The 131,977-nt window shown below is 41.1% G+C and overlaps 1 protein-coding gene across 2 annotated transcripts; it reads left to right on the top strand.

The window, feature by feature from the left end:
* Positions 1-36,392: 36,392 nt before the first annotated feature.
* On the top strand, positions 36,393-107,177 carry LOC132406153 (hippocampus abundant transcript 1 protein-like). Of its 2 annotated transcripts, none has more exons than XM_059991421.1 (12): positions 36,393-36,638; positions 76,189-76,284; positions 79,272-79,334; positions 80,388-80,515; positions 82,691-82,805; positions 85,611-85,829; positions 87,419-87,532; positions 89,882-89,953; positions 90,158-90,270; positions 97,076-97,173; positions 98,264-98,430; positions 99,502-107,177. In XM_059991421.1, exons 1-12 carry the CDS (start codon positions 36,558-36,560, stop codon positions 99,712-99,714), a joined length of 1,479 nt encoding a protein of 492 aa, XP_059847404.1. In that variant the 5' UTR covers positions 36,393-36,557; the 3' UTR covers positions 99,715-107,177. The 2 variants fall into 2 exon arrangements, with proteins under 2 accessions (XP_059847404.1, XP_059847405.1); XM_059991422.1 differs by lacking the exon at positions 36,393-36,638 and adding an exon at positions 36,858-37,111.
* The last annotated feature ends 24,800 nt before the right edge of the window (positions 107,178-131,977 follow it).

Genomic DNA, 131,977 nt, shown 5'->3' with positions numbered 1-131,977 from the left:
TAGATGGGGACATGAAACTGTTGTGTTTTGCAAATCCAAAACATACAACTTACCGAAATATAAACTAAGGAGCCTGAGAGATGCATTATTGAAGTGAGGCATGCACACGGTGGCATGATGATGTCTGCCATTCATGTTCTTTCACATATAACCCATAATGAATTATTTAAATGAACAAGAATGTTTAATCAAATAATCTACTTACAATATTAATCAAACATCGAATACACAACACTCCTCCCTACTTAGCTATAAACTCCAGCTCAGTACAGAATGCATCTCAGCTTATAAAGATACATACACATATGTATTTAAGTATATCTGCAACTTATATACATACATACACACACACACACACACACACACAGAGACACATATATTTATTTATTTATATTTATATCTCCTGCGTGACTTCCAAATACAGACTGATAAGCAGGTACTGGCCAACCAGCCAGACATAACACTGGACAAGGAACAGAAGAAAGCAATAGTAATAGAATTGGCAATCCCGACTGACAGGAACATCAGGAAGAAAGAATGCGAGAAGCAGGAGAAATACCAGGGCTTGAAAGAGCAGATAGAAAGGATGCAGGGGAGGGTTAAGGCCAGAGTAGTCCCAGTGGTGATTGGAGCTGTGACACCTGGACTGGGAGAGTGGCTCCAACAAATCCCAGGAACAACATCTGAGATCTTGGTCCAGAAGAGTGCATCACCAGGAACAGCAAGAATACAGCGCTGAACCCTTGGGCTCCCAGGCTTCTGGTAGAGGACACGAGATTGAGGGAAAATACACATACATATTTTTAATTTTTTTTTAAATTATATATATATGAGGGAAATCACTCTGCTTGGCAGGTAAGACTTGAGACTGTGAAACAATCTCAGTTTCTGAGACCTCCTCTGTGACGGTTGTAGGATTTGACTCTGGGACTGTAGGAAGTTGTTCTGACAGCTCTGACACCTTTCTTCTGGATGTGTTGGTGAACACGGCATGCTGCTCGATCTGCCGACCTGTCCCAGGCCACCAGACAAAGCTCTGAGCCAACACTTGCACTTTGACCATGTCTAAATGACCATCATGTAGCTCCTTCAACACCCTCACCTTGGATAGTACAACTATGAATCAGTCTCCGTGTTGGTTGTAGGAGTTGACTCTGGGACTGCAGAAAGTTGTTCTGACAGCTCTGGACACCTTTCTTCTGGATGTGTTGGTGAACACGACAAGCTGCTCGATCTGCCGATCTACCCCAGGCCACCAGACAAAGCTCTGAGCCAATGCTTTAATTTTGACTGCATTTTGTAGCTCCTCCAACAACTTAGCTCTCAGTTTGAATGGTACAACAACTCTCAATTCCCACATAAGGCAACCTCTGTCAAAGACAAGTTCATCCTGGTCCTGGGGGACCTGGAGTTTCTGCTGCACATTCCAACCATTTTGAGTTGCCTTGTAGACCTGAAAGAGTGTGGGGTCTTTTCTGGTTTCCCTTTGGACCATCTCTGCCGTAATAAGGAGACTTCTGATTTGCATCCAGGAGGATACATAAAGAGGAGTGCCTTCTTCTGTAAATGTTTCACATATAAACGGGACAATCCATCAGCATTTCCATGATTAGTTGTTCAATTCGACTTTGTAATTGTCTCCTCCAAGAAGCAGAGCTCATCTCTGCATTCGTGTTGCTGCTGACAGTGAAACACTTCGAGGGTTGAAAATGGACACCAGTGGTTGAGGATCAGTAATGAGAGTGAACTACCGTGCAAGTACTGGTTGAATCACTTTGCAGCACAAACCAGACTAAAGGCCTCTCTGTCAATTTGAGTGTGATTTTTCTCTGCAACGGGAAGGGAACATTCTAGCAGTGTCTGTCGTCATCATTCCCTTTACCTTTTGAAAGCCACTTCACACTGCCATTTCTTCCTCATCTGTAGTAATGAGTTCAAGGAATGGAGCACAGTAGGCAGGTTTGGCAGGAGCCTGTTTTAGTAATTGACAAACCCTAAAAAGGACCACAAATGTGACACATCCTTTGGCTTGGAGCATCCACTACTGCTTAAACTTTTCTCAGCAAACTTATGTAAATCTTGTGTATCAATGGTGTGACCACAGTAAGTGAAGCTTGATTTAAAGAAATCAAAGTTCTGGAGTCATGGACTGAGCCCATAACCACCTCAACCTTTTAACACTGCCTTGAGATTTTGGAGATTTTCCTTGTTATCCTTACAAGTAACAACGATGTCATCCAGGTAACACTGAATGCCTGGGAAGCCTTTTGGCACCTGGTCTATAGATTTCTGCCAGAGTGCAAGTGCAAATACTTCTCCAAAAAATAAAACTTTATTAGCAATAGCACCCTTTGTGGTGTGGGTGCTTAAAGTGAGAAATTCTTTGTACTCTTCTTCCATCTCCATCTGTAGGTAGGCCTCAGCTAAGTCCACTTTGCTGAAGTGTTTTCTTTTAGAAAGGTTTGCAAAGATATCCTCTATTCTGGGCAGAGGGTATTGATCTACTTTAAGTACTGAGTTGATGGTGACCTTAAAATCACCACAGGTCCTGATAGACTCATTCTTCTTGGCTACTGAGGCCACAGGCATTGCCCATGGGTTCCACTCAGCCTTGGAATGGAGCCTCCGTACGATCTAGCTCACTGGCCTCTTTATCATGGATGGTATCAGGAACCGGACAGGCTTTGTAAAACTAGGGTGTGGCACTTCCATTTAACTATTTTTCACCCTTGAAATGTTTTGAGTTTTCTGATGTCACCCTTGACCACTGCTGTGTCATCACCCATTATCATCCTTAATTTGCCTTCAGTTGACTCTCTTGCGGGAGGTGTAACTTGCAACTGATGGATTGAGCTCCAGCTAAGTTGTAGTTGCCTCAGCCACTCATGACTCCACATTGCTGGCCCTCCTGTTTTTACCACACGCATGGTTGTCGTATTTCACTGTTACAAATGTCATTCCCAAAGGAGTTATCTACTATCCAGTATGTTATTAGTTGAATATTTGCTGTCTTCAGTTCAGTATATTTCAAATGCCATTCAAACTGATTTTGTGGAATGACTGAAACAGCTGAGCCAATGTCCAATTCCATTTTAAATAATTTGCTGTTCACATCTTGTGTAAACCATATTTCCTGTCTCATGTTAGTTTTCATATCTCAAGGCTACACAGCCCTATGTCTCATCATTATCAGATATTTCATCAACTGCATGCCGATTTGTGCTCTTTTTCAAACTGCAGCTTGATTTTTTGTCTTGTTCTCTTCCTTGTGCAGTCCATTTGTTCTCGTCTGCCTGACGTGCTCTTTGTGTATATTCTACTTTGTTGCATTATCTACAAGTTTCACCTTTCAGCCTGCTAACAATTTGTCTGGCCAGGCTAATTTCTGTTTAGATGTTGCAATTTTGTGCATGCTCACTTTATTCCTGACTGCAACTCAATTGCTTCTCTCACTGTGGTTTCCATTGATTCCACTATCTCAGCTGCTCTTCTAAATGTACGTTATGCTTCAGTTAGGAGCCATTTTTGAATGCTTTTTTGCAAGATTTCAGAAACCAAATGATCTCTGTTACGTACCCCGTAACTGGGTCACTTACCAACAAAGATAGAGAGGTCCGTTGAAGTCTGATGGTACTATTTTTAACAGTATTTATTGATAAAAATACACAAAAATAATATCAATGCAAACATACAGATAATATACGTCGTCAATACTAAATCTAAAAGCGCGGGTATAATAATCATCAATAAGAAATAGCTCTGTCGTTGTCTAGGGCATAATGTATTGTCCGATGGAAATATAAAAGTCACTTCAGTTCATTTAGGCTGCAGCTTTTGGTTGGAGAGAGAAAGACGGGTTTTTAGAACTTGCCCGTTTTCCTTTTTATGATGTTGATCCTTCGAAATGTCGTTGGTGGTGATCTCTTCTTTCGCTAAGCTGTCTTCTGTGGTAAGGCCTTAATCCCGGGCAACGGGAAAGGACACACGTGGGCCTTCCACCGGCTGTCGCTATTGAACGCTGTCACGGGATTTCTAGCGTTTCTCCTGGTACGTCTAAAGGGGTTGTTCCCCAGACCCTCTTTTATTCTTACTCATGGGGTCTCAGATATCAATCAGGTTGGAATGATGCAATCCCTCAACCGCCCACTCTGGTCATTCCCTGAGGGCTTCAAATAAATAGTACAGTACTCAATACACAATTCCGTCCCCAAGAGACAATGGCCGTTATCCGTGGCTTTGTCTTTCGGAGGCCCAGGACACATTCCAAACCTTGAGGATTCTGCGTGTCTCTCTCTCATTTCCTGGGTCCCACACCTGAATTAATAGCGATCTTGCGATTCTCAAAAAGGAGGGGGCTACTTTGTACCCTTCGGCCCCTCAGAGTTGGGGCACAGTCGTAACATCTCTCAGTGCATCATTCAGCCCATCTCTGAACTGACAATGCTCAGACAATTTCTTCAATTCAGCCATGTATGCTGAAATGAACTCCCCTTTCTTTTGAGTCCACATATGAAACCGAAACCATTCTGCAATCAACGATGGTTTTAGTTCTAAATGTTCTTGCATTATGTTCACGATATCAGCAAAGCTTAGTCTGGCTGGTTTGTTTGGAGCAGTTAAACTCCTGAACAAACTGCATGGCTTTAAATCCAATACAATGAGCAAAATCGATACTTGTTTTTCATTGGTGATTCCATTTGCTTTCAAATACTGCTCAATCCATTCAGTATACAGTAGCCAGTTATCTTTTGTGTTATCCAAATGCATCTATCTTTCTGACATAGCCAGACATTTCAGCTTTTTAAAAAAAATTTATGATTATTATCATCCAGTACCCATGGTGATGAACCCATGAATTTAGTCCATTTTCTGCCCCTTTTTTAAAAACTCAGCTGTTTTGCTCTCTCTCCCCATAGAAGCATATGCCATGCCTTTTTTTAAAAAAACTCAAACATCTCACTATGCTTTTTTTTAAAAAATAGGATTGTCTCGCTGCACTTCAACAAATAGGGAATGCCTCAGGTTCATTTAAAAAGTCACCACTGTTATATTTTGTAACTCCAAAACATAAAATTAATTGAAATAAAAACAAGGGAGCCCAAGACACGCATCCCTTAGTTTAGTTTTTTACTCTAAGTGCACCACTCATGTATGTCGTGGTGACTTGATGACATATGCCACTCACATACTTTTACACGTAACCCATAATGAACTACTTAAACTAACAAGAATGGTTAATCAAGCAAAACGTTTACAATATCACCCAAATATTGCATTTAATGTAAATTGGTGGTAACAAAAGTTATTGCTGTATTCAAGAAAGTTAACAAGGATAATCCTGGGAATTATAGACCAGTGAGCTTTACTGGTGAGCAAGCTACTGGAGAGAATTCGCAGTGACAGGATTCATGAGCATTTTGGAGAGATGAAGTCTCATTAGGGATAGTCAGCATGGACTTGTGAGGGGCCAGTCGTAACTCGTGAACCTGATCAACATTTTCAAGCCAGTGACTGTTATGTTTTGTAACTCCAGAAACTAATCAAGAGAAAAACATGGGAGCTGGGGATACAAATGTACTTAGTTTTCTTTTCTTCAGTGAAGCCCTCACCACTGATGTAAAACTCACTGGTCTATAATTCCCAGGATTATCCTTGTTGACTTTCTTGAATACAGGAATAACATTCGCCACCAGCAATTTACTGTAACTACTCCTATGGCCGGTGAAGATCATCGGCAATAGCACAGCAATCTCGTCCATTGCTTTCTGTTGTATATCTCATCCAGCCCTGGGGACTTATCTATCCTAATAACGTATGCCAGTCACTTACTTCTCACATACAACCCATAATAAATTATGTAAATGAACAAGAATGCTTAATAAAACAATCTACAGTAATATTCAAATGTTATATACACAACACTCCTCCCTGCTTAGCTATAAACTCCAACTCAATGTCAAATCCATCTCAACTCAAATATTAACGTGTTGCCCTAAATACAGTATTCTATATAATACATATACAATATAGACATTCATAGCATAGGAAATTTTAATATGTCCCATTCGGGGCTAAAGATTTAATCACTGTGTAGGTTTCTTATTCTTGTGGGATAATGTTTTTCCTCATAAGGGGATCTCTCTGCTTGGCAGCTGAGACTTGAGGCTGTGAAACAATCTCACGTTCTGAGGCCCCCTCCGCGGTGGTTGTAGGAGTTGAGTCTGGGACAGCAGGAAGTGGTTCTGACATCTCTGGACACATTTCTTCTCTAACAATTGACTGTTCTCCTGATGTCATCTCCAGATTACATCAGACATGATCTCCACTGTGTAGGAGAGTGGTCCAGTTCAGTCCATAACCTTTCCAATTACCCACTTTTCTAACCTCCTTGTTTGACGAGCCCTCAATTTGCCTCAGCTGTTCATCCTGCATACTCTTTCTGAGACGGGGATTGATGACATCCAAGTGCAAGCACTAGTCCCTACCAGGAACTACCAGGAAACCTACTAGTTCCTGGCCCAGGAACAGCAGAGCTGGTGAGTTGTTGGTTGCAAAGTGAGCTGCATTGCGATATTTAAGAAAGAAATTTTTGCGTTTCTCAATAAGTGTCAGTGTTGTCTGTTGTGCTGACATTGTTTGCAGTGTATTCTTTACATACTGGACAAATTTCCGCCAAGCTGGGTGATACACTGCAGATGTAATATGTCTTATTCCATTCACTTTCAGGAATGACTGAAACTGTTCTGCATCAAACTGTGGTCCATTGTCACTGACTAAGTTTTATGGAGAGCCAGGCCTTGAGAAGAGACTTCTCGACACATCAACAGTCGTGAGGCTGTTATGTTTTGTTCCTGCCTGGTACGTGAGTTTACCTTAGTTTATTTTTACTTTAAATGAGACACACATGTAACATGTGATAGCATCATGATGTATACAATTTGCTTATTTTTACATATTTCACATAATGAATTATTCAATCGAACAAGAATGCTTAATCAAATGATATATTTACAATATTACTCAAATATAACTGAAATATTATATACACAACACTCCTCCCTGCTTAACTATAAACAAGTCAATATACAATACAATAAATAAGTGTGCTGCTCTGAAGAATAAAAATCGTGCTGCACTTTTAAAAAAACTCAAACATTTCTCATTCCGCTTTTCTTTAACTCGAATGTCTTGCTGTGTTTCAACAGGTACAGTAGATAGTCATCTTGGGTTTATTTTAAAAATACCTCATCACCGCTGTTATGTTTCATACCTCTAAAACATAAAGCTAATTGGAAGAAAACAGTGGAGCCGGGAATGTAAGGCTAACTTAAGAGTTCATTTTTATTTCAAGCAAGGCACACATGTATTATGTGGTAGCATCATAACTTATGCTGATCACTTATTTTTAGATACAACCTGAAATGAATTATTTAAATGAACAAGAATGCTTAATCAAACAATATATTTACAATATTACTCAAATACTACTGAAATATTAAATACACAGAGACTATTAGAAACAATTCTGGCCACTTTCTAGTTGCATCCACTACACCAAGAAATTTGAGCTCATGAATGGTCAGACAAAATCCACAAGGATCCTCTGCCAAGCAATGCAGGCCGTGGAGAGGCGCTGCTCTTGGAACCTTCTGGATGTGATGGCATCCCAAACAGTGCATAGCAAGCTGAACGATCTGGTGACCCATCCCAGGCCACCGGGCAAAGCTTCAAGCCAACGCTTTCACTTTGACCAGCATGTACAATAGTGTGCACAAGTCTGAGGCACACATGTATAGCGAGGGTGCCTAAGATCTTTGCACAGTACTGCATATTGGTTAAAAAAGAAAGGTGGTTTGGGTGATAGAAATAAGACTACTTAGCTTTGCATTAGTTCAGTAGTATTAAGTAGTATTTGGTAACTGGAAAGACATAATATATAGTACTATGTAAAAGTCTTAGCATCCCTATATATGTGTGTGCCTGAGACTTTTGTACAGTACTATAGCTCCAAAAACACTTCAGCTCTCAGCTTGGATGGTACAACTCTCAATCCCCACATAAGGCAAACCCCATCAAGGGCAAGTTCATCCCAGCGCAGGTAAAAATGGGGGAACTGGAATTTCTGCTGCGCATTCCAGCTACATTGGGTGGCCATGTAAACCTGAGAGAGTGTGGGATCATTTCTGGTTTCCCTTTGGATCATCTCTGCCATAATAGGGAGACTCTTGATTTGCATTGGGGAGAATACATCAAGAGGAGAGTCCTCTTCTGTAAATTTTTCAGGTACTTTCTTTTGCAAGGATAAACAGGACAATCCATCAACATTTCCATGATTAGTTGTCCTTTTGAATTCAATCATGTAATGTTTCCACCGAGAAGCCGAGCCCATCACTTCATTTGTGCTGCTATGCCTTTCTGTGGATTGAAAATAGACATTAGTGATTGATGATCGATAATGAGGGTAAACTCTCTCCTATACAAGCACTGGTTGAAACGTTTTACACCCCAAACCACACTCAGGCCTCTCTGAAACAGCTGAGTTCAATTCTATTTTAATTAATTTGCCATTCATTTCTGGTGTAAGCCATATTGCTTGTCTCACATTAGTTTTCACATTGTAGATCTTAAGGCTACTCAGTCCTATGTCACTCTCATCATAATCAATTTTTCATCAACAGCATGCACATAATGCTTTTTTTGAAATTGCAATTTGACTTTTTAATCTTTTTCTCTTCCCTGTGCAGTCCATTTATTTTTGATTGCCCAATATGCTCTTTGTATGCATCCTACTTTGAAGCATTTTCTGCAAGTTTTGCCTTTAAACCTGTACTGGTCTGAAGCCCCTGCTATGTTAGCACAATTTGTTCAGCCAGGCAGGTTTCTGTTTAGACGTCGCAATTTTGTTCATGCTCACTTTCATTCATGGCTACAGCTCACGTTTCTGTCTGCTGTTTCCATTAATGCAGCAAATTCAACTACTCTTTTAAATATGAGTTGTGCTTCAGTTAGGAGCCACTTTTGAATGCTTTCTTGTAAGATTCCATAAATGAAGCGATCTCTCAGTGCATCATTAAGACTATGACTGAACTGACAATGCTTGGACAAACTCTTCATTTCAGCTACATATGCTGTAATGGACTCCCGATCCTTTTGATTTTGTTTATGAATCCTAAAGCATTCTGCAAATGGTTTTGGTTCTAAATATTCCTGCATTACATTCATGATATCAGCAAAGCTCATTTCGGCTGTTTTGGTTGGACCATTTAAACATCTAAACAATCTGTGTGCTTTTCCATCTGTTACACTCAGCAAAACTGGCACTTGCTTGTCATTGGCTATTTCATTTGCTTCAATACTGCTCAATTTGTGCAGTGTACATCACCCAGTTACCCGTTGTGCAATCAATGCATCTATCTTTCCATTGTAGCCAGTCGTTTCTGCTGTTTTAAAATTTACTATTATTACTACCTGTACTCACTGTTTATGAATCTGTGAACTTTGTCCATTTCCTGTCTTTTATTTCAACACAAGTCCTTCTTCCCCCTGAAGAGACATATCTGTGCTTCTTTTTGAATTGAACATAGCTCTCTCCCCCTTCCGAAGGAAAAAAAAACAAGCTACACTTCAACAGGCAGATAGTCATCAGGAGCCTGCAAGAACGTGTACACTTAGTTTTATTTCCCTTTCCTTAGTGAGGCACTAATGTGTGACATGGTGGGATAATGACGTAAGCCATTCACCTACTTCTACATTTAAGAATACTTAATCTAACAATATTCTTACAATATCACTCAAATATTACTGAAATACTAAATACACTACATTTATCACTGTTCTTTCATTGTTGCTAGGTCTACATCTGAGTACTCCCTCCCCAACAGCATTGTGGGAGCATTACAACAGTTTGAGAAAGTGCTGAACATGGTCATTTTAAGGGAAATCAGGGGCATGTTGTAAATACTGTCGTTACTTGCCACACTCATACCCAGAAAAATGAACATGTTATAAAGAATACAACACCTGTGTGCTTTTAGTCCAAGGATCCAATTCTTCCATCCTTATCCTTAAAGGCAGAATAGTGGTTAGTATAATTGCTTTACAGCACCAGTGAGCACTGGTTGGAGTTCTATTCTTGCTGCTCTCTGTAAAGATTATGTACATCCTTCCCATGACCACATGGGTTCCCTCCGGGTGCTCTGGTTTCCTCCCACATCGAAAAAAGTTTTGTTAGGGTTAGTAAGTTGTGGGAATGCTATGCTGGCTGCCCCCGAAGTACAATCCTTGCTGATTTGATTTAATGCATTTCATTCTATGTTTCTATCTATAAGTGGCAAATAGAGCTAATCTTTAATTTTTATTTTCTATACTTGTCTGCTTGATAAATTGTTGTAGTGGCAAATATATTCCCGATTTGTACGTTTTGAAACTTACAATTATGTTAAGACAACTCTGTTAGTATTAAGTATTACATAATGCAGGTGTCTCCCCACCCCCCCCCCCCCCGCCACTTTATAAAGATAGAGCATTCCTATGAAACCTTTCTTAAACCGAAATGGCTTAAAGTGAAGAACCATTAATTTATACGGGAAAAGTTTTTGTAAAAGCAAAAATCCTCTTTGTAATGCGAAAACAGGTTACTAACGTAGGTCTTTTGTAACAGTAAAGTGGTGTAAAGTGAACATTCGTAAAGCAGGGACACCTGTATAAAAACAGAAAGCTAGAAATACTCATCAGGTCAAGCACAGCTTTATGGACAAAGAAGCAGAGCTGAAGTTTCAAATTAATTACCCGCAACACGTTTTTTTATTTCAGATTTTAAGCACGTGTAATTTTTTTTTTCGATTTTGAATTACCTGTGCAGTACAAGCCAAATGACTCTGATTTGCTGTGGAAAGGGAAATTACAAGGTTGGTTTAAAAGGATAAAAACACATTGCTCTGTTTTGTGTTGTATTCAAAATCGCATTTCAAAAATTGTATTTTGAAACTGGGAGCAGCTGTTGCATTGGAAACAAAGTTTGCTTCGTTAAATTATCAGCATTTGCTAATTATTTTCAAACTTTCTTGCTGTTTTGCTGTACGAATCCGAAAAAAGTAGCCACTGGAGTGGAACTAGTCTGCAGGCCTACAAGTGAGCTGATCAAACTGCTTTGCCTCCATTAAGTACTAGATCTGCTGATTGCAGAATTTACTTGTACAGTATTTGTGCACACTAGGAGGCCAAGTGTCAAGTTTCTGTTTACGTGGTCAGTGAAGCATATGAAAGGAAGGGCCTGAAGCTCAACATCAGCAAGACAAACTCAACCAACTTTCTCACACTATTTAAAACCTTTCTTCAATAATAAAGGTTCATAGTAAAATGATGTAACATGCACTCAGTGACCACTTGAATAGGTACACCTGTTTGTTCAATCAAATATCTAATCAGCCAATCATGTGGCAGCAACTCAATGCATAAGAGCATCCAGCCATGGTCAAGAGATTCAGTTATTCTTCGGACCAAACATCAGAGTGGTGAAGAACTGTGATCTCAGTGACTTTGAATGTGCAATTATTATTGGTACCTGCCAGGGTAGTTAGAGTATTTGAGAAACTGCTGGGATCCTCATGCACAACATTCTTGAGTGTTTGCAGAGAATGGTGAAAAAAAACAGGAAGAAAAACATCCAGTGAGCAACAGTTCTGTGGATGAAAATGCCTTGTTAATGAGAGAGGTCAGAGCAGAATGGCTGGGCTCGTTCAAGCTGACAGGAAGGCAATGCTGGTCTCCCATACAACCCTGCCCACAGGATCTTCATTGGATTTTTTCAAAATTGGTCTTCTATTTCTTCTATCTATGTAGGACATCTAGATGCTCCCAGTGCACCATCTTGGGATTTTCAATAGGACGTGAATTTTCCCTCACTACTACAGGCAGTCATCCAGCAAATGTTCTCAAGAGTTAAGAAAGATGTAATATATTTCTCCAGGAGGTTTTAAGCACATAGTGGAATCTTCTCTTCAGGCCATTTGACATATTCTTCCTGTAACAGAGCTTGGGATAGACTGTTTTTTGTAGTTTTCTATTGGGCACATAAATCACATGGTCATCCCAATGTGGCCGTCTGAATGCAATTAGGGCCTCTGACTGGTGTTGTTGGTTTGGGAGCAGATACTGATGTTAGTCTGATTATCTTTGGATGATTCAGTGGGACAAACATTGGCGGTACCTCCCAATGGTTTGAAGTGCCTGTTGCAGGTCATTTCAAGTCTCGGAAACATAAAACTAGGCAAGGATCATTGCTTCCTGGCAGAGCCTGAGTTGTGTGCCAAACTTAATTGCCTCTAACCTCAAACACTCTAATCCTCCATTAACCAATATATGTATGAATGTGTAGACAGCAATTCTAAATTTTGTCATTAATGTCTGTCTTTGCTGAGAGGTGGCATGATAATACAGAACATAAAGGAATGATAGCTTGTTTCATAAACTTTTTAGAACAAGGTCAGCTTCAATGCCTCCATGACTGGTTATGCCAAAGGGTCAATCACCAAAGATAGATATTGAAACAAGGTTAACACACATGGAGAATGGATGGACAACTCCAGTTATCTGGACATTTCTGAGAGCAGACCTTTAGACAAGAAGGGCAAGAGGCAAAATGTTTATGGTCAGCAATTGTCTGCAACTCTATGCCTTCACCATCTCATCAGTTAGAAAGCTGGAACATGCACAACTGAGAAATTTAGCGGTCAGCGAGAAATCCTCAGCAAGGTATGAATGAGCACCTTAATGTTGCATTAATTTACCTGAACATAACGAACTGTTGAATAATAGAGCCATTTGTCCCGTATTTCCAAGTATTCTTTGCCAACTGTTCTTGTCAGCTTTATTTTATCTCAAATACAGTTTTTACTTATGTCAGAGTTGGTTCTTCAGTCAGGAAAATCCCTCTCTGTAGCTCATTTTCAAAAACTTGATACCAACTTTACCTGTCAAAGACCTTTAATCCACATCCTCTGGTAGTCCATAATCTCGTCACAGGAAACTATTTGACTAATAAATTTGATTCTGATTCCAATAGCAACACCATTGAGTAAATGGTGAAAAGGAATGCTCCACTCACAAGCGACCCACCTCCTGCCACATCTGTGACAGAATGTGTGGTTCCCAAATTCACCTCATTAACCATGTCAGAACCCATAAAACTAGGGTGGAAGCAGGTCAGGACTGTGTCAGGAAAAAGGAAGATGGAAGTTATGTGCACAAACAAGAGAAAATCTGCAGATGCTGGAAATCCGAACAACAGACACAAAATGCTGAAAGAACTCAGCAGGCCAGGCAGCATTTGTGGAAAAGAGTATAGTCAACATTTTGGGCTGTGATCCTTCCTCAGGACAGAAGAAAGCTGTGTTAATAGTTGTTGTTCTATTTTCTCAATTCTGTTAAACGCATTTTTGTGACACACCCAAACTGGGCATTTACCAATCACAACATACACCCAGCAAACTGAAAATACTCTGAAATCCTTTTGGAATTAGGCTTTATGCTAATTACTTCACTGAGGAATGGACAAGTCCACGGACTCGTGGTGAAATGAAGTGTTTGGGACCAGCAGCCAGTTTCAGAGATTTCCTTAAACTAAGGTAATTAATTCCTTCATAATTCAGTGCTTTCTTTTTAATCTCAATTACACAGATGAACCCAGTGCCAGGAATATTAATGCTTCCTTTTGCCAGCCATAGTTCATTGTAGCAGGTGATTATAACTGTTAATCAACCTGTATAATAAATTGGATTGACACAGAAAACTAATTACTGCAATGAAATATCAAATTAACACAAACTTTTTAAGTAATTTATCCCTTCAGTACTTCCTCCTGAGCCCCCTCATCCACTCTCCAGGTCTAAAGGTGTTAACTCCGGTAAGGATAACATTTAAAGGTTCAGGGTTCAAAGTACAGTTATTAACAAAGTGCGTATGCAGTATACAACGCTGACACTCATCTTTCCACAAACAGCCACAAAACTAAGAAAAACCATGGAGTGTGGTCAAAATAAAACATCAAACGCCCCCAATGCACAAACAAAGAACAAATCATGCAAACAGCAAAAGTAACAAGTGAAAGACACAGAATGTGAAACATTTAACCACAAAGTCAATGAAACAGTTCAGGAATGTTCAGCTTCAGCTCAGTTCAGTCCAGTGCTGTGTTGTTCATTGACTGCAGGCCACAGAACCAGTCCACCCTGATCAAAATAGCAACAAAAATAGGAGTGTCCAGAAACTAGAGCCATATCATGACATGAACTACAGGCTCCAATCCACAAAATATGTTGATTGAAACTTGCCCAAATCGCAAGAATCTGGCACCATTCTCTGGCAGCAATGAGCACAAGAGAAAGAGAAAGAGACGGATTGAACACAGCCACTTTCCTCCAGGAATAGTGAGTCAGAGTGAAAGAGACTGATCGCTCACGGACAGATGGTGCTGAACAGCCACTCACCTTCCACTCTCAATCTCGTTAGTCGCAATCTTCCTCAACATTTTAATGGCGTTGATCATGGGCTTGTACACTTTGTTTGAAACCTCACTGAACTTCCTCGGAGACAGCAAAGTGCCAGATTGCTCAATTGGCCCATAAACACACCATCAAAAAGTAGAGTACAGCCTCCAATAGTAGTTGAATCATATTTGAAAGAAGAAGTTGTAAAGGAAGTAAAACAAGTAATTTTGTGAACTGAAGAATGTTGCCATTGGTCACGTTGTTCACTGGCTCCATCTTCTCCCACATACCAACATTTCCCACGTACCAAATCTTGCTGGGGTTCAGGTACTACAAACACCAATTCTCTCCAGGAAGTGTGTTCTGTACCCAAATACACACTAATTCTTGGGTATCATAACTTTTCTTAGCTCAAGGTATTCATAGATAATTGTTCTCACTGTGATACAGGTTCTGCAGACACGGTTTTCCTTACGTTAAGGTAATGTGGATAACGATAATGCAGTTTGCAAAGGTGGCATTAAAAAGTAAAACTTCAGTTGTAAAGCTCACATAATGTCTGGTGTAACCCCATGCTTACATTGACATTGTTGCTCTCAGCAATTCAGTCATATGTTCTTGCAGATTAGCACAAGCCAACATGCTGCTCAGCTTTTAAAGGAATATGACCAAATACAAGCAGCACTCTTCCAGTTATACCAGTTCTGCTACTGAATTAGTGGATACTGAGAAGTGACTTAGACAGTGCTTTCAAGAGTAAGCGAAACTGGACACAGGCACGTGAAGAACATTGCTTGGAGAAGTCACTTTCTTTGTGCAAGGGGCCATGGAGATCCTTGCAATAAATTATTTGGGAGATTTCTGTAAAAGACACGAGTGCAGGGTACGTCTGCAAAGAGACAACTGCTCATAGTTGCTCTGCCTGCTCCTGTGTGCTGTAGACTAAATGTTTTCTTCTTTAATCCCTAATTTCCTTAATAAGCCATTTTTGAGCTCTTTTTCTGCCAGACATAAGTGAATAATTATTGATATTCAAGTATGCCTTCCTTAAATATTATTAACAGTGAATCCATTTGAGGAATCGCATCTAGCAAGCCCGTATCTACCTTCATCATCTCCTTCCCCCTGCATGGCTCCTAATACATGGAAAGTGCTGAAGACTGGCAAAGAATGCGGCAAAATATAGATCAGTTGCTGACATGGGCAGAGAAGTGGCAGATGGAGTTTAACCCGGCCAAATGTGAAGTTGTGCACCTTGGTAGGTCAAATGTAAAAAGACATTTTACTGTTAAGGTCAAGACCCTTAACAGAGAGATGATCTCGTACTTCCCAATACTATCTGCCATCTGCCAATGTATGCCTCCTATCTAATCTGTCAATGTTACTTATCTATGCTGCATGGAGCACCACATAGTGAATGATGAGCAGGGGATCATGGGGTCCAAGTTTATACCTCCCTAAAAGTGGCTACACAGCTCAATAAGATGGTTCATAAGGCATATGGCATGCTTGGCTTGATTAGCCGAGGCATTGAGTTCAAAAGTCAGGAAGTTACGTTGAAGCTTTATAAAACTCTAGTTAGGCTGCATCTGGAACATTGCATTCAGTTCTGATTACCCCAGTAAAGGAAGGAAAGTGAGGCTTTTGAGAGGGTGCAGAAGAGGTTTATCAGCCCGTTGCCTGGATTAGAGGGCATTTGCTATAATGAGAGGTTGGACAAATTTGGATTGTTTTCTCTGGAGTGGTGGAGGCTGAGGAGAGATCTGATGGAGGTTGATAAGATTATGGGAGGCATAGATAGAGTAGACAGACAGTATCTTTTTCCTGGGGTTGAAATATCTAATAACAAAGGGCAACATTTACGGTGAGAGGGGTAAATCCAAAGGAGATGTGAGGGGCAAGGTTTTTACGCAGTGAGTGGTGGTTGCCTGGAATGCGCTGTCTGGGATGGTAATAGAGGCAGATACATTAGGGACCTTTGTGGCATTGAATGTAAGGATATGCACATTGTGTAGGCTGAAGGGATTCGTTTAGTTCGCCTTATGGTTCAGCACAACATTGATCATGTCCTGTGTTCCAAGTATTGAGCCTGTGTGACTTTCCTAATGCAGCAGTGGATAGAAAGGTAGTGGAATTGAGCAAAATGAGCAGAGGGAGTCTGATATGATTGTGAAATTACCAAACTGAAGGTGACATTGAAAGTGACCACTGCGGGGAAAGTAAAACAATCAAGATACAAACAAGGTTGTATTTAACCTCGTAGGAGGGTGCCCATCAGCTTGAGTGCTGAGCTGTTCAAGTACACTGTTTCAGAGGAAAGTGGATTAACAAACATTATGGATGTACAAGAATTTTCATTTCTTAAAATAGTGAAGTTGAAATATCACAATGCAGACAGATTTTCCGTCTTGCTGATTATAATATAACTTAAGGGAATTTAAGCCAAAAAAATGAGAGAACCCAGAATATGAATTTTGTGCATCCCCAGAAATATGCACAAAACTGCTCCATGCTTATGTTAGTCAAATTTTTAACAAATCGCTATCCCACTTAGCCTCTCAGGGATATAGGCATCGGTGCTCAGTTGATTAAGGGAGGCACATGGACTAACTGTCAAGGGCGTACAATTCCATTGGTTTGCATTGGGCGAGAATCCATCAGACACAACTCTTACTGGACCACACACTCCATGGTGTGCATTTGCCTGCTCTTCTCACCCAACCTCAGCCCCTTCTTAGGCAATGAAAATGAGAACTGAAGATTTTCTAGCAGTGCCATATCCAACATTGATGTGAGTGAACCACTGCTATGACCAAATTGGTGGAGCTAGAATTTCTTTTTTTTTGTAATTTATTTTTTATTGAAGTTCATCATCAAACATTTCCATAAGATGTATTTCAGATGCTGTACATATATGTCATATTTGCCACAAATCTCCACATAATATCTGTCTGAGGTACACACTTACAGAAAAGAGAGGAAAGAAAGAACAAGCAAAAGGAGAAAACTATGTACAAGTAGGGAGTGATCTTTTTTTTACAACATATTCATTGATTTGTGAGGATAAAATCAAGCCTATGAGGTGTTATGTAGTTAAACCATTTTCCCATTATGAATCAAATTGTTCCAACTTATGATTAACAGATGCTGTTATATTGTCCATTTTGTAAATGCCCATTGTAATTTCCATTCATGAATTTAAGGTTGGGCTCTCCTGTGATAATCATTTCCTGGTAAGAGTCTTTGTACCAGCCACCGGCAGTATATTCATTAAATATTTATCTCTTTTCAACCATTCTTGAGGTATATACCCAAAATATATGGTCTTACTCTGTAAGGGTATTTCACATTTTAAAATGTCTTGTAGGGCATTGTGTATCCCACTCCAATAGTCTTTGATAACGGGGCAATCCCAGAAAATATGGTAATAGTTTGCATTTTGATTTCCACAATTTTCTCCAGCAAACAGGGATGTTACTATCATAATGGGATTTCTGAGAGGGTGTAATAAAATATCTTATCAAGTTTTTCCATCCAAACTCCCTCCATTTCTGTGACCTGGTACACTCCCATTCATACCTCCATATTATTGTCCATTCTTTCTCAGATATAATTATCCCTCCTTCCTTCTCCCATTTTGTTTTAATGTATGAAGTCGAATATGTTTTAAGATTTGACAGACTCTTATACACACTTGAAATGATTCTACTACTATTATCTGAATTATATGCTTTCCTAAATAGCTCTATCAAGCATGTACTTGCCTTGGTTACATTTTTAACCTTCCTATTAACATACTGTTGCATCTGCAAATACCGATAAAGATCTTATTTTTCTAATAAGTGTTTCTCTTTAAGCATTTCAAAACTGAACAGTGTTCCTTCTTTCATTATATTGCGAAGAACTGTTATTCCTTTAGTTGTCCAGTCCTTAAATCTAGCATCCAGTTTATTCAGTTTATCCGAGTCATATGCACACCATTTAAGTTTCCAATATCTCCCTCTAGTTTATATTCTTTTATAATAGTTTTCCATATTTTAAGAGTCCATTTCACCCATGGGTTATCAATAGTATTTATGTAACTCTGTAGGTTGTTATCAGCCAAAATTGCCTGTATGGGGGTGGGAAGTACCCACTCCTCAATGTTTTTCCATTGAGCGTCATATGATGGGTTGCACCAACATATCACAGCTCTCAACTGTGCTGCAAAATAATAATCTCTAAGAGAAGGTAAGCCCCATCCCTCCTTTTCCTTGGCTAATTGCAAAGTTTTGAGATGAACTCTAGGCCTTTTACCTTGCCATACATATCTTGATAACATCTTGTTCCATTCATTGAATTGATTTTGGTTAACCTCTATTGGTAGGGTCTGAAAGAGATATAATAGTCTGGATAATATATTCATTTTAATGGATTCAATCCTTGAACTGAGACTAAAGAAGGGAATTAGGTTCCATCTTGTTATATCTTCCTTAATTTTTTATATATAGGCTGATAATTGCATTCTGATAAATTTGCCAAATCTTATGGCATAATGATACCCAAATATTTGAAAGACTCTGTTTGCCATGCCCAGAGATATCTACTTTCAATTTCTCTTGGTGGGCTGTAGTTATATGAAAGTAATTGGGTTTTATCTACGTTGATCTTGTATCCTGATATTTGACCATATTGTTCAAAGGATTGCATCAATTTAGGTAAAGAGTATGTTGGTTGCCCTAAATAGATCAAAATGTCATCCGCGTAACAGGCCAATTTATGCCCTGTCCTAATAATAATAATTCCCCTGATATCTTCTTTTTGTCTGATGCATTGAGCTACTGGTTCCAGATATAATGCGAAGAGTAGCGGTGACCATGCACAACCCTGTCTTGTGCCCCTTTCTAGGGTAAAACTATTTGCTAAATATCCATTGATTATAATCCTAGCAGTAGGATTGTCATATAGTGCCTGTATAGTTTTAATAATTGTGTTGAGCTAGAATTTCTAAGACTTTCACTCTTATTTCTACAGTGCACTGGTTACTGCAAGATGGTGTACTATCTGGGAATGCAAGTGGAAAAGGCAGATTTGGAACCAGACATGGAAATGGGAGGAAGCCTTTCTGCCTCTTGAGAATGTCTTGCTCTTCATTTACACCATGATTAATTTATACCTGTAACTCAGATCTCAGATTCATTTATTTATCACATGTACATCAAAACATACAGTGAAATGTGCTGTTTGTGTTGGCCTCAATACCTCCTTGTGCATCTGGATTTTTGATTTCTTGCAGACCCGTTAGTTCGGATTGGCAACAACATCTCCTCTACAATTTCCATCAACGCAGGTGCATCTCAAGGATGTGTGCTTAGCCCCCTGTTCTACTTGCTTTATACTTATGTGAGGCTCTGTCTGCAGGGCCTTCTGGCCTCGATCATTGACCGAGGTCTTCATCCACAGCATTTGCCAACTCAGCATCTGTCCAAAGGGTCAGTTGTCTTCTACTGCAGAGCTCTCTGGCTTGAGCTCCAGCCTGGCCTCTGATCCCCCTCATCCCTGTGCCTGAACCCTAAACTGAACTGCTATCCCCAAAACCATTCCTACAAACCTCAAAAAAAATCTAATTCTTTCCCTAATGCATAAAAAACCCACCTGATATAAAAATCTAATCAACGCTGGTTTATACAGACGCCTCCATGGCAGCTTTCCTGGGACTGTGAGTTTCAGATTCTCACTGCCCTTTGAAGGATGAGTCAGTTTGAGACATTTCCTGGAATGACTCAGCACTAATTTTCTCATGTTCACTTGTTCTGGACTCGCGCACAAAATTATGTAGTTCCTCTCAATCTCGTCCATTTTCATCATTTTTCATATTCAACTATCCTACAGTTTTATCTTCATTAATCAAGAGATTATAAACCTAAGGTATACACATTGCCCTCTCGATTTAATTCTTTTGATCCCAGTATCACTGGTGGAGGAACCACACCTTATACTCCGCCTGGGTACTCTCCAACCTGACAGCATAATGTCGATTTCTTCTTTTGGTGAACAAAAATTCCCTCCCCACTTTGACCTTTTACTTCTTCTCACCTGGTGTTTCTTTCCCCAGGTCTCCTTTCCTTTCCTTTCTCCAATTGTCCACTCTCCTCTCCAATCAGATTCTTTCCTCTCCAGCCCTTGACCTTTCCCACCCACCTGCTTCTTCACCTATCACATTCCAGCTAGCCTCCTTCCCGTTCCCCCACCTTTTAATTCAAGCATCACAGCCCTTCCCCCTCAGTCCTGAAGATGAGTCTCGGCCCAAGACGTCCACTGTTTACTTTTTTCCATAGATGCTGCCCAGCCTGCTGAGATCTTTCAGCATTGTGTGTGCATTGCTTTGGATTTCCAGCATCTGCAGATTTTGTGAATGTGTCATGTACCCCCTGAATGACCACTCCATCCTTCTTATTACAGGTCTCTCGATGCAGTCTGAAACAACCGAAACTAAACTATTTCTTCTTCAAATTCCATTTTCCTCATCCAATAGTCTTCATTATTATTTTTGTGCCTGATCACCAACTTCTAATAATTATCTCTGTGTCTGCATTGTTCCTTGTTTCTCACCATTCAGTGAACACTCTAATTGAATTTTCACATCCGTGAAGATGACCTCATACTTCCCAATGCGGAATACCATCTACCGTAGTCTGCCCTCTCCCTCACCTATCAATACTACCATCAATATCAACACCACCACATGAAGTAGTTGAGATGAGTTTATCAATATAAAGGGAAGAGGCTCATATAGAGAGAAAAACAGCTCTTCTGGAATGGAGTGAAGTGAGAAGAGACTAGGACAGAAGATAAACACCAGCCAGGGCCATTTGAGCTAATTGAATTGAAATGACTTTTTTACTTACTTATACACGAGGAGTTAAAATCTTTATGTCACCTCTCTGTCTAATGTGCAATTTATAGTAATTTATAATACATAGTGAAGTATGCACAACAGGGCAGTCAATATAACTGGGCTGCCAGCGACGGTGGTGGAGGCGGATATGATAGGGTCTTTTAAGAGACTTTTTGGATAGGTACATGGGAGCTTAGGGAAATAGAGGGCTATAAATAATTTTTAAGGTAAGGACATGTTCTGCAGAGCTTTGTGGGCCGAAGGGCCTGTATTGTGCTGTAGGTTTTCTATGTTCTATGTTCTATAACATAGAAATACAGTTGTGTCAGCATGAATTAATCAGTCTGATGGCCCGGTGGAAGAAGCAGTCCCAGAGCCTGTTGGTCCTGGCTTTTATGCTTTGGTACCGTTTCCTGGATGGTAGCAGCTGGAACAGTTTATGGTTGGGGTGATTCGGGTCTCCAATGATCCTTCGGGGCCTTTTTTACACACCTGTCTTTGTAAATGTCCTGAATAGTGAGGAGTTCACATCTACTGATGCTCTGGGCTGTCTGCACCACTCTCTGCAGAGTCCTGCAATTGAGGGAAGTACAGTTTGCCTACCAGGCAGCGATACAGCCAGTCAAGATGCTCTCAAGTATCCCTGTAGGAAGTCCTTAGGATTTGGGGGCTCATACCAAACTTCTTCAACCGTCTGAGGTGAAGGAGATGCTGTTGTACCTTTTTCACCACACAGCCGGTATGTACAGACCACGTGAGATCCTCGGTGATGTTTATGCTGAGGAACTTAAAGCTGTTCACTCTCTCAACCCCAGATCCATTGATGTCAGTGGGGGTTAGCCTGTCTCCATTCCTCCTGTAATCCACAACCAGCTCCTTTGTTTTTGCAACATTGAGGGAGATTTATTCTTAATGTCGAGTTTTCTAAGCAATTTTGAAATCGTCAGGAAACAGCTCCGAGGTCCCTGGGTGCATGGCTGACTCAGAGGCTACAGCCTCACAGATCACAATACAAAGAACTCGTGCCACCAAAGTCCCAACAGGCCACTTGTGAATGCCGGCAGCCAGCCTGCACACTTTCTCTACCCACCGGGGAAAGAATAATTGGTTAAACATCCCACTGCCTGAAACAAAGGAACCAGCATAAAGTAGGTTCCTGGTGCCAGCACAACGCACGCTGGACTAAATTAGCAGATGGTATTGGGCTTTGTCACAGCACTGTGTATTTATGAGCTGCAGGTAGCCACTCCACTATTCCCAGAAAGAATGGAGATGGTTGAGTAATTCTCTCCCCCTGCTGAGAGAGACTGGAGTTGATTTCAAGCGCTTCATTTATCTTGTGTTAACGTTCCACTAGCTAACTTCATTTTGCTGAAGGAATCATACTGTTTTCATATGGGAAGGCGGTTTCAATCTTGGTCATTTGAATATAATAGAAAGGAGCAGAGTTATCGTCCTTGTCCCCTCAAGTCTGTACCATCATTCAATAAGATCATGGCTCATCCTTTATAGAAACATAGAAAACCTCCAGCACAATACAGGCCCTTTGGCCCACAAAGTTGTGCAGAAAAATGTCCCTACCTTAGAAATGACTAGGCTTACCCATAGCCCTCTATTTTTCCAAGCTCCATATACCTATCCAAAAGTCTCTTAAAAGGCCCTATTGTATCCGCCTCCATCACTGTTGCCGGCAGCCCATTCTATGCACTCATCACTCTGAGTAAAAAACTTACCCCTTACCTACGCCCCAGCACCTTAAACTTGTGTCCTCTTGTGGCAACCATTTCAGCCCTGGGAAAAAGGCTCTGACTATCCACACGATCAATGCCTCTCATCATCTTGTACACCTCTGTCAGGTCACCTGTCATCCTCCTTTGCTACAAGGAGAAAAGACCGAGTTCACTCAACCTATTCTCATAAGGCATGCTCCCCAATCCAGGCAACATCCTTGTAAATCTCCTCTGTACCCTTTCTATGGTTTTATTTCAAATCAATTTTCCTGCCAGGTCTCTTTCTCTTTTTTCTCCCAAGTATGCAATGCTGTTTTGACCATGGTCTTGGATACACTCAAGGAATGAGCATTTGCAGCCTGCCAGTCACTGAATTTCAAAGATTCATAACCCTCGGATTGAAAAAAATGGCTTTCTTTTACCTTTAATTTTAGGATTAATGATGAGCTTTACTTACTACACGTACAGTATACTTGCATACAGTGAAAAGAGCCGTTGCCATCAATGAAAAAGCAGTCCGAATACGTGCTGGCACAGCTGGTAAATATCGCCACACTTCCAGTGCCAGCATTGCATGCCCACAACTCACTAACCCTAACCTTAACAATATGTCTTTGGAATTCAATAGACAGTAGGTGCAGGAGAAGGCCATTCAGCCCTTCTAGCCAGCACCGCCATTCACTGTGATCATGGCTGATCATACACAATCAGTACCCCGTTCCTGCCCTCTCCCCATATCCCTTGACCCCGCTATCTATAAGAGCTCCATCTAACTCTCTCTTGAATGCATCCAGAGACTTGGCCTCCACTGCCTTCTGGGGCAGAGCATTCCACATATCCACCACTCTCTGGGTGAAAAAGTTTTTCCGCATCTCTGTTCTAAATGGCCTACCCCTTATTCTTAAACTGTGGCCTCTAGTTCTGGACTCACCCATCAGTGGGAACATGCTTCCTACCTCCAGCGTGTCCAATCGCTTAATAATCTTATATGTTTCAATCAGATCCCCACTCATCCTTCTAAATTGCAGTGTATACAAGCCCATTCGCTCCAATCTTTCAACATATGACAGTCCCGCCATTCCGGGAATTAACCTTGTGAACCTACACTGCACTCCCTCAATAGCAAGAATGTCCTTCCTCAAATTTGGAGACCAAAACTGCACACAATACTCCAGGTGGGGTCTCACCAGGGCCCTGTACAGCTGCAGAAGGACGTCTTTACTCCTATACTCAATTCCTCTTGTTATAAAAGCCAGCATGCCATCAGGTTTCTTCACTGCCTGCTGTACCTGCATGCTTGCTTTCATTGACTGATGTACAAGAACACCTAGATCTCGTTGTACTTCCCCTTTTCCTAACTTGACTCCATTTAAATAGTAATCTGCCTTCCTGTTCTTGCCACCAAAGTGGATAACCTTACATTTATCCACATTAAACTGCATCTGCCATACATTTGCCCACTCACCCAACCTGTCCAAGTCACCCTGCATTCTCATAACATCCTCCTGACATTTCACACTACCACCCAGCTTTGTGTCATCAGCAAATTTGCTAATGTTACTTTTAATCCCTTCATCTAAATCATTAATGTATATTGTAAACAGTTGCGGTACCCCACTGGTCACAGCCTGCCATTCCGAAAGGGACCCGTTAATCACTACTCTTTGTTTCCTGTCAGCCAGCCAATTTTCAATCCATGTCAGTACTCTGCCCCCAATACCATGTGCCCTAATTTTGCCCACTAATCTCCTATGTGGGATTTTATCAAAAGCTTTCTGGAAGTCCAGGTACACTACATCCACTGGCTCTCCCTTGTGCATTTTCATAGTCACATCCTCAAAAAACTCCAAAAGATTAGTCAAGCATGATTTTCCCTTCATAAATCCATGCTGACTCAGACTAATCCTTCTACTGCTATCCAAATGTGTCGTAATTTCCTCTTTTATAATTGACTCCAGCATCTTTCCCACCACTGACGTTAGGCTAACTGGTCTATAATTCCCTGTTTTCTCTCTCCCTCCTTTCTTGAAAAGTGGGACAACATTAGCCACCCTCCAATCAGCAGGAACTGTTCCTGAATCTATAGAACATTGGAAAATGATTACCAATGCATCCACGATTTCTAGAGCCACCCCTTTAAGTACCCTGGAATGCAGACCATCAGGACACGGGGACTTATCAGCCTTCAGACTTAACAGTCTATTCAACACCGTTTTTTGCCTAATATAAATTTCCTTCAGTTCATCCTTTACCCTAGTTCCTTTGGCCACTATTACATCTGGGAGATTGTTTGTGTCTTCCCTAGTGAAGACAGATCCAAAGTACTTGTTCAATTCATCTGCCATTTCCTTGTTCCCCATAATAAATTCACCCGTTTCTGTCTTCAATGGTCCAATTTTGGTCTTAACTATTTTTTTGCTATTCACATACCTAAAGAAGCTTTTACTATCTTCCTTTATATTCTTGGCTAGTTTACCTTCATACCTCATTTTTTCTTGGTGTATTGCCTTTTTTGTTATCTTCTGTTGCTCTTTAAAAGCTTCCCAGTCCTTCGGTTTCCCGCTCATCTTTGCTATGTTATACTTCTCTTTTATTTTTATACTGCCCTTTACTTCCCTCATCAGCCACTGCCACCCCTTACTCCCCTTAGGATCTTTCTTCCTCTTTGGAACGAACTGATCCTGCACCTTCTCATTATTTCCAGAAATACCTGCCATTTTTGTTCCACTGTCTTCCCTGCTAGGGTATTGTTCCATTGAACTTTGGCCAGCTCCTCCCTCATAGCTCCATAGTTCCCTTTGTTCAACTGTAATACTGACACATCCGATTTTCCCTTCTCCTTCTCAACTTGTAGGTTAAAACATATCATATTATGGTCACTATCTCCTAATGGTTCCTTTACCTCGAGGTCCCTGATCAAATTTGGTTCATAGTACAACACTGAATCTAGAATTGCCTTCTCCCTGGTAGGCTCCAGTACAAACTGTTCTAAGAATCCATCTTGGAGGCACTCCGCAAACTCCCTTTCTTGGGGTCCAGTACCATTCTGATTCTCCCAGTCTACCTGCATGTTGAAATCCCCCATGACAACTGTATCATTACCCTTGCGACATGCCAGTTTTAACTCTTCATTCAACTTACACCCTACATCCAGACTGCTGTTTGGGGGCCTGTAGATAACTCCCATTAGGGTCTTTCTACCCTTAGAATTTCTCAGTTCTAGCCATACTGACTCTACATCCCCAGATTCTATGTCCCCCCTTGCAAGGGACTGAATATCATTCCTCACCAACAGTGCCACCCCACCCCCTCTGCCAGTCAGTCTGTCCTTTCAATAAGATGTATGTCCTTGAATATTCATTTCCCAGGCCCTGTCTGCTTGAAGCCATGTCTCAGTTATTCCCACAACATCGTACTTGCCAATTTCCAACTGAGCCTCAAGCTCATCTACTTTATTCCTTATACTTCGTGCATTCATATATAATACTTTTAATTCGGTACTCCCCTCTTCTTTCATATCAATTCCTATTTCACTTAGCCATACTGTATGATCTCGTCTTGAGCTTTCTACTCCATTGATACTGTTGTCCTTTTTAACTTATTTTCACTTTCCCTTTAACTCCATCCTTATATTTCCAGTTCATCCCCTCCCCCCACTACTTAGTTTAAACACATCCGTGTTGTAGTGGCAAACCTGTCTGCCAGAATGCTGGTCCCCCGCCTATTAAGGTGCAACCCATCCCTTTTGTACAATTCATCCCTACCCCAAAACAGATCCCAGTGGTCCAAGAATGTAAATCCTTGCTTCCTGCACCAGTTCCTCAGCCACACATTCAGATCCATTATCTCCCTGTTCCTGCCCTCTCCAGCACGAGGAACTGGAAGCAAACCAGAGATAACCACCCTGGAAGTCCTGCTTTTCAGCCTTCTTCCGAGTTCTCTGAAGTCCCTCTGCAGAATGTCCTTCCTCTTCTTCCCGATGTAATTTGTGCCGACATGCACTACCACTTCCGGCTGTTCACCTTCACCCTTGAGGGTTCCCTGCAATCGGTCCGTGATGTCCTGGATCCTAGCACCAGGGAGGCAACACACCATCCTTAAATCTCACCTGTTGCTGCGGAAACCCCCTTCCGTACCTCTTACTATGGAGTCCCCTACTACCACGGCTCTTCCTAATGTCTGACTCCTCAGCTCTGCTTCTGCACCAATTTTCGGCTCACAGACCTGTCCGACTCTCAGACTGGCAGTATCTTCTGTCCTGACAGCTTCCAAGAAGGTGAACCTGTTTACGAGAGGTACATCCCCTGGGGTCTCCTGTACTTCAAGCATCCTTTCCTTCCTCATCATCGCCCCCTTTCTCTCTTCCGGTATCCTTGGTGTAACGTCCTCACTGTAGGTCCTGTCCAGAAAACCCTCGTTTTTGTGGAGGTCATCCAGTTCTTTCTTCAGTGCTGCAACATGCTCCTTCAGAAGCTGAATCTGGACACACTTCCCACAGCTGTAGCAGCCGGGGGCACCATCAGTGTCCCTGACCTCTCACATCATGCATGTAGCACACTGAATCAGCTTAGCGGTCATGTCTTCACCCTCTGCAATTGTGCCTGGCGTAGTCTCCTCGCTGAAGACTCTCGAGCCAAAGACTAGCACTTTTCATACCAGGCACTTCCCTCGACCAGGCCACTTCCCGACAGGAGGAAACCAGAACACATGGAGGAAACCCATGTGGTCGTGTTGATAACATACAAACTCCTTACAGACAGAAGCGGGAATTGAATTCCAATCGCTGCTGCAGTAAATTGTTATCAAATTCAAGTTTGATTATCATTCAACCATATATGAATATAGCCAAATGAAACAGTGCTCCTCTGGGACCAAGGGGCAAAAACACACAGCACTTATTACAGAAAAACATGCAGTCACGAAGAAAAAAGAATAATACAGCCCAAGTTTCTGAGTGGCATGACTTGAGAGGCCCTTGCTCTCTCTCTCACACCACTTCAGGTCTCCTCTCATGGGTGACTGCTATAGAATGTTGCATCGGAGGTGACCCCACAGCCTGGGCCCTGTCCTCGTCACAACTGAGGCAACACAGCACCCCCTGCCCTCAGCCTCGCCAAAAGGATTAGTGAACTGGAGTTACAGTATTCTACATTACCAATATCCAGCACGGACTTGTGATCACAAGGGAAGCATCCAAAATCACTCACTCCGTTTGTTGAATGGCGCACCATCTCTTATAATGGGATGCAAGAAATCCAAGCGACAACACAACAACAGTAAGTCCAGCTCCATCGCTATCGAGCAACTCGCTGATGGGATAGTTCTGCAGTACTTCATGTTCTTAGTATCTAGCAGTGAGTTGCAATCGTAAAAAAGACTTACAAGATGAACGATGGCACCTTTGATTGGACCAGGCATGGTTGCTGTGTCATCTACTGACTCTAGTGTTGCTTTGAAATTTTGGAATCGCACCAAACTGTCTCAGCCCCTACTCCTTTGGACAGTTCAAGAATCATCAAAAATTATAATAAGATCACATATTCTTTGAAATTTTAAAGAATATTGACTTCTCTCCTCAACTATTTTCTGCCTTCCAGAGAAGAAATCCTGGAAAGCACTCCCTCCAGCAGTGGAATATTCCACCCCATCTCTGTCGTGCGAGGTGTACTTTGGCATTCACCGGGTGACAATGGTGTCTTTTGATATTCATCAATCCTGATAACGTTCAAAGTTCAAAATAAATTTATTATCTAAGTACATGTACAGTATGCCACCATATACAATCCTGAGATTCATTTTCTTATGGGCATTCAGAGTAAATGCAAAAAAACACAATGGAGTTAATGAAAACCTGCATACAACAGAGATGGACAAATGCCAAAGTGCAAAAGTCAACAAACAGTGCATATAGAACAAAATAATAAATAACTAAGCAATAATATTAAGAACAAGAGTTGTAGAACCTATAAAAGTGAGTTCATAGGCTGTGAAAACAGTTCAGTGTTGGGGTGAGTGAAGTTATGCCTCAGGTTCAAGGGTCTGATAGTTGAGGGGTAATAACTTGCTGAACCTGTTGGTGTGGGACATGAGGCTCCAGTACTTTCCTGGTGGCAGCAATGAGAAGAGAGCATGGCCTGGATAGTGGGGGTTTCGGCCCAAAACATTGACTGTTTATGCCCCTCCGGGATGATACTGTTCATCCCAGTTAGACAAAAGAATAAACCAGGGAAGGTAGTGCACCCGTGACTGACAAGGGAAATTAGGGATAGTATCAAGTCCAAAGAAGAAACATATAAATTAGCAAAAAAAAGCGGCACACCTGAGGACTGGGAGAAATTCAGAGACCAGCAGAGGAGGACAAAGGGCTTAATTAGGAAAGGGAAAAAAGATTATGAGAGAAAGCTGGCAGGGAACATAAAAACTGACTGTAAAAGCTTTTATAGATATGTGAAAAGAAAAAGATTGGTCAAGACAAATGTAGGTCCTTTACAGTCAAACAGGTGAATTGATCATAGGGAACAAAGACATGGCAGACCAATTGAATAACTGCTTTGGTTCTGTCTTCACTAAGGAGGACATAAATAATCTTCCGGAAATAGTAAGGGACTGAGGATCTAGTGAGATAGAGGAACTGAGGGAAATACATGTTAGTAGGGAAGTGGTGCTAGGTTAATTGAAAGGATTAAAGGCAGATAAATCCCCAGGGCCAGATGGTCTGCATCCTAGAGTGCTTAAGGAAGTAGCCCAAGAAATAGTGGATGCATTAGTGATAATTTTTCAAAACTCCTTAGATTCTGGATTAGTTCCTGAGGATTGGAGGGTGGCTAATGTAACCCCACTTTTTAAAAAAGGAGGGAGAGAGAAACCGGGGAATTATAGACCAGTTAGTCTGACATAGGTGGTGGGGAAAATGCTAGAGTCAGTTATCAAAGATGTGATAACAGCACATTTGGAAAGAGGTGAAATCATCAGACAAAGTCAGCATGGATTTGTGAAAGCAAAATCATGTCTGATGAATCTTATAGAACTTTTTGAAGATGTAACTAGTAGATTAGATAGGGGAGAGCCAGTGGATGTGGTATATTTAGATTTTCAAAAGGCTTTTGGCAAGGTCCCACACAGGAGATTAGTGTGCAAACTTAAAGCACATGGTATTGGGGGTATGGTATTGATGTGGATAGAGAATTGGTTGGCAGACAGGAAGCAAAGAGTGGGAGTAAACGGGACCTTTTCAGAATGGCAGGCAGTGACTAGTGGGGTACCGCAAGGCTCAGTGCTGGGACCCCAGTTGTTTACAATATATATTAATGATTTAGACGAGGGAATTAAATGCAGCATCTCCAAGTTTGCGGATGACACGAAGCTGGGCGGCGGTGTTAGCTGTGAGGAGGATGCTAAAAGGATGCAGGGTGACTTGGATAGGTTAGGTGAGTGGGCAAATTCATGGCAGATGCAATTTAATGTGGATAAATGTGAGGTTATCCATTTTGGTTGTAAGAACAGGGAAACAGATTATTATCTGAACGGTGGCCGATTAGGAAAAAGGGAGGTACAACGAGACCTGGGTGTCATTGTACACCAGTCATTGAAGGTGGGCATGCAGGTACAGCAGGCGGTGAAAAAGGCAAATGGTACGTTGGCATTCATAGCAAAAGGATTTGAGTACAGGAGCAGGGAGGTTCTACTGCAGTTGTACAAGGCCTTGGTGAGACCGCATCTAGAATATTGTGTGCAGTTTTGGTCCCCTAATCTGAGGAAAGACATTCTTGCCATAGAGGGTGTACAGAGAAGGTTCACCAGATTGATTCCTGGGATGGCAGGACTTTCATATGAAGAAAGACTGGATCGACTAGGCTTATACTCACTGGAATTTTGAAGATTGAGGGGGGATCTTATTGAAACGTATAAAATTCTAAAGGGATTGGACAGGCTAGATGCAAGAAGATTGTTTCTGATGTTGGGGAAGTCCAAAACGAGGGGTCACAGTTTAAGGATAAAGGGGAAGCCTTTTAGGACCGAGATGAGGAAAAACTTCTTCACACAGAGAGTGGTGAATCTGTGGAATTCTCTGCCACAGGAAACAGTTGAGGCCGGTTCATTGGCTATATTTAAGAGGAAGTTAGATATGGCCCTTGTGGTTAAAGGGATCAAGGGGTATGGAGAGAAAGCAGGTACAGGGTTCTGAGTTGGATGATCAGCCATGATCATACTGAATGGCAGTGCAGGCTCAAAGGGCCGAATGGCCTACTCCTGCACCTATTTTCTATGTTTCTATACCTGCTGAGTTCCTCCAGCATTTTGTGTGTATTCTTTCAGCTTATGGCTTGTCCTTAGATTTTGGCCATAGAGGTGTTGCAAAACGTTCAGTAGAGGGCAGCAGAGGCAAGTTTGGGTCTTTCATGCTCTGTCACCTTTGTAGAATCATCTTACAGGAAGGCAATACTGAAAACCTCAGTATAGGTCATGTGGATTTCAGAAAGTGAATAGAGCAAAAAATACTCACCTGTTTAATGTTTCCATCAAGATACCCTGAAGTGTTTTACAGCCAATGAAATACTTTTGAAGTCCAGCCCAAGTATCCTTCAGTTGGCAGTCATCCTTACCTTTCAGCAGGGTTCTGAGGTTGGACTACTTGCAGCAGGCACCTCAAAGCTTTGGTGATTGATGCTTCCTCTGCAAAGTTCTTCAAATACACTGGCAAGTTAACAAACCAAGATCAGTTTCCTACCTCGGCCAGCATCGAGATTCTAATTACACACAAACAGTTTCAAAGTTTGAATGCCTGAGATTGGGCATTCTCCTTTGAGCTGCTCTAGAGGCAGAGATAATCAGGAAGAGAAAGGAAATGATTTAATGATATCCTCAAAGCCTTATTTAAAAAGAATAACATCATCACCAATTTCCCTGGCCTCAAAAGTGAGTAGCAACTGAGACAGCGATGAATGTCTCAAATTCTTTCATGGCGAGCTTAAGGAACACCTGTGAAAATGATGAAAAGGAGGACATCTCTCTAAATTATCCACCCACCTGGCCCTCAAGCACTTTGGGTTTCATTTGTAGATGACACATTCACGCTTCAAACCCACAGAACTGGAACGGAAACAAGTCATTCTTGACAGAAGGGATGAGATGTCGAAAGAAGCGATCACATCAGTCAATTTGTGCATAGTGAGGTTGACAGTGTAATGCGGCAATGGCTTTGTACTCGGTTTTAGTAACGATAAACAGAATGCAAGCCAAACTCAGAATCCGATTTATTATCACTGACATACATCATGAAATTTGTGTTGTTTTTGGGCAACGGTACAGTGAGTCACAAAATCACTATTTGATATAAATAATAGTGAAAAAGGCAAATAACGAGGCAATGTTCATGAGTTGATAAACTGTTCGGAAATCTGATGGTGGAGGGGAAGGAGCTGTTCCCTAAAACATTGATTGTGGGTCTTCAGGCTTCTGTACTGATGGTAATAAGGAGAAGAGGGCATATACTGGATGGTGAGGGTCCTTAATGATAATGACATCTTCATGTCCTCAGTGATGGGAAGGACTATGCTCCTGATCAGCTGGCTGAACTTACAACCCTCTGCAGCCTTTTACAACCCTGCTCATTGGAGGCTCCATACCAAGTGGTGACAGTAGCAGTCAGAATGCACTCCACCACATATCTGCAGAAATTTGCAAGAGTCTTTGGCAGCAGACCCAATCTTCTCAAACTTCTAATTAGATAGAGCTGCTGGTATGCCTTCTTCATGATTAGAACATAGCACATTACAGGCCCTTCGGCCCACAATGTTGCGGCGACCCCTTAAACCCTGCCTCCCATATAACCCCCCCAACCTTAAATTCCTCAATATACCTGTCTAGTGGTCTCTTAAATTTCACTAGTGTATCTGCCTCCACCACTGACTGGGGCAGTGCATTCCGCACACCAACCACTCTCTGAGTAAAAAACCTTCCTCTAATATCCCCCTTGAACTTCCCTCCCCTTACCTTAAAGTCATGTCCTCTTGTACTGAGCAGTGGTGCCCTGGGGAAGAGGCGCTGGCTGTCCAATCTATCTATTCCTCTTAATATCTCGTATACCTCTATCATGTCTCCTCTCGTCCTCCTTTTCTCCAAAGAGTAAAGCCCTAGCTCCCTTAATCTCTGATCATAATGCATACTCTCTAAACCAGGCAGCATCCTGGTAAATCTCCTCTGTACCCTTTCCAATGCTTCTACGTCCTTCCTATAGTGAGGCAACTGGAACTGGACACAGTACTCCAAGTGTGTCCTAACTAGAGTTTTATAGAGCTGCATCATTACCCCGTGACTCTTAAACTCTATCCCTCGACTTATGAAAGCTAACACTCCATAAGCTTTCTTAACTACCCTATCTACCTGTGAGGCAACTTTCAAGGATCTGTGGACATGTACCCCCAGATCCCTCTGCTCCTCCACACTACCAAGTATCCTGCCATTTACTTTGTACTCTGCCTTGGAGTTTGTCCTTCCAAAGTGTACCACCTCACACTTCTCCAGGTTGAACATCTGCCACTTCTCAGCCCACTTCTGCATCTTATCAATGTCTCTCGGCAATCTGTGACAATCCTCTACACTATCGACAACACCACCAACTTTTGTGTCGTCTGCAAACTTGCCAAACCACCCTTCTACCCCCACATCCAGGTCGTTAATAAAAATCACAAAAAGTAGAGGTCCCAGAACCGACCCTTGTGGGACACCACTAGTCACAACCCTCCAAACCAAATGTACTCCCTCCACCACGACCCTCTGCCTTCTGCAGGCAAGCCAGTTCTGAATCCACCTGGCCAAACTTCCCTGGATCCCATGCCTTCAGACTTTCTGAATAAGCCTACCATGTGGAACCTTGACAAATGCCTTACTAAAATCCATGTAGATCACATTCACTGCACTACCCTCATCTATATGCCTGGTCGCCTCCTCAAAGAACTTTATCAGGCTTGTTAGACACAATCTGCCCTTCACAAAGCTATGCTGACTGTTCCTGATCAGACCATGATTCTCTAAATGCCCATAGATCCTATCTCTAAGAATCTTTTCCAACAGCTTTCCCACCACAGACGTAAGGCTCACTGGTCTATAATTACCTGGGCTATCCCTATTACCTTTTTTGAACATGGGGCCAACATTCACCTCCCTCCAATTCTCCAGTACCATTCCCGTGGACAACAAGGACATAAAAGATCCTAGTCAGAGGCTCAGCAATCTCTTCCCTTGCCTCGTGGAGCAGCCTAGGGAATATTCCATCAGGCTCCGGGGACTTTTCCATCCTAATGTACTGCATTACGTCAATTATAGCAATGTGTTGGGCCCAGAACACATCCCCCTGAGATTTTGACTGCCAGGAACATGAATCTGCAATCCCCTTGAGTTGCTGACCACTCAATAAAGATTGGTATGTGTTCTCCTGACTTGCCCTCCAAGTCCATGACCAGTTGGTTGGTCTTGCTGCTGCTGAGTGCAGGGTTGTTGTTGCAATACTACACATATACAACAGTTCATCTATGTGCAACAGGAGAACAGACAATAGTTTGTTTTATTATTTATTGCACATTGGTAAATTATTATTATGTATATTATTATCCTGTACTTTATTATTAACGTCTGCACACTGTTAAGTGTGTTTTTAAATGTTGCTGCTGTAACGAAACACTTTCCCACTTGGGATCAATAAAGAATTTATTAATATTATCAATCCAACCTATCTCCTGTACGCCTCCTCTTCACCATCTGAGATTGCCAACAGCATCGCCGCATTTATAGATGGCATTTAAGCTGTGCTTCACCAGTCATGAGTGTTGCGAAAGGGGCAGTGGGCGAAGCATGCATCCTTGAGGTGCGCCCGCATTGATTGTCAGCAAGGAGGAGCAGTTATTACTGATCAGCACTGACTGCAGTCTCCCAATAAGAAGTTGAGGATCCAATAGCAGAAGGAGGTGCCTGAAGCTTGTTGATTTCGACCGAGGGGGTGATGGTGTTGAGCTGTAATCAATAAACAGCAGATTGATGTATGTTTTGCTGTTGTATAGGTATTCCAAATCTTTATGGATATCCAGTGAGTCAGAGGGTCAGGCAGCATCTGTGGAGGAAATGGACAGTTAATGTTTCAGGTCCAGACCCTGCATCTGCACCAGCTGAAGGATCTTGTCACAAAACATGATTTGTTCATTTTCTTCCATAGGTACTGCCTGACCTGCTGAGTTACTCCAATATTTTCTTTGTTGCTCCAGATTCTAGCATCTGCAGTCGCCTTAGTATGTTGTTCGAGATGATAGTTTGTAAGGGTATTGTGGTTTTCATTCTTTCTTGAAAACAGTGAACGCAGGATCTATGATGTTCATCTAAGAGGTGGCTAGGATTTAACATCTCATTGGAAATGGTGCAAACCTGACTGGAGTGGGACTGTTGTACCGCATTTATCCATGGAGGGTTTCAGCACTTCCTGTAAGCTTTTCCTCTGTGTATGTGAATTTTGTACCGTGACAGAAGATTATCCGTTTCGAGAGCTACTTCTTCAGTATGCAACAACGTGACTTGCTCAGTGGCGCTAATAAGAGTATATAACTAGAGCATCTCTGCTGGAGAGCTTAAGCTGGTATCAGAGAAATGTTTTAATCAAGGAAGCAAAAGAGCTACGCTGACAGGACACGAAAGGGTAGTCGGAGAGCAGGCCGTATTTACAGGCAACATTGCTGGTACCACACCATTCCCCTGATGAGTTTCATCAGGTTTCAGAAGCATACAGACCAGCTTGAATCACTGCAGTCAATGACTTTTACATCAAAATCGAGATGTTGCTCTCAAACATCTTTTCTCAGTCTGTGCTAATGCCTCAAATTGATTGTGAAGTTACATTATTAAAGTTTACCTTCACAAATAACGGCCAAAACAACAAACGCTCGCACTACACCCCCGAAGAAAAATTCTCTACCAGATGCGCTGGTAGAGGCAATTCCATGACGTCACCTCTATATCACATGCTCCAACCGGAACCAAATGACATGGCGAAGAGAGACGAGCTCGGTGATTGACTTTGCCACCGGCCTCTCAGGCACGGGCTTATTGCGTCAAACTGCGTGATCAGCCGCGACCAATGAGAACGGAGGACAGGCGTGGTTCAGGGAAATGGGCGCGGTCACAAACGCTTTCTGGCGGCGTGCGCGTTGAGTTTAACATCTAGTGGGCGTGTTTCTGGCCATCTGTGGGCGTGGCTTCCGCACGATGCAGGTGGGGTTACGGGATTGTACTAGCAGGTTTGGCTACGTCACGCACGCAAGGCCGGGCAGGCGGTCGGCAATTGGGCAGCGGGCGAAGTTCGGTTGAGGCGGCGGCGGCGGCGTCTGCGGGAAATGGCGGACAGGGGTCGGGGCGGCTGTCGGTTCCGGCCGTTTCTATGGCGATGAGGCAGGTCGAGCCGGCTCGGGCCGCGTGAGCAAAATGACTCAAGGAAAGAAAAAGAAGCGGCTGAATCGCAGCGTCCTGCTGGCCAAGAAAATCATCATCAAGGACGGCGGCACGGTAAGGCAGCGACAGCTCCCGGGAGGGACAGGACTTCGATCTATGGGCCCAGGAGGAAGGGTTAATGGACCAAGGCGGGGTCTGGTTTTGAGGCGTGGGTTATGTTTTTCCGACGGGGACGAGGAGTGAAGGGTGGAGTTACTGTATTTCGGGGAGGTGTGTGTTGGGGGTTTTGGAGGAGTGGGATTAATTAAAGGGATGAAATTTCAGTGGGGGGGGCGCGAGTAGATTGAAAGGAGGGGTGATAGTGTCTTCAAAGGTTATCTGGTATGTTGAAGTGTGGAGGAGCCTCCTTTGGGGAGGGGCTGCGATATTAAGGTTTGAATGGTTGGTTGCGGAGTAAGGGGAGATATTTTGAGGTAACGCGTTAAAGTGGAGACAATTCTCGGATGAGCCGTGATCTTGTTGAATGGATGAACCTTCATGAAAGGATGCGCTGCTGAATATATCCGATTTCTTATGGAGGATGTGAGGTATGTGTCAACAATCCGATTTGTGTAATATGTAACTTCTCTGGGATATCTTCGTGGTAAATGTTTTTGGGTAAATTAGATATTTTCGCGTTGGTGAAGCAGATGTGATTTGTTTATACAAGAACTAGAAAGGAATGGGTGGAATATGTTAAGGCTGGATCATTATGTTCTCTATGAGTGCCATGATTTAAGGTGTGTTGTATGAGCTTGTCCAAAACTCTGAATTTGTTTGAAAGTAAATGGTCAGATTATCAGAACCATGGGTATATTGAATTAAGACTCAAAGATTTGGCTGTATGACATTGATAAGGCCTTAAGTCATAAAAGCAGGATTAAGCCATTTGGCCCTTTGAAGCTGTTTTGCAATTCAATCATGGCTAATTTTATTTCTTTCTCAACCTAATTCTCCATCCTTCATTCTGCACCATTTGATGTCCTTACTAATCAAGAATCTGTTAAACTCATTGTTAAATACCAAATGTCTTGGCCTCTACAGCCACCTGTGGCAATGAATTCCACAGATTTACCACCTGCCTGCAAAAGAAATTCCTCCTCATCTCTGTTCAGAGGCTGTGCCCTCTGGTCCTATACTCTACCACTGTTGGAACCATCTTCTGCATGTCCACTCTATCTAGGTCTTTCAATATTCAGTAAGTTTCAATGAGATTCTTTCTTCTCCCCCCCCCCCCCCCCCAAGTCTGGCATCTTCTAAACTACAGAGTACATGTCCCAGAGCCATCAAATGCTCCTCGTAAATTAACCTTTTCATTCCTGGGATAATTTTCATAAATCTCCCTGCACCCAATGTTGGCACATCCTTTCTTGGATAAGGAGCCCAAATCTGCTGTCAGTACTCCAAGTGGGGTCTGACTAATGCCTTGTAGAGTCCCAGCATTACATCCATGCTTTTATATTCTAGTTGTATGGAAATTAATGCTAACTTTGCATTTGTCTTCCTTGCCACTGATTCAAACTTCAAGCTAACCTTTAAGAAATCCAGCACAAGGACACCCAGGTAACTTGGCTCATCTGATTTTTGAATTCCTCCCCCCTTTAAAAAATGGTCTACACTTTATTAGTTCTACCAAAGTGCATGGCCATACATTTATCTATGCTATATTCCATCGGCCACATCTTTGCCCATTCTCCTAATCTGTCCATCCCCTTATACAGAATTGCTGCTTTATTAACACAACCTGCCCCTCCACCTATCATTGTATTATCTGCAAACTTGGCCACTGTGTCATCAGTTCTGTTTCCCAGATTACTAACATATAACGTGAAAAGCAGTGCGCCCATCATCAATCCCCATGGAATGTTACTAGTTACTGGCCAACCAGAAAGGCCACCTTTATTCCCATTCTTTGCCTCTTGCCAGTCGGGCAATCTCTTTCCATGGTAGTATTTTTCCTATAATACCATGAGCTCTTATCTTGGTCTGCAGCCTTGTGTGGTGCCTTGTCAAACGCCTTCTGAAAATCCAATTAAACAATATTCACGGACTCCCCTTGGTCTATCCTGCATGTTACTTCCTCAAAGAATTCCAGTAGATCTGTCTGGCAAGATTTCCCCTTAGGGAAACCATACTGACTTTGGCCTATGTGCCTCCAAGTACCTGACACCTCATGCTTTTTCCATCTCTCATAGTTTGTACCTCACATCCTGGCAACTTTTTGGAGGTCATCAGGGTCTTTTTACCTTTGTAGTTTCTTAATTTTGCTCACAATACTACATCTTTTAAATCTCTCATTTCTTTGTAAGCATTTGACTGAATTTTTTTAAGAAACAAAGTGCTTCACTCCCTCTGTCCACTTGCCTGGCCTCTTGATATGCTGTGATCTTCTTTCAAGGAATGAAAGATCTGCAATGGCAAGATGAATTAAGTTATGTAGGCAAAGTATTAAATTTGATTCTGATCGTGTGGTGTGGGAGGGAAATGTTAACAACAGATAAAATGATCAGGTAGAATGTTGCGATAATTCATGTAAATTTAAGTGCTGTGCCAGATTGGCTGAGTGAAGACTAATGTAGAAAGACTAGTAGATTGGAAACAACTATAATTGAGAAAAAGTTTATGAACCCTTAACTGCTTTTCTGCATTAATTACTCAATGTAGTCTAAGTCTTCATCTATGTCACAATAATTTGTCTAAATTAGTAACACAAACTATTGTACTTTTCATGTCTTTATTGAACAGATTGTTCAATATTTCAGAGTCTAGACTGGAAAACTTATGTGAACCCTTGTATTTAATAACTGGTAGAACCTCCTTTAGCAGCAATAACCTCCACCAAATGTTTTCTGTAGCTACTGATCAGACTTGCACAATGGTGAGAAGGAATTTTAGACCATACCTTTATACAAAACTGTTTCATTTAATCAATATTTGTGGGATACTTGCATGAACAGCCCTCCAAGTCACACCACAGTATCTCAATTTGGTTAAATTCTGGACTCTGATGGCCATTCCAAAACACAAATTTTCTTCTTTTTAAACCATTCTGCTGTTGATTCACTCTTGTGTTTCAGATCATTGTCTTGTTGCATTGTCCAAGTTCTGTTAAGCTTTAGGTGACGGCCTGCTACTCTGACATTCTCCTGTAAAATTTTATTCCCTGAACGATTGAAAGCTGTCCAAGCCCTGAGGTAGAAAAGCAGCCCCAAATCATGATGATCCTTCCACCATGCTTCACAGTTGGGATGAGCTTTTATGTTGGTGTGCATTGCTCTTTGTGATTCTGTTATATATACCAGAAGACATAGTGGTACATTTCTGCCAGTAAGTTTACCTTTTGTCTCCTCTGGCCACAGAACATTGTCCCAGAAGCATTGTAGAACTTTCAGGTGGTCTGTTGCAAACTTGAAACATGCAGCAGTGTTTTTTTTGGGAGACTAGTGGTTTCCTCCATGGTGTCGTTCCATGAACATCATTCTTGTACAGTGTTTTTTTTTTATATAGTAGATACGTGAACCGAGAGATTTCTGCAGGTCATTTGCTAATACCCTTGGGTTTTTCATTTCCTTCAGCATTGTGCTCTTGGTATGATCTTTGCTGGAGAGTAGCAACAGTACTGAATTTCCTCCTATTTATAGAAAATTTCTCTTATTGTGGGCTGATGAACACTCAGGTCTTTGGAAGTGCTCTCGTAGCCTCTCCCAGCATTATGCATCTCTACAGTTCTTCTAAGGTCATCTGAAAGTTAAGAGGTAACCTGACTTTGTGTGTCTTTTTTCTATAAAAAAGCACCTCTACAACCCACACCTTCAAACTCATCTCATTGATTAGAGCACCTGACTCCAATTAGCTTTTGTAGAAGGCATTACCCTGGAGGTTCACGTACTTTTTTTGAACCTAGACTGTGATTGTTTAAATGGTGTACCCAGTATTGACGAGAAGAAGTACAGTTGTTTGTGTTATTAATTTAGGTAGATTGTGTTTGTCTATTATTGTGACTTGGATGAATATCAGACCTCGTTATATGAATAATTAATGAAGAAAAGCAGGTAATTGCAAAGGGTTCACAAACTTTTTCTTTACTGGTGTCCTGTCATTTAAGCCAAGTAAATAGTGGCTAAACAACACACAAAACACTGGAGGAACTCAGTAGGCCAGGCAGCATCTGTGGGTGGGGGAAGTACAGTCAACGTTTCAGGCCAAAACCCTTCAGCAGGATTGGAGGAAAAAAGGTGAGTAGATTTAAAAGGTGGGAGGGGGGGAGGATAGAAACATAAGGTGATAGGTAAAATTGGGAGGGGGAGATGAAGTAAAGAGCTGAGAATTAGATTGGTGAAAGAGATGCAGAACTGGACAAAGGGAAATCTGATGGAGGACAGAAGGCCATTGAAGAAAGAAAAGGTGGGGAGGGAGGAGCGCCAGAAGGTGGTAATGGGTGGGCAAGGAGATAAGGTGGGAGATTGACCTGTGGGAATGGAAAGTGGAATTAAAATGGGTGTCCACTGGCTTGTCCCACTTCACCTGGAAGGACTTTTGGGGCCCTGAATGGTAGTGAGGGAGGAGGTATAGGGGCAGGTGAAGCATGATGTGCTTGCAAGGATGAGTCTTGAGAGAGATCAGTGCGGAGGGACGAATGGACAAAGGTGTCACATAGGGAGCAATTCCTGTGGAAAGCAGTAAGTTTGGGTGGGGGAGGGAAAGATGTGCTTGGTGATGGGAACTCATTGGAGATGGCAGAAGTTATAGAGAATTGTGTGCTGGACGCAAAGGCTGGTGAGGTGGTAGGTAAGGACAAGAGGAACATTCTTGGGTGGCGGAGAATGGGGTAAGGGCAGACGTACGTGAAATGGAAGAGGTGCTGTTGAGGGCAGTGTTAATGGTGGAGGAAGGGAAGCCCCTTTGGTGCTAATTGTTTACAGATTCCTCCATGACGTCCCTCTCTTTGTGTCTGCTTCACCCAATTGTCCATATCTATCCACATCTTGATTGTGTCCACATTAACTTGCTAAAATCCTTTAGCAGTCAAACTTTCTTCTTAAACTTTGCCTTCTTGCTTTGATTACACTTTGAAACAGATGAGTTTGTCTTAGCTTCTTGTCCTCTAATATCTCCTTTACATGGCTCAGGCTCATATAGTTTAACCAATGCTAAAGGTATCATCAAAATAGAGATTTATTTGTTAATCCATTTGTGTTGTAATGAAAAGAAGCTGACCAATTATTTGCCCACATACCACTGTTTCAAGAGTGCTTTGGAATAATGCTGTTTTAAATCATCTTCTGCTTGCTTCCTTGCATCACTTGTTAGGCAATATGGTTTTAGCTTGCTAATTTTGTAGTTTATGAATTCCTTGACTCTGGACCACTGAATATAAATGAGGCATTTGCAAATATACACTAAAAGGTGTGTTCTGCACAAGTACAGTAGCTTCTGGAAGTTAGGAGTTGATTCCCGATCTTTAAAGTTCTGTGATCTGAAATGTAATGCCTGAAAACAAAAAAATCTACTGAAGGCATAAATGAAAGACTTGAGGTGGAATGCTGCATGCTCATAGAGAAGAAGGGGAGAGGGATTAATCAGGAAGATTAAATAGAGCTATTGCTAGGCTGTTGGACAAGGGGCCTCATTCTGCTTGTGATACAATTCAAAGTGCAATATTGGGCAAGTCTTTGCATTTCTCAATATTGAACATGAGCGTTTTTAAAGATTTCCAAATATGTCGATATTGAGGTCGATTCTGCCAATTCAGCTTAGTCTGTTCAGTTAAAAAATTAAGTTGTGAGGAGGAGGTAAGAGGAGTCTCGGGTTAAATGGCATGGACTAGTCAGGCTGAAATCATTGCACTGTAAATTTTATGAAGTGGAATTCCTTTGCTTTGGACTGAACAATTGGAAGCAGCAAGGCTTCGGACCCAAGACCCTACAGAGGATAGTAAAAACTGCCGAGAGGATTGCCAGGGTCTCCCTTCCCTCTATTTGAATTGTTTACCAGGAGCATTGTATAAGAAGGACTCGAGGCATTGCTGAGGATCCCTACCACTCATCCCACAATCTCTTTGACCCACTACCATCAGGAAAGAAATGGAGGAGCATCAGGACTAGGACTGCCAGACTGGGCAACAGCTTCTTCCCTCAGGCTGTGAGACTAATGAATACCCTGTCATCACCAAGGTCGTTACCAGGATGGCTGTTTACCACCTACCTGTGCTGCTCACTACATGCATTTTGAACTATATTATCAATTTTCGGTAACATTTTGTGTCTTGTGGGTGCACAGGAACATTTCATTTGGCGGTATATATGTACAGTCAATTGACAAGAATGAACGAGAGTGGAAAACTAAAAAGGACAAAAATGAGGAAGGATTCTGAATAAGGGTCAAAGAGAAAAGTACTAGCTTGCATGTATTTATTACATGTAATAGGAAAATATTTATTCAGAGACATTATTGTAGGTATTCCTTTTATTTGTATCCCAGGTTTCAGGCTCTGTATATAATTCCCAAAAGTGGTTGTTTTAAAATTTCAGAGTAAAATATTCACCATTCACTTTACCTCAATATTTGTAATAGCCGACGAAGGTGAAAACTCCCAACTTTTTGAAGATGCTTGCATTTTGGATCTGCCACATCCTCTTACCCCTAACTCTGCTTCCTTCCCTGTCCCTATTTAATATGGATTCATTATAGATTTATCAGCCAAAACCCTCAATTTACCTCACCTTCTCCCTCACCTATCACCTGGCATTTTGTACTCCTTCCCCTCCCCCACCTTAGTCTGGCTTCTTCCCCCTTGTTCAGCCCTGAGGAAGGATGTTAGCTGAAGCATATTTCCCTCCATAGATGCTGCCTGACCTGCTGATCTCCTCCAGCATGTTGTGTGTGTTCCTCAATTTAGTAATCTGGATGAAGTTTCCAAATATCTGGTGGCAGCTATGCCTATAAATGATGGCACTTATTGCCCTTTACTCAAAAGAGTAACACTAGCTAGCCTGTGCATAAGCTGGAAATGTAAGCTATCAATGAGTTACATGGTGCTTAGTGTTCCAGTGCTAACCTTGGTTGGCATTGTTTAAAAAATTCACCTGCACCCAATACACCAAGAGAATGGGAGATTACTAAAGTACAGTGTGTTCTGAAATTTTATTTCTGAGCAAAGCCTAAAATAGTAGTATCTGCTATTCATTTTGCTGATCTGTAGAAAATAACCCTATTCCAATTTCTGCAGAAAACAAAATGGTTGATTACCTGTACCATGCCCCTCTATCTTTGAACTGTAGGTTCACCTATGATTTTTCTGCTCCATGTAGGCATTTAGGATATCAATTTTTACAATTCCCAGAAATTACTGTCTGGCCATTTGGTTAACATTCTGTATATGTTTGCATCTGCTTCTGCCATTGCATGAGGTAGTCTTGAAATCAATGATTTCTATCAGAAATCAGCCATGGTTCTTTTAATCACAATGAGTATGGCTGAAGGCCAATCAGTTACGACCAGACAAAGACTATACCAGAGCTCTCTAGCTAGTTTGATTTCACCACTTTTCCCATTGTCCTGCAAAATCTTTCTTTCAGCTCTGTTTTGAAGGCAGCAGGTGCATCAGATTTTGTTGTAGCCTTTAGTAGAACATGTTAGCCACTTATGAAAAAGAATTATCGTATCTTTTTTCTAATGTAGCCATTGTTTTTTCTATATATTTTAGATCTTGACCATCTACTAACTGCCTATGATTGTTGTTTTAAATTCAATCCAATCTTCGTACAATCTTTTCAAAGGAAATAACCCCAGCTTCCTCAGTCTATCTCTGTGATGAAAGTTCCTCATCCAGGAATCATTTTGCTAAATCTGACTGGACCCTCTCAAAGCCTTCACATCATTCCTAAACTGTAACAACATTGTGACACTTTATCAAATACCCTCTGGGAGTCTATGCTGTACATCATGTTAATCACATTTCCTTTGAATGTCTGTTATCACCAGATTGGTTAATTAGTTATTATTTGCCTTTAAAAAATTGTATCCGGCTCTATAATCAATTCACACTTGTCAAATGTTACTGATTCTATCCCTGCTTGTTTTTTGAACTTACCCCACCACTGAGTTTAAACTGATTGGTCAGAAGAAAAATGTAGTACTTGCAATTTATTTTAGTCCTGTGGCACTATGGCTAAATAGTGCCATTTAGCACTTAGAAGTGCTTAGGAGAATATGATCTTGTAGAATTTTTCTTCTTTTGTGTGAACACCCATTTGGACCAGATTATTTATTTGCTAGGTGCAGCTAGCCTTCCAGGATTTTAAAAACAAAAATGTTGAAAGTACTTGCCGTTTGTGTGGAGAGGAGCAGACTTGATGTTGCATGCTGATGCTTTCATCAGAACCATAAAGTCAGAAATCAAGCCTGTTTTGAGTTGCTGAGAAACAGAGAGAACATCAGGAATGTCTGTGATGGGGTGAATGATACTAGAGGTGGTATATTCAGCTGTAGAGGATGGTGAAGGCTTTTTTCCCCAGCTTGCCTGAGGACATGTACATTGAAGTTGAATATGGACAGGGGAGCATGAAGAAACAAAACAAAACTTGACTATGAGATGGATTCCTGCAAATCCAAAGTAAGTGCTGAAACTACCTAGCATGACAGATGGCATTTGTAATGGCAAGCTGTTTTTTGATGTTGCATGATGAACTAACTTCAAAAGTCTAATTTAGTGTTGAGTGTCAAGGGTTGTAAACTGCTTGGTGAGAAAATGAAGTACTTGCTTTTGGGCCCAAACTTGTATTGGTTTTGTTTGGAACATTGTCAGAGGCCAGAAATGGGGGGGGGGGGGGGGGGAGAAGAGATGAGAGTCAAAACATCAGGGAATTGGAAATGCAAGGTCTTCATTGGAAACTAAAAAGAAGCATTCTGTGAAGTGGTCATCCAGCATGTTCAAGTGGAGTCTTTGTCATGCTTGCACTTGATCAATTTTTAACCCATTCAGAATCTCAGTCATCCTTTTGAGATTTTGCTGGACCTTATTTCTGATGAAACTGATTTATTACCTCAGCCTCACCCTCTGCCTCCAAGTAAATTTCCTTTTTCTTCTTTGATTAATTCCACCCCGTTTTGCTTTTTCAGTAATATATCCATGGAATTTTTTTTCGGATTTTCTTCTTGTATGCTGCCAGTTTTTGTTCATGCTTTTTGCTTCCCATATTTGCGTTCTGACATATCTCTGCACTTGGACAGGCTCAAGGACAGCTTTTACCCTGCTGTTATACTATTGAATAGTTCCTTGGAATAAGATAGATGCTTGACCTCAAAATCTACCTTGTTATGACCTTGCACATTATTGACTGTGTACATTGTACTTTCTATCTAGCTGTTACATTAAGTTCTACATTCTGTTATTGTTTTACTTGTGTTATCTGGTATACTGTGTAATGACTTGATCTGTGTGTATAGTGTGGTGCTCCAGCTTTTTATTGTGTCTAGGTACATGTGACAATAATAAAGCAATTCCATTTCCAACTCTGTTTGATTCTCACTTGTCTGTTAATAACCTGACATCAGTTGTATGTTTTTTTTCATTTTGCCTTACTCCATCTTTGCTGTTTGTGGGAATGTACCTAGGATTTAGCAAAACTATATCTTTTAAAGAATTCTCATTATTCAATTACAATTCTGTCTACCAAGCTTTGACTACAGTTTTCCTGGGTCGAGCCTATTCTCATTCTGTTCTTGGCTGTTTTTACCTTTGTGTTTCCTGTATCCTTTCAGGAGTATTCTACTCATATGGTCTGTCTTCTAGATATTGCCACAGTGATTGGTCCACTGGGCCTTAGTCAGTTCCAGAACTAAGCCCACCAATGCGATCAGCCTAGAAAGAAATTCTTATAAACGCACTTCAAAAACTCCATCCTCTTTGTAATACTTGTTTTTGCTGATCCAGAACATTTGGATTTTTGAAGATTTTATTCTTTCTGCACATCTCTACAATTTACCTATAAAATTTCTGCTGCAATATCAGTCCTGTAGTGTACAGATTACTGCTAAAAGTGTAATCAAATTTTTAATTCTAAACATTCTGTTGTGCTGTCACATTTCTCTGGTACTGCAATGCTTTCCTTAATGCTTGCACTCATTACCTTACAACCCCTCCTCCCTCACCATTCTACTTCCTATTTTGTCTGACTTTGATATACAGTGCCTATAAAAAGTATTCACCCCCCCCAAGATGTTTTCATGTATTATTGCTTTACAACATTGAATCACAATGGATTTAATTTAGATTTTTTGACATTGATCAAGTGTCAAAGTGAATACAATTTTCTACAAATTGGTCAAAATTTATTACAATTATTAAGCACAAAATAATTGATTCCATAATTACTCACCCCCTTCAAGTCGGTATTTAGTAGATGTACCTTTGACAGACCTTTGAGTCTGTGTGGATAGGTCTCTGTCAGATAGGATGGGGATCGTACGTAAACAGTCCTTTTCAAGTCCAGCCACAAACTCTCAATTGGATTGAGGTCTGGACTCTGACTTGGCCACTTCTGGACATTAACTTTGTTTTTAAGCCATTCCTGTATAGCTTTGTTGATCATAGATGACCAGCTCTACCTTTGAATGACTTCTAAAACCAATTGGCTGCACCAGTGGTGACTAGGTGTGGCATATTATGCAATCAATTATTTTGTTTTGTATTTGTAATTTAGATCACTTTGTGGAGACCTGTTTTCACTTTAACACGTGAGTATTTTTCTGTTGGATAGTGTCAAAAAAAAACAAATCCACTGATTCAATGTTGTAAAATAACAAAACGTGCTAACTTCCGGGGGGGGGGGGGGGGGTTGAATACTTTTTTATATAGGCACAGTATTTAGAATCCAATCCTGTCCTGTCTTTTTCTCCTCCAGCCAGATTGTTGTAACACACACAAAATGCTGGAGATACTCAGCAGGCTGGACTCTCTCAAACATTCAATTGACTGTTTCTAGGATTGTGACACTTTAATTTTGTGGTTATTTACACCTGTGGCTTGGGGTGGAAGGGTCTCTTTAGTTGTCAAGGCCATTTAAGGGTGAGCATCTATGATCAAGAAAGCACTATCACTAATCTGGAAAGTTCACATCCCATTGGAAGAATGACAATAGACTATAGGTGCAGGAGTAGGCCATTTTGGCCCTTCGAGCCAATACCGCCATTCAATGTGATTATGGCTGATCATCCACAATCAGTACCCTGTTCCTGCCTTCTCTCCGTATCCCTTGACTCCACTATCTTTAAGAGTTCTATCTAACCCTTTCTTAAAGCATCCAGAGAATTGAACTCCACTGCCTTCTGAGGCAGAGCATTCCATAGTTCCACAACTCTCTGGGTGAAAAAGCTTTTCCTGAACTCCGTTCTAAATGGCCTAGCCCTTATTCTTAAGCTGTGGCCTCTGGTTCTGGACTCCCCCAACATCAGGAACATGTTTCCTGCCTCTAGCGTGTCCAATCCCTTAATAATCTTATGTTTCAATCAGATCCCCAATCATCCTTCTAAATTCCAGTGTATACAAGCCCAGTAGCTCCAATCTTTTAACATATGACAGTTCTGCCATCCTGGGAATTAACCTTGTGAACCTACGCTGCACTCCCTCAATAGCAAGAACGTCTTTCCTCAAATTTGGAGACCAAAACTGAACACAATACTCCAGGTGTGGTCTCACCAGGGCCCTGTACAACTGCAGAACGACCTCTTTGCTCCTATATTCAACTTCCCTTGTTACGAAGGCCAACATGCCATTAGCTTTCTTCACTGCCTGCTGTACCTGCATGCTTACATTGTGACTGATGTACAAGAACGCCTAGATCTCATTGTACTTCCCCTTTTCCTAACTTGACACCATTCAGATTGTAAATGCGTCTGAAGAGCACACTGACTTAAAAAAAAGTGAAGATGGGTGATTAGCCAGTAATTGATAGATTAGTCTCAATCTGTAGTGTGTAAATTGAGCATCATCCGTGCATGATAGAGGAATTCTAACAAGCATGGCTCACTACTTTCTCAGTCTGGAGCAGGGGTCAGCAACCTTTACCACTGAAAGAGCCACTTGGACCCGTTTCCCACAGAAAAGAAAACACTGGGAGCCGCAAAACCCGTTTGACATTTAAAATGAAATAACACTGCATACAACGTTTTTTTTTGCCTTTATGCTATGTATAAACAAACTATAATGTGTTGCATTTATGAAATTGATGAACTCCTGCAGAGAAAACGAAATTACATTTCTGCATGCAACAAAAACATTTTGAACTCCGAAAAAAAGACGTTGGGTTGAAAGTTACTTTTAAGTAAAATACTCAATGTCTATTTGAGTCCTTCTTGTATTTATGAAAAACGCCGAACTTAAATTTTCCGCCAGCAGCAAACCAAAAATAACATCAGCCAGCTGTCAGCCTGAAAAATAAAAGGACTATTTCACTGAACAATGAAAAAATATGAATATACATAAAATAATAGGCAATTAAAATATTTATCATACTTGGTTAATGGGATTTCTGCTCCTGGACCTCAGCGCACAGCGTCTGCACATCAGGGCTGTATGACGTCACCTTCATCTTTACACAGGATCGCAAGCTGTCATCTGTGAGGCGTGCGCGATGTTTGTTTTTAATAAAGTTCATGTTGGAGAACACCTGCTCACTTACATATGTGGATCCAAAGATCGACAGGACTCAAAGCGCATACTTTTTAATGTTTACATAAATGTCGGGCATAGCATTCCATGTTTCGAACACAAGTTTGTCCGGTTTTGGAAGGTTTTCAATATCACTCCATTTGTGTTTCTGAGCAAGAACGGCCTTCTGACGGGCAACATCTTCAAGGTCTGCTGTCAAGCGTCTAAACTTGGACACCCATATGTCTTTGTCGGCTATGTTGGCCAGTTCCATCTCAAGATCAGGTTGACTCACACCTGCCAATGCAGTCGTATTCAGTAGGGAAGGATCGATGCTTAAGGGAGTGACCGGGAAGGATAATGTGTTTTTTTCCTCTCTGAACTCACAGAAGCGTTTCCCAAACGATGTTTGCATTGCGATGATTGCAGAATGTAAATACTCCGAAATTATCATGTCGTGACCTTGTTTGAACTCTCTCAAATTGGGGAAGTGAGACAAAGTGCCTTTCTGTAAATCTCTGGCAAGCACTGTCAACTTGCGCTCGAATGCCAAAACATCCTCCAACATGTGCAGGGCTGTACGTCCTTACCCCTGAAGAGCTGTGTTCAGCGTGTTCAGGTGCGCTGTCATGTCTACCATGAAGTGTAGCTTTTCCAGCCACTCTGGCTGTTCCAGCTCAGGAAAGGTGAGCCCTTTGCTGCCCAGGAAAGTTTTCACTTCTTCCAGACACGCGACAAAGCGTTTCAGCACCTTCCGTCTGGACAGCCAGCGATAAAAACACGTTGTAGCGGTGTCAGTAAACTGCAGTCAAAGATAGCTTTATTCGAACTAAACAGCCTTGCTTTTAAGCCTCCCTCAACCCAGCCCCCATGGACGCAGATGCTGCAAAAGACGCGTACTCACAAACCCCCGTAGGCTATCTCCCTTAGCCGGAATGCTGGCTAATTGTGAGCCGTTTCGGATGTGCCAGGAAATGTGTCGCCACACTTAGATTGTACAAGATCACCATAATCTTCAAATTTAGAATTACATTTCAAAAGCTAACAAACTAACATAAAATACATTTTAATTAAATACTGACCAATTATTTCCCAAAGCCACAGGGAGCCGCAGCACAGAGGTGAAAGAGCCACAAATGGCTCGGGAGCCGCAGGTTGCCGACCCCCGGTCTGGAGGCACAAGAGACTGCAGTTGCTGTAAACACTGCTGGAGAAATTCAGTGGATTAGGCATGGTTATGAAGGTGTAGGGATGTTTGACGTTTTGGATAGAGACCTTGCATCAGGATTGACTGTCTCAATCTCCATCTCATTTTGTATGAAGTTACGTTGTTGCACCTTATTCTGACAGTGAACTGGGAAAATTATTCATTGAAAATGTGTACCCTCCCACAAAAGGTTGTCTCCTCTTACAGACTGAATATTTGCAAATTTAGTGAGGTTAATTTGAATGTAATTATTTGGAATGGGCAAAGTGACATCAGTTTAAGAGTTTATTAAAATGAGCATGAATGAGATCATTTGTGGCTGTCGAAATTCTGTTGTAAAAGTTATGGAACATGGGGTGATTTTAAAAAAAACATTGTATTTTATGGTATTTAAAATGAATTGGCCATACAGTTATTTATAAGGTTTAGATATGTGAGCCGGACATGGAGTGGATAGGTGATGATCAGTTCAACAGTCATCTGTGCCAATCATGACCCTTGTGATGTTCACTTCACGGCAGTCCCTAGCTTGGAAGATGAAATAGTCAATGAGATGCCCCTATTTGGATTAGCGGTGCTGACAAGGTGCTTTGAATTTGTTTTTGTAGCAGAAGAGTATTTGTCATTAGGTTGTGCTCATCACATATGGTGACGTGTGCTCTGTTTGAGTTGATGCTGCCAATACCTTTTTTCCCCCTATTGGTACCCTTCCAAAGTTGAAGTCTCAACAGATTCTGGCATTGAAGTCCCCTAAGAGAGTTATCCTCTTGGGAATGCTTGATGATATCATGTCTATGTAAACATAGAAGGCCTCCTTTCCATGCTCACGGGAGTTTAGAGTTGGTGCAAAAGCGCTCATGACAGTTGCCATTTAGTTGGTAAGTACCAAATGGATTGACCTGAGATGTTCAGGGGAAAGTCAAAGTTGACTGACAAGCTGGTGCTTTATTGCAAACCAACACCATGGATCCCAGGCTTGTCAGCTGCATTCTCTTTCCAGAAGATGTAACTACTTTCTCCCTCAGTTTCCTTCATCTGCCAGATGGGTTTTAGAAAGAGCAGCTAGGTGAATCTGGCACTTCCTCAGTTCTTTGATCTGTTTTCCTCTCTGGCTCATCACTGGTTGCACTATCAGTTTATGCACATTCCAGGCTGGAAAAATGTCATGCTTCTTAGTTTCTGAGCACATGGTGATCCCTCTGAACACAGCCATCCAGCCAGGAGGTGGCTATTTTTAGGGCATCTTTTCAAGACCCCCAAGTGGTGTGAGCAGTCTGATCTGCCATGGGTGCAGGTGCTGAAGTGCTCTTTCTGCCTCACCCACGAGCTCAGTGACTGAATCAAATGTCCAGTGTGCCAGCTCTTGCTGACCTCACAATCCTGCCCCCTTCGCCACTTGCTGAACAGCACAGTATTTAATGCAGGATGTTGGAGTGGATTCCCTTAATGGAGAGAGCCTCTGTGAGACTTTGTTTAACTTAGAGGGGCTGAGTCCTGTAGCATCTGTGGAGTGAAGAATGATGTTTCAGGTCAACTACCTGATTATTTCCAGCTCTATCAGTTTTCGTTTCATGTGTTTGTCTTTTATTAGATGGGGTATGTGAGGTACTTTTGGGTTGATGAGGTGGGGTGGTATAGTAAGTGCATTGCCTCACTGTAATGCATCATATAGGAGGTCATAAATGGTAACATTGTCTAATGTTTTTGGCAGGATTCTCATTTTCAAGTAGATCCATTCATTTTGGAGGTAAAAGGAACATTCTGGGATTAATTTAGCATGCTTCTCAGTTCATTGTGCTCTTCTGTTGCCCCTTGAAGTGGTGCTGGTTTCCTTCCACTTTCAATGTGTATAGTCTCTGTGCTTTTATGAGGGAAGTTTCATAATTTTGACCCAGCAGTGGAGATGTGTCCAAATTAGCCTGACACTTGACCTGCAGGGGAATTTAACAGGTGCAGTATTCTCATGCCATTGTAGACTGTTGAAGTTGCTATCAAGAAGTAATTTGTAATTAAATAGCCTATAGAAAGTTGTATACTGACCAGCTTTCTGTGGTTTGTCTTTGTGATGTGCTCCCATCACGTGCAGTGTATTACAAAGCTATGAACAAGGTTCAGAAGCATGTCATGTTCTTTGGTGCAGCCACTATCCTATCATTCAATCTATCAGGTCTAAATTTTCTCCAGCTAAACAAATGGAAGCCATTTCTTTCAGGCCCTCTGATTGGCCACTTTCTCTGTTACTTGTGGCTAGAGCACAAGCCAGATTCCTGACATCCCACTTGACCCCCCCCCCCATGAGTCTCTAAACATAATTGTTCCATGAGTAACTCCGCCTTTAGTTATTCTGAAACTCTAGCTGTACTTTTATTCTGTTTACCACTTTAGTGCTCCTTATTGACCTCCTCTCTCCCACAATTCATAATTCATCCAAAAATCTGCTTATCCCCAGACTTGAAACATGTCTCATTCGATTTTGTCATTTAAAAAAACAATTGGATAGGTATATGGACAGGAAAGGAATGGAGGGTTATGGACTGAGTGCAGATAGGTGGGAGTAAGCGTTCAGCACGGACTAGAAGGGTTGAGATGGCCTGTTTCTGTGCTGTAATTGTTATATACATATTGTTTATGGTGTTGTTTACATGTAACAGGCTCAGTTTTAAAATTTCATCTCTTTCCAAATACTTTGACAGTGCCTCGTTATCTTCAGACCATCCTCCTGACGTAAATGTAGGAATCTCTTTTCTCCTGTAATTTTCTAATTTGCATCACTATTGGTGATTCTCCTTTCATGTGCTCTTTGACCAGGTTTTTGTTCACCTGCTACCTGTATATTGATGTAACTTTCTGTTGTATTGATATACTGGTAAATTATTAACATGTCAGTATGTAGGTTTTGGTGCAAATCAGAGACTGTGATTAGAAATGCTGTTTCACAGGGCAATTATCACGGAGGCTAATCTTCGAAGTAGATTTGTGGATGAACTCAATTTGAAGAAAGGAAGACAACTGTGATTCTTTGCTATCAAGCGGCTACTGGTGTAAGGATGGATCTTAACACTGTTTAGGAAACCAATTGAGCATCTCTTTCTAGCAACCAACCGGCTCCATCAGGATAACTATAGCGAGGAGGAAAGGGTATTGGGATCATTATCAGGGTGGTGATGAATGACCTCATGAAGGGGAGCCTCTACACAAAGGATCTCTTCATGTAAGAGGTTCTAATGGATTGCAATAAGATTGAGGTGAAGGACATCTACTGCCTCCAGGTCTTCCCAGCTAACATGTATTTTGACATTACCTTCAAGAACCTGGTGGGATGGCAGAAGGTACTGCAGCACTTCTGGAAGATGGGAAATGAGGTTCTGCTGTCACTACTAGAAGTGCTGCCACTCTTCACCCTCTTCTCCTAGAACAGAGGTGTGATAACATGTTCAGCGCACATGTGCCTACTGTAGAGGGCAGCTTGTTCCTGGCTTATTGCTTTGAGGGAGCTGTGTGGATATCAAAGACCTATTCAGGATTGGGACCAGCAAGTGCCAGGTGGCAGGCCATCTCTACAAGTCCTGCCCAAAATATGTCTATACCTGGCAACAGCACCCCTCTCCCAAGAGAAGTGATGATTACACATCTACTAGTATGAAGGCAAAAACAGCACGACCATGCACCACAAGCTTCCAATGCTAGTTGTAAGCTCCCAGGCCCCTCACTGAGAGGAGGAACAGTCATTAACAGAGGGAATGGCAGAGGAACAAGTGGAATGGCAGGTGGTAAAAAGAAAAAAAGTCCCTGAACCCACTACCCAAGAGACAACAGACTTCTAAGAGTACATACAATGGGGAATAAAGGGCAATGAGTAGGCTGGCACACATCCGTAACTATCAGAGATAGTTGTGATGGTTGACCCAGTGATCATCTATATCAGGGGTGTCAAACTTTTTGACTTGTGGGCCACAAAGGGTTCTAAAATTTGACAGGGGGGCCGGACCAGGAGCAGATGGACAGAGTGTTTTGGTAATACACCTCATAAGAGAAAATAAAATATCATGGGATATGTAGAAAACATGTGCTTTAATTTCAATTGAAAATGAACAAATGCATTACAACAAAATATCTGTCTTTGAAGTCCCATGGTATTTAGCTATTTATTGAAATGACTTTTAAAACACTGAAAATTAAATGAATAAAATACAGCTTTTTTTAATAGTAAGTTATTATTTTAAAGCACTGAAAATTCTGTTATCCTTCAAGATATTATCATCATCACTCTCCTCCTGACTGTCTTTATTTCAAAAACGGTAGGAGATGCAGGTCTACTTGTCCTGCTCCTTCTTATTCAATTGTCCCCTGTGCAAAAACTCAACAACGACCAGCACAAAGACAGAACAGTGAGAGCGCGCCAGTATGCAGAGCGCGTTATTTGATCTGGAGCGCATTTTTTATTTTGAGAACGTACGTGCACCTGCGCACTACTCATGTCCATCACTTAACAGAAATGACATGTAACATGTAAGGCTTATTGAAAAAAATATTTTCAAATGCATTTTTTACATAACACAATGAAGAAACTTATTTTTAATTTCAGTGGGAACAGTGTTGTTGGTCTCCCGTTTTAGCCAGCGCATCAAAGTCTGGATTTAGTTTTGTTGTGGCGATTCTCAGGATGGATCTGAGGTGTTGGTCAGTTAACTTGGATCTGTGGCTGGCTTTGTTGATGTTCATGACGCTGAACGCCTGTTCACACAAATAGGTGGAGCCGAACAAAGAGTAAAGCGCAAATGTGGAGTAATACGCTGCACCTCAACAAAGGTCAATGTGTAGCGGTGTGCTACATGCAGCGCTAAAATTATGACACGGAGTCGGTAACTGCAGTCGAAGAAAAGAACTTTATTCGAAATCCCCAGCCTCACTTTTAAGCCTCCCTCAACCTGCCCCCCCTCCCCCCGTGGCGCAGAGGCTCCAAAGCTCTGTGCTCACAAATCCCCGCAGGCTATCTCCCTTAGCCGGAACGCTGGCTAATTGTCAGCCGGTTCGGATGTGCCAGGAAATGGGTCGCCACAAATGTATATAGAGTGCGTCATCTATTGGGAAAACGCCAGAATTGCGGGGAAAAAACATTAACAAGGTTTATTAATATAATTTCATCAAGTTCTGTGGGCTGGATTAAAAAGCTTAACGGGCCGCATATGGCCCGCGGGCTGTAGTTTGCCCATGCCTGATCTATATGGTTGGGGAGTGGGGTAGGAATGATGGACTTGCATCTTGTCTGGGAATTCTGCTGAGGAGAGGTAGCTTCTCTATCACTAAAGTCAAAAATGTGATGGATGGTGTCTCCTTGTAGCTGATGAAATGTACTGTAACAATCCACTTTGGCTAATTAATGTGTATTGACCAAGCAGCATCATTGACATAGTTGGCTGATCCAGCATTCCTACAGCAGACTGGGCAGCAGCTCTAGGCTCCTAATGGAAATTGTTAAAGATGCAAAGCTGTGCAATGCCTTCAGCACTCTTGCATTTAGAGCTCAGCTGTGGCATATTTGAACTGGGATGGGTAGCTCAGTGAGGTCCCAGACAGATTTTGTGTCAAGGATAATCCTAGTCAGATTCACTGCTGTCATGCAAGTGTTCCTCTGACCATTGCAGCCTTCATGCATTCTGTCACCTACAGGAGGATCAAAGTGCAAGCTGAGACATGGATATTGAATGTTAAAGTGCTGATCCTAGAGAACTTTCTGGAGCTAAATTGGGATTACATAGGTTGGATAATCTGAAAGCCCCTCCTTGACTCTCTGATTCACTGGTAGGAGCCAACCAAGTGATCAGGAGATTCTTCATCCTGTAAAGGTGTCCTTAAAGGAAAGTCGGAGGGAATTGTGCCAACTTCAGACTTGCAAAAATATCTGCAGTCATTTGGGGGAGGGAGGGCGGATGTGACAGAGAAGCTCCAACAAATTGTGTCCTTCGCTATGGAATTCTGCAAGGTTATCTTCAGATCCAGAGTTCACTTTGTCAAACAAGGTGTGACGTAGTCACACTTCCAAAAGGTTTAAGGTGGAGCTCTGTAAGGAAGAGTCTGGCTCAGTAGCATTCTCATCTGGCTCACTGAGGATTGCAGATTCTTTTATCCCCATCTGTGTAGCAGTAAGGCCACGGACAGCATATCCCCTCAGAATTTCCCATGTGCAAGATGACAGTGAATGAAGCATTTGGACTAGCTATAATTGCAGGAGGACCTGACTGGTTCTATCCATTTCCTTTGCACCTAAATCAACAGCTTATTGGCAGAGCTATATTCAGTTCTGTGGGACAGGATGGGGGAGCTGCTGGAAATGTATGCTTGTGGCTGGCAGCATGTATAAAAACCCTCTTCAACAAGCAGAAGTGGAAGAGGGAGGACATAAGAATTGTAGGCCCGTTTCACTGTTGAATGTAGATGGAAAGATCCTGCCCAAGGCCATCATCAACCAGGTCATGTCTGCTGTGAGACTGATGATCCACCCAGAGCAAGCCTGCACTGCATCTGGGAGGAAAAACTTCTGACGTCCTTGGGTTGGACCAGAAGCAGGCCTTCAACAGCTTATCACACGCATACATGATGGACATTAATTTTTTTTTGTTTGCAGAGGGAATCAGAAATTTGATCCACCACCCTACACAGATATCTGCAGTGCAGACCAAATTATTGGGTGGGAAATAGTTTTAACATTGTCTGAAGTCGGGCAGTGTTGTCTGCTCTTTCCTGTCTTTGTGTGTTTGGAACACTTTGAATCCACCAGGAGGAATGAAAACTAAAGAGGGGTGACATTGCCAGTCATTAGAGGCACAGGTTATAACATCCCTGTATGTTGATAATGCTGCAAACTTTTGCTCAGATCTATGCTAAGTTCTCAGAATGGTCAGCAATACCCACCCTACCTCCTGTAGAGGCCAACCATAGGAATAGCAACACCTTGCTCATCAAGTAGCCATATCATTCCAACATCCCTTTCACCATTAGGTCTGACTACCTGTAGGTTCTAGGATCTGCTTTGAAGGGGCTGAAGAACTGCTGGAGTAAATTGGAAAGGCCAATCAGTATTTGGGTTTGGAGAAGTGGCACTGTCTTGTCAGTAACTGGGAAGATCCTCGTCATCAGGCGTCATAGAGCACTTGACTTGGCACTGGTGTGACTAGTTCCTTGCTCCTTTGCTTCAGTAGTCATCTGCAAAGTCTTCCAGATTGACACCGATGGTTCAAGATGCACGTGTAACCCCCTGGGTTGCCTCAGGCTCGCTCAGCTCATTCTCGTCTAGGGGGAGCAGCCTTCGGCCCCGCCAAACTGGGTAATCAGCTGGTGTGGATGCTGTATGATGTCCCCGCCCCGCCCAAAAACAGACAGTACACCATAAGCGATTAAATGAGTACAATTTATAAAGGTTACTATAACTAAGTGATTAATAATGATACAGTATATATGAAGAGAAAAAATAAAAGGCACCAAACTGATCAAAGTCCAAACCACTTAGTGCACAACTGTTGGAGCTCAATTACTGAAGTCTTCTGGCCACCATTCAATCCCCTCCGAACTCTTCGACTCGCAGCTCAGGACCCTCCGAGTGGTCAACCAAGCACTTCTAGCTTCATCCCCCCTCCTCGGAGTACCTCCGGGCTTCGGACCCCCACTTGGGGTCCGATCCTCACCCGGCTTACAGCATTGCGTCCTCTCTCTCTCGACCCCCTCGCGCCGATCTGCCCAAAAGCCCGTCAACAAAAGCTTACAGACTCAGAAGAAAGAACATTAATCTCCATTTGGTTTACAAAGGAATACAATTCTCCCAGCACTCTCTTGCAACAAAGAAACATTCCTGCTAGTTAACAAAACAAAGCCCTTTTGATTACATACACAGTAACAAAGAAAAAGAAGACCCCCCCCCCCCCCTTTACACGTGTGTACATGTCCCCGGAGAACAGAGGCAAAAATGTACCAAACATTACTCTCATCCCAATGACCACATGACCACTTTGCTTGTAGACTAACAACTTTTGAAAGGGCAAAACTGAATTTTAAGCTTTAAAAACCCAAGATGTTTCATAACTGCATTGGATTCCAGTTAATTGGGACACACCAGGACTTGTACATTTTGGCCCAATTGAGTGGCCGCTTCAATCTACTGAATAGTTGAAATGGAAATAGTTGAAAAGATATTAAAAAAAAAATTCGCACTACTGTTTAACTGAAGAACAAATTATGTATTTAAATGAAAAATGAATTCTAACACAGTTACAGTGCTATAAAACTGTCTATCTGTTCCTAATGTTTATCAGTGGAAGAATTCATCCAGTGTTTTGATTGATTGTAAATGAACGAAATCAGCACAGCAACCTAGTGCAGATAATGGAGTGCTTGCATGCATTGGATTTGATGATTGGATCCTCCAAGTTTTCATTTTATTGTAACATTTAAGATAATTGTTGATACCTTCAAATTTTTCATATTTCCTAACTTATTGAAGTAGTGAAATCATTTCACTTTCGCTTCTGGCCAAGCCTGAATGCTTGAAATTGCAGTAAGCAAAACCACATTGAGTGTCTTGCTGCTTATTTCTAACAGTGACAAAAATCACTACTTTTTGAACACAAACACTCACAACTGACACTATTTAAAAGCTGTTTGCTCTAAGTATAGTGTAGTTTCAGATGGCCACACATCTGCACACAGTTAGAAACTATTTGGCAATAGTCTCCTGTCTCAATTAAGCAGCACAGTGTCCCAAATAAACGAAGGGGATCCCAGCTATTTTCTCGTTTTAATTTTTGTTCGTTAAGAGTTGTCCCAAATTCGCAGCTTCCCCGATTAACTGATGGCTCAGCTAACGGGAATCCCATGTATATTCTTAAAACCTAAACATTTATCTCCAAGGAACTTGAAGTTGTGAACTTGTTTCAGGGTTTCATTTCCCAATGCAATCCTACAGTTTGGAATATCAGGTTTCTTTGATATTACTATTACTTCAGTTATCTTTTTGTTTAAGGTTAGGCCAAGTCTTTTGCTCTCTGTATTGATGGTAGATTCTAGTTTCTGTAAATGTACTTCACTATTTGCTGTCAGTACTGTATCGTCCACATAGCGGAGGTTGTTGATGTTGTATCCTTCTATGCTTATTCCAGGTAGGTCTTGTATGGTTCTCATGATCTTTTCACTGTACATGGAGAACAGGTCTGATGATAGAACACAACCCTGTCTGACTCCTCGCTTTATTGGCTGATTTTCACCAATCTCGTTGTCTATCTGTATGGCTGCACTTTGTTGCCAGTAGAGATTCCTGATTATTCTTAGATCTTTTCCATCAATATTAATATCTTTAAGCATTTTCATGATGACTTGGTGTTTCACTGTGTCAAAGGCTTTTGTGTAGTCATTGAAACAGAAGTATAGGTCTTGTACTTCTATTGACCTTTTGATAATATTCCTGAGAGTATAAGTGGTGTTTAATGTTCCCTTGACTTCAACAAAGCCGCACTCTTCTTCACTAATCTCTGGTTTAATTTTGTTTCTTATTCTGAGCATGATGATTCAAAGTAGAATTTTTGTGAGGTGGCTCATTAAACTAATTGTTGTGTTGTCCGCACTCTGTTGCACCTGGCTTCTTTGGCAGTGCAGTGAATACTGTCTTTAAAAGATCTTCTGGTACATTGCCACTGTTGTATATTCTATTCAATAAGATTGTTAATTTCTCTACACCAAAATCTTCTAGTGCTTCATACAGTTCAACCGGAATGTTATCTGGTCCTGATGATTTTCCCTTTCGTATTTTCTTCATAGCATGTTCCACTTCTTTCAGTATTGCTGGGCCCTTGTTGTTATTGCCAATATCAAAGTTGTCCTCTTGGTCTTTGTCGTCGTATAGGTCTTTGATGTTTTTTGACCATCTTTGCATTATTTTTCCTTTTTTCATAATTGTAGAGCCATCTTTTGCTTTTATACATCCTGTTGTTGGTCATCTGCAATTGTTCTATTAACTCACATTTGTTCTTAAGCCACTTTTCTTTTGCTTCCTTGCCCTTGTTGTTTTCTGTGCATGCAAGGATATGTAGGCTTTCTCGTTTTCCTTACATTTTCTTCTTTGTTCCATAAGATTCAGAATTCCTTCTGTCTTCCATTTCTTTTTAGCTTTTTTCTGTTGTTTGGGAATCACCTCTAGTGCTGCTTGTGTTATGCTATCACTGAAGTTTTCCCTTTGCTGCTCTTTAATAGTGATGTTTTATAGAGCCTCGAATTTGTTCTTCACTGTTATTTGGAATTCATTTTTGATATTGTTTTTTCTCAAAAGTCCTAAATTCAGCTTTGGCTCTGCTCTTGGTCTTTTGAGCTTTCTGTGTCTTGGATTCATCACGCTGATTATTGGTACGTGATCACTATAGCAGTCTGCACCCGGGTATGTTTTGCATGATTTCAGAGCATTTCTATACCTTCTACTTATAAGCATGTAATCAGTCTGGTTTCTGGTGTTAGCAACTACACAATATATAATTGTCTGTAACCAATATCTCTTTTATTCTCTTTTTGGAGATTTGGGCATCGTTGCCTGCTTTTTTTGCCTGTCCATAATTGCCATTTGGAAGGTGCTGTTCAACTATTCCATTCATTTTGTAAAGGTGTTGCACTTTTAGGGGAGATAATCGTATAAAATGAAATTACTTCATGGTTTGGGGCTTGCAGTGTTTTAAGGATTCCATGGAACTTTATAAAATACTTTTGTTAATCACCCATAAACATAATTCATCCTTGAGGTTTCAGACTGGTTTTCACTCCCTCTTGGGACTGAATGCTTTTTAAGTGCTCATTTAATGTTTAGTCATCCAGCTCTAATTCATTTTGGAACCTTCATAATGAGAGTATAGTTAAGATCCCAGAGCCTTTAAGTTGGCTGAAGCTGATGCAAGGTAACATTATCTATGATGGGTCCTGGTTTCTTGCCCAATTGACCTGGTGTTGCAAAAATTTTTTCTTTATCTTGCACCTTCATCTTGTATCAAGCACCTCTCCAGGGCAAGGGCTGACTTGCATGTTTTTTTTAGCTAAAGCTGAGTTATTTGAATAGACTTGAATATGCAGTATTTATGGCCTTTTGTCTTGCATGTTGAAGCTGTATATCAAATCTGAATTTGTTCTACTGTTCATATAAATACTGTAAATTGTACTGTTAATGTGTCAGTAGGCAGTTACTCCAAGCAATTACATAAAATTTGTTTATCATGACTCAGGTTTCTTTCCAGAAGTCACTGCTTAGACAGGGGTATTAATGGGCCATTATATTATTGGCTCTGACTGATAAAACTTAAAAATCAACGTGAGTCTGCGCAGGTCGATGTTTAATCTGCACAGAATTAGTTACAAAATTGAGGCTTTATGAGATGATGATCACTGGGGATTCACGAAATGGATTTGAATCTTGTCCCCTCAACCCCCACCCTCGAAAACATTGTGTATTTGCTGACAAAGTATTGAAAGTAACGCTGAGAGGTTACTGCAGATCCCACCCCCCTCCACTCCTTGTTTTCTAGCGGTGCTGTTGGGCAGCAGAGAATGAGTGAGGAAAGCTGAGACACTTAAATGAAGAATTATATTTGTTTTAAGTCCTGTAGTTGACATGTTATCCCTTAAACATAGAGATTCTGTAAACACTGGAAATCCAGAGCAACATATTCGAAATACCAGAGGAACTCAGCATGTCAGGCAGTGTCTATGGAGATAGATAAACAGTCAGCTTTTCAGGCCAAGCCCCTTCATCAGGACTGGAAAGGAAGGGGGAAAATGGCAAAATAAAAAGCTGGGAAACATCGAGTTTATTCTTTTGTGTTACTTCATAAGAACAATTTTCCTCATATCTCAATACTTTAGTTAATAAGACCTGATCTGCTTTAGATTTAAAATTAATTATTAACCTTGTAGCAATTATTTACAGCAATTTTCAAGGCTTTACTTGCCCTTAGACATGTTTCCTAACTTGACTTTTGAAAGGACAACAAATGGGTATGCTATCCTTGGTAGTCTTAGATTCTACAACCATTGGATATGGTTTCTCATAATTCCACCCTCTATCTGTTTCTCATATAGCTTAAGGAATAATCTTGTAAGTTTGAAGGAATGCAGCCTTGATTTATGAAATTTCACCTTGTAACTAAATCTTAGGAGTCCAGGTATTCTAGCACGTCTGTAATGCACTACATTCCCTTATAATTTATAAACAAATTAACAAAATTGCACACTCTAAAGCTTTGTACGACTGTAGGTGCAGATCCCGTGTGTGTGAGTGTTTCTGTGTGAGAGTGAATGTATCTGATTCTCTAAACCAGGTCAAGTAAACTAGTTCTGGATAAATCAGTGATAGAACATGGACTTTTCGTGCCTATAAGTCTCACTGTACATCTGGCAGAGTGTTGGCAGTGAATTGAGATGCCAGGCTGAATATATTGTTATTTAACTAGAGATTCTGTTAGAATCTCTAGTTTTGTTTTAACCAAACTACTCCAAGTATATTGAGGATCTGTAGCTGGTTAAGAGTTTGTGATGCTTGAAAGCTTCTGAATAGTATTGAAATGTTTCACTCAAGGTTCAAATTTAGCAAGAGTGTGATCCACTTTCCCCCCGATATGTAGTAAATCTTTTGCAAGTATATGCTTTCCCAAAAGAAAAACTTTAATAAAAATACGATTTTATTGTAAAAGTGCTCCTTGGGACACTGAAGAAATTTGGCATGTCACCTTTGACACTCACCAATTTTTATTGATGTACTATAGAAAGCATCCTTTCTAGATGCAACTTGGCTTGATATGGCAACCGTTGAGCTAGAAACTGCAGAGAATTGTGGACATCATGCAAACCAGCCTCTGCTCCATAAGTTGTCCACACTTCTTGCTACCCAAGTAAGGCAGTCAACATAACAAAAGACCCCACCCACCCCAAATATTCTCTCTTTATCCCCTCCTAACCATGCAAAAGATTTTTAAAAACCTGAAAGCACATACCAAGGATGTTTGACTGGTCTCTCTCCCCCGCTCTGCCTTGCAGTCATCAAACAGCACAGTGCTAAATTGAACTGAACTAAGCTGAACGTTAGTAAACTGTTTCAATGACTAGTTTGATGTTTTGCATTCTGCGTTTTTCACTCAATTTTGCCGTTTGCACAATTTTTTTTGCACTTTGGGTGTTGTTTTCTTTGAATGGGTTCTTTGTTTCATGGCTATCTGTGAAACACTAATCTCTGGCTTGTATACTGCATAGGTACTTAGATAATAAATGTACTTTGAAAATGAAGATTTGGAGGACATAGATTGAAAGTGTTGTATGAAGGTATCTGCACTGCTTTTGTTCATTTACAAAACAACACAGTAAAGTACCATATACTACATGAATTCCTCTAACTATTGGGAACTGTAACAGTTTTATAGTATTGTATTGGGAGTATGCTAATTTGTTCTCTATTTAATTTAAATATATAATTTGTAATTCAGTTAAGCAGTCATTTCAAATTTTTATATCTTTTAAACTATTTCCATAAAACTTTGGCCTTATGGGGCAGCTGCCTAATTGAGCGGAAACCCTCCTATTCTAACTATATTGTCTCCTTCACTTGACCCTTCCCCAGCATGGTAAAATGTGCTTATCTTTGATCTTTCTGGGACAGATAACTCTAGCACTTTCTGCTTGTATAAACATTAACATCCCAAAATATTCCTTTCTTGTCCCAACTTGAACTAGATCCTTTTTGTCCACTACTGCTGTATTACCAGCTTGCATTGTTCTCTATATATGGCAATGCTTAAGTTTTTAAAATCTCATCCTTATTTTAAAATCTTCTGGTGAAGACTCCTACTGTTAGCAACACAGACAAAGAAGCAATCATCTAATTGCCCTTGTTTACTAATTTGATATGTCCTTGTCCCTTCAATTTGGCCTATCTGTGCTGTACCCCCAACTTCTCTGCAATTTAAGCTATCTTATTTTGCTCTTTCACAATGTTAACTAGGGTCTCTTTGACCAAAGGCTTTGTCTCTGTTTCCCCTTTCACAGAGGCTGCCTGACCTGTTAAGTGTTTACAGCATGTTCTGGTTTTGTATTAACCTCCGTTCGATTGAATGGCAGAACATGCTTCAATAATAAGTAGTCAGTCCTGTTCCTGTGTTCCTCCTTGTATCTGCTGATGAGATAATTTTGTATTAGTAGTAGGATTGAATAAGCTTTCAGTTAAGTTGGTCTGTTTTCAAATTGCATGATGCACTTCTGAAAATAAATTGGAAGCCTTGCTGTGTGTTTGTAAGAGCGATGAACCAATCTGGTACTTCTCCAAGGTGCATTAATTATGTCCTCACTTGTTGTAAATTTCATTACACTCTTTATTTTATAGTAAAATATGTTTGCACTGGTTCCTTTATGGCATCAGAATAATTTTAAAAACAACCAATGTAAATATACTCCTTAGACCGTGACTTTCTTTGAAATTTTATTCCTCTGAAATAGTAATTTAAAAATAAATTTTTAAGCTTGGAACTTATTGTCAGAATATATTTTGGTGTTTAACACCATCATTCCCTCGATACTAATCAACAAGTTTCAAAACGTGGTCCTCTATATCTCCCTTTGTAACTGGATCATTGGCATGCTTACTAGTAGACTTAAAGCTGAAGCTTTAAGGCATTGGTCAGACCACATTTGAAGTATTGTGAGCAGTTTTGGGTTGTGTATTTAAGAACCGATGTGCTGGCTTTGGAGAAGTCCAAAGAGGTTATGAGAATGATCTTGGAAATGAAAGGGTTAATTCAACGCCATTGTGTATGTAATCACTGGAGTTTAGAAGAATTAAGGGTGGATCTCATTGAAGCCTACTGATTTTGAAAGGCTGAAATATAGTGGACATGATGTTTCCAAACATGGGAGAATTTAGGACAAGGGCAGGCAGCCCCTACATAGAATAATGCCCATTTATAACAGAGATGAGAAGGAACTTCTTTAGCCAGAGAGTGGCTGATCTGTGGATCTGTGACACAGATGGCTGTGGAGGCCAAGTCTTTAGTTATATTTAAAGCAGAGGTTAATAAGTCATTGATTAGTAAGGGCATCAAAAGTTTCTGGGAGAATATACAAAAGTGGGGTTGAGAGGGAAAATAAATTGACTGTGATTGAATGGCAGAGCAAACTCAATGGGCTGAATTGCCTAATTCTGTTTCATGTCTTATAGTGATCTCCATCCATGCTGATCAATAATAACATCTCCTGTTTGTTAACAATCAACAAGGGTAAAATCAAGTATGCTTGCTAGCCAACTGCTCTATTCTCTACACTCGGGACTGTGTGGCTAGGTACAGCTCAAATTCCATTTATAAATTTGCTGGTGACATTACTTTTAGGTAGAATCTCAGACGGTGACGTAGTGTACAGGAGCAAGGTAGATTGGCTGGTTGAGTGGTATCACAATAACTTTGCCATCAGTGTCAGCAAGATCAAGGGACTGATTGTGGATTCAGGAAGGGAAATCGAAAGAACATATAGTAGTCCTCATTGCGGGGTGGAACGGGTGAGCAGCTGCATGTCCCTGGGTGTCAACACATTGATGCAGTCATGAAGAAGACACACCAGCATCTCTACTTCATTTTGAGGAGATTGGTGTGTTACCAAAGACTTTCAAATTTCAATAGATTTATGATGTTAAGTATTCTGACTGATTACATCAAATTCTGGTAAGTAGTCTCCAGTTTGCACAGTCACATACACAACACTCCCCATCATCAGGATGATGCTACAAGAAACTGCCACCTATCATTAGTGACCCTCACCATCCAGATATGCCCATTTTTCAGTACTTCAATTGGTACTGAAGCTTAAGATGCACACTCAACATTTTTAGGAGCTTTCTTCCCTCCCACTATCAAATTTTTGATCAGTCCATTAACATTACCTATTATCCTTCTTTTGTACTGCTGCAAAACAGATTCCACAGCATATACCAGTGTTAATTTTTGATCCTGAATATTCCTAAAAAATAGTTTGATACACATGGTGCAAGTCACATTCTAAAGTGCAGTGTTCCTTTGATATATGGGAGTTCTGTAATCCAATTTTGATTTCATGGATTTTGTAGCTCTTTGTTTTTGTGTCAACTGCTGCTGACATTTTAAATTGTTTATTTTTTGGAATGTCAGCATGAGTGACTTCTTGAGAATTTCTGGCACCAGAATACAGAAATTAATAATAAACCATGCTGTCTCAGGCTCTTTGGCCCAAGTTATAATGACTTAGTCTTTCAATCCTGACATTTAGGTGATTTTGAGTTATTTTCACTTGGCATAATTCATTGTACAACATGGCTGGCCGTTAATTTTGTGGGCAGCATCAGAACACAACAGCTATTTGTTTTTAACATTATTTACTTTGAGATGTGTGATGTCATAGTAAGAATAGCACCTGATACCCAGCCTCAACTTCCCTGGAGTAAGTGGTGGTACAGCTTCCTTACTGCTGTACTCCTGATGAAAAATGCTATTGAATAGGGGATTTTGAGACAGTGCACTGTGGTGATATACACTGAAATTATGGTGCAGTAGTGGTAGGGAGAATTAATGTTTCTGCCAGTGAATGTGGTTCCCCAAGAGGACCACAGCCTTGTTGTGGTTTGGAGGCTTGCGTGTCTTGATGACCTAGAGAGCTATGCCATTTGGAGTCAGGGCTGTATGCTTTGGTTTTTGAACCCATGCTAAATAGGTCAAATGGTAGAGTCCAGACTTAAGAGCGGCCCACCAGTCTTTCAGGTTTTGGGCTTCAGCTCAGAGCTAACAACCATGAATGGTAAAACAAAATTGTTCCGGAAACAGCAACAAAGATCCTTCTACATCTGAGTGTGACAGTGTTTGAGTCTCCAATTGGGATTTACATAACTGACAGTGATGAAAACTAAAAGGAAGCCCTGAACACCTCCAGAAATGGAGGACTTTCATAGCTGTCCAAAACACCAGTGGCATAATGGCCAGTAAGGAAGATGAGTGTGGTGCCACTCAAATGGGTTTCTTTGTTCAGAATGATTTTGATTTATTGGAGCTGATGAAAAGATTTTGTATCAGGAAATGAAACATTCCCCTGCAAAATGCACAGCTTCTGGCTTGTTAATACAGCAGTGGTTATGTGGTGGTTTGCTGATCTTCAGATGTTATCTATAGGGGAACTTTGTGATAATGCCATTGAGTGCCAGGGGTATAGCTAGTCATTTGATCTTTATCTGGCCATTTTGCTGCTTGTGCCAGTTACCAACCTAAGTTTGAATGCTTTAGGCCTTAATGTATGCAGGTGGGGGAACTGCAAATGGAATTAAAAACTGGAATCATTCACATCCTACTTTTTTAGAAGAAAGATCATTCATGATGTAGGTGAAGATGGGTGGAGCTAGGACACTGCCCTGAGGATTTCTTGTAAGGGTATCTAAGGAATTGTGATATTTAGTGACATGTGCTTTGGTCAGAAGTTCTTTCCCCTTGCTACAATATCCCTCCCCTCTCCCAATTACCCCTCACCAATTTTGAATAAGACAACAGTCATTTATCAGTGGGTTGAGATTTCTTTACTTAGCCTTTGATGCCTCAGAGAGGGGAACCCTATAGCATGCATAACCAAGATGGCACATGCAAAACTTTTGTTGACATGCAGTGCTACCTCCTGATTCTATAAACCCAACAATAAAAAAGATACAGTACTGTGCAGAATTCTTAAATAGATAGTTCTGGCGGGAGCAAAGGATGTTGGGAACAGTGAGGGTGGAAGGTGCAGGACAGGTAGCAGAGGAGGAGTCCAGAGGTTGGGGGCGGGGGGGAAGAGAGATGACGGGTATAGACAGACCCAACCCTGAGACCACCAGGCAAGATCATTTGATCTCAAACAATTGGGCCACTCTCAGTCCACGATAAATCACCATATCAGAATCGGGTTTATTGTTACTTACAAACATCATGAAATTTGTTTTTTTTTTGTGGCAGCAATATTGTATAAAAGTGCTGGGCTCAGTACTGTGTAAAAGTCTTGGAACCAGCTAGACGGTTACAAGAACACATGATATTGGATGGTACGTTTTGAAACCCGCAACAACCCTGGTAGACAGATTACTATTTGGATAGGACAAACTGAATTTGGGAATGTTGCAGTGGATTTATTTGGATAATATTGCAACACGATTGATTTACAGAGCACTTAAATTTGGATGCAAAAATTTGTCGACAAGAGCTGAACTGGAAAATATTGAAAGAGTTAGGTTAGTGACTGGATCATAGTGTAGATATCAGACAATGAGGTTCTAAAACTCTGGCATTCAATTTCTGAAACTTTTAACTGTCTAAAAAATCTTGTAATGACAATATTAACACTGTTACATCATATTCATATGTCATTGTTTTCATTGATGAACCATGTCAAGTCTAAATATAGTTTTATTGATAAAACTAATGCATTATGCATAGCTCTGAAAGCAACCATATACGAGCTGGATATAAAATATTTGTCACCATTAGTGTAGCAACAGAAGTCTTACTGAGAGTAGAGTGTTTATTTTTCTTTCCATGTTCCTGTATGAATTTGCACCAAAGCTTATAATTTCATATTCACATTTCTTAGATGGTACAATAACAGTACTATTTAGAGATGTTACTTTTCATTTGTCTTTAAAAATGTTAATGTTTTTGAACAGGTTTTCTAAAATGCTCATTTATTGCAATGCATCTCTGTTATACTTAATAGAATGCTGAATTCACCTAAATATAAAATAGGACTCATTTGCTTTCCTTGGTCATAATTATTACTGATCAGTGATGATCTGCTCAAATTTACCATGGCACATAAGAGATTTTTTTGAAGATTATTGCCCATTTGGGTCTCAAAGTTCAAAGTAAACTTATCCTCGAAGTATGTATACCATATACACTTGGGATTCGTCTACTTTTCATGAAAAAGTTTTGTCTTGGAGAGCCATAGATGATCTGATATTGAAAATAACAAAAGCTAATTATTTTAGCCATTGGGGTAATTTATGAATATGGGATTGAATTTGAAATTGAGATCAGTAATCCCATTGAATGGTAAGTAGGCTAGCAAGAGCATTTGATATTCAGAGTTCTGAAGTATATATTTCATTGTTAATCTTAAAACATTAATTGTTTTCTAAGCATGGTCGCATTTTTAGTTTCCTTTCCCTTACCGAATCTACTTTATCTTTTTGTTGCCTTAATGGAAAATCTTTTTTTTTGCTCTGGTGATTTTTTTTCCCCTCTTCTCTCCATTTCTCATTTTTCTAATCTAATTTGCACTAACTTTCCAGCCAACTTTCACTTTCTAATAAATTTACATTTTATTATTTTGATCCTTTGAAGTTGTGCCCCCATACATGTTTTTTTAACCAAATTTATCAGCCTCAGGCATTTGGTAGGGCAAATAATGCTACCGCACATTTTTAAAGACTGCATCTCCCTTTCCTCTCTCACACATGTTCATTTCTTTATGAACTCAGCAATGTCTAGACATTCATGAAACACGAAGTCAGTGCATATAACCTTTTAATCATTGGTTCCACATGAACTACACTGGCTAGTTGCTTACTGTCCCCCTCAGTGTATTCAGTTTCCTTGGTTTCCAGTGCTGTTTCTAAAAGAATATTGAAGTGCAAAAATCGTAGAACTGTAAGTGGTTGTAGATCTAATTTAAGAACATTAAGCTGTTGAGTTAAACATTTTCAAGCAAGGACCATTAAACTGTATTAACTTAACTGGAAAGGGAATGAAGCGTGTGAAGAACCAAATAATTTGGAAATCTACAGGTTGTAGTCCAGTTTCTAGAGGATGTTTGTTCATAATCTCAAAGCTATTGTAGTTGAGCATTGATAGATTAGCATTCATAGAAAGCAGTTTGGTGTAGGCACTAAGCTTTGTCTTGTCTAGTGGTTACCACACTTATGTACCGCTGAATATGTTGGAAGGAGATTGGATGTGTAACTCCCATCACTACCGTATTTTCTGTAACTTTGTCTTCATTTACCCAGTGTATTCCAGCACTGTAGCATAACTGATGAAAGGCAAGATTGCTTGAATTGAGAAGGCTTAAATCTTCCTTTATCAACTAGGTGAAGAATTGTGAGTGTTTAATTCAGTATGCTGTGCACATACTTCAAAGAAACAAATGCATGTTGCAACATTTGAACAAACTTTTTAAAAAGTAAATAAAAACCTGAGTTGAAACAAAAAATAACTGAGCCAGTTTGTTTCTCTCTTTTCTCTCTTCCCCCACCCCCCCCCCCCCCCCACCGTGATTTGACTTGGTCTGTGCTGATTAAGTTTTATGCAGCCTGCCAAAAGCAAATGTTGACTTTGTTGGTCTTGTGTATATATTGCTTTGAAACTTAACTGTTGCAGTATGTAATTGATAGACTTTGCCACTGAAAACAGGAATACCTATGGACTAGATTGTATTGTACTTTGGTTGTGGGGCAGGGGAGGTTGTTGATTGCATTTCTAGAAAACTACACAGATTAGTTTTCCAGAACACGGTCATGTCATCTACTCATGCATAAGAAACATAAGTTTAAAATAAAACTTTTTTTTGGATTGTACAAGTGAATTTTGTTGTTTATCTCAAATTTTTGGCGAGTGATTTGTGAATCACGTAAGGGTGAATTTACATAACGATCAACCGTAATGTGGGGGTCACCTGTACTGAATGTCCTTGAAGCATTGTTTGGTCAAACAATAAGGTAGGTTGTGTACAATGCTGCACTTTTATGCATAGATTTAGAACTGTTGTCCATGCTTGGTAGATAGTAAAATGATGGCTCCTTTTGGAGAAGGATTCTTAATTCATCTGCAGTTAATTTTTGCAGTAACAATGGCTAGCACTATTAATACATTTGAATCCAGTTAATTGGGACACATTGGGACCAATAAATTTTGACTCATTTAAGCAGCCGTCCCAATCAACTGGTTTCATTGAAGTAGTTATGGTATAATACTAAATTATAAATTAAATACTAAATTAAACTACCATTTAACTGAGTAACAGATTATGTATTTAAATGAAATGTAGAACAAATTAGAACAATACCAATAGTGCTACAGTACTATAAAACGTATTTGTTCATAATAATAACTGACTAATTCATCCACGTCATGTTCTTTTGATCGCAACTGAATAAGATCAACTCATACATCTACTGAAGATAATGGACTGCCTTCATACAAAGCTGTTGATGATTGCATCCTCCGTCTTCACTTTCAGTGTAACATTCAAGATGATTGTTGATGCATTCAAATTCTTGTTAATTTCTAACCTGAAGTCGTGAAATTATTCCATCTTGGCCATTTCTGTCATCTCCAAGCCTGATTGCTTGAAACTACAGTGACTAAAACAGTTCTGAATTGTCTTACTGCTTATTTCTCGTCAACTATCAGTGACAAAAATTGCTGCTTTTTAACACAAACACAAGCATCTGATTCTGTTTTAAAAAGCTGTTTGCTCTAAGTGTGGTGTATTGTTTAATGGCCACACAAGTGCACATGACTGATGCTAATTAGAAACTGTTCAGCAACAGTCTCCTGCCCCAGTTAAGCAGCATAGTATTCCAAATAAACAAAGGGAATCCTGGTTATTTTATTCAATTTAGTTTTTGTTCTTTAAGAGTTGTCACAAATAAGTGGCTGCCCGATTAACCAGAATTCAATGTACTTGTGACAATGAATCTTCAGTGTCAATTAAGTTCAGCACTGAAATTTATCTTTATTATGGTCCTTCAGGATTGACTAACTTCTTTCCAGATCTCAGTTCTCAGATAGTTTATGAGGCTACTTTGGGAACTGCAGAGTTCTGCAGATAGCACAAATGGCCAAATGGAAAAGCTAGTGTATAGCTAGTTTATTGTTTTGCCACTTCAGCTGGGCCTCTGTGTGCTCTTGGCCTATGAACTTGTCCTTGATACTATCTAGGATGCTACTCCTTCACTTTTGAGTTGTTACAGTCCAGACAACCCCAGGAGTTGGTATGAATGTTGTGTACCTTCAAGGAAATTTTAGGCACATCTTTGTTTGCTTGTTCTTCTATTCCCATGGCAGACTCCGGGTAATCGGTTTTGAATGTGATATCAGGCATGTGGGCAATGTGATCTGCAATGGAGCTAACTGAGTAATGTTTTCATTGTTGTCCCAGGAGAAGATGCTGTCATTGGTTTGTTCTTCCTCCCAGTGCATTTGGAGAATTATGTGGAAATAGCATTGGTGGTATCTTTCTATTGCCCCCAGCAGGCACTTCTGCTCTCAGGATCATAAGAGGGCACAGAACACTTCTAACTGGTATACAATTGTGCCAGCCCTGAGGTCTTGTTCTTCAAATTATCTCATTTGGCCAAACTCGCTTTTTTTAATTGCCTAAAGGCAGATGTTTTGATGAAATTCACTACTACCTTCTTGTGCGGCTTAAAATTATGCCTCTGAAGTTGTGCAAATTGATCATGTTTTCCAGGATCTCTCTGAGAATTTTTAATAATGGACTGTATGATGTAATAAGAGTAGGTTGATGTGATGTTTTGGGCAGGGGATGGGAAGAGGTTCAGTGGGGATCCAATGAAGAATCTTTTCACTGATGGATGGAATCTGGAACACTGCTTGAGTTGTAGAAACGGATACTCTCATAACATTAAAGAATCATCAAGGCAAGTGTTTGAATTGCCAAGGCATAAAGGTTTCATACCAAATGCTGGTAAAAGGGATTTGTGTTAATGGGATTTGTGATTGATGGTCAGTATAATGGTGTCCTTAAGGCCCTGTTTCTGTGCTTGAATTACTCTCTCCGTGTGTTGCTTGTAAAGCTTGTTCTCTGCTGTGTTTTAGTTTATAGCATCAATGATGGCATAGACTGCCTGGCCTCTGAGCATGTGAGGATGCAGCTGAGGTGATGAAGTTTGGCTTATTTTTCTACAATGTAAAAATAACCTTGCATTATTTCTGTACATTGGCTTCATCTTCAGGGAAGTTTGTTGAAGAAGTGATGCAGCTTTATAGCATAAATTATTAGAAAAAGTATTGGGGCATTGATGCAATCTTCACTTGAGAATTCTGTTGTAGACCTATTGCCAGAGAACGGTGCAGTTGGGTAAACAGCAGAATTGGATCATGTTCGATCCACAGCCTAATCCGGATATCGGAAATATGACTGGTTGTGCAACTGAAAATGAGATGCTATGTCGAAGGATTGGGATTCTGATGACTGGAGTATAATTGAGGGTGATGAGCAAGAAGGACATGAACCTACAAGGTGTGCAGGGGAGTGGGGCAGTCTGTGCAAGTGTTTTTGTATCTAAGAATATGTACTTGTGTCAGTGTGCCCACTAATTGAAGTTTATATTTTCTCAAGGGAACTATGAGTGAAGGAATCAAGCTTGTCCTGTCATTACCCAGAGGGTCTATATTGTCACTGGGGACAGAAATGCTATGGATCTGCAGACCTTGGTGATGAAACTCCTACTTGGTCTAAGTATACCACTGTGCAACTAAGTGTTGGACTAACTAACTAACCAACAGACTTCAGTCAGGATGCACAAACACTCCTCCCTCCATCATCAACCCGGGTGATCCCCAAGACTGTGTGCTGAACCCACTGCTGTAGACTCTGCTCCCACATGATTGCATAGCCAGACACCCGTATAATCACATTGTCAAGTTAGCCTATGACACAACAGGGGTTCATTACTAACAACGATGATACTGCCCTCAAAGAAAAGATGAAAGAGTTCGAGGCATGGTACCAGGCAAATAAACTCTTCCTCAATGTCAACAAGAGAAAGGAGATAGATAAACTTCATGAGAACTTGCACCACTCAACCCCTCTGTACGTCGGTGGCACAGCAGTGGAAACTGCAACATCTGGGAGTGCACATCTCGGAAACTTCTCATGGTCCCACAATACATCCTACATAATCAAGAAAGCTCGCCAACACCCCTAGTTACTGAGGAGGCTGAAGGGAGCTGGACTATGTACATCCATGCTCACATCATTCTACAAATGCTCAGTAGAGAGCATCGTGACATGGTGCATCGCTGCATGGCATAGAAACTGTACTCCTGTGGACAAGAAGTCTCTACAATGGATAGTCAAAACTGTCCAGCGCATCACTGGCACCAACCTACCCACCATCAAGGTCATAAATACAGAAAAGTGCCAGTAACATTATGAAGGATCCACCCACCCAGCCTGCTCATGGACTGTTCCTCCCATCAGGGAGAAGGCTATGCAACATCCACGCCAGAACCATAAGTTCCAAAAAATGATTACTTTCCCCAAGAAGTAAGGCTGATCAACACCACCACTTCAATTCATGTCAGTCACTCCTGGGCATACAGTTTATGTATATAAGCTATCTTCTGTATTTGTATTGTATGTATTTCTTATGTGCTGCATCAGATCCAGAGTAACAATTACCTGGTTCCTCTTTACACTAGTGTACTGAAAATGACAAACAACCTTGAATCCTGAATCTTGAATAAGCATGGCAGTGGTATATCTCATACTTTGCATGGCAAGAGAGCCCATGTTCAAAATGCATGAATTATCAGTGTTTGTTACTGTGCAATAATCTGCAAGGAAATTCTTCAGTTAACTTCCAGTTTCCTTGGCACTGAACTTTTTACCTGTCTGGTTTGGACACTAATTCTCTTTAACGTCATATGGAGCAATTGTGTGCAAGTGCATCTGAAAATAGTCCAGAAATCTGTCTTGAACCTGAGTAATTTTTTTGTGTGATAGATGTTGTTTCATGGGTCAGAAAGATGGATTCATAAGGTGAGGTGAAGACATGGCTGTCATTAGATGCATGATGCAAGATCTTCCACAATCGTTATTGAATATGAAGCATAATATTGAATACTAAAGGATATGTAATATTAAGAACAGTGAAGTTTATAGCTGTCTAGTTAGCCTTAGCCAGCTAATGCAAAGCTAATCCTACTGCCCCCACATTTCCTTGGTTTCTGTGTCATACTGATTTTCCATTGCCTGTGCAAATTTACATTGAAGTTTTTCTTCGTAACTGGTGCTTGTTGCAAAGCATTAGTTACTGGGATTTTGATGCAGAAGCAATGAAGGAAGGATGATAAACTGTATTTCCATGTCAGGGTGAAGTGTGTATGATTCAGAGAGGAGCTTGGTTGTGCCAACTGCCCTTGTTTTAGGTGGTTAAAAGGTGGCTGCTGGAGAATGTTTACAAGTTGTGGATGGTACATGCTGCAACCAAGGTTAGTTGGCATTGAAGGTAATAAATGTTTAAAATAATGAATGAAAGGCCAGTCATCTTAACAGTTTGTCACCTAAACATACCAAAAATGAATTTGGTGTTTAGTGATTTCTCCCCAATCTGGGCGAATCTAATTGTGTTTTGTTCCATCAACCAATTCTAAACTTCCATGTTACATAGGTCCTCCTTCAGTCATTGAAAATAGACCAGGTGGACACTCTGCTTTCTTTAAACAAGCTTGATTCCTTGAAACCATTGAAGCTCATTCCAGAGTATTGCCTGTGTCTAAATAATTTTGTAGAATATTAACATTTCCCAAGTTACAGAGCTACCAGGTGGCCTCCAGTGCAACACTGTCTGTAGTGGGGTTAAAGTTTTCTGTAATGTTACGTTTTGTACCCAAGCAGTTATGGTCAGTCTGATGTTACAACTTGGAAGCATTCGTAATAACTGGATTAATTTTGGTTCATTTCTTTTGTGTTTTCAGCCACAGGGAATAGGCGAGCCCAGCGTCTACCATGCAGTGATTGTAATCTTTTTGGAGTTCTTTGCGTGGGGATTATTGACAACTCCTATGTTAACTGTGAGTATAATCTATTCCATTTGCATTTCATCCACAGAGTCAATGGGTAATTTCACCACTATGTAGATAAAGTAGTGTACGTAGATCTCAGCTTTGTTATTAGTTTCTCAGTTATGCATTCACAGAACCATTGGTTAAATGTGCTTTGATACTTGGTAAATTCACAACAAGCTAACTATCAATCTTGACCCAAGCTCTCACAGGAAGGGTGACTGTATATTTATGTTTTGATGGACAGCGGGTTCCTGCAGAACTTCACACTATTAAACTCCTGAGGTGAAAACCAGGCAGAAAAAAAAATCAGTTCATTGTGGGTGAAATTATTGGGGATGTAATTAAAAGAATGAATGAATAAATGTGCATTACCTTGTGGGATGTAAACTAACTTTAATGCCCAGGATTATACATGTGCTGCTTACTATGCGTTGCCAAGGTGCTTCAGTGCATTTGTGCATGATGGCATTGTCCAAATTATTCAGTGCTGAGTGTGATATACATATGTACCAGTTTGTAAGTTAAGATCTTCCCACATATGATTGTGCTGCTGCGGGCTCTACTTAAAGTGAGTGATGTTCCAGAGGAATAGCTGTATATTGTGGATTTTCACTCACACCCATCCTCATTTACCCACCACAGACTTTTCCAGAGTCTCACTGAAAATGTTTATTATGGGTCTGTATGCTGCAATAACAGCAGATTGGTGTCTTGTGATGTTTTGGGCAGGGGTTGGGAAGAGGTTCAGTGGGGATCCGATGAAGAATCTTTTCACTGAGAGTAGATGGAATCGAGTAGGTTGTAGAAATGGATACTCTCTTCAGAGACATAATTCAGCTTCAGTAATTTCCAGGGATCAAGTTGTTTAAAGAAAGAAGAGTGTGCCTGATTTCTTTACACTTGGTGTACTTCCTTACTGGATGGGGAAATAGTTGTTAATGGATGTGAGGAAGAATAAATTAGAATACTTTGGAAAAATGGATGTACTGTGATTCTTTTAATTTTTCCCACCAATCACAGATCTTCCTTTCTATTTTCTGCCTTCCTCACTACATCATAAAAAAAACTGGACCAATGAATTGTATTACTTTTATTATGTTTCAAATGGCTGGCCTTAAATATTTTCTCTTTCTACAAATGTTGGATGACTATTTCTTGCATTAAGTTTTTATTTCAGGCTTTTGACATCTGCAGTATTTTACTTTTGTCTGATAGCCTTTGAAAGCAAAAATTGTAGGTATTGGAAATTTGAGCTTAAAAACAAAATATGACATGTCGGCATTTATTGCTGTCACTACCTTGTTCTAGACTTTGTAGAGTCTGTTTATTCATAATTCAATTAAAGTTCTGGCTTTGTTTTTGTGATAAGAAATATTGCATCTATATTAAAACAACACACACAAAATGCTGGTGGAACACAGCAGGCTAGGCAGCATCTATAGGAAAAGCACTGTCGACGTTTCGGGCCAAGACCCTTCGGCAGGACTAACTGAAAGGAGAGATACTAAAAGATTTGAAAGTAGTGGGGGAGGGGGAAATGCGAAATGATAGAAGACAGGAGGGGGTGGGATGAAGCTAAGAGCTGGAAAGGTGATTGGCGAAAGTGATACAGAGCCAGAGAAGGGAAAGGATCATGGGACAGGAGGCCTCAGGAGAAAGAAGGGCGGGGGGGAGCACCAGAGGGAGATGGAGAACAGGCAGGGTGATGGGCAGAGAGAGAGAGAGAGAAAAAAAAACAAACAACTAAATGTCAGGAATGATGTAAGAAGGGGAGGAGGGGCATTAATGGAAGTTAGAGAAGTAAATGTTCATGCCATCAGGTTGGAGGCTACCCAGCTGGTATATAAGGTGTTGTTCTTCCAACCTGAGTGTGGATTTATCTTGACAGTAGAGGAGGCCATGGATAGACATATCAGAATGGGAATGGGACGTGGAATTAAAATGTGTGGCCACTGGGAGATCCTGCTTTCTCTGGCGGGCAGAGCGTAGGTGTTCAGTGAAACGGTCTCCCAGTCAGCATTGGGTCTCACCAATATATAAAAGGCCACACCGGGAGCACCGGACGCAGTATACCACACCAGCCGACTCACAGTTTAAGCGTCGCCTCACCTGGAAGGACTGTCTGGGGCCCTGAATGGTGGTGAGGGAGGAAGTGTAAGGGCAGGTGTAGCACTTGTTCTGCTTACAGGGATAAGTGCCAGGAGGGAGATCGGGGGGGGGGGGGGGGGGGGAACAAGTAGAGAAGGAAGTCGTGTAGGGAGCGATCCCAGCAGAAAGCAGGAAGGTGGGGAGGGAAAGATGTGCTTGGTAGTGGGATTCCATTGGAGGTTGGGTAGCTTCCAACCTGATGGCACGAGCATTGACTTCTCTAACTTCCGTTAATGCCCCTCCTCCCCTTCTTACCCCATCCCTGACACACTTAGTTTGCTTTTTTTCTCTCTCTCTGCCCATCACCCTGCCTGTTCTCCATCTCCCTCTGGTGCTCCCCCGCTCCCCCTTTCTTTCTCCCGAGGCCTCCCACCCCATGATCCTTTCCCTTCTCTGGCTCTGTATCACTTTCGCCAATCACCTTTCCAGCTCTTAGCTTCATCCCACCCCCTCCTGTCTTCTCCTATCATTTTGCATTTCCCCCTCCCCCACTACTTTCAAATCTCTTAGTATCTCTCCTTTCAGTTAGTCCTGATGAAGGGTCTCGTCCCGAAACGTCGACAGTGCTTCTCCTATAGATGCTGCCTGGCCTGCAGATTTCCTCATGTTTGCATCTATATTACCTACATTATCTTCTGTTGGAGTCATACTAACTATGGCAGCAACAAAGAAAGTTGTTTTCATCAATGTGGCACGCATTAATTAGCTTTGCTGCAGTCTGGAAGAGGCCTTGCTAGATTGCTACTAGACCTTATCAAAACAGGGTAGCAGGATTCTCAGCTGACTGTAATTTTTTTTAAATCCTGCAAAACGATTTCAACATGTAACATTTAGTTTTTCTTTAGGTTTTGCACCAGACGTTTCCTCAGCATACATTTCTAATGAATGGACTTATTCATGGGGTAAAGGTAAGAAAATGCAATCACATAGCTTCAAGCAAAATTTGTTCTTTTCTGATTGGTATGTGTAAGTTAGAAGCTCCACTAGTCTTTAACCAGCAACATTATTTTTGGCTGGTACATTGAAGTTCTAAGACTGCTTTTATTAGCATATCTATAAAGCAAAGCAATGTGAGAAATCAGATGATGGGAAATATTGGAAGTTTAGAAATCTGATTTGAAAGTATAGGCAAGAAAGTCAGTTTAATATTTTGACCTTTTATTTCAGATGGTGTGTCGCACACAGAACCATTTCAGCCATTTGTATTGGTTCATTTGTGGTGGTTTATGAACCTTTCATAAGTGGATTGACCATGCCCTTTAGCTATCTTACTATGAATGTAATTTTAGCCACTTAGATTTCCTTTGGAGCCAGGTCAATAATTCTGTTCATCACCAGCAGGCTGAATATGAATATTTGGTGGGTTAGCTATCTCTGCTGTATCATTTTTCCCCCCCAAAGCCAGTTGATCTGTGTATTTTGAGAATTGTTTTTATTTTAAATTTCTAATACTGAGGGTTTTGATAACTGGAAAACAGTCCATCCTAATAAAGTCACTGTGCTTGCTCTTGTGTGTTCCTTTGTCTGACAGCTGTTGCAGTTGTGCATGAGTATGAAGTTTTTGTATGTCTGACAATTTATTCTGTCAATGGGCAAGTCTTTTTCATTTCTGACATAGCACCTCTCTAGTCTTTTGGTTGGTTTGGCAAAGTTGCTGCATGCCTGCCTGTTTTGGTTTGTGTGCATTTGTTTAATGCATTTGAATGTTTTTGTTTGATTGGGCAAGTGTTTTGTTTTTACAGTTTTTGTATGTGTTTTAGATAGTTCCATAAAACCACTGCAAGTCTTGTCTCATCAGACAAAGCCACTGTTCACGTTTGTTCTAAGCAGGAATATTTTGGTTAGTTTAACAAAGCCACTGACTGTGTGAGGTTCTGTGCAAGTGTTATTTGTTTGTTTCAAGCTGATTGCATGATTGTACAAATGTGTTTTGGTTTCTAATGCCTTGTTTTGATCTGCAGGGAATATTATCATTTCTCAGTGCGCCTCTCATTGGAGCTTTGTCGGATGTTTGGGGCAGGAAATCCTTTCTTCTTTTAACTGTGTTCTTCACCTGTGCCCCAATTCCCCTCATGCGAATAAGCCCCTGGTGAGTGTCTGCAAGCTGCTGCATCAAATCACTATTTGTTGTAGAGTGTCCATGAAAAGCATTTCATCAGATTTCTGAGCTGTGAATAAGTTATATGGTGATTTGTCCTGCACTTAAGACTCAGATTCATTTATTTATCACATGTACATCAAAGCGTACAGTAAAATGCGTCATTTGGACAGCTACTTCACAGAATGGTGAGGTGGAGTTCTTCAGAATGAGTTCTGAATCCCACCATAACCCACAAGGCCAGTGTTCTTCTGGTTCACCATTCACCACACAATGTTTCCCTGGTATGTTTTTGTTTAAATTCAGTGCACTGGTCTGTGGATCCATTTTCTGTGAAAGAGAGAACTTTCAAGTTAATATACAGTTGCAAGAAAAGGTTTGTGAACCCTTTGCATTTACGTGTTTTTCTGTATTAATTACACAAAATATGGTCTGATCTTCAACTAAGTCATAATAATAAACAAATACAGACTGCCTAAACTAATAACACACAAACTATTGTACTTTTCCTGTCTTAATTGAACACATTGTTTAATCATTCACAGTCCAGGCTGGAAAAAGATATGTTAACCCTTGTATTTAATCACTGGTAGAACCTCCTTTAGCCACAATAGTCTCCACCAAATGTTTCCTATAGCTTCTGATTAGACTAACATATTGGCGAGGAGGAATTTTTGACAATTCCTCCTTATAAAACTGTTTAAGTTCATCAATATTTGTGGATTACCTTGAATGAACAGCCCTCTTCAGGTCATGACACAGCATCCCAATTGGGTTCCGGTCTAGAAACCTGACTTGGCCATTCCAAAGCAAGATTTTTCTTTTTAAACCATGTTGAATTAGTCCTGTATTTTGCATCAGTGTCTTGTTGCATCATCCGACTTCTGTTAAGCTTCAGGATGCTACCCTAACATTCTCCTTTAAAGTGCCATGATACAATTTTGAATTCATTGTTCCTTCAACAATTGCAAGCTATCCAGGCCTTCCATTGTGCTTCATGGGTGGGATGAGATTTTGGTGTTGGTGTACAGTGGCCCTTCTCGTCCAAAAACCTTTTTGCCTTTCTGCCAATAAGTTCAACTTTTGTCTCACCTGTCCAAGAACTTCATCCCAGAAGTGTTATGGAACATCCAGATGGTCTTTTGCAAGCTTGAGATGTGAATCATTGTTTTTTTTTGGGAGACAAGTGGTTTCCGCCATGGCATCCTTCCCTGAATGCCATTCTTGTTCAGTGTTTTTTTTACAGGGGATACATGAACAGAGATTTCTGCAGGTTTTTTGCTATTACCCTTGGATTCTTTTTCATTTCCATCAGCATTGCATGTTGTGCTCTTGGTGTGTTCGTTGCTGGATGCCCACTCTTAGGGAGAGTAGCAACGATACTGAATTTCCCCACTTATAGACAGTTTCTCTTACTGTGGACTAATGAACACTCAGGTCTTTAGAAATGTTTTGGTAGCCTCTTCCAGCTTCATGCATCTCAAGTTTTTCTGAGGTCCTCTGAAAGTTGTTTTGATGGAGGCATGATGCACATAAACAGATCTTTCTTGAGAAGAGCAGGCTCTGTCAGTAACCTGACTGTGTCTTTTTGTTTATATAGGACAGGGTACCTCTACAACCCACACCTTCAATCTCATCTCATTGATTGGAGCACATGATTCCAGGTAGCTTTTGTAGAAGACATTACTCCAGAGGTTCACATACTTTTTTTGAACCTAGAATGATTGTTTAAATGGGGTACCCAGTATATTGACGAGAAGATGTATAATTTTGGTGTTATTAATTTGGGCAGATTTTGTTATTCTATTATGGGGACAGATGAAGATCAGACCATATTTTATGAGGAATAAGTGCAAAAAATCAGGTAATTGCAAAGTGTTCACAAACTTTTTCTTGTAATTAATTGAAGCTTTTGACTGCAGTTGTCAAATTAACTTGGGTAAAGGGGATCGCAATCTCTATCTATGTCAGTGGGTCACAGTTGAACGCCTTAACTACATGTCTTTTTGGTATAGAACAAACTAGTACAATTCCAGTGGTATTTTAGTTGTAAGCATACAATGTACTATTGATCTAAGTACAGTACATTATTTAAGTAGAATGTATTTCTATTAGGAATCCAGTATTCAATGAATTGTGTGTTTTTATTTGTACTATTCTCTGCAGGTGGTACTTTGCAGTGATTTCTATGTCTGGAGTATTCGCAGTCACGTTTTCAGTGATATTTGCTTATGTAGCAGATATAACTCAGGAGCATGAGAGGAGCACTGCTTATGGACTTGTAAGTAAAAAAGCCATTGTTTAAAATTAATATTTCTTACTCCCCTCTATGGCCTTTTCTGGGTTCTTAACATGAACAATCCTTAACTAAGCATTATTATTGAAAATTGAACAATACTTTGGCAATGGATAACACATGACATTTTAAAAGTACACTTCTGCTGCTGCTGAGTTTGAAAGGTTTATATTCATAGAATCCTGAAGCTTGTAGCGCAGTAGCTCATTCAGCCCTTATGTCTTTGTCTTGTTTTTGTGGGAAGGGGTTATTTTATTCCTTAATCCACTTCATTTGCCTACATAATCCAGTTAAAATATCTTGAAATGTTAACACAACTTTTCAGATCCTAACAACTAAGTGAAAAGGTTTCTCCTAGCTTTTCTCTTGACCTTTCGTCAATGATAAGACAAATGATCTGGCTACTGGCCTCTACAATGTAGTTTATATCTCCATTGATACTGTCAAAACTAGCTAACTGCCCACAGCATAGAATGTTGTGTCAACCAAGTTTTCATAGGGTTCTCGTATGTGCCGTACTCAAGACATTAGAACTTAGTTCCATCCCCGTCCTAATTCTCTGGCATGGCATTACTTGGAGAGTAGGAAGTTCTTTCCAATGCCCTAGATAGCAATCTTCCATTAATCAGCAAGCCTTCTCGCTGTTTTGTGGAGTAATTTTGCAGACTGATGGAAACAACATCAAATTAATTCACTATTATATAATTGGAAGTGTTATTTATTTTGGAGTAGTTAAGTTTATCCTTTGTTGGAACTGTGCACATTTGTAGAGATGGTCATCTGTCAATAGGGTGATCTAATTCAGCTTTCCTCTTTTTTAGTCAGTGATTTCAAAATTTTCCCTTTTATTCTAGCATTTGAACTCTTCAGTTTTGATATTGATGAGGAGTAAATGTTATTTAGTGAGACCAGAGCATCTAGTGTAAAATTTGCTTATGAAACTGTATAACTGTTAGGATTAACAGAAGTGCAGCGAGACTCTGCAATGGGCAAGGACATGACACGTAGAATACAAGGTACAAAAATGAGGACATGCTTAGAAAAGAAATAGGAAGGTGGAGTATTTTAAATGAGCAATTGAGAAGACCTGAATGTCTGAATACGATATTGTGCATATAGCAATTATTAAGGCCTTTTTATTGAAAGAAGATTTGAGTACAGTAAAGGCTGCCAGCATGTAAGGCCCTACTGCTCTTACCCTGCTGCAATATTCTTTATAGGTCTTCCTACCTAAAGAAAGATGTACCTTCTGTAGGAGTGTAACAGAGATTCATTGGATTGATCTTCTGGGGTGGAGGCTGGTGTCATAGGAGAGTATATTAAGTAGCTGATGTGATGGTAATGGGCTTGTTGTCTGCCAAGCCCAGAACTCAAATGAAGTTCTTAAGCCCTATCCAATTATGGATAGATATGCATACCCTCACTAAAGAGAGGTTATAGTATAGCTAACTAATCTACAAAAGCTAAATTTCTTCCTAGTTTATCCTTCACAGCGAGTTTAGATGCCAATGCCCACTGTTTGAGTAGTGGGTCAACCCCACCCCCCCACCTACCCCTCCCTACTACAGGAGATGCTTCCAGCTAACAAAATAGTTAATTTATGAACACAGTTCATTTATTTTTAAATTCAGATAAAATTCTTAAAACAAACTTAAAACTCAGGATTTCTATCTTGTATAAGGTTTCAAAATTACAAACTATTTCTAAAACACAGGCACGATTTCTGTAAGCTTAAAAAGACATACCCAAGAGTTGCAAATGAATGAGTCATCCATCACAGAAATTGAAGGTGAAGGAATGGATTCTAATCACTCCATCAATCTTCTTGTCATTCCCAACAAGCCCCTCTGCTCAGTAACATTTATACTGGTTTTGCTGCTTGGTGACTTCACATGATATTTGTTTTTCAAATACCTTAGCTGGGAAATTTACATCAATGATCTAAAAGTTTCTGTAATAGAGACTGCAAAATTAATGCTGTGTGGCTTGACTTTCTGAGTACACAAATTTCCCAACTATTGATAGATCAGCTATTTGACGTGCTAAGTGATAGCTGGCAGACCAGTCTGATACTTCATTGAACTAAATATCTTACTAGTGTTGTTTGGTTTGATGCATGCCCATTTAACATGGGTTTGTTTCAACTCTTGAGCAGCCAGCCCTGTGCCTTGGGCCAGCAGTCCATGCTCTAGGCAGTACTGATTATTTGAAAAACTGTCCTTTAACTTAAGATGAATAATAATTTTCAATTTACATTAACAACTGAAGACTGGTTCTTGTTTACAACAAGATGACTAAGGAATATTGGTTTGGAGTTAAATTATTCAAAAACAACTCAACCCCGGTAGAGTTTTGAGTTAGAGAGCTGAGATTGGTAAAAAGGATCTGGGCCCTAGACAGTGAATATCCATCACACTTGGTGTATCTCTCTAGTGATTGGAAGGATGAAAGATAAAGTTCAGTGAAGAAAATTCCAATGGGGCTTGATAAGCTAAATGCAAGGATGATGTCTCTCTTAATGAGTTGTCTAGAGCCAGGAGTAAGCCTTCAAAACCTAGATTGGCTAGTCAAGTCAGAGATTATGGTGTTTTCACCTTTAGCATTAAAGTTCTCCCCCCTGAAATGAAGGATCATTTTGTGGGGAAAAATAATCAAGACATGCATAATCAGCGTTTTTAAAGTGTTGTGATAACTGAATAGTAGACCAGAGATGTGACAACGGATGTCTTTCTCCTGTGACTTTTTTTAATATCTAAAGTAGATTCAAACTTTTTGTTCTCTCTATTGAAGGTATCTGCAACATTTGCAGCTAGTCTTGTGACCAGCCCAGCTATTGGAGCATATTTATCCAGGGCATATGGAGATAACTTAGTGGTAGTTCTTGCCACTGCCATTGCCTTGTTGGACATCTGTTTTATTCTTGTGGCTGTGCCAGAATCTTTACCAGAGAAGATGAGACCTGCTTCTTGGGGTGCACCGATTTCATGGGAGCAAGCAGATCCTTTCGCAGTAAGTATCTGAATTCATTCACCAACCCATTCAATTGCATTGATTCTTTCACCTCCTCTTACTTGCCCCTCAAACAGGACACCTCTAAGGAACACTGCATTGTCTCCCACACCACCACTAACCTATTGACTCTGCAGATCTCCCAACCACTGCCACCAACCTCATAATTCTCACATCTAGTACCTTCTGTTTCTACCTCCTATCCAAGATCCACAAACCTGCTTGTCTAGGTAGACCCATTGTTTCAGCTTGTTCCTGCACCATTGAATTCATATCGACATACCTCGACTTTATCCCGCCTAGTTTATTGTCTTCCTACCTACATCTGTGACACCTTACATGCCCCTGATCTTTTCAAAGATCTTGCAAGTGGAACAAGTGCTACACCTACTTCTACACCTCCTCCCTCACTACCATACAGGGCCCTAAACAGTCCTCCCAGCTGAGGCGACACTTCACCTATGAGTGTGTTGGGGTCATTTATTTACTATGTTTGGTGCTCCCAATGTGGCCTCCTGTATATCGCTGAGACTCAACATAGATTGGGAGACCACTTCACCAAGCATCTGTGCTCCATCCACCATAACAAGTGGGATCTCCCAGTGGCCACCCATTTTAATTCCACTCCCCATTTCCATTCCAATATGTCCGTCCATGGTCTCTTCCACTGTCGTGATTAGTTCACACTTAGGTTGGAGGAGCAACAGCTTGTATTTTGTTTGGGTAGCCTTCAACCTGATGGCATGAACATCGATTTTTCAAATTTGCGGTGATGCCTCCCACCCACCCCCCTCTCCATTTCCCATCCCTTTTCCCTTTCTCACCTTTATCTCCTTGCCCATCCATGGCCTCCCTCTGGTTCTCCTCCCCGTCCCCCCATGTTCTTTCTTCCCTGGCCTTCTATTTCTAGCACCAATCAACTTCCCAGCTCTTTACTTCATCCCTCTGCCCTCCAGGTTTCACCTATCACCTAATGTTTCTCTACCCCTCCCCCACCTTTTAAATCTATTCCAGCTTTTTTTCTCCAGTCCTACCAAAGGGTCTCGGCCCAAAACGTTAACGGTTCTTTTTTCCATACCTGGCCTGCTGAGTTCCTCCAGCATTTTGTGTGTGTTGCTCAGATTTCCAGCATCTGCAGATTTTCTCTTGTTCTTGCCTTCCCTTTCTTGTCTGCCGTCTTCAGCAACTGAATATGAGAACGTGTCCAATTTGTTACCTCTTTAAAAAGCTTTCAGGTGTTCTCATCTTCATCACCAAACCAAAAAAGATCAATTAATTCATTTGCCATTGAGTGTTTGTTTGTCCTCTTGACACCAAGAAGGGAAAGTGCTATGTTGTACATAAGTGGGTGATATTCAAGCACTTGAACTCAGCTGACTCTTGTTTAAGTGATTTTTGACAAGTATGTGTCTTCGAGAGTAGGGATTGGAAACAGGAAAGAAGTGTACAAGGTGCTGATTTATTCTGAGTGCTGTTGATATTTGTAACCCTACCCCCCAGTAATTTTGAAATTCATGTGGAGTAGAACAGGATCCTTTGGCTCAGTTTGTCATTTTCATTGAGTTGTGTTTCTTCTCATTTTGTTCTAGTCTCTGAAGAAAGTGGGTCAGGATTCAACTGTCCTGCTGATCTGTATTACAGTATTTCTATCGTACCTGCCTGAAGCAGGCCAGTATTCCAGCTTCTTTCTTTATCTCAGACAGGTAAAGTAGTCCAATAAAGCTCTTAAGTTTTGTAACGGCGGATTTGTGCACTAATTATACATTTTATTTGTGCACTCCAGCTTCATCTCACTAATTCTGTAGCTAGATGTCCCATTTGCCAGGATAATGCTATACAAACCAGCTTCTGTTCTTACTGTTGCCCATCTGTTTTCCCCTCTGAAGGTAATACAGTAGACTTGATATGCAGTCACTGTCTTTTTCACAGATGATGTGGTTGAAATTGATACGCCCAACTCAGTAACAGAGTAACAAGGTTGCATCCTTGGTTTGTAGGACAGTATGACACATGAACCTTTTGTTTTAATGCACAGTGTTTCATTCAGACTCTTGAAATAGATTTTGTTCACAATTTAATTTATTGAATATTGATATTATTCCAGTAACCAACTGGAATGCTGTTAATGTTAGAGGTCTGTTGAAATTAACTATATAGCCATGTATTTAATAAATCAATGTTTTTACAACACTTTTGATATGATTTGGTGCCAATTTGTTAACTTGTGAGTCATTGCTAGAAATGGTAAAACCACCTTTTTCAAAATGCATTAACAGGAATGTAGAGATAAAAATAGAAAATACCATTAACCACAGAAGCAGAGTTAATGTTTCATTTGGTTGATCTTCAGAACACAAATGAGTGAACTGGGTGTGATGAATTTGAAGTAATGTTTCCAAAATGGGCTGTAATCAATACTGGATAATTGTTTGCAAAATTATCTATCAGTTTCAATTTGTGTTGGACATTATATTGCTTTTATCACTGGTGTGCAAGCAGTTTCCAGTCTTTCTGCTGATGGTCTTTCTAATTGCATGGCTTAGTACAGAGGCTATTAGCATCATCTGAGTTGAAAGCTTTGAGGACAAAGATCCAACTTTGAGCTTCAAATATAGGCTGAATTTTCAATTTTGATTACTGACGGAATGATGGATTAGCACCTTTTTGATGAGACTGCATCTGTTTAGCTAATGTCCCTGATGGAGAATAGCAACCTGCTTTCTTAATTCTACCTGGCTTTCCAGCCTCAGCAAAAACAGATTGATCAAAGATTCCACCAAGGTTTTTAGATATTCGTTGACTGGCATTTTAGCAACTGTCTTTGGTAAATGTATTTTATGAAATGATTTGATATCTACTGAAATTATGAAGGTCTTCCAGAAGTTCCCTTTTACACAAAGGGTTTTAATGACTTAAAAAGAAATAAAGCATTACATTAATACTAATGGGACATACAGGAAAAGATTTGTCAATGTCACAATTTGGTAAAACTTGGGAATAAGGAAGGGGTGAGCGCATTGAGGCTTCCCAGTAGTCAGATGGAATTAGAGCTGGTATGCAAGTAAATTTCAGAAGGGCAAAAGCAAAAAGGTTTTAGTAATAGGATAGCTTTCCCTGTAGTGAGTTTGGTGGCTTTAATGCATAGGGCTTGGAAAGGGGTGTATTTTAAAATTTGTTTATTATTGTCATATTTACTGATGTGATAAAACTTTGTTTTGCACCAATCAATACAGACTATTTTGTCTCATTGATACATCAAGGCAGCACAAGGGAGGTGCAATAACAGAATGAAGACTGTAGAGTTACAGTACAAATGCAGACATTGTTCAAGGCCATGATGAGGTAGACTGAAGTCAAGAGTCCATCTTGTATTAAGAAATGCATCAATAGTGTTTTAAAAGAAGTAGACACTGGGCAGTAGTAGACCTTATGTTAGGGAATATGCATGCACAAGTGATATAATTATCTGTTCAAGAACCCATTGGAAACAATAGTAAGCTTAAAGGTAGCCATGGGAAAAGTTAAGGTTGCCCTTGAGAGAGGGTTCTAAGTTGGAGGAAGGCTGATTTTTAGTATAAGACAGGACTACTGGGAACAGAGGAGAAAACAATGTCTAGATCAGGAGTTCCCAACCTTTTTATGCCATGGACTCCTGCCATTAACTAAGGGGTCCATGGACCCCAAGTTGGAGCTATTTAAAAACAAGATAGTAAGTGGTAAGTGTCATATGCATTGTTGGGCTTCAAAATATCCACTGCTTCACCTTTGTTTATCTCTTCAGTATTTTGTTTCATTTTTACTGAAGGAGTCTTGTTTGCAGGAAATTGGTTAAAATGTAGAAATTGTAGTCTGTGGACTGGGTGATCTGGGCAGTGTGTAGGCATTTAAGGAGATATGGATATTCACAAATAATCTTGCCCCTTTTCTGGATCTGGAATGGTGGCAAGGGGTTTGTGTAGAATACAAACATCAGTCTGATGGTAATTTTTTACGCTGTAAGTACATGGAAGCTATGTTTCTTGTTCTATTTATTGTGCTTTTTTGTTCTCTAGGTAATTGGATTTTCCTCAGAAACTGTAGCTGCTTTTATTGCAGTTGTGGGGATCCTTTCCATTTTAGCTCAAGTACGTATTTGCTGCTTGTGAAAGTTGTATTTGAAATGCATTATGTTTACTGTGATCCATTTACTTTAGTGTTTAAATCCATTATTGAATGAGGTAACGCTGAAGGAAATGGAGGAATTGTGCTGAAGTTGATTTGTTTTCCCATCATTCTGACGTTTTTTTTTATTGCTCAAATGTTCATTTCTCTGGTACTTTTATTTGCAGACTGTGGTGCTAGGTGTCCTTATGAGGTCAATAGGGCATAAGAACACTATTCTCCTGGGCCTTGGCTTCCAAATTCTCCAGCTGGCATGGTATGGCTTTGGGTCCCAGCCCTGGTAAGTTTTCTGTGTCATCTGAAGTATTGATCAATATACTCTTTATTACAAAGTAGTTTGTGTGAGCTGCGCTTTTTTTAAAAAAGCGATCAGTTTTGTTTCTGCAGTCTTCATAGAAGATAGGCATGTAAGATGTCCTGTATATAATAAACAGTATTTTAATATAAAATTCTTGGATCCAGTAAAAGAGCTGCTGTAGAGGAAATGATAACTCAGGAAAGAGCAGCAATGGGATGGCTCGTCAATAGCTGATAGACCTGATGAACTAAATAACCTGAAGTGTTGTATTTACTGGAGTAATATCAGATGCAGGTGTTTATTCATGGAAGAGTAACGTATGATTCTTTCATTTGTAATTTCCTTGTTTTACGAAAAAAAAGATTTAAAGTACTTGTTTCCAGAGTCCATTCAATCAATATTCAGCCACAAAGGTTGACTAAAGAACTAGGTTTTAATTGCCATCTCAATCATAGAGGCTTAGGGAAGGGTTTTCTGATCTTGTGGCACCAATGGCTGAAGGAATTGTCCATCTTCCAGTGGATCAATTAAACTTGATCATGGTTAAAGAAGTGAGCTGGCCATGATTTAAGAATGTTGCAGAGCTCAAAGTAGGTCATGGGGATATGTAAGGGATGATAAATTTACATTGAAGCATTGCTTCTGTGTGCAGAGTTGATCAGCAAACATTGTGATGATCGGTAGCGATTTGGTGCAATTTAAGATGGAGTTATTCCCAGAAACATGAGCTTCCAGAATGTGAAAAGCAAGGTGCAGAAACCTGTGAGTCAAGGTAGGGGTGGAATAGGGAAATTAAGAAATCAAATGATGGAATGATAAGTGTTTTAAAAGCTCTTAATAGTAGCACTGAATATGTTGATTGTTGTATAAAATAGCAAGATCATCTTGAAGAAGAGCAATGCTAAACCCAGAAAAGCAAAAACAAGCTAAAGCAACTGCTACCACACAAAGTGGTTTATAACACTTCTAAACTTGTAGTATCTTGCTAATCAATTTTGTTTTTTCCACTTTTAATTTGCGCTACAAGTCATTAACAGCATTCAATAAGCTCAGCTGTGTTCTTTCATTAAGGTCTTGGCTGTCAACGAGACCAGCAGGTAAAATAGGAATAAGGAAAGGAAAGATGATACAAACTTCTCAAAGTGTATTGTGTATAGTGCCTTGAAAAAGTATTCAGGTTCCCAGAACCATTTTCACATTTTACCGTCCCACTTGCTAAATTTAACATATATTCAGGTAGGTTTTTTTTTAATCTACAAAACATTTTACCTCATGTCAATTCAAAAGAAAAATTCCAAAACCTGGTAACAATTTACTAAAAATTAAAACTAATTGTGAGGCTGAAAATGTATTCATCCCCTTTGTAATTACTCTAACTTATCCTAACCAGAATGAAGAGGAATGAGCATTCAAGAGAATCAGGGAAATGATAATGGAGATACACAAATGTAGGAGAGGATATAAGACCAACTCAAAGGCACTGAACATACCTCATGGCTCAGTGCAGTCCATCATGAAAGAGAAAAATGAAACCATGCCACACTGCCTAGGTCAGGCCTTCCCTCCAAACCTAGTCACTGGAGGAGAATGGCAATTGTAAGAGACTACTGTGATGCCAACAGTCACTCTGAGTGCGCTGCAACTGGAGATGAAGTTCATGGCTCCACAATCTCTAAGACTTTGCCCAAAAAGGATATTTATGGAGGAGTGGCAAGGAAGAAGCCCTGACAGAAAAAAAGCATATCCTTGCTCATAAAAACTTTGCAAAGTATCACTTAGAAGATACTGTAAAGATGTGGAAAAAGCTCTTGTGGTTGGATGAGACTAAAATTGAACTCTTGAACCTCAACATTAAGTGGTATGTGTGGTGTAAAGTTAACATTGCGCATCAGCCAGGTAACACCATCCCTACTGTAAAACATGGTGGAGGTAATATCATGCACAAGGACTGGGAATCTGGTCAGGATTGAGGGGAAGATGAATGCTACTAAATACAGAGATCCTAGATAAAAACCTACTAACCTCAACCAGAAGGCTTAAACTAGGGAGGAAGTTTGTCTTTCAACAAGACAATGACCCAAAGCACAATGTCAGAGTAACCATGGAGTGACTTTGAGTGAAGAAAATTGATGATCTTGAGTGGGCCAATCAGAGTACTGACCTTAACCTGATCGAGCATTTCAAGCAAGATTACTGTCTCCGGCCCACTCCCCTACTAACCTGGCAAAGCTTGAGTGGACATTGAAGCTTTGGACACTACCTCACTTTTTATTTAATATACAGTATTTTTTTCCACCTTTTTTTTAATCTATTCAATATATGTGATTGATTTACTTGTTTATTTATTATTATGTTCTATTTTATTTTTTTTATTTTCCCTCTGCTAGATTATGTATTGAACTGCAGCTGCTAAGTTAACAAATTTCATGTCACATGCTGGTGAATAAACCTAATTCTGATTCTGATTCAAATCTTGCTCCATGTTGTGCAAAGCTGATAAACGTATCCTAAAGACTACCGGCTGAAATAGCTGCGAGAGATGGTTCAACTAAGCACTGAACAAAGGGGGATAGATATTTTTGAACTGCTGACATTTAAGTTTTTGAACTTTTTGTTTTTCATGCTGTGTGAATTTTCCTGTTTTCTGGGCTCTACTATTGGGGTGGAGGGTGGGGTGGGAGGAGCATGTAATTCAGGAAAAAATTCTCAGTTAATTTGATCTAAATCCCTGGTTGTAATACTTAAGTGAAAAAAAGTTTGGGGGCTGAATACTTTTGCAGGTACTTACCAAACATAGTCGAATGTTGCTAGGGATGGAAAACACCTGTCTTTTTTGGATGAGTTCTCCTAAATCTAATACAGGTTACACTCTCTGCACTGACATTCACACCACTCTGAGGTGATTTCAAAACTCAGATCACCATTACGTAATATGTTAGAGTAGACTTTTACTGTACTGTCAGTATATCAAAGTCCTAACTGGCATCTGATGTTTCCCATATTCCTAGGTGCTTTTTTTTGTCTAGTTGATAACTGGGTCAGTTTTCTGTTGGGCTAAACCATGAAGGCTCACAACATCACAATCTCTGCAATTCACAAAGTTGCAACATCTAAGTTAGCACTATTTTCCACATGCTTGCACTCTCCATTTCAATCCCTGCCTCCTTTGGAAGTTTATCTAGCATTTTAAATGCTTCTCTATTTGCCGTGGGGGAACATTTTCATGTTCTTTCTGCTTTAGGTTAAAAAGTTTCTCAAATACCTAAATTGTACTTAAAGCTGCCATTAAATATGTTAATAGAAACCATTAAATATATTTGCCACTAGTTCTACATTAGTACAATTCCTTTAATTTCTTCCTTTCTGCCCCTTTGGAATTAACATAGTTCACCCGTGCAAGCAGCACATAGTGGAGTGACTCGGTGTCCTTTTTATTCCAGATATGAGTATCAGGGTAGGGATGCCTTACTGCAGCAATACATAGTGAGACTAGATTTAGAGTATTGTAATAGATACTGAGTTCTGTACTGTATTTTTAGCTACCTGAATTGGGGAAGAATGTTCTTGCTATGGGGATAATGCATCAGTTGGGCCTGTATTTATTGGCATTTAGAAGAATGAGGGGATCATAGAGAAGTCTAGAAAGTTGTAACAGAACTAGGCAATAAATACAAGGAGGATGTTCCCAAAGGTTAGAGATTTTGAGTACTCCCTGGCCTTGGGTTATTACCAGTGAGAACCAAAATCAGAAAGAACCTTAGAGGGAAGTAAATCTCTAGAATTCTTCATTACAGAAGACAGTGGAGGCCCAGTCATTAAGTACATTCAAAGTTCAAAGTACAGTTGTTATCAAAGTATGTATAAATTATACGACCTTGAGATTTGTCTGCTCAAAGGCAGCCACAAAACAAGAAACCCGAAAAAACCCAATTTAAACATGCAACAACCAATGTGCAGAAAGAGAAAAGCAAATCATGCAAACAGTACAGCAAGCATCAGTATTCAGAACAAAATTGAATCCATAAACCCAAAGTAGGTCCATAGCCTCAGTGTCAGTTCATTACACAGTGGGGTAAATCACTGCAGAGGTTGTAGATACTAAGCCTAGAGCAGCTGGAGCACGACACAGCCTCAGCCCTGATGAGAGTGGAGTAAAATGTCGCGGAGCAGAACCTGCTCTGATCCTTGCCTCCAGTCCCCACACCCTGCCTTTTTAGTCCATCTATCCCAGCGTTTAAATTGTCCAAGGGCCGGGTCGACTCTAGCACTAGGACCAGACTCCATTGCAGTGGAATGAAAGGATTATCATACAAGAAATGTTTGATGGCTCTGGGTCTGTACTCGCTGGAATTCAGAAGGATGAGGGGAGATTCTCATTGAAACCTTTCAAATGTTGAAAGGCCTAGACAGAGTAGATGTGGAAAGGATGTTTCCCATGGTGGCAGAGTCTAGGACAAGAGGGCACAGCCTCAGAGGGGCTCCCTTTCAAAACAAATGTGGAGGCCAGGTCATTGGGTGTATTTAAGGCAGAGATTGTTAGGTTCTTGATTGGGGGCTGGGGTTGAGGAGGAGATGGGGGAGAAAAGGATCAGCCAATATTGAATGGCAGAGCAGACTCGATGGGCCAAACGGCCTAATTCTGCTCCTATGTCTTATGGTCTTATGAGACACTCTGGGCTGGCCTGTACTTGATGTTTTCAAATCGGCCTGGCACTTAGATGGATCCAACCTCATTTCAACCCTCTCCAATTTTTCTTTGCTTCACTGTCTCCAACACCATCTTTGACTCCAATTTCATCTCAAACATGCATCATCCTTGCTCTGAATCAGTCTCAACCTGCACGCCTTGACCCTCAGATTGGCCTCACTCCCCTCTTCATAGTTCACAGTGATCGTTTACCACAATTTTCCACATAAAATGTGTTATTAATACACTACTTAGTCATATTTCTTGCTTTGAAAACTGCCAATAAGGTGTCACCCACTTTCAGTAGTGCCATCTTAAATCAGAAGAAAGCAATAGATGTATCTCTTAATAATGAAGGGGAATAAAAGGATGTGGAAAGAAGGAACAAACTGGTTATTGAAATAGATGAGCAGCTATTGTATGGTGTTGTAAGGTGGAATAGAGCAGAGTAGTCAACTTCTGTTTTCTACATATCTGTACATAAAACTTATGTTTGCTTTAGTATCATTGTAAGTGTGCTGATTGCCTGCAGTATAATAAATGTACTATTTGCTTTCTCCATCCCAGGCCTCCCCTCCTTTTCCTTTCACATCTGATTTTCTCACGCAGCCAAAACCACCTGCTCCTAGCTCTCTTCCCCCGAGGAACAGAGCAAAACTATTTGCTAGTATTTGCCATGTCAACAAAAAACCTTGGAGTTGTTGGGTTTAAATCACAGCTGACTGGTTGTAAATTTAATCTGGTACAAACCAGCTGTACAAAATTAAAGTGATGAAGTACTGCCAGCTGAACAGTGTAAATGGAACAATTAGCTTGCCTAAGTATATTTCACTGCTGCATGTAGAGTATTGAGTGATGATAACAGTAGTGAGAATGTTCCTTAAAAACCTACAAACCTCTAAATAAATGAAGTTGTTCTTTTTATAATACTTGTGTTCACTCAAATGGTTTTTAAACATGTTACATCGAGTAATGGTTAATGAAGCATGGTAGTTTTATCGTCTGTGTGAAAATCAGTTGTTTGAGTACAACTAGGTTTCGTGACTTGGCCTATTTTTCTTACAATAGGATATTGATGTAAATGCACAGGTTCACAGGTTATTAGGAAATGTAGTAGTCATCCTGCAGCTGCTTTCCCACTTGACTTTTTCATATGCAATGGCACTGAGTTGCTGCTTGCCATGCTGCAGTACAGGTGCCTGAAGCTGATTCGCTTCTTGTACTCCTGGAACTAACTTCTGTATCTGTTTCCATGGGTCTGCAGAAGGACTTAGAAAGATTAAGAGAATGAGCAAAGAAATTGGCAGATGAAATACAGTGTATGGTCATGCACTTTGGGAGAAGAAATAAAGGCACAGACTCTTTTCTAAATGGGGAGCAAATTCAGAAATCGGCAATGCTGAGGGACTTGGGAGTACTTGTGCAGGGTTCCCTAAAGGTTAACTTGCAGGTTGTGTTGGTGGAAAGGAAGGCAAATGCAATGTTAACAGTAATGCTGGGTCTTTACAAGGCATTAGTCAAACTGCACTTGGAGTGTTGTAAGCATTTTCGAACCCCTTCTCTAAGAATGTGCTGGCATTGGAGAGGGTCCAGAGGAGGTTCATGAAAGTGATCCTGTGAATTAAAGGAATAATGTATGAGGAGGAATCTGATTGAAACATATTAAATATTGAAAGGCTTAGACAGAGTGGATATGGAGAGGATGTTTCCTGTCGCTGGGGAGTCTGGGTCGAAAGGGCATGAACTCAGAATACAAGTTCATCCCTTTAGATGAGGAATTTATTTAGCCAGAACGTGGTGAATCTGTGGAATTCATTGCCATTAGATGGCTGTAGAGGCTAAGTCATTGGGTATATTTAAAGCAGTTGATAGGTTCTTAGTAAAGCTGTCAAAGGAGGCAGGGGAAGGGAGTTGAGAGGCAAAATAGATCAGCTGTGATCGAATGGTAGAGCAGACTTGATGAGGCAAATGGCCTAATTCTGCTCCTATGTCTTATGGGTCATGTTTGCTGTCTGAGGAGTGGGGCACTTAAATTATACTGGCTAGTTGTTCCAGTGTTTACCATTTGATACACTAAATGCTTTTGTGTTGTTCTTGCAGGATGATGTGGGCAGCAGGTGCTGTGGCTGCGATGTCCAGCATCACCTTCCCGGCAGTCAGTGCCCTTGTTTCTCGGAATGCTGACCCAGATCAGCAAGGTAGGAATTTTCCAATGTCTCCAAACTGCACCCTGTCTAGACCAAGCTATTTTTAAAACTTCCTGAAGTTGCAATCAGAGTAACTTGATATAATTAAACATTGCCAGCAAGCAAGTATGCCATTCTTTGTGCCTTGCTTGCCTGTATTCCGATCGGGTGAATGTGAGAAGTTTTTTTTTGCTTTTTTTTATTGTAAGGCCCTGTAATGAATCCATAAATTTGAGGAACCTGGTGAATGTTTGGGCTGTGTAGTTGGACGGCATTACATTGAGGCTGATTGCATTGACAGTCAGTTGTAGGCAAGCAAGGGTGGAAGAAGTCACTCTGGCTTCAAAGTTCAAAGAAAATGTATTGTCTGTGCATGTATATGTCACCATATAGTACCTTGAAATTCATTTTCTTGCAGGCATTCACTGTAGAACAAAGAAATGCAATGGTCAATGAAAATACACAAAGTTTCTGTCTCCAATCACTGTTCAATATTAGCTGTGTTGCCTTTTATAGCCAATCAACCTGTTAACACCTTACTTAGAAACATGGTCAATGGATATGGTAGTGCAGTGTTACTACCATTTATGGAAAATATCCACAGGGAAGTTCCAGTGTTTCTGTAGGAAATGAAGGAAGGAAACTATTCTCACCATTGAATGATTTGAACTGGTGGGGTGGGGATACCAGGATTGAGAAGGCATGATCTAAATTTTTTAACTATACAGTTAGGGGAAATGTGCACAAGTGAATGGGCAGGAGAAATTTAGACTTGTTCTACAAACAGTAATTGATGCTTTGTCTCTGGAGGTCGTAAGAAAATGTGCTAGAGAAGTTAAATAGCCTGTATTGTTCTTGTGGTAGTATGTATCAAGGGCATGAGCATAACACACAAACTGCTGGAGGAACTCAGCAGGTCAGACAGCATCTATTGAAAGGAACGTGGGACATATTTATTATTTCAACAATTGCTAGAACAATTTTAAGATTACTGGGTGCAATTTCAGAAAGTAAATTTTCATTCCTTCATTAGAAAACAATGACTTTAATATGAAGTTTTTAATTGTTATATATTTGAGTTGATCTTTCCCTGTTTCTGCAGGAGTTGTACAAGGAATGATTACTGGAATTCGTGGGCTTTGTAATGGTCTTGGTCCAGCACTGTATGGATTTGTATTCTACCTTTTCCACGTGGAACTAAATGAAATGGACGATGTTGATAACCCTGGTAAAGTTCCAAAAGGGAACATGCAGAATCCCACTGATGAGGTAAGGAAAATTTCCTTGTCTATGCATGTCTGTTAGCTATATCCACTATAGTCAGCCTGTAACGTTTTCTTTAAAAAGAAGGCTGCATGGGACTTTTACCTTTACAAGTAGTTGTATGGTATATAAATCAAGTTACACTTTATAGAACACTATTTAGGCCTCAGCTTGTATACTCTGTCTGTCCCTTGAGAGCTTTGCCTCAGAGTGTATCAACCCATTGCATATATGCAAGGGTATGTACCAGAATGGCAGCAAAAATAAAGGGAAAAGGAAAACTAATTAAATATCCTGGGCCTTGTGGTTTTAAATAAGTATTTAAGAGCAGTGGTATGAAAAAAAAATGAAATATTAGAAATCCTCTGTTGAGCCGTATCCATGGAAAGAGAAACAAAGTTAGCATTTCGGTTTGATGATTGTTTAGAAGGATCATCTACTTGAAAATGTTTCTCTTTCCCTGCAAATGCATCCTAACCTATTCAATGTTTCCAGCATCTGCAGTATTTTATTTTTGGGAAGAGTAATTGTTGAAGTGTTTGAATACACTCAATCTAATGTATTCACAGAAGTATAGATGCCCTAAAAACTTGCGTATCTTCCTGCTTCATCATTATTAAATGATTTGAGTCACTTCCGACAGGCCTGACTGCAAGGAAACTGATGGAATTTGGTGCTGCAATACTTGACTCCATTTGGCATCCATTTAAATTACTTGAAATTGCAGAGCTTTGTGATGAAACAGTTGAACCCAAGGTGTTTTGCTTTCTGTATCTTGCTCAGTCATCACCACTTAAGTCAGATCAGCTAATTCGTATTGTAACCATGTGAGACAGCAACTTGCGGAAGTCTACTTGTTCATATTTGCATGCTAAAGTCACTGCAGTTTCAAGTACTTCACAGCTGGATCTCAGTATTATATGTTTTAAATGTAAAAGTTCATTATTTACTTTCTAATAGTGCATCCCCTAGTAAACACATGTAACAAGGATATTGAAACAAAATGTTTATAAAGAATATTGTTATGTTGGTAACGTATAGTTCTACTGACCCCTTTTTTCTCCTTGTTCTTTTCAGAGCACCATAATCCCAGGACCTCCTTTTCTCTTTGGAGCATGCTCGGTGTTGCTTTCTCTGCTGGTTGCCTTGTTCATCCCTGAACATAGCGGTCTCCCTCTGCGTTCTGGCAGCTGGAAAAAACACAATAATGGGTCCCAGGGTCATACGCACAGTCCACAGAGCACAAGCCCGGATGGAAAGGAACCCTTATTACAAGACAGTTGTGTATAATGGTGATGAGCTGCCTATCTAGTGCAGCTCAAGATGGACGTGGAGGTCAGACATGGCTGTTGACCCAAGGTTTTCATTTCAGAAATACTGATACTTTCTCTGAGTTATTCAGTTCAGAGTTACATCTATTGATTTAAAGTTTAAAAAATGGTTTTCTCATAATGCCTTCTGGTCCTCCACCTATTCAACTTATTGGAGTCTGGAAAATCTTGGGTTGTTTGTCATTAGGTACATCTCCAAATCCCGTAAATGCAGGATTTCATTTTTTTTTATGCCTTGTGCAAGACACCAGAAGTCTGTTACAATAGCTTGGCAAGTTGCTGTGCTACTTACACACAAATGTTTTTTTTCCACATAGTGCTATTATTGGGGCTTCCCAGAAATATCATCTTGTAGGTGGCCACAAGCTTGGTTATAATGCCACTGAAATTTACAAAAATCGCAAAAAGATCCATTTAAAATTTCTTCTCACTGGACAAATTCGGAATGTTCTGAATTCAGATATCTGACAATCTGCTGTAGGTCTGTATTAGTGAAAGGTAACCAAACGGAGTGGCGGGGCAAACATAGAAGTTTTGGGTGCGAATGGTGTGTATTAGATGTGTATGCTAATACTGGCTTTTTGGTCTATACGTAAATATCTAATGCTTTTTAAAGCAGCACATTGGTATTTGAACCATAGTCTCTAATCAGTACCACTTATTTGGATGGCACTGTGAACAGCTATGTTGCTGTCTTCCACTTGTGTACACTTGGTACTTACTCATTTTGGTTTCCTGTTGGTACTGAGATTCATCCACTGACAATTTTTCCCAACCTGGTGAGCTTTCCCTTATGGTGAATTAATGTTTCCAGTCAGTCATTGTGGAAATCCAGAAGGTATGAGGAAGAAGGCAGAGGGAGCTGGTGAACAAGTCAAGTGCCCCATTTGGTACTGTGCAGAAACTCCAGTTTCTGATCAGTCTCGTTATTTTTTTTGAGGGAGGTGGGAAAAGGAAGCCATACAAACAACTGATTCCCAAGCCAATCAACACCATTCATTAGAGTTGGCTGTGATCACTTTTCTCAATCACGTCAGAAACAACAATTCACCATATTGTACTGTAGAAACTCTCCGGTCTAAAAGTAGTTGACAAAGGATGGATGAGTAACTCACACCTTGCTTGTTCTCTCTGCCTCCAGCTCCTGCACTTGCTCACTCTGTCTAGCGCGATCTGATTCGCAATAATTGTGAGTCATTTTGCTTGTCAATGGTTCAGGAGTAGAAACTGCTGTTCCAGTAGACAGCCTTTGGAGGATGATATGTACCTGGTTAATTCCCCTAACTTTAAGAGCAATCGTAATCCACTGTGATAACTAATGAATTCAAAAACCATTTGGATTTTTATACCCAAGTTATATATAGCCCTGAATGAAAGTTTCATGGTATACCAGTCTGTTTCAGTCTAACATCAACCTATTTTTCTACGAGCTCCCTTTGACAGATTCTTGTAGACTACCATACAAGTCTTAAGTAATGTTTTATACTGTGAGGTTCAATTGCACTGGTATTAGAGTTTAGGCTGAGTTCTCTTCCTAGTTACTCTGCTATGTAACAGCTGGTGGGGAGGAAAATGTTTGCCTCTACATTCATGACCACTCGCCCCTGTGTTCAAATTATTCAACTCTCACCATGGACATTGTCGTTTGAGTGAACTATGAGAAAGTGTGCATGGCTTGTAAAGTGTAAGCCATGAAGACCCTCTGGTCAACCTGAATACTGGCAGTTCAGAATTATTAAGGGTACATGTGCATTTGAGTAATCATTGTAAAGAAAACAAGATGCATGTTTTGTCGAGGATGAGCTGATACAATAATTATCATTGCTTCCTGTGCTGGAAATGGCCTAGTGTGCTATCACCATTTTCAGAATAGCCATTTCTCCCCCTCCAATACACTGCACAGCTACATTGTAACTACCCTGCTCTTCTTTGTGCACTTTTGATTCAGACTGCAGGTCATTTGCAATATGAAGTGCTGCTGAAAGAAAGAAATTCACCTACAGAGCTCTCTTGGCATGTGCCTCCACTATCTCCAGCATCTGGTTCTGTTATTAACAGTGCCATTGTTTTCATTTGCCATTTTTATAGCGATTGTAAAATTCATTTTCTGTTTTGTACTTTTATATTTTGAAGTTAATTAGAGGGGAGGTGGGAGAGAGGACATTGAAGCTACCTTTGTGTAAGCTAGTGATCTGTGTTTATTTTCTCTATGAAAGGCTAATTGGCCTACTTAAGAAATGGTGCAAAAGCTATTGAATCTTTACCATAAGGTCAGTCAGTGTTTTTCCTCTACTCCCCTCTCTCATTGCAAGTATATAGAAGTAATTTAGTTGTTGATATTTGTGGGGAGTCCCTGTGAAAACTTAACAATCATAATATATTTTGTGCAACACAATTGTTCACCCCCAATACTCTAGACTTTACTAATGGTTTTGAAAGAGCCGATGTGCTGTAGCTAAGTGTCTCATCACAAACACCAGACCTTTAATGACTGAAACAGGTTTCAATTATTTTTAATTACATAACTCTGTTGCATACCAAGAAAAACTTAAAATTGTGCCCTGTTGACTATTACAAGCTGTAAATGACTTTTTTTTTTGCGGGTGGGGGGGGTGTGCTGAGGGAAAGCTTCTTGAAGGAGATAGAAACACTATGATGCAATATCCAGCAAGGGTCCAAAGCAAATAGTTTGCTTGCCACCAGGTTGTAGAAAATGGACATGTTCAACAAAAAAACACTTTAAATTGACAAATTATGACTTTTGATTAGTATTTAATTACCCATATGACGAGTAAAATCTGATGGGATAATAAGCTTTGATGCTCCAATGTGGGCATTGGGAGGTTATTATAGACCTCAATGGATAATTGTACTTGTAACAGTACACTAAAGTTCAACAAGTTTGTGTAACATTTACTGTAAAAGTTTATAGTGACATTATAGAATTATATTAGATATCTACATATGCCAAACAATATTACAATTTATCTTTAGATTTTTCTTGTGCGCCAGTCAAATTGGCCTTAATATGTGTGCTATTTTAGAACTGGTCTAAGGTGGGCATTATTTTTGAAGCCTTTTCAGGGTTGGTGTTGTACTTCGCACCAAAAGATGTTTATCTAAAATGTTTCAGCTGTTCTTCGTATGCTGTCCAGTGAGAGTTTGGGCAGTGGCTGAGCGTGTTGGACTTGCCTTCATTGGAAGCTGGTAGATAAATGTGGGAACTTGATGGTAATAAGCACTTAAAGCATCATAGAACTTTTAATTGGTCAAAGCAAGATGGCTGTGGAGCTCAATATATTTTGGTTCCGGTGTTTGGTCTACAATGAGATTAGAATTGAAGAATATAGGGCTGCAGTTGATTTGTTCATGCATAAACTAGTGTGTGAGCACAGGGTTATAAAATCATCCTGTGCTGAACCCCACATGATGACTGCTGTTGAATTCCATTGTCATTCTGGTTTGGTCTATTCAGCTTGTTGACCCTCACTAACTTTTATGTGATGAGTTGCTGTATCAGTGGATGTATGGGACTGTGAAAATTCCCACTGGGTTTTCAGATTCAGGATTTTGGAAACATTAAGTACGGTCCAGCTAAATACTAGCTTTGAAATGCCATTGCTTCTGAAGTTACGATTTGCACTTGCATTAGCAATAGAAATGTTTAATTTCATGGTGAAAGCTGGTCTAATGGTTAATAAAGAATTTGAATTCTCAGAATGTACTTCATATGGAAGTGGGGAGAGGGAATCCACTTCAGATATGACAGCCAAACCTGTTTCTGTGCTTGCCTGTACTTACCTATAACCTGTAAGCTAAACTAGGCTGAGTTTGTCAACATGTTGACACCCAGTGATTTGGAGCAGCTCAGAATGTACAATAGTCTAGTCTATCAAAACATCACTTAGCTGTAGATAATCTACAGAATCTACTTCAAAGATCTAGAAACTAGGAAAAACAACTTGTCGTGATCAAAAGCTTCTCTTCTCACAGTAACAAATTCTTTCTCTGGTAAAATGAATTGAGTTGGAAGGTAATTAGGTGATATAGTGAGTTATGTAATTATTGCTGTTTAGCTATGTTCAGGTAGGCGTCTGCCCAAGCTGGTGCTCAAAGAAAATACTGAGTGATCTCAACAATAATTTTACCCTCCCTTATCAGCTGGGAGAGCAAAGTTCATAAATGGGCTTTGGATGACATTTGCGAATGGTGCTTAGTGATCAGCTGAGGTAATTTTCTAAATATCCACTTTCACCCATCCTATCTACCTCTCCCGAGGTTGTCTTTTTATAACTGGTATATGAAAAGCTATGTTTATGTTTGCTTGAAGCTTTTTGCAAAACGTTAATTTTGTTTTCAAGAGTATCTACTGGATTAACTGATCCTTGTTGTCAGAGTTTAGTTCTGTCCCATCTGCACATGTGGAGAAACTGTTCAAGCAGTGTTATTAAATGGAATAATTTAATCATGCATTTTAGAAATATATTTTCCTGTTCAAAGCTTTGCTAATTTAGAAGTTTCTAAGCAAGCTTAATTGTTGATGCAGATACTGTGATTGTCAAGTTTCAAACCTAGGCAAACCCATCAGTGGAGGTCATATCTTCAGCTATTGTCACAGCTTGGCATCATAAAATAGTGATCAGCGCCAGGCTGAATTAACCTGCATTGTAAAAGGTGCTGCTTTTCTTAGTGAAATGTTAAACCAAGACCCAGTTTGCCTCTTGAAAGGATGTAAAGGTTCCTATGGCATTGTTGCACAGAAGAGTTGGGACATTACCCTGATATTGTGGGCTAGTGCCTATCTCAACAAAAAAAAATACATTATCTGGTCAGGAGCACTTTACTCAGTTTTACAGCTTCTTGTGCAGACCATGACTGCTTTTCTAATGAGCAGTTATGGATACACTTCAGGATTTCTTCTCTTCGGGAGGCCCGTATCATGGGCACTATAGAAATGAAAATCCTTTTACTACTTTAAGGAGAAAATCATAGTACAGTTCTAATCCTGTCACGTACTTCATTGCTTCTGTAAGATTTAGCTTAACAAAGTGCTGCTTATCTAGCAGCAAATCACCTTGCAATCACACAGAAATGTTGAATGAGAATCGTGCTGAAGAGGTTATTTTTCTGGGTAGACTAACATTGAAGAAGAAACACCGGCCTGTTTTGTCTTAGTAGTATTGACACTTGTTAGATTTCACTGATCTATTGAATACAGTAAGATGCTGCATCTTTTTTCTGTGCACCACCTCCTGTTTTTACATATTCTTCAGCACTGTGTGATTCTGCATCCAGGAATTTGGAAAATGGTGTTGGCTGCTCAAATGTTTCACATTCTTCATCTTTAACTTGGGATGTTGGAGGACTCAGCTACTGTCCATTTCCCTCCCTTCCCCCTACATAGTTGCTGTTTCAGCTGCTGAGTTCTTCCAGTATCTTGTGTGTTGCTCCACTTGTAGCATCTGCAGTCTCTTTTGACTCCATATTCTGTTTGACTAGTGCATTCATCAGTTTTGTCTGTTTCTACACCCGCCCCCCCCCCCCCCCCAGCCACTACTCTGTACTAGTTGGACATCTTATGGGTGCCTCCTTCCTGTGAATCCTGATTTCAGATGCAGCCCAATAAATTTTTTTTATGCTCTAAAATAGGAGTTCCCAATCTAGGATCCATGGACTCCTTGGTTAATGGTAGTGGTCCATGGCATAAAAAAGGTGGTGAACTCCTGCTCTGAAAGGTGAAAATGTCTACGTTTGTACTCGTCTTGGCCCCAATACATGTAATCACTCCCTACAAACCTGTGAATCCAGGATTGTTGAAAAACTTGTTTCAGAAGAAAGGTTTGTGTTTAGATTGTTCTGACTTCAGTGTGATTTACATTAGGTCATATAGATCTGCTTTGAATTGAAAGTCTGGATTTTCTTATACAGCATTCTATCCACTATATACATTGAATACTCCATGGCCAAGGAATTTGAAAGATGTTTGGATGAGACTACAAGTCTGGCTCAGCTAAAGCTCTGTACGTAAGCTGTATTGTATTTAGAAGAGTGACCACTTTAAAATGCAGGGGAGGGGGGGCACAAAGTGGTTAAATAATCTACTGGAATGGACTCAGCTGGCTGAGCAGCATCTATGGTGGTGGTGGTGGGGTTCAGGAGTGATGAAGGAATTATCAAACTTTCTGATCATATCTGCATCCACACACACACACACAAACCCACCCCCCCACCCCTTGACCCACTAAGTTTCTCCAGTAAATTGTTTGATGTTCCACGTTCCAGCATCAATGGCCTCTTACGTCCACAGAGTGGCTGTATCTGCAAAGTACAGCAAAAATAAAGCACTTGAAAAGAGCATGATTGGGGAAGATGATATCAAGATATTTGATGTCAAAACAATTTACCTGGCTAGTTTTGAATTGGCTTGATTTACTCGGGTGAGAGTTTAAAATTAGTCATTGTTAATGGGTGATTTTTATTACACTCATTCCTCCTAAAATTTGTTATCAGTTATTGAATGAAAGGTATGTCTTCATGCCGATGCATTGTATCAAATGAAATACAGTTTTAAACAGGAATCACTGACATTATTCAGATGTGCAAAGGTAACATTATCCAGGCTTTACAGCGCTTCAGGAAGTGCATCATGGATTTGCATCTGGAGTTCTGCACTATGAGCCAAATGCATTTTAGCTGAGCAGTTTGTGTCAGCCATACCTCAGTGGGTAAAGCTCCCGTGTACCTGAGGTGGTGGCTTCAAGTCACCCCACCCAGAATCCTGAGCATGATGTATGTAGTGCCAGTGTCAAGGAAGTGCTATGTTCAGAGCTATCATCTGTTCATCGGGACACTAAATAGGGATCTCAGTGTTTCCATGGCTAGAGGGAGAATATTGTATGGAGGGGAGTGAGGTTTGCTTCCCATGTTCAGGCCAGCATTTATCTCTCAGCTGACGAGTGATTATTTAGTTATTTATCTCATTGCTATCCTGTGGCCATTGCAAATTAGCCACCATGTTTCTGACATCACAGCAGTGACTAAACTTCCAGTGTTTCATTGGTTGTAATGTGCTTTTGAAGTGACCTGAAGTTACATCAGTAGCTTTACACAACAAACGAGCCATAGTTTTTGGTATTTTAACATAACTGCACATCTCCAGCTTTGTACCGGAAATTCTATGAAGCATATCTTGCCAAGTGAAAAGCCCTGTTCTAAAAAGCAGCTTAAAAGGTCAACTCTCTAACTTTTCAGACACTGGGTTCAGTACTGCATCTGCAATGATTATATGGTGTAACATTTTAATTTGTCTCTGGAGGTTTTGTTAAAAGCTTGTTGCCTCCTACAAATGTGCCTACCAAAACTGTACAAATTGTAAATAGGAATTGTCAGAAAAAAGTATTTATTAAAATGTACATGAATCTAGCTTGACTGCTTCTGCCTCTTTGTTAATTATACCGTGGCTACGTTTCTCTAGAAAATAAGTTAAAGAGTAAACAGGTAGAAAGTTAACTTATTTGAAGTATAAATACGTTTGTCTTCACTTGGGAGGGATGGTGGGTGTGGGCAGGACAAGGAGCCATAAACACAAGGAAAAGTCGCGAATATAGTAAATCTCCATTTATGCAGCATGCTTGTGACTTCAGACCAGCAGATTTTCTGGGCTATAATAATAATTAAATTAGCTAATACTTAAGTGTTGATGGTAACAATTCTAATTATTTATTTCAAGGTGTTACATAATATAATAAATGGGATTTTTTTTTAAAAGGACTTGTTAAGTTTACAGGGTGTGTAGGGAAACACTACCCTGTGAGCCAGTGTGGAATCATTGGGATTTTTAAATAATTTCATCAGCAAATTGTAAGATATTTGCTATAAATCTCACTGGTATTTCAGAATAAATGTCTTTTCACTGAATAGTTAAAATGTGCCCTCACTCTCACAGGTTGACGTGGACGACAGTTTTGCATTTATATATGAATGCTCATCTCTCTAGTTAGAGGAGGAAAATTGCATGGAACGGTAACTCCAGCATTGAACATTTGGGCTTGATGGCTAATTTGTGCCATTCTGTTATTTTATAACCATCTAACATGATTCAGTATGGTAATACAATGGTTGGATACTAAAACTGATCCAGTGTGAATTAATAATGGAGTTTGAAACGAGAGTTCAAATTTCAATATGGCAGCTGTGGAATTTAAATTATTATTCCATTTTATTTTTAAAAAACATACTAAATGTGATGGTTATAGAACTAACAGATTGTTGTAAAATCTTATTTTGTTCTTCAGTAAAGAAAATCTGCCCCTTATTACCTAATCTTGCATTTATTTGCTTCAGACACAGATGATTCGTATCTACAGTTGACTAGTCAACAAATCATTTTCTGGGGAAGTTGGAGGGAAGTTTGCAAATCCTGAAGAATTAATATTTTTGAGTTGTAGGTTTGGATACTTTTCATAGCAAGTGTTATTGGGTGGCAAAAAAAAATAGTGAATCTGGAAGGATTTGAATGTTTATCAACTTTTTAGTTCAGAACTTCTGTAGAGACATTCAAGAGTTTGATGGGTAAATTGGGATGAACTGTTTGCACTGGCAAAATGTCCAGTAAAAGAAAGCCATAGTAGCAAACATTGAGAGTTATTAATGCAGTGAGTTGTGCTCAGGAACGCACTTCCACTTGGGGTTCAATGGGAACAGAACTTGATAAGTACTAAATGGGGAGAAAGTGCACATAAGTGGATGGCATTCAAGAGCCTTTCAAAAAGACCACAGGCTAGCAGTTAAGGAATCAAACCTGGACGTTTTCTGCTTTTTTTTTTGCCTATCAGTTCCACACCATAATAAGGGAATGTTAAATTGCTTTCGGATGAGGTGTTAAACTGATACCTGTTATTTTCTGGAAGGTTAATGATTTGCTGTTTAGTGATTTTGGTTGAAGGAGCTCTTGTGATTAGAAATTTCAGAATTTTTTTCAGAAGCACATTTGAGACATGCTAGGGATCATAAATGCCTCTGTAAATGCAAAGCACAGCCCAAGTACATCTATTAAAATATTCCCTTTGATGGAGTTCATTAGCATATTAATCAGTTACCCAGATCAGCAGTTTGTGGATACCTGCTAATGGCAAATGACTGTCTGCAGATGTTATGATACCTCAAAGCATATTCCAGGGATTTTAAATCACTTTTAGGATCTGGGTGTGGCTGGGAAGGCTAGCATTTATTAATTGTCTCTAATTTCCATTCAGAAAGTGATGATGAGCCAGGTGTTGAACCAAGTGAGCGCAAAGGTCCAGCAGTGCACCATCCAAATTTGGATGATGTGCAACTTGGAGAGGAATCAGTAGGTGGTGGTGTTTCCCAGCAACTTCTTCCTTTGCTGTTGGTGTTAGTGTCGTGAGTTTGGGAAGTTGTGGTGCAAAGTAATTTTATTATCAAAGTACGTGTATGTTACCATATTCAACCCTGACATTCATTTTCTTGTGGGCATACTCACAGCTATAGAATAATAACCCGTAACAGAAAACATTAATGAATGAAAGACTGCCCAACTAGGATGTTCAACCAGAATGCAGAAGAAAATAAACTGCAGATTACAAAAAGAAGTAGTAATAAATATCGAACATGAGATGAAGAATCTTTGGAAGTCAGTCCATTGGTTGTGGAAACATTTAAAGGATGGAACAAGTGATGTTGAGTGAAGTAAGAGCCTGGTGGTTGAGGAGTAATACGTGTTACTGAATCTGGTGGTGTGAGTTCTGGAGCTCTTGAAACTTCCTGATGGCAGCAGCAAGAAGAGAGATGACATGGGGTCCCTGATGATGGAAGCTGCTATCCTACAATGGTGTTTCATGTTAGATGTGCTCAGTGGTTGGGAGGGTTTTATCCGTGATGGACTGGGCTATATCCACTACTTCTTGTAGGATTTTTCCATTCAAGGGCATTGGTGTTTCCATAACAAGCTGTGATACAGCCAGTCAATGTACTCTCCACGATACTTCTATAGAAGTTTGTCAGTATTTTAGATGTCATGCCTAATCTTCGCAAACTCCAAAGAAAGTAGAAGTGTTGCCATGCTTTCTTCATAATTGCACTTGTGAGCTGGGCTCACAACAGGTCCTCCGAAATGATAACACTGAGGAATTTAAAGTTGCTAACTCTCTCCACATCTGATCCTCCATTGATGACTGGTTCATGGACCTCTGGTTTCCTTCTCCTGAAGTCTATAATCAACTCATTGGTCTTGCTGACATTGGGTGAGAAGTTGTTGTTATGACACCACTCAGCCAGATTTTCAATCTCCCTCCTTTATGCTGATTCGTCACCATGAGGCCAATGAAAATGGTTGTCAGCAAACTTGAATATGACATTGGAGTGTGCTTAGCCACACAGTCATAAGTGTAAACTGAGCAGAGCAGGAGACAAAGCGCACAGCCTTGTGGTGCACCCGTACTGATAGAGGTTGTGGAGGAGATGTTGTTGCCAATCCGAACTGACTGGGATCTGCATGTGAGGAAATTGAGGATACAATTGCGCAAGGACATATTGAGGCCAAAGGCTTGGACCTTATTGATTAATTTTGAGGGGATGACAGTATTGAATATTGAGCTATGGTCAACAAAGAGCACCCTGACATATGCTTCTTTGCTGTCCTGATGTTCCAGGGTTGATGAAGAGCCAATGAGATGGCATCTGCTGTGGACTTGTTGCTCTGATAGGCAAATTGGAATGGATCTAAGTTTGATATGTGTCATCACCAACCTCTCAAAACACTTCATCACTGTGGATGTAAGGGCTACTGGCCAATGGTCATTGAGGCAGGTTCCCATGCTCTTCTTGGGCACCTGTACAATAGAAACCTGCTACAGCAGGTGGATACCACACACTGCCAAAGCAAGAGGTTAGAGATCTCACACCACAAACCATACATAGATTGGATGACAGCTTTTCAGAACACCACCCAATCAGTACACAGAGGCAACCCTGAGCTACCAGCTGATAGTCACCTTGATTCTCTACCCTATTCCCTCTTTAGTCTTCTCTTTCCCTCTCCCTCTCTCTGAAACCTTACTTGTTTTCACTTTTCCAGCCTTGTCAGACCTTCACCCAAAATATCATCAGTTTCAAATCAAGTTTAATTATCATTCAAACCATACATAGATACAACTGAACAAGAGAGTGTTTCTCTGGGGCTAAGGTGCATAACATTCAAAATAACATGCAAACTTCAAAATAGCAAGTAACATTCAAAATAAAAGCAAAGAAAAATATGTAGTCCAAGACCCTGAGCGACAATGTCTGGAAATTGATGATACAGTTTATCAGATGTATGCAATGCAGCCTGTCAATCCACCAATTGAACATGGGACGGGGGGGGGGGGGGGGGGGGTCAGCACTGAAGGGAGAGGCCTGGTCCTAGCTGAATGCAGACTTCATCTTGTGGCACTGCTTACCTGGTCTGCAGCAGCAGGCAAGCCCGAGGCTTGAGGCCGAGTCCTTGCTACAACTGATGCTGCACAGCTCCTATGTTGTCTGTCCCTCCACCAGACAAGGGAAATAAGCCTGCAGCAACTTGCATTATCATTGTCCAAAAGAGTCTTGCGACTACACGAAATCTCCAAGACAATCTCCCACAGTTAAACTGCACCAACTTCAATGCTTCTGGGTCAGCTGCTCTGTGCCTGGAGTCCTCCAATATCCCAACCGTCTCCGTTGACAGCTCGGCTGGCTCCTTCTCCAAGATCACTGCCATCCCCTTTGGCACTAAGGCCAGCTCTGCTGCCAACACATGTCCAGCTACTCCAATCAACGAGCAGCTCACTGATGGATTAGCCCTGCAGTGCTCGAAGTTCCTGGAGAAGAATTGTCTTCTGATCGTAAAAAAAAAACACCCAACAAATTTTACAAAGGAGAAAGTACCTTTGAAGGACTGTTGCACTCATATGCTCTGCCATCTAACCGAAAGGTCAAAGTTTCCCTTCCAACTGAAGTTGCACGACCTGGGTGAATTCCAGCATTCTCTGGGTTGTGGGGCATACTGCTGAGTCTCAGTGAACATAAATGAGCCGTATTTATTGAATATATTGTTAAATCTTGAGTGTGTTGAATGAAACACTGACTTTTTTGACTAATTCCATAAATGGATATAAGGATATAATAACAACATGGTTATGTTCCTTGGCTAGAACTTCAACAGTCTAGACCAATAGTCTGCTGATTGGAATTTCAATCCAGTTAGAGCAATCAGCAAGTTTAAATTAAATGAACTAAATAACTGGGGGTGGGGGAAAAGAATGCCCAGTTTTAGTAATGGGTGCTGTCATCATATTCTTGAAAAATAGTGGCAGTTTATGAACTGGGCAGGCACGTGTTTGTAGACCCATGGCACTGCAGTTGAACCTTAAAACAAGAACTGCACTTCACTACTTAACAGGGAAGGTGGCACCTAGGAGTGAAAAAAATGGGATCAATGTCTCAGGTGGGCAATCTTTCATGACTTGTGAGTGTTTTCAACAATTTCTCCTCTACCAGTAGCATTTTGCTTTATTTTGGTATTGGGGGGGGGGAGTACCCTCAAATTTAAAAAGAAGCTTCTGATCTCTTAAAAATTTGCCTTCCTTTAAGCTGCTTATTTTAAATTAGTTGGTGTCGGTAGAATTATAGAGAACAAAGAAAATTTGCAGAAGTGCTAACAATTTCTTCAAAGCAGTGCAGGTGACTTTAATTGTTAGGACAGGAAGTTCCATTTCAACTCCGATCATAACACAGACCTGATTCCGCACTGTCGCTGTTTAAGAATGCCTGAAGCTGATACAACTGAGCATCAAAGCATGTTATTACAATCGACGGGAGTAAATTTCTTAAATTCTGAAAGCATTGTTTTGGTGATAAATCTCGCAATTGTTAGCCATGTATGTTCCAGCCACTCACACATGATTAATGCATCAACTCCTAGTACGTGATCTGCTGCAGCCTTTTGACAATCTTGGAGTTAAAGAGACAAAGGATGTTGGGCAACTCCACTATTGTGAACTCTGAATTCTTGAACTATAAATAATTCTCCATTGTGTTTAGTTTTTAGATGATCCCTAGCTCTGTCAACACTAAGTAAACACTAGGGTTTATAAACAACAGTCGACTGACCTGCAAATGAGTTAAAAGAAAGTTTAATTCTAGCATGAAGTTTACACGCTGATTCAGCATGTAAGAGGATATTGCGCTCAACGTGGTTTTTTTGTATACTTCTGGAATTTTTTGGGCAAAGGTTGAATGTGAAGAAGTTAATTATTTTCAGTTTACTGAAATTTGCTGATCCTGGTGTTTTAACTGTTCTGGACCTTGTTTTCAAAACTCTCTGGGTTCTTTATACCTGTTCTCCTGCAGCCTCATAAACCACAGCACCCTGTCCCATTCCTCCAACACTGCGCTCTAAAATTTCTGCTGCCCTGATGATCCATGTTGTCAGGAATGAAAGGGTTACCATATAGGTTACTGTATGAGGAACATCTGGAAGCTCTTGGGCTGCCTTCCCTGGAGTTCAGGAGAATGAAGGGAGATCTCATAGAAATTTTCCAAATGTTAAAAGGCCTGAACAGATTAGATATGGCAAAGTTATTTCCCATGGTAAGGGAGTCCAGGACAAGAGGGCATGACTTCAGGATTGAAGGACGTCCATTTAGAACTGAGATGCGGAGAAATTACTTTAGCCAGAGGGTGGTAAATCTGTGGAATTTGTTCCCACAAGCAGCTGTGGAGACCAAATCATTGGGTGCATTTAAGGCAGAGGTAGATAGGTTCTTGATTTGCCAGGGCATCAAAGGGTACGGGGAGAAGACAGAGGAGTGGTGATGACTGAGAGAACTGGATCAGCCCATGATTGAATGGTGGAGCAGTCTTGATGGGCCTAATGGACTGCTTCTACTCCTATACCTTATGGTCTTGTGATTTTAATCACTCCACCCTTGAGGGCTTGCCTTTGTCTGTTTTAGAATTTACTTCCTAAACATTACTTTGCTTAAGATACTCCTGAAACTCTATCTTTGTCTAAGCTTTAGGTCATCTCTAATTTCCCATAAGATATTGGAGCAGAATTAGGCCATTTAACCCATCAAGTCTGTTCTGCCATTCGATCTTTGCTGATTTATTACCCCCCTTAACTCCATTCTCTGCTTTCTCCCTGTAACCTTTGCCCTTACTAATCCAGAACCTAACAACCCAATGACTTGCCTTCCACAGCCATCTGTGGCAATGATTCACTACCCTCTGCCTAAAGAATTTCTTCCTCATACCTGCTCCCTTCCCCTTGTGGGAATAGAGCAGAGAAGACAATGCTACTTAAGGTGCAGACAGTTTACTTAAGATGCAAAGCATGCTATCTAGGCAAGCCTTTCTCACAGTGCTTCAAAATATGGCATTATGTTACTTAAAAATGAGAATACCCATTCAACCTCAGACAGAATCATGTACAGCAGTGAACAACATTAGCAAGGCTATTGGACAACTCTTGGACCTAAGAGATGTGAGGTTAGGACTTGAGTAACGAGAGACTGATGCTGCAGTATAGGGTCAAAGCCTTAGACATAAGGCCATGTTTGGGCCAATATCAAAGCTTATGCAAACTGAACATCAAGACAGACAGACATAACTTATTGATTCTGAGGGAAATTTGGTTTCATTACAACCAAGAATGGTGTAGAAATATAGCAATATAAAACCATAAATAATTAAATAATAATAAGTAAATTATGCCAAGTGGAAATAAGTCCAGGACCAGCCTGTTGGCTCAGGGTGTCTGACACTCTGAGGGAGAAGTTGTGAAGTTTGATGGCCACAGATAGGAATGACTTCCTATGACGCTCAGTGTTACATCTCGGTGGAGTGAGTCTCTGGCTGTATGTACTCTTGTGCCTAACCAGTACATTATGGAGTGGATGGGAGTCATTGTCCAAGATAGCATGCTCTTTTCAGACATCACCGTTAGCGAGTCCAATTCCACCCCCACAACATCACTGGCCTTACGAATGAGTTTGTTGATTCTGTTGATGTCTGCTACCCTCAGCCCTCACAACAGCAAACATGATAGCACTGGCCACCGCAGACTCATAGAAAATCCTCAGCATCGTCTGGCAGATGTTAAGGGACCTCAGTCTCCTCAGGAAGTAGAGACAGCTCTGACCTTACTTGTAGACAGCCTCAGTGTTCTTTGACCAGTCCAGACATATGACATCAAAACATGTGACATTATTTTATCACTGTTTCGGAATCTTGCTATGCACAAATGGACAGCTGCATTTCCTTCAAGGTGATAGTGACTTGCCATCAAAAGTACTCAAGGGCTGATTTGTCCTGAAGGTACTGTGTAGATGGAGGTTCTTTCTGAAAGTTGTCCGATTTCTCATGTGAAAGAAGCGGCTCTACTTTGTGAATGCAGTAACCTTACAAATAATAGCTGGTTTTATTGGGCTCTCCTTGCCTCCAGAGTTCATCGATCCATTGAAGGAAGTGGTACAGCGGGAAGCCATTCAGTCCATTCTTCTTCTAAGATGCCTTGCTGGGTAGGTTGTTAAATCAGTCAGTTAAACAAAGCATAATTAAGTCCTATGGTCCAACTGGTCCAGGTTAACCAAGATGGCCCATTGAAGCGAGTTCTATTTGGCAGTGCTTTCCATAACCTCCTGAATTTTCCCAATCCATGTACTTGTCAAACTGCCTTTTAAAACTTGCTGTTGTACCCTCCTCAACAACAACTTTGTCTGGCAGCTTATTGCATAATGATACCATGCTTCTGTAATAAAAAGTTGCCTTCAAGTACCTCGTAAACCTTTTCCTTCTCACTTTAAATCTATGCCCTCTCGTTCATGATTCCCCATGCAAGGAGGTGAGGGGTGGGGAAGGGTGAATGAGACTGTGATTTTACCCTATCTATGCCCCTCATAATTTTACACGTCATTATAATATTTCTCCTGTTTTTCCCCATCCACTGTCCTGCAATTTTTTCTGTGACTGTTTATCCATTTTTCTATCTCCAAAGTTCCTATTAAACCTGCTTTCCTACCCTCTAATCTCAACATGCTCCATGAGAAATATTCCCTCTAGTTTGACTTCTACCTATATCCCTCCGGTCAGTGACTCTTGTACCACGGAAAGCTATCTATTTTGTTAAAACCTTTCATCATTTTGGAAAGAAAAACAGAAAAGTTCCCTGATTTTGCTCTGCTTTAGCAACACTTTGCTGGCAAGGCTACATTTGGGATTCTACGCACAGTTCTGCTCTCCCTTGTTGTAGGAAGAAAATTATTAAACTAGAGAACAAAAATATTACTGGGACTGGAGGGCCTGAGTTACAGGGAAGGCCAGGACTTTACATCCTCCCCACCCTGAGGAATGGAGGTTGAGGGTAACTTTTGAGATGTATGAACACGTGAGGAAATAAGTTGAAAGCCTAGTCTTTTCCCCAAGGTAGGGGTTCAAGTTTAAAGTGAGAAGGGGGAAGATCTGAAAGGACCAGGGGCAACTTTCTCCAGTCAGATGGTGGTGTGTATATTGAACAAGCTGCTACAGGAAGTGGTTGACCAGTTGGACCAAAGGGCCTGCTCACCTTCTTTCCTTCCTGTGAATGACTATCACCCCACTTTTTCCACATAAAGGCTTGGATACTGGATAGCAAGTTCAAATGTGTAATATATCGGAGGGATTTGTGCTGGGGCTTTGACTTCTAACAACGTACAAATGGCTTTGATAAAGATGCCAATGGTACAATTGCTAAATTTGTTAATGACATAGAAAGTTCAAAGTTCAGAATAAATTTATTATCAAAGTACATATGCGTCACCCTAGAGAACCTTGGTTATTTTTCTTGCAGGCATACTCAATAAATCCATAGAATAATAACCACAACAGAATCAATGAAAGACCGCACCAACTTGGCCGTTCAACTAGTGTGCAAAAGGCAAAAAGCTGAGCAAATACAAAAAGAAAGTCATAAAATTAAATATCGAGAACATGACATGAAGAGTCCCAGTGGGAACATTTCAATGAAGGGGCAAGTGAAGTTGATTGAAGAGCCTGATGGACCATAAAGATAAATGGGGGGGGGAGGGGGAGCAAGTTGTGAAGCAGGCACAATGTGACTAAAAAGGGATCAGGGAAATGGAATATACTGTAGGGAAAATGCAAAATTCACTTTTTTTAAGAAAAATGAAGAATGTTACTTAAGTAGTGATGGAGCATAGAGCTCTGAGAATAAAACCACAAGATATAGGAGCAGGAGTAGGCCATTCAGCCCATCAAGTCTGCTCCATCATTCAATCATGAGCTGATCCAATTCTTCCAGTCATCCCCACTTTCCTGCTTTCTCCCCATACCCTTTGATGCCCTGGCTAATCAAGAACCAATCTACATCTGCTTTAAGTGCACCCAATGACTTGGCCTCCACAGCCATTCATGGTGACAAATTCCACAGATTTACCACCCTCTGACTAGAGTAATTTCTCCGCATCTCAGTTCTAAAAGGACGTCCTTCAATCCTGAAGTGTTGCCCTCTTGTCCTAGAATCCCCTACATGGGAAATAAATTTGCCATATCTAATCCGTTCAGGCCTTTTAACATTTGGAATGTTTCATTGAGATTCCCCCTCATTCTCCTGTACTCCAGGGAATACAGCCCAAGAGCTGCCAGATGTTCCTCACGCTGTAACCCTTTCATTCCTGGAATCATTCTCAAATGAACAGGGCTGCGTTGCAACCCAATGTTAAGTCTGTGAAACAGTGTCTACCTGAGAATGTTACAGCCTTTAGGACTTAAGGATTTAGGTAATGACCCCTCTCTCCCCCCACCACCACCCCACCCTACACAGGTGTGGTTGTTCCAGCATGCTTTGTTTATTTAATTGCCTATTTCAGAGTATTTTTTACTCGACAGTTTTGGTTTCTGTCCTATCACAGACAGGAGAACCCTATTTTCGTCATCCTCATCTCTCTTCGAGTTACCATGTTGCTTTCGTCACATTTTAAAATACATCCTTAATTAACCTCATTAATCCCTGTTTTCCCCATTGATGTTTCCCGATTTCCTGAGTGCTTCCAGCAGGTTCTGTTCTTACTTACTAAGTAACTAAATGAGGATATGTTGTCTCATGAATTGAATTGACTTTATTTCTTACATCCTTCACAGACATGATTAAAAATCGTTGCATCTCCGTCTGAATGTGCAAATTATAGTAATTTCTAATAAACAGTATGTACACTAAGATATAAAACAGAATAGTTAATATAGCTTAGAAATGCAATTGTGTCAGTGTAAATTAATTAGTCTGTTGCCCTGATGGAAGAAGCTGTGCCAGAGCCTGTTGGTCCTGGTTTTAATGCTGTGGTACAGTTTCCCGGGTGGTAACAGCTGAAACAGTTTGTAGTTGGGGTGACTTAGGTCCCCAGTGATCCTTTGGGCCATTTTTACACACCCGTTGCTGTAAATATCCTGAATAGTGGGAAATTCTCAACCACAGATGTTGGGAGAGAATGCTAGTGCCCTGGGGTCCAGGCAGCTGAAGACTCACTGAGATTTACTGAGACATAGAATGAAGGAGGAATAAGCATGCAGACTGAGGGAGTAATTAATCTAGTAGGGTCTTGGGGCTGAAAGAAATATCAATGAGAGGAAAAGGCAGCAGTAGGATTTGAGGGTAAGGATGAGATCTAGTTGTTCTGGAATGGAAGCTCGTGTATGTTAGGAAGTACTTGGACTAGCTTGGAGTTGGAACACAAGGTAGTGGACAAGCTAGTCTCTAAATATCCCCTGAATTACTTCCATAAAGGCAAAAGATGTGTGGGATGACCTAATGTGGGGATGTCAACTCTGGACCAACCATCACCTGGTGAAAGCATGCACTGATACAGAACAGGGATGGAACCTTACCAGCTCAAGGGGCAAGACAGAACTGAGAAATCATTCCCAGGAAGCACTAACCACGAGGTTTAGTAAAGGAGATTAAAATGGGGGAGAGGACCTGAAAACCTGGCTTGACATAGAATGTGTCCATTTCTGTCATATGCAAGCTCTTGCTGTAACCTGTATTGTCTTGTGTCTGTCCTCTATCCTGCAAAATAGCATATTACACAAAATAATACAAAACGTGATATGGGATCCAGGTTATTGTCCAGCTCCAATGAAGAGGAGACCATTGAGTCTGTGATGGCTCTGTGTAAGGGAGTTCTAATCTGATAGCCCAGGGTCTCTTGTCCCACCCTGTCTTCTCATTTTCTCCTTAAAGCAAGCTGTTGAATGTTTCCCCACATTGAGATCTACATTACATTGTACGAGAAGTGAAAAAAATCGCCTTGACTCTGAGGGTCTTTTGTATATTCACCCACCTGCATCCTACTAACATGTTGTTCTCAATGATCCCGCCAGTGAAACAGCCTCCATCAGCCTCTGCAAAACCAGCACAGACAGCTCTGTTGTTCACCTCCTGAGCAGTTCCTGTTTCTGACAGCAGGGGGAGGAACTGCTCCATGGACGATTCTCGGAATTCAAAACAAAGATACTGGAAATCAAGAGGTCAAATCAGAACTGTTGGGAATACTCAAAGGCCAGGCGGCTTTGATGGAAAGGGAAGAAGTTCATATTTCAGGTTGAAGATCCTTTGACAGAATGGGAAGACAGGGAAAGCAAGTTGGCAGAGAGGGTGTGGAAGGGAGGGAAGAGTAGAACAGTCATTAAAGATGAAAGCAAATGAAATGGTCAAGCCTTGAATGTGGGACAGTTGAGAAAGAAGTGAGGTCAAGCGCGGAATGTGGAGGGTAGGCAGCAGAAGGTGCAAAGTGAAGGGAATGCTGACTGAGCAGGCATCTCTCACTGCTTTCAGCTCTGGTAACCTGACCTGAACCACAGAGCTGAGCTATTTCCCATCACAGGATTATCAGGAGATGGTCATTGACTTCAGGAAGGGGGCATCGGGGGGAGGGTTGCTTCGGTCAATGTTGAGATTGAGAACTTCGGGTTTCTAGGTGTGAACATCACCGGTCCTGATCCAATCACACTGACGTCACTGCCAAGAAAGCTCACCAGCATCCCTACTTCCTCCAGAGGCTAAAGGAACTCGGCATTTCCCCATCAACTCTTACTGATGTTTACCAACCCCGTAGAAAGCATTCTGTCTGGATGACTAACAGGTTGGAAGGACAACTGCTCTGTGCGTGACCACGAGGACCTGCAGAGTTGGGACACTGCTCAATTTGTTACAGGAACCTCCCTCCCTCTGATTCTTGGGAAAGCAGCCCGCATAATCAAAGACCTCACCCACCCTGACATTCTCTCTCCTCCCCTCTCCCATCAGGTAGAAGATTCAAAAGCCTAAAGCACATACCATCAGACTCAAGGACATCTTCTATCCCACTGTTATCAGACTCTTGAATGTATGATAATACGGCGTCTTGGCCTCACAATACATCCCATTATGACCTTACCTGCACTACACTTCTTTGTCTTTTACATTTTATTCTGCATTGTTGTTGTCTTACCTCATTGTGTAATAACCAGTATGCAAGTGAAGTGTTTCTTGTTATCGTAGTACATGTGACAATAATAAACAAGAGCATTGAGTCTCCAAACAAGGAAGAGGTAAACAGACTAGGAGAGTTTCACCTGAATGCAATGGATTTGTTCTCAAACAGAAACTGTTCCTGTTATAGAGAATGTGTGTGTCTGTGGTGTGGTGGAGACAGTGGAGCTCAGGGTGACAGTAACTGAGAGTTAGATTAGAACTTTCTGCTCAGAACAGAAAGTTTAAGAAGTTTTAATTGCTGCTCTGAACTCAGTTGTAGTGTCCTGAGGGATGAGTGTGGGTAAACTGTAGGTCTGTACAGCCAGGCTATGAACCCAGTGGGCATTGCCCTCAGCCTGTGAAGTCAATTTCTGAGCTGTTCTGTCCAATCACCACAGAGCCTTGTATTTACATAGGTTCATTGACTTTGGAAACATCGCATGGTGCTTCGGAGGAGGCCAGGTAAATGAATGCAGAATATGGCAGTAATGTGAAAGATCAATCAGAATCCTTGTCAACAGGCACAAAGGACTTGTGGCTTTGTGTCACTTTCACCCAGGATGGGTACAGAGTGAAGCTGATATTGAGTCACTGAGCACAGAGTCAGAGTCTATGCCAATCATTAAGCACCTATTTTACACTGTCTATATTATCCTGTTTTATTCTCCACCCACATTCCCATTGACTTCCCACCAATTCTACTTGCTTACACACACACACACACACACACACACACACACACACACACACACACACACACACACACACACACACACACACACACACACTGCAATCAATTAATTAACCCACCAACGTGCACATCTCCAGGCTGTTGGACGAACTTCACATGTTGAAGAAGATTGTGTATTCTCCACACAGACCATGCTCTCTTCATGCTGCTGCCACTGGGAAGGGGTACAGGAGCCTTTGTTCCAACTCCACCAGGCTCAGGAACTACTACTACCCCACAACCATCAGGCCCCTGAACCAGCGTGGACAACTTCACTCTCCTCAACACTGAACTGATTCCACAGCCCATGGGCTCACTTTCAAGGATGATACAACTCATGTTTTCATCTTGCCCTCTCTCCCTCCTTCCTTCTTTTCTCTCCCCCTCCCCCACCTCCCCTCCACTACCCTCCGACCCCCTTTCTATTCTACCATTTGTTTCCTTCGGAACATTGGTAGTTTCTCAGTCATCGTTTTGGTGTAGGCTTTCATTGATTCTATTGTGTTTCTTTGTTCTTGTGTGAATGCCCGCAAGAAAAAGAAGCTCGGGATAGTGTGTGGTGACATACCATATACGGACTTTGATAATAAATTTACTGACAGGAGCCGAGGTCAGCATTGCTGGAGCTGAGAGGCAGAATCTCCACCGGCTGGGCCCCATGCCATTCCCAGTACAGCTGCGGTAGGTCACTAGAAATTGTCCTGTGATTAGGTTTGGGTTACTGGGCAGTGCAGCTCGAAGGGCCGAAGTATTGCTAAACGAAGTGATCACTGAACACAAACTATGGACTCGCCTTCAAGGACTCCACAACTCCTCAGATCAGTCTTATTTGTTTATTTAATAATTGCACGTTGCTTGTCAGTCTTCGTGTGAAGATTTTCACTGATTCTATTGCCTTCCGGTCTACTGTGAATGCCTGCAAGAAAATGAATCTCAGGGTGGGTGTATGGTGACATACAGTGTACGGACTTGGATAATAACTTTACTTTGAACCTAAAATATTAGCTTTATTAGCTTAAAACATTATCAAAACATTGAGGGGAAATGCGTTTCATATCAAAGGCACAGTCCGAGGATGTGGTGGGGGCTGCCCGCAAGAATCTCTATGCTTCCGGCATCAACAGAGCATGCCCACAAATGACTAACCCTAACCCATACCTCTTTCAAATGCGGGAGGAAACCGGAGCACCCGGAGGAAGCTCCACCTGGTCTCTGGGAGAACGTACAAACTCCTCACAGACGGTGCTGTCAGGTTAATCTGACAGCAACATCCAAAGTTTGAACCTTTACAGTGAAGAAAGGGAAGATTATTCAGCTTGTGAGTTCAGAAACCACTGAAGTGCGTGGGAGCACAACCCCCCAGCTGGTCCCCTCTAAGCAGTGATGTCGAAATGTTTTGCCAGTCCTTCACAGCTAGGTTTAATTCTGGGAACGCCTTCCATTGCAGCAGAGGCTGCTAGACATGATGGTCTTGTCTACGACATTTAGGGGTAATAAGCAATCCTATCTCATGTGTTACTCAGAATTTCTGATGATCTTGGATCAGGCCAGGAGTTTCAGGAATTTAAAAAAAGTATATAAAACAGGAGAAAGTATCAAGTCCAAGATTACCCACCGTGTAGCAATTACTGAAGGCAGGGTGGAAGATGTCGTACTTTATGCATCTAACACACACAGAACTAAGCCATTTGAACCATCAGATCCGTGCTGGCTTCTGAGAGCATAATCCATTCTACAGCTACCTGTGACTTCCTTTCCCTTACACGCTTGTCAGCTCACCCATAAGGAGTAATTTTGAATGGAGAGCTGATCTGGGTGCTCTGTGACCAATGGGGGGAGCGTAGTGACTGGGCAGTTGGAAGTCTGGGATGAGACTCCTGGAATTCTCCATTCAGAGTTGGCAGCCCATGTTTGAAGAGCTTGGGAAATCAGATTTCCCAGGAAGATGCAAGGCAGCTGATCGATCACTGCAGACTGCTCACCAGGAAGTACTTCCAGGGTCTGTTGTGTGTATCCAATCCAATAATAGTTTGGCACCAACAGGATGGGCCAGAGGGCCTGTTTCCGTGCTGTAGGTTCTCAATGATTATGGCTCTGTTTACCACTGCCAACCCTGTGGGAAATCTATGTAACCTTGGGAAGCATCCCACGGGAATTACATCAGAGGAAATTCTGAGCTGCACAAGACTAAACTCTGTCAGAAATTAAGCAGAGGGGAATTGGAAATACTGAGTGTTTTGTTCTCAATCGAAAAGCTTTAAGGAGCATCTTCGGAGGAGATGAATTTGAGAGCTGGGGTGGGGCATCAGTATTCAAAGTTGGATGCACAGAAGGCCAAAGATCTTGGTGGGTTGTGGTGGGTAACGCATTAAACATTTCACTAGTCAGTGTTGGTGAAGTATTAAATCTTCCTTTACTTTTGTTATGTAATGCATTAAATAATTCCCTGTGATGTATAAATCTTCTGTTTACTCTTGGGTGATTAACCCTGATGACGGGACTCAGCCCAAAATATTAACTGTTTATTCCTCTCTTTTGATGCTGTCTGACTTGCTGAGTTCTTCCAGCATTTTGCATGTGTTGCTCAAGATTTCCATCAGCTGCAGAACCTCTGGAGTTAATGATTTATTAATACTTTCTCTATGTATTAACAGTGAAGATTGAACACCAGCCTTGCCTCGAGTGCTCCTCTTCCCCTGATACACTGAACACCAGCCTTGCTCCTGGTCCTCCTCTTCCCCCTGATAAGTTTGTTAATATTTGCAGCCTCAATTTGCCTCCTCCGCCCAGGGAAAACGTGACCAGCCCCTCCCAGACCCCAGCCACAGGATCCCATCAAGGGTCCTTCCAGCAGCTGCCCAACAGGCCAGCCTAGGCAAGGGCGGTGCTTAACCACTGCAGATGTAGCAGTTTGTTCACCATGCACCAAAGGCTCTCACCTCAGTTCCTGCCACATCAATACACAGTGTGCTGGAGGAGCTCAGTAGTGTCTGTGGAGGGGAATAAACACTCGACATTTCAGGCCAGGATGTACTTCTAGATTAGTTTAAAGCTGCCACAAAGCCCTCATCCATGTGCCTATTATTGAAGTCTCTTAAATGTTCCAAATGTACCTGTTTCTATGTCACACCACCTTTCACTGTAAAAATAAAAAAAATGCTACCTCTGACAACCCCTATATTTCCTTCCAAACACCTTTAGGTTATGCCCTCTTATATTAGCCGTTTTCTTCTACGAGAAAGGTGCTGGGTGTTCACTCTACTAATGCCTCTTATCATCTTACACACCCCTCACCCTCCTTTGTTCCAAAGAGAAAAGCCTAACTCACTCAACCTTTCCTCATGCCCTCAGGCAGCATCCCAGCACCCTCTCTGAAGCTTCCACTTCCTTCCAGTACGAGGTAACCAGATATGTACTGAGGGATTATTACATGGTTTTGAAACACAGCTTCTCTGACCAGAGAACACTGCTCGATATCACTGGAGATTAAACCCCTTCTCCTCCCTCCATCCATAACTTCCCACACTCAGACCTCTCCACTCCTCTAATTTCAGTTTCTGACAATCTCTATTTCCTTGACTGTTGTTGGCCTTGCCTTTAGCAGCCTGGGCCCCAAGTTCCCTAAACTTTCCTTTCTTATTCTCGAAAATGCTCTTTAAAGCCTTCCATTTTGATTTTGGAATACAGGTGCTACAACAGCAAACAGCCAATTTGGGCACCACAAGATCCTACAAAGTGCAGAGTAACTATGACTAAGTACTGGCTCCGGTACACAAGACAGACCAAAAGACATCGGAGCAGAATTTGGCCATTTGGCCCATCGAGTCTGCTCTGCCATTTCATCATGGCTGATCCAATTTTCCTCTCAGCCCCAATCTCCTGTCTACCCACCATCCACATCCACTCTAACAAGGCCTTTTGCCATTCAATAGGTTTCAATTGTGTTACCCTTCATTCTTCTAAATTCTAGTGAGTACAGGACCGGAGCCATCAAAGGCTCTTCATATGGCAAGCTGTTTAATCCTGGAATCCTTTGAACCCTCCCCAGTTTCAGCACATCCTTTCTAAGATAAGGGGCCCAAAACTCCAAGTGAGGCCTCGCCAGCACTTTATAAAGTCTCTACCACATGCTTGCTTTTATATTTTGCTCCTCTTGAAATGAATGCTAACATTGCATTTGCCTTCCTCGCCACAGACTCAACCTGCAAATTAGCCTTTAGGGGATCCTGAATAAGGACTCCCAAATCCTGTTGCACATCAGATTTTTGTATTTTCTCTCCACTTAGAAAGTAGTCAACTCCTTCATTTTTTTCTACAAAGTGCATGACCAAACACTTGCTTACACTGTATTCCATCTGCCACTTCTTTGCCCATTCTCCCAATCTAAGTCCCTGCCGCTACCTGTAAGAGTTCCTCTTGATAAGAATCACCTTGGTACTTTATTATTTCCTGTCAGAGTAGCATTTTGTTCAGATACTCCTGCGTCCAGCGTCACTTTATGTACATACACTTAATCTCTGTGCAGTATATAAGCTAATCTTATTTATAAACTCAAACAGTTACCAGTATGTTGTGTTCCATAGCATTGCTTTTATATGTACTGTCTTGTTTGTTTGTTTATTGTGATTTTCTTTAATGATGCAGTAGATCTGGAGTAACAATCATTTTGTTCTTTATGCCTGTGCACTGAGGAATGACAAACAATTTTGGATCTTGGATGACAAAGGGGTTGAACCCATCGTTGGGTGTGATACCAAGGGGAGGGAGTTCATGGATACAGTGGCAGCTCTTCATCTGTGCATCTCTTGGGGCCATCTATAATATCCGGCGCCCCCAGTGTCAGACTCCTCTACGTTGACAAGACTCGGAGTAAATTGGGGGGCGCTTTGTAGAGTACCTCCGTCTGCCAAGGGCTGAATTTCCTGGTGGTCAGCCATTGTAATTCCTATCCCCATTCTCATCCCAACATGGACCACAATGAGGCCACTCTCTGGGGGGAAGAACAACACCCCATATTCAGTCTAGGTAGCTTCCAACCTGATGGCAGGAACATTGATTTCTCTTTCTATATATTTTTTTCCTCTCCCCCTCCCCACCCTTCCCTCCTCTTCTATTCCCCACTCTGGTCTCTTACCTCTTCTCCTCATCTACCTATCACCTCCCCCTGGTGCCCCTCCTCCTTCCCTTTCTCACATGGTCCACTCTCCTCTCCTATCAGATTCCTTCTTCTCCAGCCCTTGACCTTCACCCGTCACCTTCTAGTGATTTTCTTTTCCCTCCCCACCCCCCACCTATTTTATTCTGACGTCTTCCACCTTCCTGTATCAAATGCATCTGGGCCAGGAAGAAGAGACACAGGAGATTCCACGGATGCATTCCTGATGCATCGGCTGGTATTGAGAAGGATGACAAGAGATCTTATAGAAACGTGTAAAATTATGAAAGGGGTAGATAAGATAGAGGCAGGAAAGTTGCTTCCACTGGTAGGTGAGACTAGAACTAGGGGACATAGTCTCAATACTCAGGGGAGTAGACTAAGGATGGAGATGAGGAGGAACTGCTTTCCCCAGAGAGTGCTGAATCTGTGGAATTCTCTGCCCAGAGAAGCAGTGGCGGCTGCCTCAGTAAATATATTTTAGACAAGTTTGGACAGGTTTTTGCATAGTAGGGGAACTACGGGTTATGGGGGAAAGGCAGGTAGGCAGAGATGAGTCCATGGTCAGATCAGCCATGATCTTATTGAATGGTGGAGCAGGTTTGACAGGCCAAATGGCCGACTCCTGCTCCTAGTTCTTGTGTTCTTATGAAGGGTCTCGACCCGAAGAGTTGGCTGTTTAGTCATTTCCATAAACGTTGTCTGACCTGCTGAGTTCCTCCAGATTTTGTGTGTGTTGTATTGGATTTCCAACATCTGCAGAATCTATTATGTTTTTTAAATCTAGATTGGCCACTCCTTTGCCTCTATCTCAAAGTGTCCCCGGTTCACACTGAAAGGTGGGGCTGTGAAATGTCGTCCTCAACATGATGAAGCAAAGAGCAGTGAATCAGAATTGCACCGGTATTTACAAACCTTCACTTCTGGGTAAGATGTAGTTTAAGCCCGGAAAACAGTTGGTTGACTGAAATAAACAGCTTGTCTTACAGTGCTGGGCTGGAGCCATAACTAAAATAATTCCCGCCACTGCCTAGTGATCTATAATTAACAGTGACCCCTTATTTAGAAGCCGATACCATCTTGCTGGACATTGAGGTGCTGGGCCCATTTAAAAAACAGATTATAAATATCTCTTGTTTGTATTTGCCTGAGAAAGCATCCCTGATAAACAACAGGACTCTTTCTCTGCAATGTTCTAATCTAATGTCAGCATTATCACCAGCAAAACAGCTTTTGGGAGTTCAAACGTCCTGCAGTTCATGTACCGTGTCCAAACATTTCCCTGGTTTCCCTGGTAAAGTGAAGCCCTCTCTATACCCTCTCTCTCTCACTCCCAGGGCATGGCTTATATATGGAGTGAAGCCCTCTCTACTCTACCCTCTCTCTCTCACTCCCAGTGTATGGCTTATATATGGAGTGAAGCCCTCTCTACTCTACCCTCTCTCTCTCACTCCCAGGGCATGGCTTATATATGGAGTGAAGCCCTCTCTACTCTACCCTCTCTCTCTCACTCCCAGTGTATGGCTTATATATGGAGTGAAGCCCTCTCTACTCTACCCTCTCTCTCTCACTCCCAGTGTATGGCTTATATATGGAGTGAAGCCCTCTCTACACGCCCTCTCTCTCATTCCAAGGCCACGGCTTACATATGGAGTGCAGCCTCTTCTATACTGCCTTCTCTCAATCCCAGGACATGTACAGAATGAAGCTTCCTCTACATAGTGCTATCAAAGTTCAAAGTAAATTTATCATCCAACTATGTGCATATACAGATATGCTACCATATACTGTACTACCTTGAGATTCATTTTCTTGCAGGCATTTACAGGAAAAATAAAGACAAAACTAAAGAATCTATGAATCTTTGGTGGAGTAAATGGCAGGGAATGGAGGAGCAAGATACCCTGGGGTGAGGATCTATAGCTTCCTGGAAGTGGTAATACTGATGGGTAAGACATTTGGTATGTCAGCCAAATCATTGGGCATAGGAGCTGGGATGTCATCTTGAGGCTGTACAAAGCCCATGGACTCTGTGTGCAGTGCTAGTGTCACACAACTGAGAGGATGAGGTGGTGACAGAGAGAGTGCAGAGGAGATTCGCCAGAGCGTTGCCTGGAACAGAGGCCGGTATTAACAAACAGAGAAGTTGGGTCAGCTGGATTACTCTCAGCAGAATGGAAGGAAGCTGAAGGGTCACCGTTTAGAGATTTATAAAATTATGAGAGGCACCGATCAGCCAAATTGTCCAAACAGGAGGGAACAAATGAGAGGGGAGAAATTGAAGAGATTTGCGTGCTTAAGATTTTCCACACAGGCTGGGGAATGTTTGGAATGAACTGACAGAGGAGGTGGTGGAAATGGTTATTATTACAACGTTCATAAGCATTTTGGATAAGAAGGGCATAGAGTGATAGGGGTCTAATGCAAGAGAGAGAGAGATTAGCGTAGATGGTTTCAGTCTCAACATAGACAACCTGGGACAAAGGTGTCTGTTTCTCTACTATGACTCTGTAATTCTCATTATCCCAGGGTATGCGTTACAGCCCTCCCTACACGCCCAGGGCATGGATTATAGACAGAGTGAAGCTCCCTCTACACCCTCTCACACTCCCAGGGCATGGATTATAGACAGAGTGAAGCTCCCTCTACACCCTCTCACACGCCCAGGGCATGGATTATAGACAGAGTGAAGCTCCCTCTACACCCTCTCACATGCCCAGGGCATGGATTATAGACAGAGTGAAGCTCCCTCTACACCCTCTCACACGCCCAGGGCATGGATTATTGACAGAGTGAAGCTCCCTCTACACCCTCTCACACGCCCAGGGCATGGATTATAGACAGAGTGAAGCTCCCTCTACACCCTCTCACACTCCCAGGGCATGGATTATTGACAGAGTGAAGCTCCCTCTACACCCTCTCACACGCCCAGGGCATGGATTATAGACAGAGTGAAGCTCCCTCTACACTGTCCTTTCACAGACGCCCAAGGCATGAGTTGTAGATAAAGTGGAGATGAGAGATCTCTCTTTCCTGTTTTGGCTCACACTTGCAGGAGAGCAACAGCATAGGATAGATGCAAACGGAAGCTCCCTCTACAGTCCCCTCAAGCACGCCACAAACAGGTACAACATGAGTTAGACATAGAGAAAAGCTCGCTCTGTCAAGCATCCCCAGGTCAGAAACAGAAAGCAGGTGTGAGGGATAACAACGTCTTTGCTCAACATCTGGAGATGACTGGGGAGGACCCAGACACCAACAAGGTGACAAAGCTGCTGAACTTTGGCAGCCTGTCCAATCTCCAGCTCGCCCCCAAGCATCCTTCAGCGGTGTCTGAAAAGAGGATGCTGTCCAGGTTTCACGCCATCTTGGACAATGACTCCCATCTACTCCATAATGTACTGGTTAGGCACAGGAGTACGTTCAGCCAGAGACTCATTCCACCGAGATGTAATACTGAGCGTCATAGGAAGTCATTCCTACCTGTGGCCATCAAATTTTACAACTCCTCCCTCAGAGTGTCAGACAGCCTGAGCCAATAGGCTGGTCCTGGACTAATTTCCACTTGGCATGTTTAACATTATAATTTAATTATTTATGGTTTATATTGCTATATTTCTACACTATTCTTGGTTGGTGCGGCTGTAACGAAACCCAATTTCCCTCGGGATCAATAAAGTATGTCTGTCTGTGAATGATGTTTGGGACTCCCACATTATGAATTTATTTCTGCTTTGGTTTTCAAATGGAAAAAGAGGAGCTGGGCACTGAGTAAATCTCTCTCTCTCTAAAGAAGCAAGCAATCTGCTGCAGGAACTCAGTGGCATCAACAGCAGCTCTGGGAGGAAAGGAATTGTCAATTCTTGTGTTTACTATCAGGTTCTCGTGAAGTTTCAACTCAAAACAATTCCTTCTCCCTCACAGATGCTGCTTGATCTGCAGAGTCCCTCCAGCAGATTGTTACTGCGGATTCCAGTATCTGCAGCCTTCTGTGTCTCCAAAGTTCCCTCTCATTGTCCCATCAGATACTGGGTTGAGCCTGCAGAGGGAAGATAGAGAACAACTCCCTCTATGTTGCCCTGTCTCACCTTGTGTAAGATTGTCAAATGATCCCAGTGTCCATTGCCCAGCTTCTGTTGTCACCTCTCAGTTCTCTCTCGGCTCTGCAGCTGGCTAGCACACTGTGAGATAGTGAGGGGGCATTGGGTTCATACACGAGGCCTGGCTTAACCCAGGTCGCTACAGTCTGGAGCCTTCCTGCTGCCAGTTGTCTGGGTGCCAGGGAATAGCTGATGGGTGACTCGATAGGCAGAATATAAACCTGTCAACCCTGCCAGGCGCCGCTAGCCACGTCGTGGAAGGATTTGCCATTAGTAGACCGAGGCAGCACTCCAGAGTTTGGAGCCAGGCCTCGGCTGCTACGTAGCCAGGTTTCATCATCCCCCAGTCAGGCTCGTTACTCCCCACCCCAGGGTCACCAAGCCAGTGCGAGGGGAAGGGCGGAGATGGGGGATGAGGAAGGCAGGTTATGCAGCAGCTGATATGAGAAAGTATCAGTATCAGAACTTAAAATACTCTGGCCTCAGCCCCTCATACTTTGATGGGGATCAGCCCAATCCTGTTTGTGAGATCCTGAGGATAACTCGAGCACAGTCCCACGTCCACCCTCACCACCCCATATGGTCTATGCACCATCCCGACTGCGACACAGAGAGGAGGGTGGTAACAGGGGTCAGTGTGAGCTAGGACCTCCTCCGATGTGTCATTTAGGCCTGGTCTGTACAGCAGGGAACTGAAAAGATTTCAAGAATAGCCTTATTTGTCGCATATACATCAAAATATTGAAACGTACAGTGAAATACGCCATTTGTGTCAAAGTCCAACACAATCCGAAGATGTGCTGACAGCAGCCCACGAGTCTCACAATATCTTCAGCATTGGCATAGCCTACACTGCATACCCACAATGTACTAACCCTAACCTGTACGTCTTTGGACTGTGAGAGGAAACTGGAGCACCCAGAGGAAACCCACATGGTCACAGGGAGAACGTACAAACTCCTCACAGACAATCAATCTTACAGGCAATTGATATGGTCACTTGCTCTATCCAATGTCCTGCAGTCCACCTGCCCCCAGCTCTCCAGCCCCCCTGCTTCACTCTTGGGGTAAGACAGCATTAAGTCTGGAAATCCAGGCAGAACTTTCATTTCTCGTCTCTTCTAAGATCTCAGGAGAACCCAAAATGATTTTCAGCCAAAAAAAAGTCTTTCTGGATTATAGTTGATATTGTTTTCAGGAAATGGGTTTGTTGACATGAAGCAATATGTTAATGACTAAATAATACACTTTACTTACTGTAATAAATATTGACCCAGAACTCGTGGGGTAGCAACATGTGACTTTAATCTTCTACATCTAAAGGTCTGACTTATTCTGACTTCTCCCCTTCCCTTTCCAGTGCTGACGAGGAGTCTTGTCCAGAAACTTGTACTGTTTATTCCTCTCCACAGATGCTGCCTGATCTGCTGAGTTTCTCCAGCATTTTGTATGTGCTAGATCTTCTAGATCCCCTGGATTAAAATTTATCTTCTATGCTGCACATTGAACGCCACAAGGTGCGAGAAGGAATAACAATTAGCTCACTGACCCCCCCCCCACCAGTCCAAAGAGTCCATAGTCCTCATACCACAACTTTAAACTCATAATCTTGGCCGAGTGTCCAGTGTGAGTCTGAGAGAGTGTTTCACAGCTGGAGGTCCTGTCCAATGATCTACCTGAGTCCCTGTCAGG

Source organism: Hypanus sabinus, chromosome 16 (assembly GCF_030144855.1).
Source record: "Hypanus sabinus isolate sHypSab1 chromosome 16, sHypSab1.hap1, whole genome shotgun sequence".
In the NCBI taxonomy this organism is placed as follows: domain Eukaryota; kingdom Metazoa; phylum Chordata; class Chondrichthyes; order Myliobatiformes; family Dasyatidae; genus Hypanus; species Hypanus sabinus.
Note: the sequence above shows the minus strand (reverse complement) of the source record. Positions and strands in the feature narration are given on the sequence as shown.

Bases quoted from the DNA above. Each gene is read 5' to 3' on its own strand.
- LOC132406153 (XM_059991421.1), top strand. From the start codon at position 36,558: ATGACTCAAGGAAAGAAAAAGAAGCGGCTGAATCGCAGCGTCCTGCTG. The intron at 97,174-98,263 runs GTAGGAATTTTC...CTGTTTCTGCAG, and splicing joins TGCTGACCCAGATCAGCAAG to GAGTTGTACAAGGAATGATT. The intron at 98,431-99,501 runs GTAAGGAAAATT...TGTTCTTTTCAG, and splicing joins TGCAGAATCCCACTGATGAG to AGCACCATAATCCCAGGACC.